Raw genomic sequence first — 144,179 nt, forward strand, 5'->3', positions numbered from 1 at the left:
TGAAGTGCCCTGTGTTGGCATATTTTGTAAACTTCTATAATTTTAAATAAAACTTTTTAAAGACAAGAAGTTTTTGGGACATCCTTCTCCATCCAGCACTGCCTCCTCTCAGCTGTAACAGCACGTTCAACAAAAGGGTGAGTGACCTATTGGTTTAGGTATTCACTGGTAAGCACCATTAAGCCTTCTGGGACTTGTGGTCAAAAGTGATGCTGACGAGTATCACATACTAACCACAGACACCAAAAGAGGAAGCATATACGCCTTGCATTGGCACCTGACAAACTGTCTGATCTCGATGTTAGCAGAGCCAAGAACTCAATCGAGGCCGTTAACACTAGCTGGTGTCCTCTTGCTGTACCTTAAACCTTCGGGTGAGATAAAGCGAGCACCGGAGAGAGCTCCATGAGCGAACGACATTACCAAACGACAACTTAGAGTGGTGGTATTTTAAAAGTAGGCCCTTTACAATCCTCACCGACGGAGCGAAAGACCATAGTTGGAATTAGCGCATTAAAGTCCATCAAGCCGGGTCTGCGGTCTTTCCAAGCATTAGTCAGAGGATAGAATTGGGTAGGAACAGTGAAATAGACTATTCTCTCAGATAATTTTCTCAAGGAGTAGATGGTTCAATATGTCTGTTTAGGATAGAAACCAAAAGGTATGTCTGACAACAGTGAGGATCGATTCTTGTTAAAATAATATTTGAAGAGTCAGATAAGCACCTATCAAAAAGGGTTAACTAAAATAGGTATCACAAGTGGTGAGATGTTTTAGCATCACGAAAGGAATAGGATTCACTGTTTATAAGTCTTGGTAGTGAGAGTGGTGACCTTATTAGAGTTGGATATTGTAGGATTCCGTATCAAACCAAAACCAGAACTAATTCAACCTTGAACCGGCTATAGGATAAAACTCTAAATTAATTTAGTTATAAGTAGCTTTTTAAGGTAACTTAGAATAACTAAAAAGGTAATATTTATTCAAGACCAAGGTCACCGTGACAGGAATATCGCACCGGCGGTCCGTTGCAACAAATCCTCTCATTCTCACCAAGCGCTCCGTCCTACACCCCCGAACTACAGTACATCAACAACCTATCCACATGACCCCCACACTACACCAACAAACCTAGTATCCTGTGGTTTGTCACCATACGTAACTATTCAGATACGGTAGGACAGGTGAACCAATGGGGTTCTGCCATGATGACATAACACATTTGTTTTCAGAATGTATGAGACACCTGGAAGTATTTATCTGTCAGTAGTCTACCTGATGAATCAAGAAAATCCACATTATTACACATCAAACAGTTCTTTATAGCCTAGTTTTATTTGACCATTCAAACAACGACTTGTCAAAAACAACACCACCATGCTGGATCAAATCCCTATCATCATCCGTCTAAGAATCCATTCCTGGTATATTTCCATAAGAACAGTCCTCCACTTAATTGTATAGTTAACAGCACAATGTCAGATCTTTTATTCAAGTTTCTGGCTCCTGAGTTCCAAGACAGGCTGCAAAATAGATCATGTGCATTTATCCTTGACCAATAATAAAATATATACAGTACATAACATGTAACACAACTAACATTGTTAAATAACAGGGAAGCATGCTAGAGCACCATACCTGTATAAAATCCTAACAAATAACTTAACATTTAAAAGGCACTTTGACATCTGAGTTACTGGCTGAACATACGGTTTAGTCCACTATATAATAAACTAAATGTTGTTCTTGCATTCATGAGCAATTAACTTCCAACATTAAACAAAACAAGGTGGTAGAACTGCACTTCAGTATATGTCTAGGTCCAATAACACATTAAATTATAAATATGATATGATTATTGATTCTAGAGCATTGTCACATAACACTCCTTTTATTATTGACAAATATCTTTCTTTCTGTTAAAAAACCAACAAACAGGACTATTATCAAGACTGATAAATTATTTATATTACAACCATACAATACATTGGTACAAACACAATTTCTTTTTTTTATGTTAATTTCACAAATTGATTTAAAGCCACAATACTCTCCACACATTGCCAATAAAATGCCAGATCCCAACCACAGATTCAACTGGCCAAGCATTAAGATCAATGTTACCCTGTTGTTTTCAGAGGTTGAAGGGAATTATCAGTCAGTCTACTGTTTGTAAATGCAGCATTTCAGGAGTACAGCAGCTCCGATTATTTGTTTAGGCAACTGGATCCTTCTTCATCATCTTAAGAGATTTCCAGTGAGCTTTGGTCTTGTTTATCACAGGCATTTCCATACAAACAAACTGTGTGAAAGAAAATAGATGGTTATGATACAGTATGTTAGTAATCCTGTAAGATATGTGAGATATGTGTTAGAAATCATCATATTTAACAATATCTGTTATAACAAGAGCACCAGACCATAAGAGGTTATTACAGTAATCAACTCTCAGATTCTATGGTTTAATAATACCTCCTTCTATTCATGTTTCCAAACGTACCTGCAGTCATTGCCCCCTGCACTGATGACATACTTGTCGTCGTAGGATAAGCGTATATTTGTCACATGGGCAGAGTGACCAAAGTAGCGCTTGTGTTTGGCCTGGGAAAAAAGAGAAAAAGTATTTAGTAAATAGTAAATAAATTATTATTTATAATTTCAAATGGCCAATAGTAACACTCAGTGTGCAGTAATAATACCCATATTTGAAACCACCACTGAAAAAACGTATTAAATCACATTAGTTATGGAATTGTAGCCACACATTCTAACCATCTGTGAAAAAATGTATGGGCTTTCTTCACTAATGTGTTCATATAGGTCTCTTCTAACACCTCTCAATTAGTTGCAACCCAAATCCACTTGGAAAATTCTGGGGAACCAATCAAAGCTGGGGTACCCGGAGGGGAAAGAAAATAAAAATAAAAATGTGCCAATATTAGCTTGCAGGATGTCTCTAACTAGGGGTTTGTAGGTGCTGAATTGATTCCAACCATTTGTTTTGAGTGAAAACAACTCCATGTCCATAAAAAAAAGTATTTTATTAAAATATTACAACAGAATTGTACACTATCGAAACCTTGATTAGTCAGTTCTCAAGTTTACCCTCCTCATCCAACTCCCCAGCATGTCCCTCACTCCTCATCTGGCTGGTTGATGTTCTGGCAAGAGTTACCATGACAGTTGCCAAAAGCAGATATACACCTGCCTCCTTGCTTTATACGGCAGCACCTGAGTGTGCTATACTCCCCCTCACAGTTGCAACTGACAAATTTCAGAAGATAGACCGGTGCAATGAGGTCTGTTGAAGGGAAACCTTGCTCTCCCAGTTTCTATCCATACTCCAGGACATCCAGTGATGGACTTTGTAACAGTAGCCAATCTCTGGTCTGGAGGTAAGCCCGGAGAGAGTGCTGTGCTGCAGCTCCTGTAGTCAGGGGAAGTTTCTCAGGTTTGATGCTCCCAGCAGCGGCCCGCTTGCTGAAGATGTCTCAAGTCTTCCAAGTCTTTAGATGATTTCCCGTGGAACATGAGCTTGAATAGTTCACAGCCGGCTTTGATGATGTCATCTTTCTCAGCTCCATAAACACGTCCATGTCACTCTCTGCTTCATCAGTCTTGCAGAGCCTGGTTAGCAAAGTTGATTTGCTAAACCAAGAAATTGCAGACACAGTATCGCAGCCAGAGAACCTGTGTAAGAAGATCAGATACCTCCGGTATCTCTCTGGGAGGGCCTCCTGGATCTTTCCGACATCGTAAGATGTGTCTTTGGCTGTTGTGAGGAAGATCGGGTGCTCTGCACCATGATGAATCAGCATAACCATGATGTCGGTGTCCTCGGCCCTCACCTCAACAGGGGACTCTCTTGCCTCATCTAGAGCTGCCCGAACAATAGAGGTGTCTGCATCATTGGAACATTACTGTACACTGATCCCATTCCTACCGAATGTCTCAGCAAGTAGCAGAATGAGCTAGGCCTTGTTGCTCTTGTTGTCGAGGAACTTTTCTCTTGGAACGATGCTTCTGATGTCTGGATGAATCAGAATGTCACAACATGCAAATGTTGTTCGTCGCAGGTGATCATGGTCCTTGGTGGACCTGCCGTACCCATCAAAGACCACAGTGATCGGGAGGCGCTGGCTCCCCATGGACTTCACAAATCAGAGGTGGCTCTCAGCGATTTACTTCCAGGCGAGGTTAGCCTCCCACCTAGCATTGTGCAGGAGCCACCCACCATCAATTACAAGGCTTGTGCAGGGGGTTCAACAAATGCCTTCAGGAACCTTCCTAGGGCAGCCTTGTCTGGCTCTCGCAACTTTTGTTTTTTGTCAAACAGAGACATCGGGGTTGGTGTCAACTCAAATCGCATCGGGGGTTGGTGTCAACTCTTTGGTCTTGACTTCGCACTCACTGATGATGATGAGGCGGTTGAAGAGCTTGAGTGAGTCGATAACCAGCTTCTCCCCATTGACTTTGGGTCCAGATCTGAGGCTTGCTAATGCTGGGATGTGCTCACTCCTGATGAACACCTTGACGAGTTTGATTCTGCCATAGTACCAGACCCAGAGTGCAGGTGTCCGTCCTCCCTCAGCCAAGGTCTTCAACCTCTCTGCCATCCTCTCCTCAAACACACTATCATTTGAGGTATTCAGACATTTACAGATAGTGAGAGATTTCAAATTACCCGTTATCTCATCTTTTGCAGTTTTGATGAAGTCCTCCCCCCAAACTTCTGCTCGCTGAACACAACATCTCTCAGCACAAACGCAGATGCAAGATGAAACCGGATGGCCTTGGCATAAGCACCACCTGAGAGGATGTGTTGTGCAGTGTTGCTGCCTGGGTAAACCAGCTGTATCAGTTATTGCAGCCCTGAGTCTGCCATGATCGCCCCAATGGACCCTAGGAAGCTTTTCAGGAGGTGAAATCCGCCTAGTCTTGTGATGATGGGCAAGTCAGACTGGAGGACTATCTGGGTTGCTTTCAACCATATTGGCAGGTCAAACGTGATAACAGCAAGAGATTGACAGGTGCTTCGATACTCCATTAGAGTAGTGTAGATAGTGCTGTACTCGTTTGGGTCACCCTCGATGATTGGAAGAAACTCAATGAGGGACTTCTCCTTGCATTTAGGTTGGTGTAGTGACTTCATTAAGCCATTCCAGATGGGATGTCCGAATGTGGGGTTGTTATTCTTGATAGCCCATCCTGCCGCCCAAGCGATGTCCTCTGGCAAGGTCGGAGGGTCTTGGTGGAGATCTGCTACCGGAACAAACTGAACATCTTTCTTTAATGACACATACATGTGTCATGTATTTTGTCATACAACAGACAAAACAAGTCCATAGGCTACAGCCACACTAATAGATTATGTGTAACAATAACTCCATCTCAATCTATCAGAAGTGGGAAAAAAGGTGGAGGAACAGCCACCATAGCTACAGATGCCCTCAGCTGCAGGACCATCTCCTTTGATGATTTCGCCTCTTTTGAATACCACGCTATTGTCCTAAAATGCCAGCCCCCAGTTCTGGCAGTAACCGTGTATAGGCCTCCCAAACAATGCCCTGCCTTCTCTACAGAATTGTCAGAACTCCTGTCCATCATCCATACAAATTATGATAAGATTATCATCATTGGAGATTTCAACATACACGTAGACACTGAGGCGGACTCGAAAGCTAGGGACTTTATCAACCTCCTAAACTCCATGGATTTTACACAACATATCTCTGAGCCAACTCACAACTGCGGCCACACCCTTGATCTAGTGATTACTAAGGGCCTGACTATCACTGTTTCCTCTATTAGTGACCTCGCCCTCTCCGACCATTTCTGTATCTTCTTCACTGCATTAGTTCCTAAAGTCAAAAGTAGTACTGAGCGCTTTATAAAGAAACGTTATCTTACCTCCACAGTAGCCGACAGTTTTAGAGAAATAATGACAACAAACAATTTATCAACTCCAGAAGTGGGGCCCTTAGGAACTATTGAAGACCTGGCAACCACCTTTAACACCAGAGTAAGGGCAGCCTTGGATTCTGTAGCACCTATTAAACTGAAAAGGATCACAACCAATAATAAAGCCCCATGGCGAAATGAGGAAACATATCAACTAAAGAGAACCTGCAGAAGTTCTGAGCGTATATGGAGAAAAACCAAGCTACAGGTCCACCATGATATTCTCAAAGATCATCTCTCTGCTTTTAATAAAGCAATAAGAAATGCAAGGAAAGACCACTTCTCAAAATTGATATCTATCAACCGAAATAATTCAAGAGTGCTCTTCTCAACAATTGATAGCCTAATAAACCCTGCCGTAAAAACACCTGATAACCTGCTCTCTACCTCCAAATGTGAGGAATTTGCAGCTTACTTCAGAGATAAGATTATGAATATTAGGAGGAATATCACTCAGGAAAGGCCATGCATCCCGTTCACAGATCCTCTCCCTCCATGTAATGGACATATGAGCCTGTTTACACTGATGGACACAGAAATGTTGAGAAAAGTAGTATCCAAACTCAAAACCTCCACATGCCTGCTGGATCCCATCCCCACCGATTTTTTCAAAACTATTTTTGACTCTGTATCCTATGACATTTTATCCATTGTTAATGACTCCCTATCTACAGGTGTCTTCCCACCAATACTTAAAACTGCTCTGGTGAGACCTGTACTGAAGAAAAACAACTTAGACACTTCAGTTTTTAGCAATTTTAGACCAATCTCCAACCTTCCCTTTTTGAGTAAAATTCTGGAAAAAATTGTTTTCAAACAGATTAATGATTTCCTAGCTACAAGTTGTACCCTTGACCTTTTCCAGTCCGGCTTCCGTGCCCACCATAGCACAGAGACGGCATTAGTCAAAGTTGTAAATGACCTCAGAATTAATGCTGACTCCAAAGAGCTTTCTGTTCTTGTCCTCCTGGACCTGAGTGCAGCCTTTGATACTATAGATCATGCAATCCTCATCGAAAGACTGGAAAAGTGGGTTGGCCTCTCTGGTCCAGTCCTAAATTGGCTTAAGACCTATCTAGCCGGTCGTGATTTATTCGTTGCCCTCAGTGAAAATAGCTCAAGAAAGATCCCTATGACCTGTGGGGTGCCCCAAGGATCGATCCTAGGACCTCTACTCTTCAGCCTGTACATGCTGCCCCTTGGCAGTGTCATCAGGAGGCACAATATTAGCTACCATAGCTACGCAGATGATACTCAACTTTATATTTCCGTAACACCCAGTAACTATAGCTTGGTTGACTGCCTTGTCAAGTGTATTACAGATATAAATGTATGGACGTCACATAATTTCCTCCAACTAAACCAGGACAAAACAGAAGTACTGATCATTGGAGAAAAAGCTGAAAGAGAGAAACTAGCTGCACACCTAAAACCGAAAACCACATCAAGAATATTACAAAGACATCCTTTTACCACCTAAGGAACATTGCCAAGGTGCAACCCTTTCTCTCTCAGGCTGACACCGAAAGATTAATGCATGCTTTCATCACAAGCAGGCTGGACTACTGCAATGCTCTACTATCAGGCCTACCAAAGAAAGCAATCTCTAAGCTACAAATAATACAGAATGCTGCAGCAAGAGTCCTCACTAAGACTAGACGAAGGGCACACATCACACCAGCGTTAAAATCACTACACTGGTTACCAGTCAACTCTAGAATAGACTTTAAAATACTATTACTAGTCTATAAATCTCTCCACAGTCACTCACCAGAATATATTTCAGACATGCTTGTTAAGTACATGCCAAACAGACCACTTAGATCCTCAGGCACTGAACTTTTAACAGTTCCAAAAGCCAGGACCAAGAAACATGGAGAGGCAGCTTTTAGTTTCTATGCCCCCAACCTCTGGAACACCCTACCGGAGTGCCTAAGAAGGGCTGAAACAACGGAGGTCTTCAAGCGAGACCTCAAGACCTAGCCTACAATCACTAGCTAGGACCTTGAGATACAGAAAGGCAGCCTCAAACCTACCTGTGAATCCTCTGTATACATTGATATTTGTCCTGCTATGCAATGTATGTATATCAAGTAGTGTACAGAAGCTGGTTATCCTGAAACAGGCTTGTTCTGACTGTTGTGTTGCTTCAATGACTCAGTGTGCTACTAACCGTTTTCTGTCTCCCCTAGTGTCTCTCTCTCTCCCTCCTATCCTCTAACCAGGTCCAGTGTCAGCTGCGGAGCTGTCGATATCGTAGTATTTAGTACACACACACACACGTACACACAGACACACATCAGTCCACATCCGGCTTAGGCCTGGACCTGATGCTCTTAGCCTTTCTTGCTCCGAAAACTTAATTTAAACTTAATTTAATATTATTTATTGTTCTTTAAATGTTCTTAGCCATTAGACAAATATATTCCAGGAGCCTGCCCCAGGTTGCCTGTTTCAATATCTGTGTGGTCTGTATGGCTCTATGTGCTACTAACCCTGCTCTGCCTTCCCTCTGCCTTCCCTCTCCCTAGTGCCTCTCTCTCTCCCTCCTATCTTCTAACCAGGTCCAGTGGATGCCCCACTGTCACCAGCAGACCTCCCGAAGTCCGATAGATACCCCTGTGTCTACTGTGGATGATGTAGCATGTCCGTAGAATATTCTTTCTCCTATGATGCTTTTAGCCTCTCTCACTCTGAAATGTAATTCAATGCAATGTATTGCTTCATAAATGTTCTTAGCCGGTAGACAAACATACTCCTGGAGCTTGCTCGATCGCCTTGTTGAGAGGGGTCAGGGAGGAATTTTTACAGCTCACTTATCTGGCCCCCGGGTGATTACTGTTTTTTTGCTTCCCTCTGGAATATGTAGAGAGTGGGTCGTATGCCCACCTCCCTTGTTCTCTGTAAAGCGCATTGTGTTGCCTCTGGGTATGAAATGCGCTATACAAATAAAGCTTTGATTGATTGATTGATGTTGAATTATGTGTAATTTATAGAGGGAGTCTACTACAAGATAATCTTAAAACTAAATTTGACTATATCAACACAGACAAGTGCTTACATTGGTGTAGACCTTCTAAATTGTGTAACCATGACAACATCTCTCATGCTAGCTAGCAACAAATATTAGCGAGGTTGTTCAGTTGTTAATTTGTAAGTAATAACCTAGACTAAAACTAATCCAAGTTTAAATTCACAGTGATCTAAACTAAAGACCGCAGAAGAAAAACACTTACCATAACAATTAGTAAACCTCACAAAACTTCAGTTGTTTTTGTATTTTTTAGGAAACTTTTCCCATGCTGAAATGCTCCCGCTCCTTCTCCACAGGCAGAGGGAATCTTACTGAGCATGTGCAGAATGTTGTAGTGTTTTGTAAAATGTTTTTAGAGTAGGTTTAGCTCAAATTGAATGAGAATCCATTCAACACCCACAAAACCCCATTGTTAACAGCACCCTTTGAGATACTGTGTAGCTGTAAAAATAACATACCAATGGTTTGTGTTCAAGGAGACATTTTGGCTCAAAACTAATGAATTAATCGATTCAGCACCCCCAAAAACCCCTAGTTAGACATCCCACAAACTAATATTGGTATATTTTTATTTTTCAAGTTTTTCGACCAGGCCCTCCCGGAACCCCAACTTTGATTGGCTCTCCAAAATCTTTCCAGGGGATTTGGGTTGGAACTAATTGAGAGGTGTTAGGAGAGACCGAACACATTAGTGAAGAAAGCTATCGGTACTATTTTATTACACAGATGGTTAGAACATGTGGCTAAAATTCCCTAACTACATGGCATAAACTCACAAATTTTTCTGTGCATGGAAAGTCAAAGAGTTTGACAAGGCCAAAGTCGTCCCCGGTGACCACATTGAGACCAGCGTGAGAGACACAGGCACAGTTGACGTCAGCCTTCTCTGCGTTCCGCGGCCACACACCCAGAACCTCGTCTCCCAAGACACTGTGAAAGCAGAAAACATCCATATCATGTAAATAGACTGCACTTATAGCGCTTTTATCCAAAGCGCTTTACAATGAAGGCCTCTCATTCACTCATTCACACACACACACACACACACACACACACACACACACACACACACACACACACACACACACACACACACACACACCAATGGCGGCAGCTGTCGTGCAAGGTGCTAGCCTGCTCGTTGGGAGAAATTTGGGGTTCAGTGTCTTGCCCCAAGGACACGTTGACATGTGGAAAGGAGGAGCTGGGATACGAACCGCCGGCCCTACGATCATTGGACGATCCGCTCTACCTCCTGAGCCACAGCCACCCCCCAGTGTTGCGTGGCGTTTTCAGGGTTCTTGTTTCAGGATGGACATGCCTCATGTTGACATGGCGTTGCCCTTCCACAGCAATGTGGAGGGAGGCTTGGCATACACGTTTGGAATAGCTCATTCTTGGAGTATGAAAGGTAGGATAAGCTATAATATAGTATGTTAGGGAAGTTCTACTGCCCATATTAGAGTCACAGTCATCCAACTGGATTGGATTGGATGGAATAAGTAGATGAAGGTCTATTTGACAGACTGCTAGACTACAGATAGTCAACTGTCAGATTGGGAACCTTATGTCTAGTTGTGTACCTACTGTAGGAATTGGATTGAGTTGTTTAGTGCTGATAAGATATTGTAAGGACAAGTGATACGAATTCCAATGTACCTGTACTGGTTATATGTCAAATAAAACTTTCTATTGTGTTCTTCTATTCTAAGTTCTTCTTTGTTTTAGTAAATCACCATTCACATTCCTTACAAATAACGGCCCTGTTTGCAAAGGAATGGATTAACAACATTTATGAATACACATTCACGCACTGTTGTCTCAGTTAGGATGTTCTGTTACAGCGTACAACGAGCACATGAAGGCAACTGGACAGAGACAAGTCTCTGGTTTGAGAACACGATGGACTGAATGTTGTAATACTACTCAAAACCAGCTCTTCAGTGCTTAAAAAACGCTACCTTGTCCAAGTGGCCCAAGTGATCCTCTCGATGGCTGATTGCTCTGTCAGCATCTTTCCTGATGGTACCTCGTGGACCTGGCGATTGTATGAACCTGTGGATACCTGTAGAGACGGAAGATGATTATGAAAACCAAGCTCTTGTTAGAATCAGCATAGATATTGTATGTATTTTTCTGTACTCTGCTACTGTATTACTGTATATGCTGTTTGTAAGCAGGACACATCTGTAAAAGAGACCTGGTCTCATTATGTTCTTCCCTGTCTAAATAAAGGCTTCAATCTGTATCTATATTTTCAGACGAGGTCATTGTTGGACCTTGGCGCACCCCTGAAGTCAGTCATTCAATATTTCATAGCTCTGGCAGATACAATTTAGACACACGTGTGGCGACATAAATGTATAGGACAGAACGATCCGTCCTACCTCAATATACTTGCTGTCGGCAGAGAAGTCCATCTGAATGACAAAGCCAGCGATGTCCTTACAGTAACCGATCCGGTTGAGGGAGGGGCCCAGCGTCAGGTCGTAGAAGTCCACCGCACTGTCCACCGAGCCTACTGCCAGCAGCCGGTTATCTGGGCTGAATCTACACAACACACAGTAGAAACACACCAGTATAAACACACAGTAGAAACACACCAGTATAAACACACAGTAGAAACACACCAGTCTAAACACAGTAGAAACACACCAGTAGAAACACACAGTAGAAACACACCAGTCTAAACACAGTAGAAACACACCAGTTTAAACACACAGTAGAAACACACCAGTATAAACACACAGTAGAAACACACCAGTCTAAACACATAGTAGAAACACACCAGTCTAAACACACAGTAGAAACACACCAGTAGAAACACACAGTAGAAACACACCAGTCTAAACACACAGTAGAAACACACCAGTCTAAACACACAGTAGAAACATACCAGTCTAAACACACAGTAGAAACACACCAGTCTAAACACACAGTAGAAACATACCAGTCTAAACACACAGCAGAAACATACCAGTCTAAACACACAGTAGAAACATACCAGTCTAAACACACAGTAGAAACATACCAGTCTAAACACACAGTAGAAACACACCAGTCTAAACACACAGTAGAAACATACCAGTCTAAACACACAGTAGAAACATACCAGTCTAAACACACAGTAGAAACACACCGGTCTGAACACACAGTAGAAACACACCGGTCTAAACACACAGTAGAAACACACCGGTCTAAACACACATGTAGAAACACACCAGTCTAAACACAAAGTAGAAACACACTGGTCTAAAACACACAGTAGAAACACACCAGTCTAAACACACAGTAGAAACACATCAGTCTAAACACACAGTAGAAACATACCAGTCTAAACACACAGTAGAAACACACCAGTCTAAACACACAGTAGAAACACATCAGTCTAAACACACAGTATAAACACACCAGTCTAAACACACAGTAGAAACACACCAGTCTAAACACACAGTAGAAACACATCAGTCTAAACACACAGCATAAACACACCAGTCTAAACACACAGTAGAAACACATCAATCTAAACTCACAGTAGAAACACACCAGTCTAAACCAAGCCCCCAGGATTCGAAATCTAAAGTGAAGGCCTATTGAACCGTGCCATCTTGGCTAGATTTGTAGTCATTTTGCTATTTCCGGTGACTTTTGTACTTGCGCAGTTGTGCTTTTCTGTCCGACGCGCGTCCGTGCATGTTCCCGGCTCTCCCCGCTTTGATTTAGCAATGAAAACCGTCTTGCATATTAACCTTTTTTTTTTTTTTTAAATATATCCATTGGAGAAATAATTTTTTCATCCAGGCATCTTAGTTTTAACAGGTTAAATATATATCTGAAGATGTTTTGTTTGCTAGTAGATGGTATTCATTCCGTTCGCGATAACGTTATTGCAGCCAGGCTAAATTCCTCCAGGGAGCCAGTGACAAGCGAGTTGAAAAGCTTCACTCCCCGCCAGCAGGAGCTTTGGCCGCTGCTACCGCATCTCGGATAACCCGCTGAGTTCGTGGCTGCCATTTCACATTCGCCCTTGATCAATCCCAATACCGATCCATGGTAATAATGAATCAATCGTTCAGATCGGCAGTGCTGCATGCATGTTACAACATCATTGTTAGCTTTATTAACATAACCATAGACTACATTTATCTCTCTAACGTTAGGCTATCCATCTTACACCAGTCGGCCATTCGATAGCTAGAAGCGGTCAACGCCAACGTTGACCGTGGACGCGCGTAGGACAGAAAAGCACAACTGAGCAAGTACAAAAGTCACCGGAAGGCCAGAAAAGCACAACTGCGCAAGTACAAAAGTCACCGGAAATGGTCAAATGACTACAAATTTGCCAAGATGGCGCGGTTCAATAGGGCTTCATTGTTGATAGCGGTCAGTGAATGGAGTGGCTGTATCCAGTTCTATTAATACATCCATGGACTAAACTCACAGTAGAAACACACCAGTCTAAACTCACAGTAGAAACACACCAGTCTAAACTCACAGTAGTAGAAACACACCAATCTAAACTCACAGTAGATACACACCAGTCTAAACTCACAATAGAAACACGCCGTTCACTTGTTGTAAAGGTGTTTGCACTTTTCACACATACTGTATATTTAAAGGTGCAGTAGTTGGTTTGTGATTTCCTGTTAAACTTAGGGAACATTTTTGAAAGATTTTTAAATATGCAACAAAATCCCCGTCCCTCCCTTCAGGCCTCCCTCTAAACTACTCCTCCAAACTGGGGGAAAACACTCACTAGGCAGGGAGGTAGGTTGACCGGCATGTAAGCCATCAATCATCCAATCAAGTTGGCCACTCAAAATGATTGGACGCACTTATTACAGACTTCCACAGACTACAGATTTATTTCATTTTAGTGCCACAGCTGTCAAACTTTATTTACTGATTGCTGTCGGGATGTAATTAAAATTGCAAACAGTGTAACACAAAATGCTTCCGAGCCAAATCGCACATTGCACCTTTAAAACCTAGAAAGCATCACCCTTATCTATTCTGAGCCCTTGATCTGATCAAGGGTTAAAAGTGATGTTTACTTCATTAAATTAATTGTCTGCAATACTCAATGTATTCCTTTGTTTTTGTTGGCTTACATGACTTGTCAAACACAAGACACCTGGTATCAAATCAAGTCCTTTTGATATGTAAAGCTGCCTTTATTCCTTGAATGAAAAGTTGTCCTGTTGTAGAAAATGCATGACGCAACCATAAATCTGCTCAATTTGTGGAAAATGGAACCTTGTATCTTTAAAGTTTCCCTCATCACGTCAGGTCCAGGAAAGGGGGGAAAGATTCAAGTTGTATTTTCTCACCTGGTTGTCCCACTGTATTCAAGCTGTTACCTCAGAAACAGAACTTCTTGAATGGAAACAGCAACAGAAGGATGAAAGAGGGGGCTCACCGGATGTCCTGGATGGCGACGCTTCGATCTCTCTTTTTGCCCCACACTGTCAAGGAGTTGACCAAGAGCACGATGAACTCTCCGTTCTCCATGCCGATGGCCACCATCTCTCCGCTGGGGCTGAACGCCGTACACTTGGCCGGATGGCCCAAGCTCACTTTATTCAGGAGTTTCTGGGAGAGAAAGGTACATCAAAGAACGGTCAACAGTAGCATTCTCTCCCATTCGCCAAGGTAAGCCTGGCTTACCCCCCAAAATGACAATAAAAAAATGAATGAATTCCTTCATTTCAGTTTGTGTTTTTATGCTTTAACTGCATGATATGACGCCAATATTCTCCTATCTCCTCTCAATTTCGTCAGCGTTTGACATTGTGAAAATAAAATATGCAATGTTAAGTCAAATTAAATATCATCATAATCAAACTTTATTTGTGTAGCGCATTTCATACACAGAGGCAACACAATGTGCTTTACAGACAGCAATGGGTGGATGGGCATAGATCCTACCCCTACATATTCCAGAGGGAAGAAAAAAACCATGAGTCTATGGAGAAGCCAGGGTATGCCTGGAGCTGTTAGATTAGCCTCATGAAGTAAGGGTACATCAAAGTCAGCATTGTTAACTACCTAAGGTTTGATACATTGGTTTACCAGAAAACATCTGTTGGGGTTGCCAGCTAACGTTAGGTCACAAAATCATGTCCAGCCCATTAGCCGAAATCAACAGGTATCTGACATCCACTACTACACAAGCTATCTGAGGAAATCATTGGAAAGCTCCCTCCCTATATTTCCTCACTGTTGGCGTGGAATTCTAGTCCCTATCTGTCCCGCTCAGGTGACCTGCTGCTTTTTAAAATCCCTCATGCCCAGACAGAACTTGGGAAATCAACTTTTTCTTTTAGTGCCCCAACTTCATGGAATGCGCTTCAAAAAGCTCTGAAAATTAGTTTTCTGCCCTCGTAGGGGCAGTTTAAAGTCCTAGTTCTGCACATTCCTGCCTCTGTTAGTAGCTGTTTTTAATGACTGACTGACTGATTGTCACAAGTTGTTCTATTTTATATTCTTTATCTGTACTGGTTTATTGTGTTTAATTTTAAATTATATTGTTATTTGATGATGACATCTGATTGTATAACATTGTTTTTATTGTTGCTGCTTGTTTTGTAATCTTGGCTACATTGAAAATGAGGGCCTGCCCCTCAATTGTATTCCCGAGAAACTAAATAAAGGTTATGATGATGAAATACGTGTATACGTATGTATACACCACAAAGATACGCATGTAGGCGCTGCACAGTGACGTTAACGTCCCTTCCTTTGGTTTAGATTCCCTGGGTCAACCTCAGTCTGGGGCAGTGCAGCGTCCACCCGGGCGCTTCTAACTACGCGTTCGCGTCTTCCGTGCGTCTTCTCTGGAGCGCCGGCTGCGGTTGGCTGCGCAGGTCCTCGGGAATTAACGCGCCGCAAAACGTGCACGCTCGCCTGCGTGTATACGGCGAGCGCACCACGGGCTTCGCTCACCTTGTCCGCCAGGTCCCATATCCTGATGGTGCCGTCGTCGCTGGCCGAGATGAAGACGTCTTTGGAGGGGTGCGTGGCCAGCCCCCAGATGCGCCCCTGCGTGTGTCCGGTGATCATGGTGTTGGACGCAGCGTTCTTCTCCCCCACCTCCATGATCTCGCCGTCCTTCGTTCCCACCAGGATCTTCCCCTTCGAGGGGAACGGACAGAACACAGAGAACATGAGTACGGGGGGGATACCGTACAGAGGGAATCCCGTACGGAGGGGGATACTGTACGGAGGGGATTGCGTATGGAGGGGATACTGTACGGAGGGGATACCGTACGGAGGGGATTGCGTATGGAGGGGATACTGTACAGGGGGGATACCATACGGAGGGGATACCGTACGGAGGGGATACCGTATGGGGGATATACCGTACGGAGGGGATACCGTACGGAGGGGATACCGTATGGGGGATATACCGTACGGAGGGGATACCGTATGGGGGGGGATACCGTACAGAGGGGATACCGTACGGAGGGGGATACCGTACGGAGGGAGATACTGTACGGAGGGGATAGCCTACGGGGGGGGGATACCGTACGGAGGGGATACCGTACGGAGGGGGATACTGTACGGAGGGGATAGCGTATGGAGGGGATACCGTACGGAGGGGATACCGTACAGGGGGGATACCGTACTCGTGGAACACAAACGCTTGGAACACAAGACGCACCATGTACTGTACTTCACTATCACGTTTCAGATTCTCAAAAAGAGTACGACGCTTGGGTAACAGTAATATCCTTAAGAGCACATACTGTAATCATTCTATAGAAACAGGCAGAGCGATGCTGGATGAAGGTGAGGTTGAGGGTAGATGACCTCACCTGGCCGCGGCACACAGACCGGACGTTCTCCACAGCCTGGCCCGTCTCCAGCTGGAACGCCCGGCAACGCTTCATCTCCTGGTCCCACAGCTTCACTGCCCCACCCTCCTTAGTTCTGTCAAGCACACGCACACACACACACGCACACACAGACATGCACGCACAGACATGCACACACACACACACACGCACGCACACACACACAGACATGCACGCACACACACAGACATGCACACACACACACACACAGACACACACAGACACACATGCACACACACACACACACACATTGACTCTTGTATTCCTACTGGCTTGTGCCAGTAAGAACATGAGTCTGTTTGCAGTCTGTCGTCTTTTTTCTCTTTTTTTTTCTTTTTACAAACTGCTTACAACTGCTTTTCTTTAATTATGGAATAAATTAAGTGATATGATGTTGTGTGATGATACAAGCTTTTTATCTTTTTAAAACGTCAAGTTAGCCATCAAACACGAGGGATGGGTGCATTGCCTGTTCATTACGCTGTGGCAATGGGACTATGTATGTATAGATTGCATATTTATAAAATATTTTACATTGAGTCAGACTGCACATTCCGCGATGTCTAACCCTAAAGATGAAATAGGAGCAGAATATAAAATCTACCACTGTGCAAATTAACACCACTGATGCCCATTAAAATGGCCCTTTAAATGATTGAGAGCTGTTGAAAGGCCTGCATCACCACATTTCTAATGTTTACTGACCTCCATATAGCTGGCTTTAGAGCCACTGTGAGCTATAGAGAAAAGAGTGCCCCATCAAACCAAGACATTAGTTCACGTGTTCTACACAAAATTTCCATTAATACTGACAAACAGAACAGGCCCAAAGTCACACAACCAACCCCTGATATTTCAGGCTATTTGAGGTGTGTTTGCTGCGCCTAAATCAAGCTCACGCCAAGTATTTGTCAGTATTTGCAAAAAGCATGTGACCCAGTCCTGCCACAGGCCCTCTGTGGTACTCACGACCTCTCTTTCCCCTAACCCTAGCCCTAACCCTGACCTTGACCCCACCCCTACCTCTAACCCCTCTGTGGCAGGCTACTTACGGCCTCTCCTTCCCCCCGGTGACGATGAGGCCGTCCCTCAGCGTGGTGTACATGGTGAACACCGGCCCGGCGTGAGCCTTGGCCACCACGCGCACCAGGAAGTGCTCCCTCCACACGTACACGTCTCCGTTTATGGCGCCGGTAAACGTCAGGTTGTTCTGTTGGGAAACGCCAGCGGGGTTTCAAGTGAGTCAACTACTAACATTTACTAAAAGTTTGTGTTCGCACAAACATACGTATTAGACCCAATATGATGCGCTGTACTGAGCTGTGCCTGAGAAGAAATATGAAATGAGCTTCACCGTGGTGAAAACGTCATCAGATCAGAGCCTGATGCTGATGATTATGTAACCTTCCATGTGTCATATGGACGAAAGTATTGGCACCCCTGGAATTTTTCCAGAAAATACAACAGAAATTGATTTTCCAGATTGAAATTGAAATTTTTCCAGAAATTGTTGCAATTACAATTACACGTTTTTGGTATACACATGTTTAATTCCTTTATATACATTGGAAAAACACAAAAAAGCAGAAGAAAAAAGCCCAAATTGACATAATTTTACACAAAACTCATAAAATGGGCTGAACAAAATTGTTGGCACCCTTTTAAAACTGTGGGGAAATTATTTTATTTCAGGCATGTGATGCTTGTTTAAACTCACCTGTGGCAAGTAACAGGTGCTGGCAATATAGAAATCACACCTGAAGCCAGTTAGAATGTACTGTATAAAAGTTGACTAAACCTTTGTGTTGTGTGCCTGTGTGTGTCACACCAAGCATGGATAAGAGAAAGAAGAGCCGAGAAGTGTCTGAGGACTTCAGAAGCAAAATTGTGGAAAAATATAAACAATCTCAAGGTTACAAGACCATCTCCAGAGATCTTGAAGTTCCTTTGTCCACTGTGCGTAATATAATCAAGACGTTTATAACCCATGGAACTGTGGCTAATCTCCCTGGACGTGGACGAAAGAGAAAAATTTAGGAAAGAATGTAACGCAGGATAGTTTGAATGGTGGATAAACATCCTCAGTCAACTTCCACACAAATTCAGGCTGTCCTGCAGACTCAGGGTGCAGAAGTGTCAGCTCGGACCATACGTCGTCATCAGAATGAGATGAAGCGCTATGGCAGGAGACTGAGGAGAACCCCACTGCTGACAAAGAGACATAAAAAAGCAAGACTGGAGTTCGCAAAAATGTACCTAAGTAAGCCTCAATCCTTCTGGGAGAACGTTTTGTGGACAGATGAGGCTTTTTTGGAAAAGCATGTCATTCTACTGTTTACAGTAAACGGAATGAGGCCCACAAAGAAAAGAACACAGTACCTACAGTCAAACATGGTGGAGGTTCAAATATGTTTTGGGGTTGTTTTGCTGCTTCTGGCACTGGGTGCCTTGCCTGTGCAAGGAATCATGAAATCTGGAGACTATCAAATGATTTTGGGCCGAAATGTGGGGCCTAGTGTCAGAAAGCTGGGTCTGCGTCAGAGGTCATGGGTGTTCCAGCAGAACAATGACTTGAAACATACCTCAAAAAGCCCCAAGAAATGGTTGGAGACAAAGCGCTGGAGAGGTCTGAAGTGGCCAGCAATGAGTCCGGATCTAAATCCCATTGAACACCTATGGAGAGATCTCAAAATTGCTGTTGCAAGAAGGCGAGACCTCAAATCTGAGAGACCTGGAGCAGTTTGCAAAAGAAGAGTGGTCCACAATTCCAGTTGAGAGGTGTAAGAAGCTTGTTGATGTTTATAGGAAGCGATTGGTTTCAGTTATTTCTTCCAAAGGGTGTGCAACCAAATATTAGGTTGAGGGTGCCAACAATTTTGTCCGGCCCATTTTTTGAGTTTTGTGTAAAATTATGTCAATTTTGGCTTTTTTGTGTTTTTCCAATGCATATAAAGGAAATAAACACGTGTATACCGAAAACATTTGTAATTGCAACAATTTCTGGGAGAAATGTATTTTCTCGAAAAATTCCAGTTCCTTTCGTCCATGACTGTATGTTACTGTACATATGTGTCATAATGATATCAGCCAGGCTAAAAGACCAAGGCAGTACTCACAGCTCCGAAAGCTACAGACAGCATGGTCTACTGTACATCCTGTACTCACAGCTCCGAAAGCTACAGACAGCATGGTCTACTGTACATCCTGTACTCACAGCTCCGAAAGCTACAGACAGCATGGTCTGCTGTACATCCTGTACTCACAGCTCCGAAAGCCACAGACAGCATGGTCTGCATCCGGGCGTCCTCCACCGAGCCGACCACGCCCTTCTTGTACAGGAGGGAGCCCCCGACCAGCGTCCAGAACTTGATGTGCTTGATCCCCACCGAGACGAACTGAGTGTCCGAGTCCGGTCTGAACTCCACCACGAAGATCCGGTCAGCATGGCCGCCCTTACTGGTCACCTTGGTGCCTGAGGACAGGACAGTACAGACATGACACGCGATGTGACACCAAGTATGCCAAACAACCATGCAAAACATTACAATCACCGTATTGTGTATTGAACTTCCATTCACTGGGCGTTACAATTCACAACTCTAAAGCTTTATTGGCATGAAAGTTCCAATAACAATTTAGCCAATAAAGTACAAATTGACCATGTAATATACCTGTACAATACACAATAACAGTAATAAGTTATCAATGGACTGGATAAAGATAACAATAATACTGTACAGTAGGTTAAGTCAAGATAATACCTCTCATATTCAGTGATTTTCTTTTAGTAATTACGTGTCCCTCAGTTTGTTACATGCGGTTACATGTTGTGTAGTTATGTTTGCTCCAGTTCCCTCTCCCAGTATAATCAATAATATACTGTATGTGTTCCAGTTCCCTCTCCCAGTATAATCAATAATATACTGTATGTGTATTACTAGATATATCTATATAGCCTGTATGTATGTATGTATACTCATATATCATATATCATATCATACATCATATCATACACTCATATATATATATATATGTGTGTGTGTGTTTTTCTTTTCTTTTTCCAACCTTGCTGTAATTGCCATGGCTGAAACACCACATGTCCCCCTAGAGGGATCAATAGAGTATCTATCTAATCCACTGCGTCATCTATCTCTGCGAAGCCCACGACCAACAAACTACATTTCTAGAAGTACTGAGCATGATCACTCAAACACTCCCACACTCTTCAAGTACTTAGCATGATCACTCAAACACTCCCACACTCTTCAAGTACGCATCACAATGATATACAGTAGTAGAGCCACACAGAGTGCAGTGCATGTCGTAGTGTGCATATTTTGGTATGCTTGAAAGACCACAATGTCTCTCCATGTACACACGGGAGAAGACACAAGGGGTGCGGCAGCAGAGCCCTATACGCCACCTAGGGGCAGGGTAGAGGTACTGTAAGCTGTTAGCGAGCCAACCTATCAAAGTCCGTCTGGATGTCATGACACCCTGGATGGGTGATTTAAGGGTTGAAGAGCAGCACTGAGGATGGTCTTATGGCTCAAACGTCTGTTGCCTGTCGCCCGCACGCCATGAGAAATTTTTTAATTATCCCAAAATCGGACATGCTGACAGTGCTGGTTCTTCGCTACCTGAACAGCACTTGTTCTAGAACGTGCACCCAGTAAGATACACTTTTTCCTGAATGTACTGTATAGGACCCACCGCACTCACACATCACGCCACACACACATATACACATACTCCTTACACATTACACTCTGCATACTCACTGCATACACTGACTGCACTAGTTTGTGTATATTGTTCTTTTTCTTAGCGTATCCGTTTCTGCACTAGCATTTTGTACTCGCCCTATCTTTGCACTGTCCTGTCTTGTCCCTGCATCCTGTCCAATGCTGTCTCCATGTTATGCACCACGAACGAAAGCAAATTCCTAGCACGCTGAAAAACTGCATGGCAATAAAGGGATTGTGATTGTGATTGAGTTGTTGAGAAGTGCTGGCAGCCTCCTCTCTGATCCGACTGAGGGGCAGCGTGACCTCCCTACCTTCCTGCCAGCGCCACACGGTGATGGTGTGCTCGGGCTCCACGCCCACAGACAGCAGCAGCTTGCCCGTGGCGCTGAAGTTGACATAGCCCACCCCCTTGGCGTGTGAGCAGCGCAGCACCGACAGCGTCTGCTTGGTCACGGCGTCCCACACGTGGATGGACGGGGCGAGGCCTGCAACAAAAAACACAGCCCCAACATGGCAGGTTTAAACAGGCTAGTACATGATACCAATAGTAACAAATATGAATAAAAAAAGATCCTAAAGAAGTAAAAAGAGTAGTAAAGGGAAATCATGTTTAGCCCTGTTTTAAGGTTACTTATGATCATATACAATGGTTCAGGTCAAAACGTTGACAAAACTAGCACTTTTGAGAAAGTCTGATAATTGCTCTACCACCGTTTTGGTCATACAATGGATGTGGGTGGGCACCGTGAAAATTCATTAAAAAAACATGTTAAACTCTCAATTTCAAAGACAAGAAACTCACCGAAGTGTTAGTTGGCGTTCTGACATAAAATTCGCCATAAAGTAAGATTCTAGTCTATCTGGAAAGGCTTTTTTAAATATTTAGCATAGAACTATTTAGTCGCAGCACATACGTGTGTAAACATCCGCTTGAACTGATTCCGATCTCGCGCAATGCCTTGATCTCGCGGTAGGCGACGTCCGTGGATTCTGGCTCAGCTTCCTTCCTTGAAAAGCAAGCTGCAGCAACAAGACAAGCTTGTGCGAAGCATTTGTGTGGGATCTCAACAATGACACGCTCGTGTGCTGTTGCCAATTGTGGCAAAATCTGTTCATCTGTGACTTGTCATAGACTTCCCTACAACGATCCCGCAAGATTGAAGTTGTGGCTAGAATCTCTTTACTTGGACGTAAACACACCCGTGGATATTCTTCGGGTCTTAGATCATCGTGTGTACGCTTTGCATTTTGAGGAAAAATGTTATAAGCCTTGTAGGCTATCCTTACACTTATCGAAGAAATCTCCTCTACCTCAAATGTGATGCTGACAATGCTGACTTTACATAGAGGAACAAAAGAAGACGAACGAGTGGAAGAACTTGGGGTAAGTTCTTATTGTCTTTTTTTTTTTTCTCAGATCATATGCCTGTTTTATTTGATGTATCTCTCCCATGTGATATCGACAAACCATCTGCACCGGCCCGTCGCTGCCGTATGTTGAACCCTTCCACTGCTGTTCGCTTCTCGTCTGCGTTTACCAGCGCTACTCTACCCGGCCCAGTCAGCCCCGTGTGTGTTAACGCGGAGGAGTTAACCTCTCAGTTTGACTCCACCTGTCTGCAAATCCTGGACTCTGTCGCTCCTCTGAAAACCAGGCGCTCCAAACCTAAACCCGAGCCCTGGTTGAACGACAGCACACGGGAAGCGCGGCGAGAATGCAGGAGGGCTGAACGTCAGTGGAAAAAGGACAAGCTGCATGTATCTTTTGACATTCTGAGGGACAGCTGGCGTAGATATCAGCAAATTGTCAAAGTTGAAAAAATGAAACATTTGTCTGATATCATTTTAATCAACTGCCACAAGCCTCAGGTTCTGTTTAAAACTATTAATGACATTCTTGATGTCCCCCAGTCAGTCCGCCTTGAAGCTTCCTCTGAAACATGTGAGCTCTTTCTGCAGTTTTTTACTGATAAGGTAGCCAACATCAGAGCCACCATCTCCACCCCAACACACGACCCCTCTATTTTTGTCACCTGCCTGGCTACTTTTAGCCAATTTGAGCCTGTGTCTCTTTCCCAGCTAGAGGAAATAATTTCCATTATGAAGCCCTCAGGCTCCCCCTTAGATGTCCTTCCCCCTCGGCTTGTGAAAGAGGCCAGCAGGGCTATAGGACCAGATGTCCAGAACATTATGAATCACAGCCTCGCAGGAGATGTACCAGTAAATTTTAAACATGCTGTAGTGCAACCGCTGATCAAAAAGCCTAACCTGGACGCCTCTGTCCTTTCCAATTTCAGGCCAATCTCAAAGCTCCCGTTTCTTTCCAAAGTTCTGGAGAAAATTGTACTCGGTCAACTGATGTCGTTTTTGAACACACATGGTATTTTGGAAGTGTTCCAGTCTGGGTATAAAGCGCTGCACAGTACAGAGACTGCACTCCTAAGGATTTTTAATGATATATTTCGGGCTACGGACTCTGGTGACTCTCTTTTACTTGTACTGTTGGATCTTACTGCCGCTTTCGACACAGTGGATCACAATATTCTGCTCTCCCGCCTGGAGCACTGGGTTGGCATCAAAGGTTCAGCTCTGGAGTTTTTCAGGTCATACCTGTCAGAGAGAAGCTTTTGTGTTAGCCTGGGCGACGCTGTATCCGCCACTGCATCTCTCCCTTGCGGGGTGCCCCAGGGCTCAATTCTTGGACCAATTTTATTTATGTTGTATCTACTCCCCCTAGGATCTATTTTCAGGAAACATGGAGTCTCCTTCCACTGTTATGCAGATGATTGTCAAATCTACCTGCCCTTGAAACAAAACAACCCTGACTCTTTAAAACTGTTGTTGGCATGCCTGGAAGATGTCAAAGCATGGTTAGCTTTAAACTTTTTATGTTTTAATGACAGTAAAACCGAAGTCATGGTGTTTGGTCCCAGCAATGCCCATGTGTTTCCTCCTGCTGATCTAGGCCCTTTTAAACATTTTGTGAAGCCAACTGCCACTAATTTAGGGGTGAAAATTGACTGTGACCTAAAGATGGACAAACAAATTAATGCCGTAGTAGGAAAGAGTTTTTTCCAGCTCAGGAGGCTGTCCAAGGTCAAACCTTTTTTATCACGCTGTGTTTTTGAACATGTAATACATGCTTTTATGACTTCTCGTCTCGATTACTGCAATGCTTTGTATGTTGGTGTCAGTCAGGCCTCTCTCTCTCGCCTGCAGTTAGTCCAGAGCGCTGCCGCTCGCCTGCTAACTGGTACACGTAAGCAAGAGCACATTACCCCGGTACTGGCTTCGCTCCACTGGCTTCCTGTGCGTTTTAGGATTGATTTTAAAATCTTGCTGTTTACTTTTAAGTGCCTAAATGGCTTGGCACCCATCTACCTCTCAGAACTGCTGGAACCCTATGCTCCTTCAAGGTCCCTCAGGTCCTCTGATCAGCTTCTCCTGGTTGTCCCCAAATCCAGGCTGAAGCTCAGGGGGGATCGGGCTTTCGCAGTGGCCGCCCCTAAGCTCTGGAACGAGCTACCCCTGCATGTTAGACAGGCCCCCACTCTGCAGGTGTTTAAATCACGCCTCAAAACTCACTTATATTCTTTGGCGTTTTCCTGACATGGCCTAAGAGACTTGTCCTTTTTTCATGTGACATACTGCGTATGTTTTACTATGTGTTCTTTGTGTATTATTGTTGTTTGACTTGTACAGCACTTTGGTCAACTTTGTTGTTTTTAAATGTGCTCTATAAATAAAATGGTATGGTATGGTATTGTCAGCTGTGTGTGTGTGTGTGTGTGTGTGTGTGTGTGTGTGTGTGTGTCTGCGTATGTGTGTGTGTGTGTGTTGAAGCATAATAATAATAATCTCTTTGCTAAGACTAACTTTAGAAAAATAGAATTGTAAGAAGTGGTCTAGGGTTTCCTTGTCTGTGAGCGAAAGAGTAATGTGAGCATTGAGCAAACTAGCTAGCCTAGCTAACATAAACAATAACAATAGCTACCGTAAGTAGTTCCGCTTCCTGAATCCCCTCTGCGGATTGATCTACACATCTACAACGATCGCGTCAATACAAGTCAATGGATTTCATAAAATGATCAATAAAACCCTACAGGATTCATACTTTGCGGCGAATTTGATGTCAGAACACCAACGGACACCAATTACCCTCTGGGTGAGCTTCTTGTCTTTGAAATCAAGAGTTTAACATGTTTTTTGAATGATTTTTCACGGTGCCCACCCACATCCATTGTATGACCTAAACAGTGGTAGAGCAATTATCAAAAGTGCTAGTTTTGTCAACTTTTTGTATATGATCATAAGTAACCTTAAAACATGATTTTCCCTTTACTACTCCTTTAACATATAACGCGTATATTTCCACTTTCATTTTGTTTACTTTGGGTGTGCTTGAAGGGATTCATTTTAATATGCATAGCCATGTATTCTAGATAAATTAGGTAGGCAGAGATGGATGGATGGATGGATGGATGGATGGATGGATGGATGGATGGATGGATGGATGGATGGATGGATGGATGGACGGATGGACGGATGGACGGATGGACGGATGGACAGATAGATAGATAGATAGATAGATAGATAGATAGATAGATAGATAGATAGATAGATAGATAGATAGATAGATAGATCACAAAGAAGAAAAAAAAACTCTTACCTGGCAGATCTGTGACATCACCTGTCATGTGATGGGCAATGGGCGAATGAGGAAGCATCAAAAGAACATAGGTGATGAGTTATGAATGAGAGACAGTGGTAAAACGATAGCTAGTAAAACCATGAGTAAGGGTGGCTGTCATGAGTGAGAGAGGGGTAAACAGCCATAACCCAGGTGTTATGATAACTGTGTGGTAAAGGTGCAGTGTGCGGTTTGGCTCAGAAGCACTTTTGTTATATTGTTTTCATGTGAAGGATTTGATGTGTCTTTGGTCTCCTGTTACAGGCGAGTTGCACCTGTTTGTTGCCGGACATAAAAGGGGGATTCCAGAAGGGACCAGGGGTGCAGTGTGTGCAACTCATCTTGTTTGTTTGTTTGTTTACTTGTCTGTTTGTTAGGTAGCTAGGTAGGTAGGTACTGTAGGTAGTTTATTGATCCCCATGGACGTCGTTACATCTCATCTGGCAGAATTCTCTAGGACAAGGCCATTCTCCCCACAATATTTGGAATGTTTATTCTGTGAGTCAGATCTGATAAAAGTGCGCAAACAACTACATGTCAAATGCAGAAAAACAGGATTCATTTTTTTATCCAAATGACCTTCAAATCAGACTGTTATATTGTGTGTATAAAGGAGGAATGGTGTGCTCAGCTCAGAGGAGGTCACTAACACAGCTGGACAGAAGCAGAATAAGGTCACGTGGTTGAAATGTGCTCACACTTACCTATCTGCCCCGTAGCGATGATATTCTGATACTTCGGGTGTTGGTTGACAGTAAGACAGAGAATGTCATCGGTGTGCTCAAGGTAAAAGCTTTGAGTCCCTGAAAGCAGAGGGAGTCATCATTTAGTGCACGTCCATGGCGTCCTCAGTGATAGTATACTGATGCAAGACGACACATACTGTGCTTCGTTCTGGGAGAACTGACAAAATCATTTTGCTAGCCTTAAAGGATCAGTGTGTAGGATTTTGTGGCGTAATTTTGTGTAGACTTGTCAGAAATTGAATAAATATCCATATGTTTATATGTTTTAATTTGTGTATAATCCCATGAAAATAAGAATCATTATTTTTTCGTTACCTTAGAATGACCCCTTTATATCTACATAGGGAGCGGGTCCTTCTACGGAGGCCGCCATGTTGCACCATGTAATTGTATTCAGTTGGCTGCAATCTGCAACCTCACCACTAGATGTCGCCAGAAATGCAGAGATGCCGCCACACAGCACCTTTAACCTCAGTCCTTAACCCTGAACACTAACTCTAAACTAAACAAACATGACCTCACCCTTACCATAATGTCTGTTTAATAGCAGTAGTTCTGTCTTATTGACTGTATTGTCGCACCTGATTCTATGTACAGATAGTATTAAATACTTATTATTGAATACTTTACAAATACTATTAAAATAAGTTTGGTGGACTTGATTTATTTACCTAATATAATGATATCAAAACAAACTAAATCAAACGCATCTCTGTTCATATTGGGTCAGTCAGTCTGTCAGCTCTAACCATGGTCTCCAGACCGTAAACCAGAAGGTGTGAGGCTGCTCTCTGCCCCCTGCTGAGCCATGACCATGGTCTCCAGACCGTAAACCAGGGAGTGTGTGGCTGCTCTCTGCCCCCTGCTGAGCCATGACCATGGTCTCCAGACCGTAAACCAGAAGGTGTGAGGCTGCTCTCTGCCCCCTGCTGAGCCATGACCATGGTCTCCAGACCGTAAACCAGGGAGTGTGTGGCTGCTCTCTGCCCCCTGCTGAGCCATGACCATGGTTTCCAGACCGTAAACCAGAAGGTGTGAGGCTGCTCTCTGCCCCCTGCTGAGCCACACCTGCAGACAGGTTCTGGATGATGACCGCCGCCGCCGTGTGGAAGATGATGTCAGCACCGTCGTTGAGGTAATGCAGGTTGTTTCGACAGTCGAACCCCCTGTAGCCGAACACGTGCTCCAAGGCCAGCTCCTAAACACACACACATATACACACACACACGCATGCATGTGCACACACCCACACATGCAGACACATACACGCACACATGCACACGCACGCGCACACACACGCACATGCAAACACATACACGCACGAGCACGTATGCATGCACACGCACACAAATACACGCACGCAAACGCATGCACGCACGCACGCACACACACACACACACACACAGACACACACACACACACACACACACACACACACACACACAGGTTTATAGAATAGAGGACTTGTATTCCACCACATACAGTCAACAGTCAAGCCAAAATGCTTTCATCCATCTTGGTGAAGTGATTGGGGATCCAAACCTCCACGACTTTCTTCTTCTTGGTCACATTGTTCTTCAGCAGCTTCTCTGGCAGGGGGGGCGCTCGGCTGACAGGAGGCCTGCACAGAACGGATGACAGGATGAACGGATGACAGGATGAACGGATGACAGGATGAACGGATGACAGGATGAACGGATGACAAGATGAACGGATTACAGGATGGATGGATTACAGGATGAACGGACGACAGGATGAATGGACGACAGGATGAACAGACGACAGGATGAACGGATGACAGGATGAACAGATGACAGGATGAACGGATGACAGGATGAATAGATGACAGGTTGAACGGATGATAGGATGAACGGACGACAGGATGAACAGATGACAGGATGAACGGATGACAGGACGGGTAAATGTGATGTTTCACAGCGGACCTGGGAGATCCAGGGTGACATAGTATCGCATAGCCAGACCTATCATCTCCACACTTTGTTTACACTGTGCTATTGCTGGAGAAAGGTCTGGCTAGACTCACTACCAGTAATATACTAAGGACAAGGCTTATCTCCAAAACCTACATCCGTTGAGTCAGACTAAGGGTGACCGTCACACCGTACCTCTCCTCCACACACTGCAAATCAGTAGAGACTGACTGGTGAGTCTAGGGAGATCAGAGTGACCGTCACACCGTACCTCTCCTCCGCCGGCGCGTCCTTCTGCTGCTGGTGGGGCTTGATGCCGGTCATGTCCCGGATGCTGACGGCGTAGATCTTGGTGATGTAGTCGATCCCCTTCTCTCGTGCCACATCGCTGTCATACCCTACCGGGACGAGAGGAAGCTGTCATACCCTAACTACAACAGGAAGCTGTCATACCCTACCAACCCAGACAACAGGAAACTGCCACACCCTACCTACCAAGACAAGAGGAAGTTGTCATACCCTACCTACCCAGACCACAGGAAGCTACCATACACGAGGCCGTTGTTCTAACCTTTCCTTGTTAGATACTGTACATTTTCTCCTTTTACTGTATGCATAAAATATAAATATATATACTCTGTATGTAGGTTTTGTATTTTGTTTTTTTCTTCCTCCCTTGAGTTGTATTTTCTATGTAATGTTACAATGATAAAAATAAAATAAAATAAAATAAAATAAAATAAAATAAAATAAAATAAAATAAAATAAAATAAAATAAAATAAAATAAAATAAAATAAAATAAAATAAAATAAAATAAAATAAAATAAAATAAAATAAAATAAAATAAAATAAAATAAAATAAAATAAAATAAAATAAAATAAAATAAAATAAAATAAAATAAAATAAAATAAAATAAAATAAAATAAAATAAAATAAAATAAATAAAATAAAATAAAATAAAATAAAATAAAATAAAATAAAATAAAATAAAATAAAATAAAATAAAATAAAATAAATAAATAAAGTAAGCCATTGGCTATAGAGAGAATGCTGGGAAGATTTCATAATAACTGGTAATGAATCTGGTCCGTTGCTGTAGAGCATGGGTTTCCAAACTCCTCCCCTCTGAAAACAGTGACACACCCGCGCCCCCCCAAACCCCCAAATTTGTCCATAAAAAAAATACCTTTAAAATCACGTTTCAGTCATAAAAACCATAGAAATTCTAAAATAAAAAACATGTTTTTCCTTCTTTTTTTCTAACCATCCCTCCACACCTCCCCTGAATTTATTTGGGGCCCCCCAGGGGAGGCCCGCCTCACAGTTTGGGAATGCCTGCTGTAGAGCTACAACAACTGACAACAAGTGCTTATTTTCAAAGCTGTGTTGGTAAGCACAGCTGGGGTTATGTGGGTCTGTTTCTACAGTGATAATAATAATAATAATAATACATTAGATTTATATAGTGCCTTTCAAGCGACCCATGGATGCTTTACAGTGACAGAAAGAGACAGGTCAGATAGACGGTGACAGAAAGAGACAGTTCACACAGACGGTGACAGAAAGAGACAGGTCACACAGACGGTGACAGAAAGAGACAGGTCACACAGATGGTGACAGAAAGAGACAGGACACACAGACAACGGTGCGTACCTCCGTCCTCCTCTGCATCGTCGTCAGACTCCTCGCTGTCCACCGCCTTGGTCTCCTTATGCCCGGACGTCTCCCTGGCCCAGATCATCAGCGCCGTGTCGGCCCCGCCCACCGACAGCAGCATGGCGTCATCGTTGGACCAGCGGACGTTGGTGACATTGGCGCTGTGGCCGACGTACTTCTTAAATTTAGCGAACTGGCCCTGGGGCAGAGGAGGCATAAGTTAGTTGTCCGCACACCCACCTGTTGTCAAATTGTGTATGTGTGTGTGTGTGTGTGTATGTATGTGTGTGTGTGTGTGTGTGTGTGTATGTGTGTGTGTGTGTGTGTGTGTGTGTGTGTGTGCGTGTGTGCGTGCGTGCGTGTATGTGTGTGTGTGTGTGTGTGTGTGTGTGCGTGCGTGTATGTGTGTGTGTATTCCTACCCTGGATGGGAAGCTGAACAGCTTGAGGAAGCCAAAGTCATCTCCGGTGGCCAAGAGTTTACCGTCTTTGGTCAGAGAAGCAGCGTTGACAAAACTCAACGTTGGCCAGATGCCTTCACAGGTGGGACCCAACACCGACGTCCAGGTGGCCCACTCAACCTTTTCAAACTGTACAAACACACAGGCACATACACACACATGCACGCACACACACACACACAGACATACACACACACGCAAACACATGCGCACGCACACACACACACACACACACGTACACACACACACACCAACTGGTCATTTTTTCAGCCCAGTAGGGAGAGAGACCGATATACAACAAAGAGTTACAATACACACATTAATGCGGACAGCACCTCGTTACCCTGACGACTGTGTTGCAGCATCACTGACCTCTGCAACGTTAATGTTTTGCTTCTTTCCTCTTGGCGCTTCGAAGAATAAGTGTTCTTTGGTACCAGTGTTGACCTGCAGCAGTTTACCTGCAATCAGGATTCCAATTAAATCCTCATGAAATATATGAAGATATCAAACCAATTAAAAACTCAAGCTAGTTAAACCGAATGAGACCAGGAGAAAATCGTTTAAATCCTTCTTCTTGGCTCAATGGAATCATGTGACACCAAAGTGTCTGAAAGCATTTCAAGTACGATTTAACACAGGTGTGGTTCTATGCCGAGATAGACAGACAGACAGACAGACAGACAGACAGACAGACAGACAGACAGACAGACAGACAGACAGACAGACAGACAGACAGTAGATAGATAGATAGATAGATAGATAGATAGATAGATAGATAGATAGATAGATAGATAGATAGATAGATAGATAGATAGATAGATAGATAGATAGATAGATAGATAGATAGATAGATCTCACCACGGCTATCCCAGTCGATGTGGGTGATGTAGCTGGAAGCTCCTTTACAGATGCCCACTCTCTTGCTGGTGAGAACATTGTAGATGTCCACAAAGGTGTCATGTGAAGCCACCGCCAGGTACTTCCCAGAATCTGGCACACAGCCAGGGAGGAGCAAACAGACAGCTGTAGTTTAACACTGGTAAACTGACCAATAGGACCAGTAGTGACACATGGTAAATGATAAATGGACTGCACTTATATAGCACTTTTATCCAAAGCGCTTTACAATGGCCTCTTATTCACCCATGGCGGCAGCTGCCGTGCAAGGTGCTAGCCTGCTCATTGGGAGAAATCTTGGGGTTCAGTGTCTTGCCCAAGGACACTTTGACATGTGGACAGGAGAAGCCGGGATTTGAACTGCCGATCCCTATGACCACCAGACAACACGCTCTACCTCCTGAACCACAAACGCCACTAATCCACCAACAATTGACCGAACAAACAAACAAAACAGGAAAATAAAAATAAAACGAACTAAAAATCTAAGAAGCAAACATGGGCGCTACCTTGGGAGAATCGCACGTCGGAGATGAGCTCTCTGCGGTGATGGAAGGTCACCATGTCCTCCAGGGTGTCGGCGTTCACCACCAGGAAGCTGCCGTCGTTCAGACCCACCGCTATGGCCTTCCCATCAGGAGAGAACACACAGCACCGTCCCCCTGGAACACACACACACACACACACACACACACATACAGGACACATACATAAACATGCACTCATACACAGTACACACACACGGACATATCGTCACACACACACACGCGCGTGCACGCATACACCCACACAGATGCACATCAGCACACGCACACACATACAGTACACACATACACACACACCAAGGAAGTTAGATACATATTACAGTTCTTCTTGGGTTCTAGTTACATACGATTTGTCATTTTAAAACACGTCTGAGAAAAGCATAACATATATTCAATGTTTATTTTTCATCGGACCAAAAAAAGATACTTTGATATTCATTCTAGGCCACAGCTGGCTGGGCTCCAATTAGGGCTGCACAATTAATCGTGAAATAATCAAAATCGCGATTATGACCTCTGCGATTAACTAATCGCAAAAGGCCGCAATTAATGTGATTAATAATTTTGCTTTGAATTGAGTGTGCTAGGACTACACGGATGAATCACAGGCGCTTATGCTGTCTGACCAATCACATGCGTTCCCGCTGACTGTGCTGTGCGCAACAATTTCACTGAGAAGACAGATAGCAGTAGGTCAAGACAAGTGTCACAAGAGTACCTGCAGCCGTGAGTAGTGAAAAAATGAGCGAAAACGAGGTCAGTGAGTTAGTAACAAGAAAGGGATCAACGTCCGTGATTTGTGAGCATTTTGGTTATGAAAAAGATGATGTTGCTCAAGCCCAGCAGGTCATATGCAAACTGTGCAGAGCTAAAGCTATTACTTTGAAATATTAATCGCAATTATTACTATTTTGAAGCAAATAATCGCAATTATTATCTTTTGTCATAATCGTGCAGCCCTAGCTCCAATGATGTACTTCTGTTCTTTTTTTAATATTATATCACATCAGGGGACGTGACTTCCTTGTGTCCAGGTACCTTTTTTGAGTTTGCGGACGGCCACCATGCGGTGGTTGGCTGAGAGCTCCCAGATGCGGAGCGTTTTATCGTCGCTGACCGTGGCGCATATGGGCAGCAACGGGTGGGCGGCCAGACCCCACACCTCCCCCTCCATGTGACCCTGAACACACACGCACACACACGCGCGCGCGTGCACACACACACACACACACACACAATTTAGCATTTATATACTTTAGGTCCCTAAACCTAACCGTAGCCATAAAATGTAAACCAAACCCTAAACATAGCCTTTGACCTTTTGACCACAAGGGTAGTTTAACAAGCACACACACACACACACACAATACGCACTGAGGCAGTCTCTATTCTCAGACGAAAATGGCCGTGGTCTCCAAGCCGCCGTAGGCCGAGATACTAAATCTCCTGGTGAGAAACCTAACGCTACCGTCCGCCCAAGAGGAACGCAGAGCGTCTGAGAAGCGCCGTCGCATGGAAGAACCCAGGCCAGATCTGAGAGGTGCTTTGGGGGAAGGCAGGACTGGAGAGGAAGGTGGGGAGGGAAGGATGAGGTGTGAGAAGAGGATGAGAGCTCTCCAAACGGGCCAGGAAACACTGCATATTCAGCAGCTGTGGAGATGGAGACTCTGGCGACGCCTTGGCAGCTGTGAACTGAATCAGCCAATTAGCAGCCTGGCGAGACTGGGTGTGACACAGGGGGAGTCTGAACCACAATGAGGGCTTCAGACAACCTCAAACAATGAACGTAGTCAGTGTTTCCAAGGGTATTAATACCTACCTCTCACAGGCCCACCGTTCCATCTACCAATCCATCGTTTCCCCCCCCAGACACAGACAAGTGTGTAAGCGAATGATTCTCCCCCTGCTGGTTTTTTATATTTCCTGCTGTTAATACTGGGGGTAACATAGCGTCGGGGGTTAGACTCCCTTTATCTGCTGTTCATGTAGCGGCTGCTCCTCCTGAGGTCTAAGGAACGCTCACCTGGACCAACAAGGTCATGGGGCCACTCTTGTCGATCTCCAGGATCTCGCCGTTCTTGGTCCCCACAAGGATGTGTCCGTGTCCCAGGGTGATGGCCCGGATAGAGGGGTTGTCCTCCAGCAGCAGTCCTAGGTACACACGGTGAGAGACATTCCTCTAATAATAATAATAATAATAATAATTCCTTCTATTTATAAAGCAATTTTCCTTGAGAGACAATCTCAAAGCGCTGGAAAACGGTTTAGCTTTGTTGTCTCCTTCCCGAATGTGTTAGCTAACATCAGCATTACCTCAATTCCTGAACTTAGCTTAGCTTAACCCAACCCATTTTAGCCTAACCTAATTCAGGTAAACCCAGTAGCTTCTCTAAACTATAGCTGTGTTCGGAATCGCTCCCTATTCATAGTGCACTATATAGGGCGTCAGACATTTTGTTTGTAGTGTCCGAATTCTCCACAGAATTTTCGTTCCCTATATAGTCCACTATTTATTACCCACAATTCACCTTGATTTCCAGGGAACAGTGCATGTACCCTACATTTTCACCGTTCCCTAGGTAGTTCACTACATGGTGAACCCTATATAGGGAATAGGGAGTGAGGGAACGAGGGAGCGATTCCGAACACAGCTTATAACTTAGCTTCTGTAGTAGCAGCAGCAGTAGTGGTTGTAGTGGAACTGCAGTAATAGTAGTTCTTTAGATAGCAGTAGTAAATTTAATTCCTCTACAGTAAATGCCCCGATAGCTACATATATGTATACAATAGGGGTGGATATCTATGTTAGTATTCATATTTACTTTACTATGATTGAATTCATTTCTATAGACCAATGTGTATGTTTTTATTTTATTTTATTCACATGTTAGAGTTAGTGTTAGGGCGTGGGTTTCAGGTTAAAGGGAAAGTCTAGCATCTTCTGATGATATAGCTTAGAGCCATCAAGATTTATGATAAAAAAAACATCATCCTATCACCACTGTAGTGTGATAGGTGTAGTGGTGTAAGTACTAGAAAAGAACCAGTTTTTTAATTTTGAGAATCTAAGTACCTGTTTTATCTATAAATCCCTACATGGACCAATTCCCCTTCCGGTCAAGGAACTCATCCACAAAAAAACGGACAGGGGTCGTAACACCAGGTCAGGCACCAGAGGTGACTGTGAGATCCACCGTAAGCGAACCACATTTGGACAAAATACACTATCTGTAAAAAGCTGCATAACATGGAACAGCCTCCCGGTCCCAATAAGGGAGAGCCCCACCATCAGTACTTTTAGAGGCCAACAAAAAAAATGGCTGCTAACAAATCAAGAATGCGGACACTATTAGTTGCCATGCTTATTTGTTTTTTTTCATTTCTTGTGTGTATGTTTATGTTGTCAATATGTCTCATGTTGTTGACCTCTGTGTATTTATGTTTTTTATGTGTGTGTTGACCTGTGTGTATTTGTGTGTGTATTTATGTGTGTATTAACCTGTGTGTATTTATGTGTGTATTAACCTGTGTGTACTTATGTGTGTATTTGTGGGGACTACGGATGGAAATTAGCCCTGTGCTAAGTCCGGCACTTTTATGCTTTTAATCATGTACTCATGCTTGAGGTATCAATGTGCATTGTCCTGTCCAAATAAACAGTTAAAGTAAAGTAAAGTGTATCCCTTTAAGTTACAGTTCTTACATATTGCCATTGAAAAGAAAATATGTAAGAACTGTAACTTAATACCTGTTTTAATTCCTGAAATCAAAACTGAGGATTGAGACATTTGCCAAACAAAATGTCAACAGAGCGACCTCCAGTACCTTTAGACGAGGTGGAGAGCACAGCTCGTTTAATGGCGTAGGTCTTCAGGCATCTCTCAAACATATCATCCCAGAGCTCCACCACGCCGTCTTTACCACCCGTCACAAAGCCCTGCGGAGAGGGAAGACTTGAAAGGTCAGTCCCATCATCTGTCACAGTCTGCCTGGACCCTCGTCTGCCCCCTAGGAGAGGCTGGTCCTGCTGATCTACTCTATGAGCATGTTTATAGTGATGGGTCCTGCTGATCTACTCTATGAGCATGTTTATAGTGATGGGTTAGGCTCATCTACTCTATGAGCATGTTTATAGTGATGGGTTAGGCTCATCTACTCTATGAGCATGTTTATAGTGATGGGTTAGGCTGATCTACTCTATGAGCATGTTTATAGTGATGGGTTAAGCTGATCTACTCTATGAGCATGTTTATAGTGATGGGTTAGGCTCATCTACTCTATGAGCATGTTTATAGTGATGGGTTAGGGCCTAAGAATAGCCTAACCGTTAGGCTATTCTGAGTTCCCAGCAGAAACTTCTGAGAACAAGCTACGATAGTCATGGACACCAATGAGAAATGACGATACAATATATGGTGCCACGACATATCGCGCTGTAAAAATGTGATGATACGTATCGCCACAATATCGTCGCGTTGAAAAACTGTCTCTGGAACTATAGGGCAAATAACAGCATTGTTTAGCATTTTGTGTTGTTTGAATAAAATACTTTTTTCAGTCTTATATTCATCATTCATGATATATCGATATCATTAACCCAATATCGTGTATCGTATCGTGAGATGAGTGTATCTTCACACCCCTAATTGCTATTGAGTCCTGCACTCTAGCAATCTGTCAGTAGCATATCCAGTGATTTACTTGGACTTTCTTCCACGTTAACTCTCACTTCACAGAGGTTTTTATTACACAAACGGCGGTGTATTACAGTACCTAAATGAGTTTTTCATGTAGTCCTGACTATACGCTCCCGATGAAATAATGTTCAAATGCAGCTGGATTTGAAAGGTAATGTGCTGCAGGCTCCGCCCCTCTGATCATGTTCTGTGGAGCTAGTTTCTAGTGTTTCTTGTCTTGTGTTGCACGTGACTTCTACTAAATGGGGGAAACCTCAGTGCCTTTCGAGTGAAAAAAAAGGTTTCAAATGAAATGTAAAGATGTGTTTTGTCAAAACCGCCGTGCGGTGCACCTTGTCCAGCGAGCACATGGCGAACACGGGTCCGTCGTGGGCCTTGATGGTCTTCATGAGCGTGGTCTCTCTCCAGATGTACACATCCCCGGTGGTGGCCCCCGAGAAGACCAGGTCCTCGGAGCGCCCGTAGCACACCGACATCATGGTCTCCAGCTTCCCCAGGTTCCCAAAGATGCCCCGCTTGAACGTCAGGCCTCCACCTGGAAGTCGACACAAACGGCCTGAGAGAAAAGCTTTGGGCTAGGCAACAAAAACACAACAATGATAACAAGAACACAACAATGACAACAAGAACACAACAATGATAACAAAAACACAACAATGACAACAAGAACACAACAATGACAACAAGAACACAACAATGATAACAAGAACACAACAATGATAACAAGAACACAACAATGATAACAAGAACACAACAATGATAACAAAAACACAACAATGATAACAAGAACACAACAATGACAACAAGAACACAACAATGATAACAAAATCACAACAATGATAACAAGAACACAACAATGATAACAAGACCACAACAATGACAACCAGGCCAGATCCAGCCTGGCTCATGTGCCTGACTGGCTTGTTTCTGTTCAGGACTGGTAGGACGGAAACTAGTCATGCCACTGAAATAGCTGTGAATTGAAATGACATGAAATAATGTCTGATAAATTAAGACAGGTATTGTCGCCTGGACACATCAGTTCCAATGCTTCCAATGTTAATCCAGCACAATAAGAGCGGGATAGCCAGTTAGCTCAAGAGCTCAAAACAACTAGCAGCAGCTTCCATAACATTAATGGCAGCGGTTAGTGGCTAAAGCATTTACACTAATGATTCTTGTAACGTTAGCTATTTTTCTGCAATTGGTTCAACTTCTGTTTCTGGACAAAAGTCATTACCTGCTGTATGCACTTCCCTTTAGGTGGTGAAGTAAGAAGACAGTAATCTCTGAGAATGTCCCGCGTGGGAGTCCAATGCTCTGACCACTACTCTACTTGTGGAATTTAGGTAAGGGATAAAAAGGTTGGAGTGAAAGGATGAACATGTGGAGGTTTGGGGTATAGTCCCATAAAGTCATCCCCACCGGGTCATGAACCCTGGTCTCTCGGGTGGGAGTCCAATGCTCTGACCACTACTCTACTTGTGCAGTGGAGATCGGTGGGTTGGTTTTGGTGTCCTTCTTCCAGTCCCTAGTGTGGGTTGGGGTTAGAATAAGGGTTGGGGTTGGGACAGGATCTGATCTATAAGGCAAGGGGTAAAGGTCAGAGTGAAAGGATGAACATGTGGAGGTTTGGGGTATAGTCCCATAAAGTCATCCCCACCGGGTCTTGAACCCTGGTCTCCCAGGTGGGAGTCCAATGCTCTGACCACTACTCTACTTGTGCAGTGGAGATCGGCGGATTGATTTTGGAGTCCTCCCAGTAGTAGGGACTACTGCCTCTTGTGGTGCCAACAGAGAGATGCAGGCCAACATTGTCAGGAGTAACGGAGGGAGGGAGGGAGGGAGGGAGTGATAACCCGACAAACGCTACACTAGGTGCGCTGGCTTACAGCCACGCAAAAAAACAACTGACAGCAAGAACACAAAAATGACAACAAAAACACAACAAGGACAACAAGAACACAATAAGGATAATAAAAAGACAACAATGACAACAAAAACGCAAAAATGACAACAAGAACACAACAATGACAAGAGGAGTTTGCTAACCCTGAGATTCAATTCAATTCAATCTCAGGGTTAGCACACTGTAAGTTTTCACTAAACCCTCTTTCTGGAATACTCCCCAGGGGCCTCATTTATCAAAGAGCGTGTAAATTCAGGTGTAAAAGAGGGCGTACGACGAAAACGCGGAAAATGCGAAATGTAGCGTACGACGAGAATATTTACACGCTTTTCGGATCTATCAAAAATGTTGTACGCCATTTCCTCCACGAAAAATTCGACGGTGGCGTAGAGGAGAGCGGACGCGCACGCGCCCCGTGTTCCGCCCTCTCCACGCCCAAATTCAACCATATATGGTCAAAACTATGACAGCGCACAACGTGGATACCCCGGAAGGAACCGACATAATATAGCGTGGAGCATAGGACAGACAAAGACGTTTATGGAAAAACGCGGAAAGAAGAGAAACTTTTCGGAGACGGAGGTGCATGTGCTTGTTGGTGAGGTCCACGCGAGGAAAGAAAATCATCTTCGGAAGGTAAGCTATTTGTACGAGCCTACATTTGTCTGATTGCTCCTACAGTTTAGGTAGCCTACTGTACGTTTCGTGCATCCTGTATTTGGCGTAGGCTACACGGACATTCTGTATTATATGGCTGTGAGGAAAGCAAACATTCCACACATTCTGTGGTAGGCTATGATTGATTTAGGACCAAAAACAGGGAACGATAACACAGATGACCACTTCATAATGTTAGACCACATTAAACATTTTCCCCTCTGGGAAATTAAGACTCTCATCTAAATCACCCGGTGAATCACACTTAAGCATTTATTTGGCTGCCAACAGAAAAACATATCAATTGAATATGGCTACACAATAAAATGTTTAATGCATAATCAAGTTAACAGACAAACTCAAAGAAAATGACTGAAATTGTTTCTCCAGACTCTGACGTGGGGTGGGACTCAGAGGAGGGGGAGTCTGCAGTGGTCCTTGACCTGATGGTCGTGCCCCCGCTGGTTGCAGCCTCTACATCCAGCGCCACGACCTCCAGTGCCTCCACCTCCAGCGCACCGGCCTCCACCTCCAGTGCCATCTCCAGCGCCTCCGTCTCCATCTCCACCGCCCACGCCTCCACCTCCGGCTGCCAGCGTCCCTGCCTCAAGGGTCCCTGAGGGCTGGGCTTCCTCTCAGATGCTGTGCTGGAGGCTCATGACCCTAGAGGCCCAGAGGGAAATGGCAGAAGGGATTGGGGCAGTTGTGGGGCAGTTGTGCAGCAGTTGGTGGAGGTCACCACACTACACCACCAGAGCCAACAGGACATCCTCACTGCACTTCATTCCCTCACACATGCTGTCACGGACCTCACACTGTCACTCACTACCACACTCACGGACCTCACACAGTCGCTCACTACCACACTCAAGGACCTCACACAGTCACTCACTACCACACTCACGGACCTCACACATTCACTCACAAACACACTCACGGACCTCACACATTCACTCACAAACGCACTCACACACCTCACACAGTCACCCACCAACAGACAATAAAATGGTAGAAATGTGAACCTTACTTGTTTGTGTCTTCATAGCTGGCGCATGAGCTCAGTGTGGGCCCTTTGGCCCCGCTGGTAAACCTCATGACGGGGAGGGGGCTGAGGGCTTGGGTCCTCATTTTGTGGTGGGGTCTTGACTGGTTCTCATTCTTATCAGCTTTGAATATACATCTTGGCAAACATAACAGAATGATGTACAAGGAGGGGACAGATACCTAGTGAAAGTACTATTGGTTGCTAGTAAAAAGACAATAATGAGGGCTTGGTATAAGGTGGAACCCCCAACCAAGGAGCAGTGGTGGGTGTTGTGGAGGAGATTTATGAGATTTATTTATGCATTGAGGATGCAGGAAGGAAAGTTTAAAGGGAGATGGGAAAAATGGATGGATTATAGAAGGAAGTGTGATGATACCACTAATATTAAAATGGTCATATTTGAGTAAGAAAAAAAAAAGCATCATGGATGGAAGTACCCATAAGCTGTTATTGTAAGTTTTTATGTTTTATTGTATTGTCGTTGTATGGATGGAAAATGCTAATAAAGATTAAAGTAAATAAGACAAAGAATATGTATCTTGGCTATGCACACACCAACAAGCCAGCCGTCACGCGCAGCGCCTGCCTCCAGTCTAGCCCCTACCCTGCTGTGCGCCAGGATGAATGAGTCATGCGTGGAGCCAGGCCACCGTGCCACTACACTTGTGATGAGCATGTCGGCGTCACATATGATTTGGGTATTTATAGTGTGCACATTTTAGCGATTCACATAGACGTATTCATTCACTGATGGTGCCCTTATGTGGGTGCAGTCGCCATCGCCGTCACCTCTTTGGAGTTCTATCTCGGCCAGTAGGCCGAGTAGCGCCGGATTCATTTAGGCTTCGCATTACGCACAGGAGGACTGTCATTTATATGCTTACCAAACAGCAAACAGGTCCACATGATCACATATTAATGACAATCTAATTGGTCAATTATTGCCGTTTGATGGAGTGCCTGCATTAGGTGTGTGACATATAGCGCGGAAAGGTTTGGGACAGCGCATAGGTTCAGTTTGGGGAACAAATCCATATCGGACCATGAATGAGCCGGTTAGAGGACACGTCTAATCTTGCATTGCGATATATGTTTGTGCTGAATTGGGCTATTAGCCTACATGATTGTGCGTTCATGAACTGTCGCTCTTATTCTCTCCATCAAACATTGTAATTCACCGACGCACCACCTGCGTCGCCAGTTCCCCCTGTGTTCAAAAAGGGTGTAGAAAACCGTGTAAATCGGTACGGCTACTTGAGAGGTGTCCTACAAAAGCGCGTAGAAAGGCAACTAAATTTTCGCCCTTTCGGCTTGAAAGATCGCAATGTGGGGGGGGGAAATGGCGTACGCCTGAAATCGCGAAAAAGACCGTGTAAAATATGGCGTACCTCAATGATAAATGAGGCCCCTGGTCTGCCCATGGACAAAATCATGGACAGCATCTTGAAGTCATTAGTGATTGGAGCACAGCTGGGTTGTTATGGTTACCTGTGTGTTGCCAGAACCTGATATGCTTCATCCCCACGGTAACGAGCTTGTCCATGCGGAAGGGGTTGCACTTCACCACAAACAGTTTATCTTTGTGACCCCTATGGAAAGTCAAGTTGGTATGGCAAGAATACATTTGCCATATTTGCATATTTAAATAATCTAAATTGTATATAGACAAAAAATTAAAAATACAATAGCAATACATCCCCAGCATTTTTAGAAGGGAGCAGAATAAAAGTATTGCTTTTCCCCCAAAACAATTACTGAGTCTGAATGTATTAATTTAAGAAATTACAAGAACGTCCTGTTTACCTCTGTCTGGTTTGGTATCTGCCTCTGGCAGGGCTGAGCCAATAGCAGTACGATGTTGGTACCACACGTAATCGTACTCGTAATGACTAGTCTTCATCAAAATCTTGACCTTTAAGCATTTTCTTTGAATATCTCTAATATTTTGTTTTTATGTATTCAATCCATTTGAAAGCTTGAACATTTTTTGGTAAGGAAGGAAAGCCAGCCCCTGAGTGTTCACATCTAGTGAGTCCATACCCTGCTTTTGCCAGTCTTAATGTTCAGGTCAGGTCTAGGGTTCAGGTCTAGTGTTCAGGTCTAGTGTTAAGGTATAGTGCTCAGGTCTACAGTAGTGATGTACATAGCTTGCTTTTGCCTGCCTCAGAGTGTTCAGGTGTAGTGTTCCGGTGTAATGTTCAGGTCTAGTGCTCAGGTGTAGTGTTCAGGTCTAGTTCAGGTGTAGTGTTCAGGTCTAGTTCAGGTGTTATGTTCAGGTCTAGTGCTCAGGTGTAGTGTTCAGGTCTAGTGCTCAGGTGTAGTGTTCAGGTCTAGTTCAGGTGTAGTGTTCAGGTCTAGTTCAGGTGTAATGTTCAGTTCTAGTGCTCAGGTGTAGTGTTCAGGTCTAGTTCAGGTGTAGTGTTCAGGTCTAGTTCAGGTGTAGTGTTCAGGTCTAGTGCTCAGGTGTAGTGTTCAGGTCTAGTTCAGGTGTAGTGTTCAGGTCTAGTTCAGGTGTAGTGTTCAGGTCTAGTTCAGGTGTAGTGTTCAGGTCTAGTGCTCAGGTGTAGTGTTCAGGTCTAGTGCTCAGGTGTAGTGTTCAGGTCTAGTTCAGGTGTAGTGTTCAGGTCTAGTTCAGGTGTAGTGTTCAGGTCTAGTTCTAGTGTAATGTTCAGGTCTAGTGCTCAGGTGTAGTGTTCAGGTCTAGTGCTCAGGTGTAGTGTTCAGGTCTAGTTCAGGTGTAGTGTTCAGGTCTAGTAATCCATACCTTGCTTTTGCCAGCCTCTCGCCCTTCTTCCAGTCCCACATCACAATGGAGTGGGATTCGTCGATCCCCAGAGACACCAGGGTTTTCCCGTCCACTGCAGGGCAGAGGGAGGTCAGTCATCACTCCGTACAGCGACATGCACTCCATATTACACAGAAAACAACTTTTAGAAAGACATGACAAAGAAGTTTCACTCTTTTAAAATTGCATTGAAAGACGAACTGCTCATTCACCTAAATCCTAGCGGTGCAATCACACACAACAAAACGACTGTACACATCCGGAGCTCGGGCGATATTCGCGTTGGAATAATTTGACTTAATCTGTGCTGTCAGTCTGGCACGCTATGAACAACAGGCTGTTCCCAAACTTCTGACGGAAAAGATTTCAAGGTCTGCAAGAAATCACTCGCTCTCATAGACGCTTTACCTACGCGTGAATGGTGGGATAACCCTGAGCAGAGAGTTACCCTGATGCGTAGGGTGACGACGTCCAATCAGCACGTCTGAGGAGAATCCCTCTCACCTGTGAACTCCAGCGCACACACGCCCCTCTGGTGATGGCCCTTCAGCAAGGACAGACATTTCAGCGTCTGGACGTCCCACACATGGATGGCTGGGTCCCTGCCCACCTGGACAACGGGGACAACATCCCAACTCACACATGCTGTCAAACGTACCCCGAAACACAGGAGAACCAGGAAGCACATGAACCAGGAAGCACGGGAGAACCAGGAAGCACATGATGAAGCACAGGAGAACCAGGAAGCACATGAACCAGGAAGCACAGGAGAACCAGGAAGCACATGAACCAGGAAGCACAGGAGAACCAGGAAGCACATGAACCAGGAAGCATAGGAGAACCAGGAAGCACATGATGAAGCACACGTGCTCCGAAACACAGGACCAGGAACCAGGAAGCACATTCACACCGCTAACGTGACCAGTGCTTAATACATCTGCGAGAACCACGTCGACGGCCGTCTTCAACGTCGACTGAGGTAACGAGCGGCCGTGAAAGTCTACCTGTCCGGTGGCGACGTAGTCTTTGAGCGGGTGAGCGGTCAGGCTGAGGATGTCGTCGTCGTGGCCCAGGTAGAAGCGCTGCGAGTGCTGCTGCCGGTTGTAGACCACACCCACGGCTGCTATGTGGTACACCACCTCCCCGGCCTGGGAGTAGAACAGGTTGTTCCTGCAGTCACAGCCTCGGTACCTGAACGTCAACAAGAGGACCAGAGGGACCAACGGTGATTGTTAGTTTACTGAGAATCTGTGTGGGTACTGGCGCTGATTGCAGTATGACCAAAAATGGGTGAGTGCATTAGGGCATTAGGGTCTCACATATGCTTGTTTCACAATTACTGTATTATAATAATAAGATGGACAACACGACAGAAAGAAAGAAAGAAAGAAAGAAAGAAAGAAAGAAAGAAAGAAAGAAAGAAAGAAAGAAAGAAAGAAAGAAAGAAAGAAAGAAAGGAAAGAGGATAACTTGTGATGGTTGGTTACCCGTGAACAAACTGCAGTCGCAGGCCTTCATCAGGGGCTTTCTGGCGCTTCAGTGAGCCCACCAGCTTCTTCCTCAACTGAGGCAGATCCTCTTTATACACCTAGAAGAGGTCAAGATTAAACAACCGGTCAGTCGTGCAGGAGACAGGAGAGAGAGACAGGAGGTGAAGGAGACAGGAGGAGAAGGAGACAGGAGATGAAGAAGGAGACAGGACAAGGAGACAGGACAAAGTGACAAGGTGACAAACAAGGAGACACGAGTCAGGAAAAGGTGATGGACAAAGAGACAGGAATCAGGACATGGTGACAGGACAAGGAGACAGGAGTCAGGAGAAGGAGACAGGCGTCACTGTGGACATGTAAATGCTACTTACACTTTCATAATTTTTAATAAAACAATACTAAAAGCTAAAGACAGCTACAGTATTGCATTTGACAGAGCAATGAAAGAGCTAATATATATATATATATATATATTTATAGCTCTTCTATGAAGAGCTATAAACAGTCCTGGTATGTGGAAGATCTGAACACAATGCATTACTGTACTGTACATTCTCCTCAGACTACCTGTCGTTCGTAGTTCATCTGTGCCTCCTGCTCGATGTCTGAGTCAAGCTCCGGAACGTCTGACACGTCAGAGTCTGACTCTCCGCTGTTCGAGTCTGCATACCCCTCTGGAGAAACACCAATATGTCAACTCACCATCAAATACTCTACATGAACTATAGAGGTGCCTTCATTCAACTAACATACATTAACACACATTAACATACATTAACACAAATAAACATGAATTCATGAACATAACTAGGTTTGTACAATCAAGGCAATTGTTATTCTATGTCTATTTCAAATACAGTGTCATGCTTTCTTCATTAATGGAAGTCCAATAATACTCTCTTAAAGGTAGTATAAATGTCTCTAACTGGCCGAATAGGATTCTACAGTGAAAAGACAATTTGAATGTGTCAAAATTCTATTATATCTCTGAACTGAAGCATTGTGTTTCAAGTTCTACTTGATCTGAAGGGTTCTATTACCACCAAAATGGTACGGTGGATGGTGACGGACTAACAACCCTTTCTCTTGACTTGCTACAACTGTAATATTTGAAGGTGCTCAATTAGATTTTTTCGGCCACTAGATGGGGCAGTGGTGCAGCGTAACAGATTTAGGGGATAGGGCTCAGCGCCGGGCCGGCTTCGCTCATAATAAAAAGAAATTCTGCATTTGCTCCACAGGCACTACACCGTTGGCTATATTTTGTGTACAGATATTTATGACTCCCCTGGACCTATTTATTGGATTTTTTTTTTTACAAAAAGTGCAGTAAATCGAACAGAGCACCTTTAACGCTAATATTCTTATGTGTAAATGAGGTTTATGTGAATGAGGACAATAGACCAATTTAAAGGTCACTTCACATTTCCGTTATGTATGTGCACGCCTCTTACGATGATCCTGTAGCTAGCTAGCTAACGTTAGCTAAGTCATAAAAAAAATACTCCGGGCAACTGTCATAACAGTGTCAGTGTTCTTTTCGGCCACCAGGGGGGGTATTCCAGAAAGCGGGTTTAGTGAAAACTCTTGTTTGCCAATGCTGAGATTCAATGTGTCAGAGTTACCAAACTCTGCTTTCTAGAATACCTCCCCAGGATGCGTACGTATGAGCATTGTTTGTACACAGTGGAGTTGGTCTGTAGGTGTGTTGATGGTGCGCGGTCACCTTGCAGCAGGGGTTCCAGTACACCGTTCATGACTCCCTCGGGGAGGAAGCGCCACTGGAACAGGGCGTGGTCGGCGCCCCCGGAGCTCAGCACCCACTGGAGGTCGTGGGACCAGCGCACATTGGTCACGTGGGCAGAATGGCCGATGTACTTCTTGAATTTAGCCGCTGTTTCACAGAGGACCATAAGCACATTGTAAACTAATAGTGCATATTGTTACTTTTTGAACAGCAAGATGAGAACAGAATGCCACAGTATAGACCCTTTCAACTGAATTTTCGATCAGTAGGGCAATGACTTGGAAAGTTCTGGTGTGTCAATCTGCGATAATACGCTAGCAAGACAAAAACGTTTTCAATTAACTTTGGGACCTTGTTGTTTGGCCGTGGGATTATTATTTACATATATCTTGACTGTCCTGCCTTTGGGAGGCTCGAAATAGATGCTTGTCATTTTTAACGTTAGCTAGCTACCACTGCTAATGTTAGCTAACTGCGGCAAACTAGGATGTTGAAATGGACCAAATTGGTTCATCATTGGCCAAAGCCAATTCCATGAAACGGTCTATAATGAGGGTCATAGGTGGAGCTTCTGCGATTATACTGTAGGACAGACATGACATTACTACAGTAGCTGATGAATGTGGTATAATACTTAAACATGGCCAAACTACTAAGTTACTCACAGTGATGTTTGTGATAAAACAGAAACTAGCTCACACACAGCTGATATTGTGTGTGTGTGTGTGTGTGTATGTGTGTGTGTGTGTGTGTGTGTGTGTGTGTGTGTGTGTGTGTGTGTGTGTGTGTGTGTGTGCGTGCATGCATGCATGTGTGTGTGGCAGTTCTACCGTACTGGTGCTCCTCGACCTGGCAGCTGTCTTTGATACGGTAGACCATAGGATCCTCCTCGCCTGGCTCGAACAGTGCATAGGCATCACTGGCTCTGCCCTCAACTGGTTAAAGTCCGACCTGTCAGACCGGCTACCTGCGGGGTTCCCTAAGGCTCTACTTTAGGCCTGTTACTCTTCAGTAAACATGGCATTTCCATTCACTGTTTTGCTGACAATATACAGATCTACCTGCCCCTAAAAACTAACTGCAAGGACTCATTAAAGCCTCTGCTCGACTCTCTGACCGACATTAAATCCTGGCTGAGCAGTAATTTCCTCAATCTGAATGAGAGCAAGACCGAAATAATTGTCTTTGAACAGGCTTCACCCGCCCCACTCGTTAATTTCCCAGGCCCTCTCAGCTCCAACATCAGTTCCTCCGTAAGAAACCTTGGAGTGATCCTTGACAGCACCTTTAAATTTGAGAAGCAAGTCAGCTCTGTAGTCAAAACAAGCTTTTCCTATCTAAAACTCTTAGCTACGTCCAAGCCCTATCTTTCCCCAGCAGACCTCGAGGGGGTAATTCATGCATTCACCACCTCTAGATTTGATTACTGTAACTCCCTATAAGTGGGCATTGATCAGTCATCACTGAGACGCCTTCAGCTTGTCCAGAATGCCGCTGCTCGCCTCCTTACTGGCACCAAAAAGCGAGACCATATCACCCCCATTCTGGCCTCACTTCACTGGCTCCCTGTCAGTTTTAGATTCGATTTTAAGCTTCTTTTATTTGTTTTTAAAGCGTTAAATGGGCTGGCTCCTCCTTATCTAGCTGAACTCTTACAGCGCCATTCCCCAGCCAGAGCTCTAAGATCAGCTGACCAGATCCTTCTGGAAGTGACTAAAACTAGGTTCAAGACGAGGGGAGACTGAGCCTTTGCAGCCGCTGGCCCTCGGCTCTGGAATAGTCTACCCATTCACATCAGATCGGCTCAGACCCTAGGGGCTTTTAAATCTCTCTTAAAAACCCATTTCTTCTCCCTGGCCTTCAACTGTAGTTGATCACGACACCCTGGTATTGTGTGTTTTTATTTCTGTACTGTTGCTGTTATTGTAGTTTGTGCTTTTAATGTTTATTGTATTTTGTGTACAGCACTGTGGCTCGACCACAGTCATTTTTAAATGTGCTGTCATTTTTAAATGTGCTTTATATATAAAATTTGACTTGACTTGACTTGTGTGGGTGTGCATGTAAGGCTGAACCCCGACCTTTCTTAAGGCAAGGGAACCTGAAGAGTTTGACCAGGCCGAAGTCGTCGCCGGTCACCAGCACAGCGCTGCTGTAGTTGGCGTCCACGGAGTTGATGTCGGTGATGTTGGAGTACTTGGGCCAGATCCCGTTGACCTCGGGGCCCATCACGCCTGTCCACGTCATCCAGTGGATCCCCTTGGATTCCTCTTTGGACAGCTGCTTCCCTGCTGCAGAGGGCAGGAAGGAACACAACACATTTTTCAACCCCAGTCTGGGAACTCGCTGTCCTTGCTACTAGGAATTTTGCTCTAAATTAACATTAACAATACTTCAGCTGCGGTTCGCTGACAGGCACGTGCTACGTGCTTCCTCTTCCCACTCCCAGCTACGATAGCGCCCAGGTCTTCATTATTCTCTTTTATCACCATTGATAACATAACATCATCTGGAACTGGAAGGGTAGTCTGTCTCAACGGATGCAGGCTTTGGGGATAAGCCTTATCACTCGTTTATTTCTTCCCAATCAGTGGCGCCGATTCACATGATCGGCCAATCAGTGGCGCTGGGAGATTCTCCCAGACTACGTGAAACAACAGCAACCGAGCAACCGCTCCGCCGAAGACGATTGTGATTGGTTTAAAGCAAGGGTACTCAAATACAAATCCTAAAGGTCTAAAAAAAATGTTCCAATAACCCAAAGGTCAGTTTTTTAAGAAAACAATTATAATACAAATCACAGCGCTGTCACAGCATAAACGAAGTGTGAAGATCTGGTCTGATCTGGTCTGGTCTGGTCTTATCTGGTCTGGCTAGGAGAGACTACTGTAAGAGATTGCTTTCCTGCAGGGGGGGGTAGAATAAGACAGCCTACAAACCTGGCATCCTGTAGAAATGCCTCTCTCCCGCTCCGTCGTTGGTCTGCAGGAAGCGGCTGTCGACCGACCAGTCCAGGTGCGTGATGAAGCAGGTGGACCGGTTGCACTCGCCCACCTTCTTGTAGCGCTGCCCGACGGCGTAGACGTCCACCAGGCCATCGTTGGAGCCCACCGCCAGGAAGGAGCCGTCCGGAGAGAACTTCAGCTCGTGGATGACCTCCTTCCGGTCCTTGATGTGCACCACCTCAGTCATGTCCCTGGAACGCAGACTCGTGTGAGAACGTCATGTCGCTGGAATGCAGACTTATGCGAGAAGAGATTGTTTTTTATTTTTTTATTTAACCTTTATTTAACCAGGTAAAGAAGCTTGAGATCAAAGAACTCTTTTTCAAGCAACACCTGACCAGAATGGCAGCATAAAAAACAACAGGAAACTAAAACAAAGACAGACCAATATAGAACGCAGTTGGCCAAAAGACAGAGAACACAGACAGAAGAAGGGAGAGAGAGAAAATAGAGCATCATGCAGTAGCCAAAGTGTGTGTGGGGGGGGGCAAGAGGGAGGAAAGGGGGAGATGGGGGTTAAAGGGGATGCTGTGAGAACGTCATGCCGCTGGAACACAGACTGGTGTGAGAACGGCATGTTCCTGGAACACAGACTGGTGTGAGAACGTCATGCCGCTAGAACACAGACTGATGTGAGAACGGCATGTTCCTGGAACACAGACTGGTGTGAGAATGTCATGCCGCTGGAACACAGGCTGGTGTGAGAACGTCATGTCGCTGGAACACAGACTGGTGTGAGAACGTCATGTCGCTGGAACACAGACTGGTGTGAGAACGTCATGTCTGGAACACAGACTGGTGTGAGAACATCATGTCTGGAACACAGACTAGTGTGAGAACATCATGTCTGGAACACAGACTAGTGTGAGAACATCATGTCTGGAACACAGACTAGTGTGAGAACATCATGTCTGGAACACAGACTAGTGTGAGAACATCATGTCTGGAACACAGACTAGTGTGAGAACATCATGTCTGGAACATAGACTCATATGAGAAGAGATGCAAAAGGAGATGCTGCACGGTTAATCAGACCTGGTCAAATACTACTGACAATAATTTCCAGTACTTATTTGTGATCGATTGATCTTGCCTGGTGTAAGTCCATAAGACGTGGGGGGGGGATCATTGGGTTCTCCCATTGACTGCAATGCAAATTACCCTTTTTGGTGTCTTCCAACATCTGCTCTGATGAAATGTTTTGTGTTTTAATATACCTTTTGATTAGTTTGTTGTGTTATTGATGATTTACTTTGTGCTCGTCCTCAAATTACTGCATGATCATCACCTTAAGACACTTTGTCTCCACCACTGAATGCTAGCTGGCTAGCATGTAGAGACAGCTGTTCGTTAGCCAGCTAGCATCCAGTTTATGCAGGACACCGTGTACAAACGTCGTTTGATAACAGCGACTTCGAATATGTCATCAATGATACCTCTAATAAATCATAATGATTATGAAATTCTCCCAAAAAAGCAGTCACAGTGAATGTCTGAAGAAACCAAAAATACGTTAGTTAGCATAAGAGTCTATGGCGGGAGACACCTCTCCTCCCAATGCGTTGTCAAAGCTAGATTTCAAAGCCCAGCCACTTACATTCAAGGCAGTCACACAAATGCTCAGAGTACTTGAAAGAATTCCAAATACTATTTGACCTGGGTCTGAGGTAGGTGCTTCCTTCATCCTGCTGCTGTTATCACAGGTGTGGAACCCGCTGAGACCCACCTGACGCGGAGAACCGTAAAGGAGCCGTCCTTCATGCCCAGCGCCAGCTGGGAGCCGTCGTTGTTGAAGGACACACTGCGGACCGCCTCCTCCATGTTACAGCGGGCGATGAGGGCGTGGTCCCCGAGACTCCACAGCCTGGGGGGAGAGAGAGGGAACCAGGAAATGAAACGAAAGGTGGAACGTACATCGCTGGAGGACAAGCATCTCAGGGTCTGTCACCTTTTCAACTTGCTGTTCAATTATTTATTTATTTTTTTGTTAAAGCAGCTATGAGTTTTTCAGTTTGTGTTGATTTTAGCGGCAACAAGCAGTAGTGTTTTCCCGGAAAGATGACTGCATATCTCATGAGCACCACCACTTCCGGTCTAAATATCTCTTGCCTAGCCCAGCAGTAGTTTCTGAAGCCAGCAAAAGAAAGATGCTACTTGTCAGGAAAACTAGTGACAAGGTAAATAAATTGTTTTGTCCTTTCTGGATGACCGGCCAGCCAAGCAGATATCTATAGAATAAAACAGCCAATCTTCTCACGGATGGCCACATTTGCTAATGTAGAGGCATCAGTATTAAAATTAGATTTTATAACCTGTCAAATACTCCTTATAGTTGCTTTAATGTCAAATGGGTTCTTCCCAGAGTCCAGGACTAGAAAATTACAGTAGGCCACCAACCTGACGGAGCGATCATCACTACCGGTAACGGCGACCTGTTGTTTGGGGTGGAGGTCCAGGGCCCAGAGCTCCCCTTCACTGTGACCCTGCATTAGGAGCACCGGCTTCTCCCTGTCCCTCACCATCACCTCAAAGATCTCACTGTCCTGGGTGCCCACCAAGATACGGTCCGCCTTCCAACACACACTGCGGATAGACAGGCCTGAGGAGAGAAGGGGAAGGGGAGGAGAGAGGAGAGGAGAGAAGAGCGGATGATGAGAGGAGAGGAAGGAGAGAGGAGAAAGGGAGGAGGGGAAGGAGAGAGGGAGGAGAGAAGAGAGGGAGGAGAGAAGATGGGGGAGAGGAGGGAGGAGAGGAGAGAAGGAAGGAGAGGAAGGAAAGGGGGATGAGAGAAGATGGCGGAGAGGAGGGGTGGAGGGAGGACAGGATGGAGAGGAGAGATGAGAAGAAGGAGAGGAGAGGAAGGAGAGGAGAGAGGAGGGGAGGGTGGAGGGAGGAGAAGAGAGGAGAGACAAAATAGGATGGAGAGAGGGGAAGGAGGGAATGGAGGAAGGAGAGAGGGAGGAGAGATGAAGGAGAGGATGTGTCAGACAGAACAGGAGGAGGGATCAAGACAATGCAAAAAATAGCTGAGAGAGAATGGCTCCGAACATACAACTGCTTCCACAGACGCTTCTAAACCAGATGTTGGTTGATTTAGGCCATTATACTGGATGTTGGCTGATTTGTAGCTGAGGCCATGATACAGGTAAAGAGCCACAGTAATGATTCTGCAGGACATCTACACCCTCTCTGCAAGCCTACTGATGGCTCCTGGTAGACTGTGTTCACATCCTGTAAAGAGAGGGTTACTCCACACCAGGGGGCATATGCACTAACATGTTAGCACCCGTTTTTGGCGTTATTCCGTCGCAACGTGCGCCTGACAACACGGTATGTAACAGACCGTACATGGGTCAAATCGCATTCTCCCTGGCGCAGGCCCACAGAAGGGCATGTTGCGCTTTCCTACTCATGCATAAGCATTCATAGGAGGGTCGAGGGAATTGTGAACGCGCACAAAATGGGGAGGAGATGCGCAGCTGACTGATTAATTTCCCGTATGAAAACTGCGGGGTAAGCGCAAGTCTGTTTTGCGGTGAAATTTCTCCGCCTTTGAAACGCAGGTGTAATCCAGGTGCGCATAACCCACCAGCCTAGGCTACACACAACCTGCATGGGGGAGCAATTATTAATCAATATTTTTGATAATCCGATATGCGTAGAACACTGCTATTTACAAGGTCGCATAGCCTACTAATCAGATTGGTCTCAGATATATGTAATATGTCCCGATGTATTAAAGAGGCCTGACATTATTCACATGCAGTAAATTACGATTATAACGTGGACTGGAACATTCACAATGCATATACCTTCACTGATTACAATTGGCACCATTCAGGGCGACAACGTTTTGCTATTAAACAATTGGCTTTAGAAAATGAATATGCCAGGGATAGCCTGTGCACTTGCAAATAAGATACACAAGGCCGATGCGATCATCGCGTCACACAATCAACAGATGACCAGCCTAAAGATAGCCACCACATCACTCCTCATAATTTAAAGCAGTCAATTACACAAATGTAGCTTCATTGTGGAAAAAGCAAGACTGCGTGCTGCAAGTCGCTATATTTTCCCTGTGCACATTACGGTTTGATTGCGCACTGAGGCGCAGGCTTTGTGGGCCTACATCCATCGCGCGCTTCTGCGGACTGCCCAAGGCGCTGTTTACGCTGCGCTCGCAAACGATAGTAGGCTACATCTGCCCCCAGATGTCAGCTACTGGGACCACGGCACAGTTCAGTCTGGAGAAAGACAGGGTTACTATTTGCAAGTTCACATCTGAACTTTATTTTATGACGGCCTTACACCCGATTTCTGTCGCAGACACTTTCCCAATGTCAGAATAAAACCATTAGAGTTTTGCTGGAGTCGTAGCGTCATCTCGATCGTTTGGTGTAAGCCGGCAGTCCCAGCTGTCTTAAAAGCCTTTTTGAAGTCTTCTATTGTATGGTAGGCAATAGGTATAAATCATTGAGATAAATATGTTGTGGTGCCAGAGCATGTGAGCGGAGCTGAGTCCGCGTTCCATTCAAAATACAGACGCTCCACTCCCGTGCTCTGTGATGGTGCTATGATGGTGTGGTTCAAAATGCAATCATAATGACATATCTGTCTGTTATTATGTCATATCAGTCACATACCACCTGCAATTGGTCAAAAGTTGACACGTGAACTGCAGTAAGATACATATCTACTCTACCTTTTGCCTAAATTAAAGCTCAAAACCTAATCCTTGCCTTATGATGGTTTCACTAATTGTCGGCTCATGAAATGTGTCGAGGTGGAATAGCTTTCAAACACTTTGTAATGTGGTTAATGCAACAAGACAGGTGGGGCTCCTGGTCCTTACAGCACCCGCTGAAACCACACTAGGCCAGCTTTTTCTCAGCACCCAATAAATAGGCTACTGTATGCATGTGTGCTAAATCGCATGTCTTTTTCCGAAAATGAAAGGAAGACTTGTGCCCGAAATGTCACCCTGAGGTGGAAATAAATGTTCATGGGAGCACATCTAGTGTGTGGATTCTGTCTTTCTTTCTACTTGTATTTTTGTCCAGTGCCTATAGCTCAACACTTTTGGATGTGCATGCTTTTTAAACCTTCCGGAAATGAACAATAAATGATCTTATCTATTAAATAGAAATCTCAAGTCTTCATTCAAATGATTACTGCTGTTATATATTGGACTAAAACATTAGGTCCAAAGACCTGAATGAACCAAAACATCTGAACAGAACTCTTGATTGAGAGATTAAAGAGATTGTCCTGCACAAGCACAAGCTGCTTTGTGAGGTGTCTAGGTTCCAAGACTGTACTTACAAGTAATCCCATGTGATCTTATTTGGTTTGGAGTCGTGGGAGACGTAGTGTAAACATGTAGACAAACTCCTCTTTTTAAGCGCTGACTAGGGTTGCAAACGGATGGAAAATTTCCGGTAAATCTCCAGAAACTTTCCATGGGAAGTTAAGCTTGTGAATTTTCAAAATGTTGCCCTTTTTTCTTAGCTTTTAACTGCTTTTTTCAACAGGTTTGTATTTTATTTCATATACTTATTTTAGGATTTTATCCCATTTTCATCCAATTTGGTAGCCAATTGACCCTGACCTTGTGTCCAATTACCCCCTACTAACTGTTGAGGATTCGTCACACAACCCGGCTGTTGTGTGACGAACTCTCAAGCCGAGATTAAACTAACCACCCTTGGGGAGCGGTGGCCCAATAGGCCACTCCCTCTAGGATCCGGCCATACTCTGATCTGGCGAGACCAGCGGTTCCCGGTGGGCAGCTGCATCGGAACACAATGCATTAGACCGCTACACCATCGCAGACCCCTATAACAGGGAACTTAAATGTAGCCTAGTTGGGATAAAAACATAAAATGCAATTCTCGATCTTGCAGCATGATCTTGGTTAAAACCTGATTTAAAATGGTTGAATTAATGAATTTCAACCCTGTAATGTGCATTCATCCATCACATGTGCAGTGCATTCTTCCATCCAATGCACAGCTAATTCCTAGCATCCTGCACACTAAGAGGGCGGTAGAATCCATTAAAGTTCTACTCACAAATAGATTAAGCATAAAATGTTACAATTTTCATTAGAAATGCTTGCCTGCATGTCTTCTTACAGTATGACAAAACAAACTGTTTATACTTATGTCTGTTTATGACAAGGTAAATACAGTTGGTATAAATAACCCCAAAATTCCCAGTTTATTCCCATTAATTCCTGTTAATTCCCATAAATTCCCGCTAATTCCCGCTATATATATATCTTTAATAAAGAATTGAACTTATCAACTTAACTTGCACTGTCGATATTGAACCAGGAGGAACTACAGCGTCATCAAATCAAGAATGACAAAGGAGATTCATTACTTCATTACTACGGGGGGAAGCAGGAGAGGATCTGCAACCCCCTAAACATCTCTGGGACCCCTGTGGAGAGGGTGGACAACTTCAGGTATCTTGGTGTCCAGATCACCAAGGATCAGACATGGGTTACAAACAGGAGCCCTGGGGGTGAGGAAGGCAGGGTAGGAGCTGTTCCTCCTCAGGGGCCACGGGGGTGAGGAAGGCAGGGTGGGAGCTGCTTCACCTCAGGGGCCACGGGGGTGAGGAAGGCAGGGTAGGAGCTGTTCCTCCTCAGGGGCCACGGGGATGAGGAAGGCAGGGCGGGAGCTGCTTCACCTCAGGGGCCACGGGGGTGAGGAAGGCAGGGTGGGAGATGCTCCACCTCAGGGGCCACGGGGGTGAGGAAGGCAGGGCGGGAGCTGCTTCACCTCAGGGGCCACGGGGGTGAGGAAGGCAGGGTGGGAGCTGCTCAGGGAACGGAGGATACTCCGAGTGTGGACCCAGATACTCGGGAGTTTCTACACAGGCACAAGGACACTTCGACATCCTCTTCATGTGAGTGTCTTCTGACAGGAATATACCAGCGGACAGGTCCAGACGTACCTTTATATCCTTGCTCTGTCTCCCGGAGGTCGATTTTGGTGATGGGTTTGAAGTCCACGTCCCACAGTCTCACACAGCCATCCCTCCCGCCTGTAGCGAAGCCCTCCTCACAGGCATGCATGCTGAAGATCCCTGCCTGTGAGGAGGCATAGTGTTACCGTAATACTTCATATACACTGACATGCTGAAGATCCCTGCCTGTGAGGAGGCAGCGTTTCAGAAACACCTAGTTACCGTAATACTTCAAATACACACACACACACACACACACACACACACACATCCACACACATACACACACACGCACACGCACACACACACACATACACATACACACACACACACACATACACACACACATACACACACACACACACACACACGCACGCACACACACACACGTACTGTACACACACACACACACACAGAGTGCTCGTGTCCGTCCCACCCACCCCGTGCGCTGCTTGCACGGTGCGTGTCAGGTTGAGGCCCCTCCAGACGTAGATGTCGCCGTTCAGCGCTCCTGAGTAGGTCAGCTGGTCCCTGGCCGTGGCCAGGCACAGGATGGTCTGCAGGTCCCCCGTCCTCCCGAAGATCCCGCGCTTGGGGGTCAGCGCGTTCCCACACAGGGTCCAGAACTGAGCGAGGAGAGGGAACGGTCAAGCGCGCTCGGTCTTTAACACAGGTTTTTACATCTGGATGCATTCAAATCAGCTGATTCTTAAATGAAATAATGCCAATAATGGGCTATGTAAATAAGTGCATTAAGCAAGTCAGTCCATCGCTGAGATTTTTGTGGAATGTGCATTGCCTTCCTAGGAAGGTTTAACTCCTCATATTTTTGTTTTATCTTTGCTTATTGTGACCAGTACTTCCAAGCCTGGAGTGCTTTCTAATAGAAATAGTACATTTAGAGTAATATTAAGTATACAATTCAGTGTCAATCTTAACCATTGATGCGTTATGAAAGCATAGTTTATGTTGGTGTACTGTACCAGCTGTAGCGACTACAGGCGTCAAGAGACCTGTTATGTATTTCATGTTGGTGTCCTGTACCAGCTGGTTATGAGAGTGTATCTCATGTTGGTGTACTGTACCAGCTGGTTATGAGAGTGTATCTCATGTTGTTGTACTGTACCAGCTGGTTATGAGAGTGTATCTCATGTTGTTGTACTGTACCAGCTGGTTATGAGAGTGTATCTCATGTTGTTGTACTGTACCAGCTGGTTATGAGAGTGTATCTCATGTTGTTGTACTGTACCAGCTGGTTATGAGAGTGTATCTCATGTTGTTGTACTGTACCAGCTGGTTATGAGAGTGTATCTCATGTTGTTGTACTGTGCCATCTGTGGTGACTACAGGCCTCACCTTGATGTGTTTCACTCCACAGCTCACCAGCCTGTTGGGCTGGAACGGATCCCACGCGATATCAAAGATCTGGAAGCAGCGAGAGCAGTCGTCAACGATAACCAGAAACACACCGTTACCTGAAAGACCTTCAAACAAGCTGGACTGAGAGTTCTGCTGACGCTGACATGATGACTACAGAGTACGATTACAAAACCATATAATGAGAGATTTTAAGAAGTAGACTGTAATTGCTGATGTGTCATTTTGTATCCCTTTTTTGCAAACTGTTTTTTGCACCGCTTTCATACAGTAGCACTTTTTACAGTAACATACAGTAGCATATAGTAGCACTCTTTGCTCACTCAAAACAAGGTCAAGCTAAACAGACTAGATGGTGAGTCAGAGTGTCAGGTGGTAAACAGACTAGTCTAGATGGGGAGTCTATACCCTGTCAGAGTGTCCGGGGGTAAACAGACTAGTCTAGATGGTGAGTCTATACCCTGTCAGAGTGTCCGGTGGTAAACAGACTAGTCTAGATGGTGAGTCTATACCCTGTCAGAGTGTCCCGTGGTAAACAGACTAGTCTAGATGGTGAGTCTATACCCTGTCAGAGTGTCCCGTGGTAAACAGACTAGTCTAGATGGTGAGTCTATACCCTGTCAGAGTGACCGGTGGCGGTGGCCAGCACCCTGCCCTTCCTCCAGTCCCACACGCACACCGTGTTTTTGGCGTCCAGTCCGACGGAGGCTAGTCGCTGCACAGAACGAGAGAGAAAAATAACGTGAATCGAATCCAAACGCAATCCAAGATGGAACACGCCGGAACAATGTTGTCATCTACATCTCGGCTACCAACACGCTGTCGTAAAACGTCTCACTGACCTGTCCGTCCGAGTCGAAGGCCAGACACGCCACGCCGTGCGTGTGCACATCCCTCAGGATGGACACCGTCTGCAGGGCATACGTGTCCCACACACAGATGTAGGGGTCCTTGCCCACTTGTCCGGTGGCCACCTGGATCTTGTCAGGATGCAGGGCGAGACTGCAGGGAGGAAGGAAGAAAACTGTTACTTCATGTCCAGTTCCAAAAATAAATCAATTGTATTTTAAATATTAGCATTAGCCAAGATGATTAGTCAATGAAAGTGAAACATTAATCGATTGAAATTCTGCCCTTGGATCAAACTCTAAAAGATATTTGTATATATTAAGAATAGAGAGCACAGTACAATAATGTATTAGCCTAGTTTATATTCCAGCCTGAGACATTGGCTTTTAAAGATGATCACACATACTGTGTAAGCAATGTGGCATTTCCATAAAACCAAGCCAAGTAATGCAAATATATAACATAACAACAGACACATCCAGCATGAATAAGCATTAACAGTTGGTCGGGGCTCCTTTTCCTCAAATGACTGCATCAACATGGAGGCGTGGCCTGGAGAAAATCAGCCTGGAAATATTTCACTTCATGTGTAATGAATCTATAATGTATGAAAGTTTCACTTTTTGAATTAAATTACCAAAAATAATGAACTTTTCCACAATATTCTAGTTTTTTTTTAGAGGCCCCTGTATTTCTCTCTCTTCATACTCAGCTCTTGCCAGACATCTCCACAGTAGATGTGGACAGATACTGTAGAAGGCTAAGGGCACTTCCAATGCATGTTGGCAAAAGGATTCTGCTTTTTGACAGACACGTTCGTTGCTTGCCATGTTGCAGTGTAGTCAACCATCTTAACTCTTTTAAGAGCCTTGCTGTAAATGGTATCTGAGTAATATGATAACTATGTGCTAGCCTACAACGTCACAGTGTGAATCCATGTGTAACCCATGTTAATGGCTAGCCGAGTGCGAGATTTGAACCCACGCTCTCCCACTTGTGAGGCAGACGCTTAAACAGTTGCACCAAATAGGGGACGTCCCACTTTGAGGGAGTGTTAGTGCTCCTTTGAGGAATGAGTTTAACCAACCACTCGTTACCACTACCTGGGACTCACAAGGACATTCTGTCACTCGGTTTCACATGTATCATAAAGAGAATCTTTGAGAAGACGATGCATCAAATGATTGATATTGCTTTTGCTTTGTGGTAATATACTTAATTTTAGATGCAGATGAAAAGAACCTGTGTCAGCCTTTATGGCAGGGTTTTGACTGTTGAAAGGGGCTGGCCATAGGGGTGTGACGATACACTAATCTCACAATACGATACACGATATTGGGTTCACAATATCGATACGATACTATAACAGTATTTTTAACAAAACTTGAATGATGAATATATGAGTGAAAAAAGTATTTTATTTGAAAAACACAAAATGCTAAACAATGCTATTTGCTCTATAGTTCCATTTTATAATGTTTGTATAGCGCTTGTCAGGGTACCCAAAGTCGCTTTATATAATAATAAAATTTAAAAAATCCTGACAAAGCATAGTCGCATTTTTATATTGATATCTCGTGGCATGACATCTCGTCACACCCCTAGCTGGTCCTGATTCAGACCGGTCAGCCATGGTCCTTCTGGAGAGTGTGGGGGGAGCGGACCAACCCCTGAGGCTGCTCATGAATCAGCCTGGTCAGCCAGTCAGCCCTGGAGGGCCTGATGCCTCACATGCATGGACTCACTCTCTCCCTCACTCTCTCCCTCACTCACACACACACACACACACACACACACATGGCAACACGCATGCACACACACATACATAGCCACATAAGCATTCACACACCCTGACGCACACCCATAGTCACACACACACACACACACACACACACACACACACACACACACACACACACACACACACACACACACACACACACACGCACACACACTTTTGGCCAGCAACAAATGACAACAAAACCAAAAGTGAAAGTCATTGCTTTAGTTTTCAATGCTGGCATCAACAGTCTACACACACAGTATGGGTCATCTACAGTTTCCTCTTCAGTCAGCTTGAATCAGCCGCCCACTAACACTGCAGCCTCGCACACAGGTGGATGCAGGACAGGTGGATCACTCTGACTGGAGATCCCAGATCAGATGTGTGACTGAGTGTCCTGCTCTGATGTGACTAAACCCAGATCCCAGATCAGATGTTATTAATGTGTGACTGGGTGTTCTGACTAAATCCAGATCAGATGTTATTAATGTGTGACTGGGTGTTCTGACTAAACCCAGATCCCAGATCAGATGTTATTAATGTGTGACTGGGTGTTCTGAATAAACCCAGATCCCAGATCAGACGTTATTAATGTGTGACTGGGTGTTCTGACTAAACATAGATCCCAGATCAGATGTTATTAATGTGTGACTGGGTGTTCTGACTAAAACCCATATCCCAGATCAGATGTTATTAATGTGTGACTGGGTGTTCTGACTAAACCCAGACCCCAGATCAGATGTTATTAATGTGTGACTGGGTGTTCTGACTAAACCCAGACCCCAGATCAGATGTTATGAATGTGTGGATCATCCCAGCGCTGCTATGGGAGGCCTGGGCTGTTTTCTCTCATGCTTGGTGACTCCCTCCCTGGGCTGGAGAGAAGCCACAAGCATGGTTCTGCTGGAACAAGCATAATGACACATCTACTGTACAACACAGGAACACACTGGAATTCACTGCACTGTCTCTCCTGTATGAGATGTGTGTGTGTGTGTGTGTGTGTGTGTATACAGTCATGAGAAGTATACTCCCGCGTCTGCAGGCATACAGTGTTGGCGGCAGCGGCGGTAAAAAACATGTTACAACCCGCAACCACAAGGGGCAGTAAAGCACTGCTACAGTGAGGCTACAGTACTAGGCTTGTCTGACAAACGGTTGCCGTTGCTTAGACTAAGGTATGTATATAAATATATAACACATTAAGTTAGTATAATTCAAATACAATAGCAATATATAAAGGAAAATATAACTTTAGTGAGGGAGATGACCCTGTATTGTAAGTAGGTCATCAGTGCCTGTAGGTGATAAATCTGTTGATAAGTGATAAGGTCGATTCATGAATAAACAAATGGAAGGGTGCTGTTTGTTTGTGTGTGTCGTTTGCTCTGTGTGTGTGTGTGTGTGTGTGTGTGTGTGTGTGTGTGTGTGTGTGTGTGTGTGTGCGTTGATGTGTGTATGTGTGCACCCACTTGTGTGTGTTGTGCGTGTTGTGTGTGCATGAGCTTGAGCTTCTATGGTTCTATGGTCTATATGGAGGAGGAAGATGGTTCTATGGTCTATATGGAGGAGGAAGATGGTTCTATGGTCTATATGGAGGAGGAAGATGGTTCTATGGTCTATATGGAGGGGGAAGATGGTTATATGGTCTATATTGAGGAGGAAGATGGTTCTATGGTCTATATGGAGGGGGAAGATGGTTCTATGGTCTATATGGAGGGGGAAGATGGTTCTATGGTCTATATGGAGGGGAAAGATATGGTCTATATTGAGGGGTGAGGTGATTCTATGGTTCTATGGTCTACATGGAGGGCTAAGAGAGTCTATGGTTCTATGGTCTATATGAAGGGTGAGGTGGTTTTATGGTCTATATTGAGGGGTAAGGTGATTCTATGGTTCTATGGTCTATATGGAGGGGTGATATGGTTATATGGTCTACATGGAGGGGTAAGATGGTTCTATGGTCTATATGGAGGGGTGAGATGGTTCTATGGTTCTATGGTCTTTATTGAGGGGTAAGGTGATTCTATGGTTCTATGGTCTACATGGAGGGGTAAGATGGTGCTATGGTCTATATGGAGGGGTAAGATGGTGCTATGGTCTATATGGAGGGGTAAGATGGTTCTATGGTTTATATGGAGGGGTGAGATGGTTCTATATGGTCTATATGAACGGTGGAGATGGTCTTTGGTCTTTGACTGGGTTTTCTTAAGCATACAGTCCAACCTCCCGGAATATTTATTCTACGATATCACAGGAGGAAAAAACTGCCCAGCAATAGACTGGGACCTGAGCTCTCAACATCTCCATGTCAGCAGCTGGCGGTCTAGCAGACTGGGAGTCAGAGTGGACTACTAAACCCAACTGGTACATTTCCACAGATTATGGCACCCTTTGCTGGGAAGTGTCTCGAATCACTTAGGGAATTAAAGCATACTTAGGCCAGAGGGAAGAGCATCCCTAAACTATGTACTATATGTATTTGCTTCCTCCCTTATTTTGAGTCACTGATCTGATGTGATGTGATTAGTAACAGCTGTGAGGAGCATGTGGAGATATCAGATCGGTCAATCGTCATCAGAGACCACCCCGAGGAACAGACAGAAGAAGAAAAGCGCGGTGGTCTGGAACAACACATACTAGGCATTTCTCTTTGGTCTAGTGGTTAGATGTTTGGGTTCTCATGTGGAACATTGGTGGTTCAAATCCACTCCTTTACCAAAGGGATGGACATGTCAGAGAGGAGTATCCCTGCCTTCAGGTGAACACATATCACCCTCATGCCTCTGAGAAGTCATCTACGCTGTCACAGTTACAGTAGATGTATTGAATCTCTGATCTCTGAATGTCAATACAGTGTAGGTTAGGGTTAATCTCTGATTTCTGAATGTGAATATAGTAAGGTTGGTGTGTGGAAAGGCCAATGGTTTGAATTGGTATTGTTTTCAATTGGAATTGTTTTCAAATGGCCTGCTCTGCTTGCCGTACAAGGCAGCAGTGGTATAACCTACTCTATGACCGGTCCGGAATATATTAATTGTGTTCAGGTCATGAGATTTTCCATGTGTCAAATATGGTTGCATTAAAAGTGACGTCTTTGACATTCAAACTTGTGTTAGCGCTGCCTTGTAAGAAACCTTAACTGAGTGAAAAACTTGACAGGTTCACTTACAGTTACTGTACACCATCATCAGCCAAACATGTCTGTTTAATCAAAAACCGTTTATACCAGACATCAGCAAATAATCTGCCCTGAAGCAACGCTGCTGCTCCATCAGTTAGTGGTTGTGTGGCCCAGACACATACAGTAAGATAGCTACGTGTTGTTGAGGTGGCATAGTGAGTACGCTGTCATCATGGGGAAGATTGAGAAAACTTTACAAAGCTAATGTTCAGCGGACTAAGGCAGTTGTGAGGCATGCTGGGTTCAAAACATCTTGCACTGATATTGGCGCCCTGCTAGATTCAGTAGGTAATGGACTGCATTTATGTAACGCTTTTATCCAAAGCACTTCAAAATGACAGCTTCTTATTCACACACACACACACACCAATGGCGGCAGCTGGCATGCAAGGTGCTAGCCTGCTCATTGGGAGCAATTTAGGGTTCAGTGTCTTGCCCAAGGACACTGAACCATGTTGTCAGGAGGAGCCGGGATTTGAACCACCGACCCTACAATCATTGGACGACCCGCTGTACCTCCTGAGCTCAAGGCGCTCCTAGGTGGAGTCAAAGATGGATGGAAACTGCAGTCGCCTACTTAAAAATAATTTTGCTCAATGGGATTGACGCCTCAAGGTCCTGTGGCACATGAAAACCAAAGAGTGATGAACCGCCTAGGCTACTTGCTGGTACAATTCCACATTCAACCCTTAGGCCTTTTTGACTGACTACTAGAGTGTCGGTTGGTGAATGTCTTGACAACCCTGGGTCTCCATGCAATTTAGCTTTCAGTGAATCTAGACTTCTTTGAAGCAAGCAACATTCTATTTGTGTAGATAGATCTATGAGGTCTATGAGGTGACTCACCTTATAATATCGTCGTTGTGTCCCAGATAAAACTTCTGGGTGTGTTCCCTCGTATTGTAAACCACGCCGACTCCGGCCACGAAGTAGACGAGCTCTTTGCCCGCGGTGTAGTACAGGTTGTTGCGGCACTGGTGTCCCCTGTAGCCGTGGATCCACTCCAACCTCAGCTGGCAGCGCGGGGCCGTCTTGTCCGCCATGCCTTTATCAAACTATCAGCGAATCGTACTGACTTCTTCTACAATTCAACCTCTGCTGTAGATTAACGCTATTGCACAATTTATACGACATAGAGAGAGGAGGGACCACAGAAATGGGCTATTGACTCTTAGCTGCCTATAGCTACAAAGGTGTGCGATATCCTTGGCCTGTTGAAAATAGACTGGTGAGGACAACTATTCAATAAGGCAGTATTGCATTTAGCCTAAATTTTCCTAAGTCTGCATCATTCACGTGTAACATACAGATTTCCTCTCCAGTGAATTCACATTGAATTCGTGATGAACCGACTAGTGCACGTTGATATTGACATCAGACCAGAGCTTGGATCCCAAAGCCTTCAAAATAATTGAGCTATGTTCTAGACGGGGGTTCGTTAATTAATGCTGAAAATTGGTCCTCGATTTACGACTCACAAAACTCACATTCCGTGTAGGAAAGGTCGGATGCAACATCACTCGATATGAAAATCTGTCTGAGTGGAAATCCCATCACACAACTGAACCCGCGGATCCCGAGAGACATTCAACTCCTATTAACGATTCCAATCGACTGTGGACGATTTTTGCATTGGCTTGTGCTTTATTCCAGTGGGAATTGAGGGATTGATGCCGATTTGTCAGTGCCTGTTCCCAATTCCAAACCCTTACTGTAGCGTAATTGTCCCTCGTCTCATCTCAGTTGATCATGATGAGCTGAGATGAGCTGGAGAAGTGGAGGGGGATTAGAAACTGCTCCACTGTGAAGGCAGACGGGCGAAGACGTGCATAATTCTTTTTCCGCGAACACTATCCTGAAATAAACGATTCTGGCGTAGGAAGCTGCCTCTTCACCGCCGTTTCCGACGTAACGTTTTCAAGAATAGGGGCTCCGGTCGCTTAATAATATGCTCGGCAGGCTACTTAGTTACCACGACGCCATTTATGCCATCTCCCATTTGGCACGCACACACGACCGCGGTGTTGCAATGACAGATGGAGCTTGCATTTCTTTACCGACGTCCTAACCGTCGTGCGTAATGAAACTGGCTGCCGCAAAAGACTACAACTACCAGCGACCGCGACACTCGCGCCCTGTCCGAGGTTCTGAAAGTGAGCTCTCGCGCCGATGAAGCTGAAGTTGATGATCGGTGCGACCCTTCTCTGTTTTCTATTGTTCTTCGGCTAGGATACTTGTTTCTTATAAAATGTAACACTCTAATAAACATCGTAGCCAAGACATTAGACATTAGAGAGCAGAGCTGCGAGCTTAGCAATTTGCATTGGTGAACAGTTTCAGTTCACACGAGAACAAATACGACTTTCAGCACCAAGGACAGCGCTAACATTTGCTATTTTCAATGGAGCGGCGGGGTTAACAGCCTCGGAGTGACTACAAGCACTGCTGTTCTTGTTAATGTAGCCTGCTGCTTCAGTGTATTGTGTTGACTTCACCTGGTTGAAGAGCAATGCAATTGTAGCATGGAAACATTCAATGACTACTACTGGTGCAATGCCTTCACGGTGACCATGCACCACAGCAGATCTCCCTTTATGGTGCAAAGTGTGTGGTTGATATGGCAGTAGGCATGTCCTAACCTACGACACCAATCGTATTAGCTAATCTGGAACATATGGTGTGTCCATACGGAGATCCCGTCAGTAGCTGTTCAAGAGCTGTACTGTTTCACCACGTACCTGTTTGGAAACACAGCCACGCAGCAGGTCTCCATGGTTCTGCACACTGTGTTGAGAGTGTGAGGGTAGCGCAGATTTCAGAGAAGGTGCCATTGTGAACTATCCCTTTAACTTGCCTGACACAGGAAACAGCTGCGCTCCTTCCTATCAACCTCACAGGGGCGTTGGCATGTTTATTTGGCAGGTTCAGTCACATTCTGATTCAATTAGGCCTACAGTACCACTTTACCAACCAATAAACACATTTCCTACAGCATTCTTAACTAATTTAGTACTATTCACTCAGATGAATCTATTGTGAATTACAGTATGAATTAACAAATGAAGTTTAGATTAATCTCTTGTGAACTACAGTATGAATGGACAAATTAATCTTAATCTCTTGTGAACTACAGTGGGCACATGGAGAAAGATGAATCTCTTGTCAACTACAATATGAATGGGCACATGGATCTTAGATGAATCTCTTGTGAACCACAGTATGAATGGGCACATGGATCTTAGATGAATCTCTTGTGAACCACAGTATGAATGGGCACATGGATCTTAGATGAATCTCTTGTTAAGTACATTATGAATGGGCACGTGGAGAAAGGGTTATAATATGACAGGGATATTTATTGAGCCTTCTGACCACTCAGAGCCTAAGCTACGTACATATTGATATCAGTACAGAAAGGCTGTAATGTTTAAAAGCAGTTTAATGACATCGCACATATTTATTTAACAGAGAGAGAGAGAGAGAGAGAGAGAGAGAGAGATTAAAAGTTTACAGGTGCAGTTTCATACATCAGGAAGCCAGGCCTATGTTTTATATAATATGCACCAGAGACCTGGACATTGCAAATAATTTCATTCATATTAAGTAATTTCTGATTGTGCAGTATGATGGCATTTTATTTCAATACACTAGATACAGTGACGGAGAAATGCACACTATGTATCAAATAGCAGGGTAATGTAGCAGAAATCATAACGCGCAGTGCTAGAGCTGACAAGCAAGCAACCTTTTTTTGGAGTATTATTATTTTTTGCAGTAAATGCTGTGTTTCCATTTTTCCATTTAACATCAATGCTTCGAAGTGTTTATAATACATTGATTTTATAATCTGTACTATAATTATTTGAAACATATATTAAAATGCAACTCAAGAAGACAAACATAAACAAAGAAGGAAAGACATTTGTAACAAAACAAAAAAAATACAAAATTAAATTTCTGGTCCACCTTGAGGAAATCATTCCAAGAGATCCTTCATGTCTCAATTACAAGTGAGATGATTGGCTTTTCTGGGCCCAATAAAGCATGCAGATATATTGGCTAGGAGTATGTTCTTCAGGAGCCTAACTGTTTGGGATTTGTTTAGTTAAACTTAAGTGATAAGAAGTGTCATTCGTGATCTAAAATGTGTGAGAGCAATGAGCGAACACAAAACTGAATGGTTTGGATGCACTGTTGCCTCCCTCTTCCAACAGTAAAAAACTGAATTCAGGCCGTCTCTTCAAGACACCCTCACAAAATTGAGGAAATGTTTAAATACTCAGACCCATTTCAACTAACCACAATTACAAGGACAGAAAACAAAAAACAACAACAAACAAATTAACAAAAACAAAAGACATCAAACATGAAAGGAAAGAGCAGAGCCCCCCATCTGGTCCACCATGATGGAACCTGCCTCACACATCTCATCTCACCCCCCCCGCTAAAGAACCCGCGTTTATCTGACATCTGCACCTCAACTCATCCCCTCTGCCTGAGCATTCAGGATGACCTCAGGCACAGAGCGGGGTCGCATTCAGGATGACCTCAGGCACAGAGCGGGGTCGCATTCAGCGGGAACATCACTGGAGGTGGGCAGAAAAACAAACAAACAAACAAAAGAGAGGGAGAGGAAAAAAAACAGCATACTTCACTGATAAAAAAAAGAAAGAAAGAAAACAGTCTTAATTGTGGAGATGCTCTATTGTTTTTTCTTGCTGAAGAGGCTGAAGCGCTTCTCCTTGTCCTTCTCCTTGTCCTTCTCTCTCTTGCCCGTGCCTGGGCTGGACTCTGTGGTCAGGGTGACGGTGGCGGGGAGCGTCTGGGCTCGGTTGGGCGCCGGGGTGCTCTGGGTACTCGGTGTGGTGGTCTCCACCTTCTCCAGCGACCCCGCGTTCATGATGGCCTGGATCCAGGTGCTCATCTCCTCCTGGGTGGGGGGGTCACAGAGAGGTCAGGGGGGAAAGGTCATCACATGTTAAAAAAAAAACAAAAAAAAACCGGAGGTGTCAGGTATTTTAGCTTCACTTGGCTCTCACTGCGAATAGAATGTATGACTTCCTGATGATTCATTCTTCTTTATGTTCCTTGGTTTTTAACTATAATCTTTGTTTAATGATTTCTTATCACAAGTGTCCATTTCAGGTCACAATAACTATTGCTTGTGTGTACCCATCCATTCCACTTAACTGGTCAAAGAGAGAGAGAGAGAGAGAGGCACTATGTGTTTCTTTGATACAACTATGATACACAACACAGAGTACAGTATCATGCGAGAAAATGATGGAAAGAGACTTACTTCATCTTTGGCTTGGAAGAGATACTCGTTTCCATCTGTGACTCTGTACGGAAGAAAAAGACATCCCCTCATCAAGTCTTGTCATTCCCGTCAATGCCAGGGTCAGGGTTAGGGTATTCTGAGTACCCGGAAGCTCTCGCTACGGCAAGAACGTCTGGGAACCAGCTATAAGAGTTGTGGACACCAATGAGAATCCGGTCGGATTTTCAACTGGATGCTGATTGGCTGGTGCAGATAGTGGGCTGTGTGGAGAGGCTGATCCGGCATCTGATTGGTCACTGGCCACAGATTTCCACTTTTCAAGTATTGCTAACGAGTCCTGCACTCTAGCGAGCTGTCGGCAGCATAACCGGCATACAAGACGCAATTTACTTTGACTTTAAAACACTGACGTTTTTATTACACAAACGGCAAAGTGTATTACCTAAATCCGTTTTTCATATAGTCCTGACTAAACGCTCCTGATGAAATAATGTTCAAAGGCAGCTGGATTTGAAAGGCAGGCTAATGCGCTGGCTCCGCCCCTCTGATCATGTTCTGTTGCGCTTGACTCCAGACCAACTCTGAGCAGGTTCCTCCATGTTTATAATGATGGGTCAGGGTCAGGGTTAGGGAAGGGCTGCACAATTAATCGTGAATTAATCGAAATCGCGATTATGACCTCCACGATTAACTAATCGCAAAAGGCAGCAATTAATGTGATTAATAATTTTGCTTTGAATTGAGTGTGCTAGGACTACACGGACGAATCACAGGCGCTTATTCTGTCTGACCAATCACATGCGTTCCCGCTGAGTGGTTACGAAAAAGATCATGTCGCTCAAGCCCAGCAGGTCATATGCAAACTGTGCAGAGCTAAAGCTATTACTTTGAAATATTAATCGCAATTATTAATCGCAATTCGCATTTTGAAGCAAATAATCGCAATTATTATCTTTTGTCATAATCGTGCAGCCCTAGGTCAGGGCTTCTCCTATCAGTCTGTACCTGAGTTTGAACACATGTTTCTTCTTCTTGTAGTCAGTGGCGACGTCGCAGACGGCGTCCCTCAAGTTGATGGGGACCTCGTTGTGGTAGGGGACGCCCTGGCCCGCGCTCTTGTTGTCTTTGTAGAAGCCCATCTCCTGGCCGTTGATCACGCAGTAGACGTTGTGCCAGGACCTGAGGAAGAGGGCGCAGCCAGTCACCGCTAGCCGAGTCCGGCTCCACGGAGGGAGGTTTTTGGAGATAATCCCTCTCATTGGCGCCGCTGGAATTGAGTGGCGCCAATCAGATTTCACCCCCCCCCCCCCCCCCCAAACGCTATTTGGCAAGGCCGCCGTTAGGCCGTTTAGCGGCGCACCAGACGACTGTGATTGGTTACAGCGTTTCTTCCCCCCTATTTCAGATAAGGGGGTGCAGCCAGACCCAGCACCAACCCGGAGGGTGGAGACAGGTCTGGCCGTGAGCGACTCCAGCTAGCCTGACGTAGTGCTACCTCTGCCTCCAGTGGCTGATCAAACAACCAGACAGAAGGCAACGGTGGATTTTCAGCCATACAAAAACACTATATGTAATATCTACTGGATTGATCATAAAGATCCAACATATTGGTCCTGGTTGAACCTGGCCCCCTATTCCAGTTTAAAGGTGCAGAGTAATTCCAGCAGAGCGCACGCGTTCCACTTTCTTTTTTTTTTACGCTACAACGTTCGTATGACATCATACCGGCTCGAGGCCTTTTTGTTGTGCCCCTCCCACTCGTGCTTGCGGTGCAGGAAGCTCTCCAGCTGCGAGGACGCGGGGGCGGAGTCCTGGTTCTTGGCGGGGAGTGTGGAGGACTGGCTGCCCTTGGAGCGCCGGCCGGTCGCAGGGGAGGGGGCGGGGCTGGGGTCCTTGGAGCTCCGCTCAGCCACGCCGTTCACCATCTCTCCTCCGACCATGCCCTCCTGAGAAGAGGAGAGAGAGAGGGAGGGAGAGAGAGAGAGGGAGAGAGGGAGGGAGAAAGAGGGAGGGAGAGAGAGAGGGAGAGATTTAGGGAGAGGGAGAGAGAGGGAGAGAGAGAGAGGGAGAGAGAGGGAGGGAGAGAGAGTGAGAGGCAGAGAGAGAGGGAGGGAGAGAGAGGGAGGGAGAGAGAGTGAGGGAGAGAGAGAGGGAGAGAGAGGGAGGGAGAGAGATTTAGGGAGATGGAGAGAGAGAGGGAGGAAGAGAGAGGGAGAGAGGGAGGGAGAGAGGGGGGAAGAGAGAGAATGCTTCAAGTTCATTTACATTACAGTTTCTCTACTGTACATGTGCATAAATCCTTTTTGGTACCAGACAGTTTCCAAGTACTATTGTTAGGGATGCCCCAATACCATGTCACTGTCCATACCTGTTCAGAGTATTAAACTATTAAACACGCACGCGCACACACACGCGCGCACACACACGCGCGCACACACACACACACACACACACACACACACACACACACACACACACACACACACGTTATTACTGCTGACTATCTGTTCAAATCAATACCCATCTGTATACCCCCCGTCACCTGTAGTGTGGCCCTACATGTCAAATCAAGCATTAAAATCCCACATCGTCAAGGACTGAGAGGGGTTGGTCTTCCAAAGCAACACATTCATGATGTTTCTCAGTAAATTTTCTTTGCTTTAATGCCATTATGAGATCATTTCTCATGTTTTTCTTATGAGAACACCTGGCATCAGTATCAGTGCATCCATAACTACCGTAACTTGTAAATATTCAGTAAGTAAAAAAATAAAAATAAAAAAATAAAATAAAAGGTAATCTCAGATGTGCTTAATTTATTTGCTTCATATATATTATATATATATTACCAGCCTTGGCTGTTCATCAGAGTAGCTTCTGATGGTTAGTTAGGCCATTCAGTGATATTGGTATGACACATCTGAGATTAATTTACGGTACGTCTCAGCACTTAAAACTCAGTCACTTCACGCCACCCAAAAACACATTACCCATCAACCCCTTCACTCCACCCAAAAACACATTTACCCATCAACCCATCTGGTCTCAGAGGACAATTTTCCAGCTCCTCAGAGTGTTACGCTGTAATGATGAAATCCCAATCAATGTGTGTTAGAGATACTGAGTCCTCTTCACGGACAAAACCATCAACTGCAGTGGTAGAGCATCTGTTTGGTATAATGACTTTCTACAGCAAGATACTAAAACTTCCCATAAACATATTGAAAAACAATAATCACAAAGTACACATAGCAATGCGCATCATGCTTCTTCAGCCGAGATCAACACAATAACACAATTGGTAGTTCAAATCTCTGAAATAGATTAAGCTGCACATGAAAATGAAAATACTAATGTTCACATCAAATGGACCTGGATTCTTGGACTGATTCAAGTTTGATTCAAGTTTGATTCATTTGATTCAAGTTTGATTCATTCCTGGGCGTGTGTGTTGTGGTGTGGGAGCAGCGGCTCACCCGGGGAGACTCCTGGTCTGACGGCAGCCCGTTCTGCTCGCCTTCCCTGTGAAGAACAAACACAGAAAGAGGAAGTCAGCGATGTAACAGTGGGTTGCTACGGTTACCGGCTATTCCAGTACGCAATGGCTGCGTGCTGATAGGATGCATCCAGCAGTACGCACTGCCAACCTACACCCCAAACACACACCAGTACATCTCCACACACACTCTGACACTAACATCCAAACATACATAAACACACACATACACACGCACATGCACGTTCACACACGCACAAACACACACACACACACGCACACAATCACACACACAAACACAGACACACACCACACACACACACACACTGCATTCTGTGCTGTTTTCCTGACCTGTGCAGTGAGCTGGTCTCCTGGGTCAGTACAGGTTCTGGTGACGGGGGCTTCCTCCTCTTCTCCTCCTCCTCCTGCAGTCTTCTCACTTCCAATAACTCCAACTGCCGGGAGCAGAGACCACATGCTCAGTCCAGGAGCAGAGACCACACCCCCAGTCACTCCATCACTGACACAACACCCCCAGTCACTCCATCACTGACACAACACCCCCAGTCACTCCATCACTGACACAACACCCCCAGTCACTCCATCACTGACACAACACCCCCAGTCACTCCATCACTGACACAACACCCCCAGTCACTCCATCACTGACACAACACCCCCAGTCACTCCATCACTGACACAACACCCCCAGTCACTCCATCACTGACACAACACCCCCAGTCACTCCATCACTGACACAACACCCCCAGTCACTCCATCACTGACACAACACCCCCGGTCACTCCATCACTGACACAACACCCCCAGTCACTCCATCACTGACAACACCCCCAGTCACTCCATCACTGACACAACACCCCCAGTCACTCCATCACTGACACAACACCCCCAGTCACTCCATCACTGACACAACACCCCCAGTCACTCCATCACTGACACAACACCCCCAGTCACTCCATGACTGACACAACACCCCCAGTCACTCCATCACTGACACAACACCCCCAGTCACTCCATCACTGACACAACACCCCCAGTCACTCCATCACTGACACAACACCCCCAGTCACTCCATCACTGACACAACACCCCCAGTCACTCCATCACTGACACAACACCCCCAGTCACTCCATCACTGACACAACACCCCCAGTCACTCCATCACTGACACAACACCCCCAGTCACTCCATCACTGACACAACACCCCCAGTCACTCCATCACTGACACAACACCCCCAGTCACTCCATCACTGACACAACACCCCCAGTCACTCCATCACTGACACAACACCCCCAGTCACTCCATGACTGACACAACACCCCCAGTCACTCCATGACTGACACAACACCCCCAGTCACTCCATCACTGACACAACACCCCCAGTCACTCCATCACTGACACAACACCCCCAGTCACTCCATCACTGACACAACACCCCCAGGCACTCCATCACTGACACAACACCCCCAGGCACTCCATCACTGACATCACACAGTCCAGGAGCAGAGACAACACCCTCAGTCATCACTGACTCAGCACTCTCAATCAGTCTGGACTAAGTTACTCCATCACAAGCACTGTCAGTCTCTCTGGACTAAGTCACTCCATCTCAACACTCTGTCTCTCTGGACTAAGTCACTCCCTCACTGACACTCAGCTGACCGCACTGCTGCTGTTTGTTATACATGGTAGTGATTGGTTCGTTGTGGTGGTGGTGATTATATTTCCTGTAGTTTTGTAATGCAGACCTCAATCCCCAGATGGTGGACAATAAAGTTAGATAATGTATATTCCGAAATGTTAATATTAACTGGTTAGTCATCATTTAAAGGTGTGTGGTTTGCCGGTTGCCGTACCGTAGTCAGGCGCTCCAGCGCAGAAAAGCGCTCCTCCCAGGTGGCGGCCGACTTCTCGAACGCCTCATGTCTCTTGATTAGCTTCTCCACCTCGTCCACGCTCTGCCCCATCTCCCGCCCCGACAGGTAGGGCTCCTGCCCCAGCAGCCACGCCTCCGCCACGCCCGCGTCCCTCGAGAACTGGTGGACCTCCAGAACTGGAGAGGAGATAGACAGTCAGGACACATCACAGACGGGCTGTTGGAAACAACTTCTAACATGTCCCATACCGCCGCCCCTCACCCCACAAAAAATTGTTGGAATGATGAATGAGGATGACGCCTCAGAATAGGGTTACGGGATGGTCAGGACAGGGTTACGGGATGGTCAGGATAGGGATACGGGATGGTCAGGACAGGGTTACGGGATGGTCAGGACAGGGTTACGGGATGGTCAGGATAGGGATACGGGATGGTCAGGATAGGGTTACGGGATGGTCAGGATAGGGATACGGGATGGTCAGGATAGGGATACGGGATGGTCAGGATAGGGTTACGGGATGGTCAGGATAGGGATACGGGATGGTCAGGATAGGGATACGGGATGGTCAGGATAGGGTTACGGGATGGTCAGGATAGGGATACGGGATGGTCAGGATAGGGTTACGGGATGGTCAGGATAGGGATACGGGATGGTCAGGATAGGGATACGGGATGGTCAGGATAGGGTTACGGGATGGTCAGGACAGGGTTACGGGATGGTCAGGATAGGGATACGGGATGGTCAGGATAGGGTTACGGGATGGTCGGGACAGGGTTACAGGACGGTCGGGATAGGGTTACAGGATGGTTGGGATAGGGTTACGGGATGGTCGGGATAGGGTTATGGAATGATCGGGATAGGGTTACAGGATGGTCGGGATAGGGTTACAGGATGGTTGGGATAGGGTTACGGGATGGTCGGGATAGGATTACGGGTTGGTCGAGAATGCAGTCAAACATTATCCCCAGTGCAAATAAGGTCATGACCTCTTTGCGAGGCTCCTTGGGTTACACCCTTACCCTAAAACTACACAATGCGCCATCCTGTGATGTAATTATGACTACGAAGGCCCTATTTTCCTGCTGGGGCTAAGTGCTAAGGTCATCACCAAACTTGCAATTTTCAAACGTCTTCACTGCGCACCAAACCTGACGGAGCCGAGAAATATTGAGTTTGCGACGGACAAAACTTAATCTTTAGCACTCAGCACCCGCACGAAAATAGGGCCCTGAGTGTTGAAGAAGAACACAAGGGTTCACAATTCCTTTTGGTGCCCTGCATTGTCTAGTTGTGGAGGTACTTCATTTGTAGTTCACATTTAAGAGACTGGAACTGTACATGTAGCACAATGGTAAATGGTGAATGGACTGCACTTACATTTTACATACTTTTTTTCCAAAGCGCTTTGCAATGGCCTCTCATTCACCCACACATTCACACACCAATGGCAGCAGCTGCCATGCAAGTTGCTAGCCTGCTCATTGAGAGCAATTTGGGGTTCAGTGTTTTGCCTCAAGGACACGTCTGACATGTGGACAGAAGGAGCCGGGATTCGATGATTGGACAACCCGCTCTACCTCCTGAGTCACAGGTGCTAAGTGCAAATATGTTTATTAATATACAAACATTGATTCAAGAGGATGTATTGATATACTGCAAATTGAGGCCATGAGGGCAAAACATGAAAACAAAGAACATAGCATCTTACTCAGTCTTAGCCACTCCCATCTGTCCTCCCACTTGTCAATCATCTCTTTCCTCTTGTCAGTCAGCTGAAGTAGCTTATCTTTGATCTAAACAGGGCAGAAATACCACATCAAAACCTTTAATATGTCCTTGCAGCTTATTTTTGATCTAAAGGAGGCAGAAATACCACTTCAACATCTTAATATGTCCTGTTTTGTCCCTAAATGAATAATGTGTATGATGTTGGCTTGGCATTGGCACAGACCTCCTCTGATGCATAGTGCTTCCTGGCCAGCAGAGCCTTGCCCAGCTCTATGCAGGCGGTGAAGCTGTCGTTGCGGGCGTCGATCTCCGCCTTGATACCCTGGTGGTTGTTCATCAACAGTTCCACAGAGGACACATCCCTGTGTAGCAATAAACACACACACACACACACACAAGCACACACACAAGCACAGCAAACTCAGCTTGATTTTTGCTGACAACACAACAGCTGCTTCTTCACCCCTTATTTGACAAAGACATTTTTACAGCGTGGAACGATATTGAAAGTATTACTGTACAGTATAAACGGGATTTAGAGAACCACATTTCAGACTATTTTCAAAATAAGAAAAACTAATTACTAAAAACTAATTACAAAAGTACATTAAAGGTTTAAGTGAACCGTCCTTTTAAATAACACCTAGGACGTGGCGCTATCTACCTGGGGTTCTCCTGGGCCTTTTAAAGAACACCTAGAACGTGGCGGCATATCTACTTGGGGTTCTCCTGGGTCTAGAATGTGGCGGCATATCTACCTGGGGTTCTCCTAACACCTAGAACATGGCGGTGTATCTACCGGGGGTTCTCCCAACACCTAGAACATGGCGGTGTATCTACCGGGGGTTCTCCTTACACCTAGAACATGGCAGTGTATCTACCGGGGGTTCTCCTAACACCTAGAACGTGGTGGTGTATTTACCGGGGGTTCTCCTAACACCTAGAACATGGTCGTGTATCTACCAGGGGTTCTCCTAACACCTAGAACATGGTGGTGTATCTACCGGGGGTTCTTATAACACAAAGAACATGGTGGTGTATTTACCGGGGGTTCTCCTGGGCCTCGATCAGGCGGATGACGTCCTCCATCCACAGCATGAGGTCACGCACCATGCTGAAGAAGCGGAACTTGTCGCCTGTGTCCAGGAGGCGGGCCCGGCGGCCGTCGCATGCCTCCAGCAGGCTCTTCCACGCCTCCAGAACCTCGCTCTCCCGCCGCTGGATGTCGTCCGCCTTGTCACCGGCGTACGCCGACTGGAGACGGACCGCGTCCTCCTGGAGTTGCCTCACCTGAAGGTCAAAGGTTAAAGTTATGTAATAATAATAATAATAACAATAATCTGGAGTTAACTAAGCCTACAGTAATATTTATATGTATCTATTTAAATAGGGACAGTGCATATTTGGCTAACTTGGCTAACTTGTTACTTGGCTAACCGTTGGAAGGTTGATGTCAACCAGCATGTCCACCTCTCAACAGTGTATTCATCTATAAGCTATAGATTTATCGATCGGGGATTTCTACAGGAATTCTATACAATTATAGAGATTCCATAGAATTCCCCAAAAGTGTGTCATGTCATACAATCTTTTATGTCAACCAAAATGTGTTGGCGGGGTGAGACCCAACACACCTGTGTCCCCAGTGCCTGGATGTCGTGCTCGAAGGTGGTGTGCATCCTCTGCAGCGTCTCCACCGTGTTCTGGTCCCGGCCCAACTCCTCCGGCAGCTTCTTCTGCTTGTCCAGGATGCGTCCCAGGATCTCCTTGGCGTCGTGGTAGAACTTGTGCAGCTCGTAGGAGGCGGCCAGGATCTGGGTGCGCGTGTCGATCAGCTCCAGCAGGTCGGCCCACGCCTCGTTCAGCCCGTCCTTCCACTCCGCCACCGTGGCGGCGTCCGTGTGGCCGGCGTTGATCAGCTCGTCCGCCAGCCGGTTGACGGCGTCCACGCGTTCCTGGCCGATGTTGCCGGTGTCGCGGGCGAACTCCCTGAAGCGCTCCTGCAGCATCTGAGCGAGGGGAGAACAACGACTCGTCACTCTGAGAAAATCTACTGTGTCACAAACTAGTAACTAGCATAGAGAATTACCGTTCCATATCATCAACTATGATTCATTGTGTATCATAACCATGAGCTCTTTAAAGATACACCGAAAGGGACGTTGGAGAACATCTTGCTTCCGTACTTTGACGTATTTCTGCCTGAAACAGGCTGCAAGGGCGGGACATACGTTTAGATGAATTTAATTGGAACGTTATCGAGCGGGCGGGATATTCAACACTTGAGGCTGCAGAGTAGTTGACGTTTTGATTGACAGGGTGGATGTTGTGAGATTATTGGCCTAAAATCTAAGGTACCTGGTGTCGTAATTGCACATGACCTACCATTTTCCAGGAAGTAAGAAATTATATACTTTGATATAAGATTACAACAAAAGTAGAATTTTGTAAAGAATTTTGGCATACATCGTTGAATAGGTGAACACTATGACCAATTATGTGATCCAAAATGGGACAGAATGCTTTTTCATTTCTGTGCGACCTTAAAGCCCTCCACTGTTGGTCAGACACTGGGGCGGAGTGTCTTGAGATATTTACAGGGGGTTCAACTCTCTCCTCTGTTGACATACCGTCACACCATCCAATGGCTAGCTTTCTGTGGTGAGTCACGTGTGTTTAGGATTGAACCTTTCTCTGTTTAAGGCCGGTTCTAGAGTAGCCAGGAATAAACTGTCTTTGGAGGAGCCCAGAGCAGGAGAGACAAGAGGGGGAGAGACCAGAGAGGGAGAGACCAGAGAGGGAGAGACACAAGAGTGATAAAACAGCACGGGAGAGACCAGAGAGAGACATCAGAGAGAGAAACACCAGAGAGGGAGAGAACAGAGAGGGAGAAACCAAAGGGCAGGACCAGAGAGAGAGAGAGACCAGAAAGGGAAGGACCCAGACTTACAGTGACGTGTTTGTAGTTCTGTCAGACTTACGGTGACGTGTTTGTAGTCCTGTCCCTCACCCTGTCAGACTTACGGTGACATGTTTGTAGTCCTGTCAGACTTACAGTGACGTGTTTGAAGTCATGTCCCTAACCCTGTCAGACTTACGGTGACATGTTTGTAGTCCTGTCAGACTTCAGTGACATGTTTGTAGTCCTGTCAGACTTACAGTGATGTGTTTGAAGTCATGTTCCTAACCCTGTCAGAGTTACGGTGACATGTTTGTAGTCCTGTCAGACTTACGGTGACATGCTCGTAGTCCTGTCCCAGCTCGTGGGACCCGGCCACCACCTCCCGCTCGGCGATCCACTGCTCCAGGTCGTCCACCTCCCGGTTCAGCTGGAACAGACGGAACCTCTCGTCCAGCTTCCCCCGGCGCTCCTCCGACAGGTCCTTCAGCCCCGCGTAGAGCTTGTCCACCTGCGACTGCCGCATGCCTATCCTCTCACTGCACGCAGAGGCGGAGTCAGAATACCAATCCCAGAATGTCAGAAGGATATATCAAATTCAACTCGTAAGCCTTGTAAGGAGCAGGGGGTCAATTCAGTTTCGTTTGAGCCGATTCAGGATATGAAGTGAACTTTCGCTGTTCCAAAATGTTGTTTGTATTGAGTTTTTTAAATTTGTCCATTTGCATGGTGTACTGTACACACGAGTGCTTTGGAAAACCGTGCGCTGGAAATGGGTTACAACCGCCCCCCTGAGTCAACAGCAGGGAACTGGGGCCATAGTCCTCAAGACCATGTAGGCCACCACTTCGCTGGTGATATCACGTCAGTTTCTGTGAAGATGACGGAAACACACCTGTTTTGGAAAGGCGCTGGCTGCCTATTAGGACGCTATGGCTTAGTGAAACAATCTGATATCAGGTGGTTTTAATGAGTTTTTAATTAGTTTTGACAATGTGGCTAAAATCAATGAATGCAGCTTTAAATATATTTATTATATTTTGCATCGGAGCTAGAGTGTGCAGCAACTTCTTTCATCATATTGGTTTCCGTCACAAACAGAGGCCAGTATTGGAGATGCTGCAGGGCCAGTACCCTCTGTCTAATGGAGGAGCCACTAACGCCAGGCTGTGGGCTCTCTCTTCCCACCCTAACGCCAGGCTGTGGGCTCTCTCTTCCCACCCTAACACCAGGCTGTGGGCTCTCTTCCCGTCCTAACGCCAGGCTGTGGGCTCTCTCTTCCCACCCTAACACCAGGCTGTGGGCTCTCTCTTCCCGTCCTAACGCCAGGCTGTGGGCTCTCTCTTCCCGCCCTAACGCCAGGCTGTGGGCTCTGTCTTCCCGCCCGTCCGCTCACCTCTCCGGGTGTCCGTCTGCCACCAGGCCTCTGCTGGTCTTGGAGAGCTGGTGGACAGTCTCGGCGTAGTCCTCCACCGCCTGCTCCACCGTCTGGTGCTTCTTCAACATGGCCACCGAGCTCTGCTCATCCTGGAGACAACACACAGTACAGCCCCGTCACTTCCCTGTCAGCCAATCACAACTCTGCTCATCCTAGAGACAACACACAGTACAGCCCCGTCACTTCCCTGTCAGCCAATCACAACTCTGCTCATCCTGGAGACAACACACAGTACAGCCCCGTCACTTCCCTGTCAGCCAATCACAACTCTGCTCATCCTGGAGACAACACACAGTACAACCCCGTCACTTCCCTGTCAGCCAATCACAACTCTGCTCATCCTGGAGACAACACACAGTACAACCCCGTCACTTCCCTGTCAGCCAATCACAACTCTGCTCATCCTGGAGACAACACACAGTACAGCCCCGTCACTTCCCTGTCAGCCAATCACAATTCTGCTCATCCTGGGAACAACACACAGTACAACCTCGTCACTTCCCTGTCAGCCAATCACAACTCTGCTCATCCTGGAGACAACACACAGTACAGCCCCGTCACTTCCCTGTCAGCCAATCATAATGCATCTTGTTACAACATGACCATGATAATACTGCCTGAAAGTCATGTGTTTAAAAAAAACATTATATGACATTACAGTCATTTAGCTGACGCTTTTATCCAAAGCGACTTGCAATAATTGCATTTAACGCAGGAAGTCAGTGTGCTACTACTCACCAGAACTCACAAGTGCATCTCCTTTCTAAAAAAGTGACTAAGACTATCTAGTGCTGAAGGCAAAGTGCAAGAGTAGCAAACTATAAATACAGTAGGCGCTTAAGAGGGAGGATCCTGGTGGGACTTCCTGAAGAGGTGACAACAAACAATACAAACACACACAAGATCACTTTTCTAACGGTCACAGCACACCACCTTGATCTCCTCGGATATCACAATATCACTTTTCTAACGGTCACAGCACACCACCTTGATCTCCTTGGACATCACAATATTACTTGTCTAACGGTCACACCACCTTGGCCTTCTCCTCAGACATCACATTATCACATGTCTAACGGTCACACCACCCTGGCCTTCTCCTCAGACATCCCAATATCACATGTCTAACGGTCACAGCACCTTGGCCTTCTCCTCGGACATCATGTACAGCTCCTGCTCGCTCATCCAGGCCTCGGCCTCGGCGGCGTCGAAGTAGTACTGCTGGGCGGCGTGCGCCTCCTCCAGCCGGCCGTGACGCTTCTCTGTCTCCTGGATCATCAGGCGCCACAGCTGCTGCAGGTCTGCCAGGCGCTGGCGGATGGCGTCGGCGCTGGGGCCGTCCTCCTTCAGCAGGCTCTGGCTGCGCTCGAAGATGTCGTCACAGCGCGGCTGGTGGCCCTGGATCTCCTTCTGGAGGGTCTGTTGTCGGCGAGCACGGGGGGGAGAAGACGAGTCAATGACACTTTACCTTTTTACATTTGATTTACATGAGGGTCGTTTAGCTAGCAGTCACTTTTATTCAAAGCGAATAACTGCATATAACATAGGTAGTCAGTGTACTACTACTCGCCACAACTCACAAGTGCATCTTCTTTCCAAACAAGTGACTAAGACCATGATCTAGCGCTAAAGCCAAAGTGAAAGAATAGCAAGATATAAATACAACCTTTCTACTTAATCACACTATTTCGTCCCACTCGTCTGCTGTGTGTGATGCTGTTGCATCTAACTGGCTTTTGGATACGACTAGAATTTGACAGAAGTCTCTTGCACATCTGAATCTCAGTCACAGGTGTGTACAGTAGGTGAGTAGACACTATGAGGAAACAGGAACACTGTCGCACTCCATCTTCACTTGCTCAACAAATCCACTTTAATGATATACTTTTTAGTTTTGGTATATGTTCTATATCATTAAATTGGATTTGTTGAGCACAAGTGAAGACGCGTTTGCTCCTGTTTGCTCATATTGGACCTCTGTAAGGGTGATTGTGATTGTGATTGAGCACAAGCGGTTTGGGAAGTGCTCTCACCTGGTTCTTCTTGATGAGCAGTTGAACAGTCTGGAGGTTGTGGCCATGATCTGTCGAAGTTGCAAGTGGCATTCTCTCTTCGACCCAAAGCTGTTGAAAAGCCCCCCCCCCAAAAAAATCAGTTAATCTCTGCAATAAATCAACATCCAAACAATGATAAAGCTGTAAATAAAGCATAGGAAACCTAAAGCGGAGTGCTAACCTCTAACCCTTAACCTCTAACCCTTACCCCAGTCTGGCATAGCCAGGCTTGTCTCCACACTGGAGAAAGGTCTGGCTGCACTCATTATCTTTCTAGGATGGGGGAAAGGTTCTTTAAACCAATCACATTCGTCTTGGGCAGAGCGGTTGCTGGGTTGTTGTTGTTTCACGCAGTCTGGATTGGCTGACCACATGAATCGGTGCCACTGATTGGGCAGTAATAAACGGATGACAAGGCTTATCCCCAAAAACCTACATCCGTCGAGTCAGACTACCCTGACCCTAACCCTAACCTGAACCCTGACCCTAACCTGAAACCTGACCCTAACCTAAACCCTAACCCGAAAAAAAAACGCCTGGAGAAAACAGAAAACAAAGCGGGAGCGCTCACAATCTCGTCCTCCACATCGCGGTTGAACTGGTGGATCTCTCGGGACGCCACCAGGAAGTTCTTCCTCTTGTTCAGCGGGTCCAGCAGCTCGCTGAACTTCTTCTCCACCACCTGGCGCCGGCTGTCCACCTCGTCTGTGTCCCGCCCCTCCTGGCTCAGCGCCAGAACCTGGCTCTGCAGCTCCACCACCTCCCTCTGGCGCACCTCCACCTGCTTCTCCAGCATCTGGACACAGCAGGGCCGACACTCGGATCAAAACAAACACACTCCACCTGCTCCTCCAGAATCAGGACACAGCAGGGCCGACACTCGGATCAAAACAAACACACTCCACCTGCTTCTCCAACATCTGGATACAGCAGGGCCAACACTTGGATCAAAACAAACACACACACACTCCACCTGCTTCTCCAGAATCAGGACACAGCAGGACCGACACTCGGATCAAAACAAACACACTCCACCTACTCCTCCAGAATCAGGACACAGCAGGTCCGACACTCGGATCAAAACAAATACACACACACCTTCCTCTCCAACATCTGGACACAGCAGGATAGACACTCGACAGGTTCCTCTTTCACACACACACACACGCACGCACACACACACACACGCAGGACTACGGCCTAGATGTATGACGGCACCTGCTGTTTCTTGAGCAGGATGTTGACGCTGGTCAGGTCTTTGCCGTAGTCGTCTGATTGGATCTGGCCCTCCATCCCGCCCAGCCACTTGTCCAGGTCGGCGCAGCTCTGGGTGAACAGCTCCGCCTTGTTGGCGTCGAACAGACACTGGGCCTTGGTCTGGGTGGTGGACTCCAAGTCCTCCCACATCGTGTGAAGGGCGGACATCTTCTCCCTCACCACGGCCTCCGTCTCTGGCTTCTCTGACACCAGCTGCGTCCCGTCCTGGGGATGTAGAGGAAGGAGAAGGGTCAGTGTGACGGGCGTCACTGAGCGGCTTCTCAGTACCGCTTCCATACCTGCCACTGGGCTTTACCTCCGGGCCTTTGACCTACAAACACACATCTCCACCACTTCAGCCAGCTAGGCCGTCTAAAACCAGCAGCATGGTGGGATTTCAACCGAGGATGTGATATTCACCTCGGTCGAACCAGTTTAGAAGCAGAGCGGTGATGCTGACATTATGCAGAATTGATGTTCCCCCTCCCATCAAATACTTTCTTCCACTGTATCTCAACCCCGCATAAATCCATCGTCAAGATCACTCAAGTCTTATTTTGTCATGAGATCCAAGGATGCTTTACAGTACATAGTGACAGAGAGACAAGTCAGACAGACAACAAAAACAGACCAGAAGAAAAATAACACAGAGATTAACTAGCTAAATAACCAACTAACTACTGTTACTAACTAACTAACTTACTAATTAACTAACTAACTAACTAACTAACTAACTAAATAACTAACTAACTAACTAACTAGCCTAACTGATTAGCTAACTAACTAACACAATACTAGCCTTCTCGATCTTGTCCAGCCACTCCTTGTTGGACTGCAGCTCGGCCATGAAGGCCTGGTGTTTAAGCCACTTGCTGTGGAGGTTCCTGGCCTCGTCGTACGACATGTCCTGCGCCGTGAGCATCTTCTCATTGATCCACAGGGACAGCTGCAGACACACAACAACAACAACAACAGGCTATTGGTACTCTGTATTTACTGGTCAATAAAAGAAACCTGCTTGTTCCACAAACATGGAATGTTAGTAAGATCAATGCACTGCTGTCAAATTCCTTCCTATTCCTATTATATTTCAATACTGGCTCCCATTGAGACGTCGGTAGCTGACCTCCTGACAGTCCTGTAAGAATTTCTGAAGGTCCCGGTTGTCCTTCAGTTTCATCAGCAGCTCAACCGCTGCCTCGCGGTTCTTCCTATGCCTGGGCAGAAGGTTCAGAACCACAGAGGAAAATGTTCAGAACCACAGATTGAAATGTTCAGAACCACAGATTAAAATTTTCAGAACCACAGAGGAAAATGTTCAGAACATTCATGTGTTCAGATGGAAAGGCTTGTTTGTAAATTGCCACAGCTGTACCTGCGTTATGATATAAAATGTCCTGTTTCAGGAAAGACATTCTTGGACAGTTGGAAGTGTTGAAACTACAGTAGGACCCCACTCATCCGAACTTCAGAGATCCGAACCTCCCGGTCTACCGGACAGGCTTAAAAAACTTTTTTTTTTTTTTTTGAGCCTGCTATCTGGTTACTGGTGGGATTTTCATTACAGTACTGTATCCTACTGTGAATAAAAACAGAACTGTATGTAGACCTACATGTTGCCTGTAGGCTGTAGCCTACTGTCACATTTAATTTCTTGTCGAGCGCAAAACGCAAACGAGTCTGCTGCACGAGAGCTGCATTCCTTGGTACCCAGAAAGTGCGTCAGCAACCTGAAGCAGAGGAGTATCGAGTCATTTTTCGTTCCCAGTTAACGGACTTCAGGAACACAGACGTGTTGTGAGCATGTAGATTAGTCTACTAGGCCTACTGTATTTGTTAAATAATAGCCTACAGCCTAGGCCCCGTTAGCCTACATTGGTTGTTTAGACACGACAACTTGTCTGTCATTTCATTTATTTATTTATTGATTATCATTTGCTCTAATTGTTCTAATGTTGGGTTGTTTTTAGGCTGTACCATTTGGTCTGAGAATACAGTAGCCTGTCGATGCAGCGTAGGCCTCTTGAGAATGAAGTACTGTATTTGATCAAAGCATGCACTCAAGTGGAAATTTGTTTATTTTATTCTAGGCTACTGTAGGCCTATTAAAGGCTAGGCTGTATGAGTTTAGTTGGCTATTTGATTGCAATTTTGATGCATTTTCACAAGTAATTAAGGGTATTTATCGGTCTATTATGAGTCTATATGAAACAAGTACCACTTATTGAATTTGGTGCATTTTAACATATGTTTCAGTCATCCGGACATTTCAGAGATACGAACGACCTTCGGTCCCGTTGGGTTCGGATAAGTGGGGTCCTACTGTACAGTATAAATTGTCGCTATAAATATAATTATTAACTGGTGCCTTGATCAATACTCATTTTGATCAATACTCAAACATCTGTGGTATTAATTGTGGAACTCAGGGTACCCATTCTGCTTCCCAAAGCTTACCAAGTATTTAGCTGCTCTTCTAATCAGTGTTTTACGGCGGTAGGTAAGGAGTGTACCTGTCGTCGATAGAAGCGGCCCTCTCTTGGATGCGCTCTGCATTGATGTTGCTGTCGCTGGCCAGACGCCGGCCGGCCTCCACCACGCCGTTGATCTTCTCTTCGTTGGCGTCCATAGTTGTCATGAAGTCCTCTTGTTTTTTGATCGCCGCTTCTGCCGCCTCCAAGGTAATGGGCATCTCTGTGTGGGCCAGGACATACTCCTGGAAAACACCGTAGACAGAGTTTAGTGGAAGACCTCCCTAAAGTACCAAGTCTCACATGAATATTGTGAAAAGCTTCACTGGGTTTGCCCAGTACAATTAAACCAGCAGTACTTTCTCAAACATGCAAACTCTCTGGTAATTCAAGAGCACCTCAAATACTTCAATTATTTAATCAAGTATTTGATCCAGAATTATATTCATAAGCACCAAACTCAGACCATGGGGGTATGTTCTTCGATATGTTGCTATGAATGTTTTCACTAAGAACTAGCACCATTACATTAAGATAGAAACAATACCAATACAAAATAGTATGTTAAATCTGTGATGAAATGGCAATTTCAAAATATCTCCAAAATGGGTTATCTAGCAAAGACTGCATCAGCTACAAGACTGAATTCTTGCATGAGAGAGCACCTTGAATTATCTTGACACTTGAGCTACACTCGCAATATGAGTCATGTTGCGTTTGTTCTTGCGAGTACCTGGTTGTTGAGGAAGGCCTCAGAGAGCACCTTGAATTATCTTGACACTTGAGCTACACTCGCAATATGAGTCATGTTGCGTTTGTTCTTGCGAGTACCTGGTTGTTGAGGAAGGCCTCGGCCTGTTTGGTGTCTCTGAGGAACAGTTGGTAGGCGTGGGACTGGGACAGCAGGTTCTGCCGGTTCTCCCACATCTTGTGGAGCTCGTTCCAGCCGGTGTCCAGTGCCTGCAGCCTCTGCCGGAGGAACATGTACTGGGCGTCCGTCTGTCCCTGGGTCACCATCTCGCCCATGTCCCGCATCTTCTGGTAGTCCTCCTCATAGTTGCGGATCTCGTTCTTGATGCCCTCGTGCTGCGCCAGCAGCTTCTCGGCCTCGGCCAGCGTGTTGGGCATGTCCTCGGAGGCGATGGCGGTCTGCGTGCGCGACAGCCAGGACTGGAAGTCGTCCAGCTCGCGCAGGAACTGCTGCAGCTTGCTGGCCTCGCCCAGCGACTCCTCCCGGTTCCTCAGCGTGGTCTTCATCTCCTCCCACACGGCGGTGATCTCGGCCAGGCGGCCCGTGATGGCCCTGGCCTGGTCGGGGTGCTCCTCCGCCAGCCGCTCCGCCTCGCCTCGCAGGTCGCCCAGCTTGTTCTCGATGGCGGTGAGGTCGCGCTCCATGCCCGTCAGCTTCCGCTGCAGCGCCATGACGCCCGTCAGGTCGTTGCCCAGCTCCTGGGTGGACTCGATGACCTTGGTCTTCTCGCGGATCCAGGACTTGGTCTCGTTGCACTCCAGGTGGTAGTTCTGGACGCCCAGCGCAGAGTTCAGAGACTCCTTCTTCTGGTCCACCAGATCTCTGAACTGGCTCCATCTGGGAGAGAAGATGTACTCAGACCCAACACCTTAAACACACGATCTCTAAACTGACTCCATCTGAACAAGAAGACCTACCCGTACTTAGACTCAACACCTTAAACACACGATCTCTAAACTGACTCCATCTGAACGAGAAGACCTACCCGTACTTAGACTCAACACCTCAAACACACGATCTCTAAACTGACTCCATCTGAACGAGAAGACATACCCGTACTTTGACTCAACACCTCAAACACACAACAGACTGGTTAAATTGCTAGTGGATGCGATTGGACTTTTTGTGAGAGTCATGGTTTACCACCAGATTGTCCTTAAAAATACATTATCAATCACATTTACTTTACCAAAGGAGTACCTTTAAGTCTCTTTATTAGGCTTCAGTGAATATAATGTTATCTTATGAAACTATGAACTGCATATTGTATATACATGTATAGTATAGTATGGTCCTGTACAGTATGCACACTGTATACCTAAATACTGTATCTTACACAGAAGAGAAAATTACATTGCAAAATGATTGTAGTAAATACCATCTGTGATTGTAAGATGAGGGCCGTCATATACTTGCTTTTTTGTTTGTTGTTTTTGTTTTGTTTTGTACACGACTAGATGGCAAGATGGCTACCAGGAATATGGCCTTTTGCGTTGCAAAATATGTGCTTGTCTACACGTATGTTAAATAGCCAGTATATCCAATGTGTATATTGTTCAGCTTGCCTGTTGTTGAGTTGGTCCTGTTGTGCTTTGATGTCCTTCTCGCTGGGGTGACCGCTATGCATGAGCTGTCTGGCGATCTGGTTGACCACGGCCACGCGAGACGCCTGGTTGTTCATCTCAGGCTCCAGGCTCTCAAACCTGCAAACGGATGAAGTCAAGGGATGACCAGACGTTTAGCAGCTTACTTAAGGTATTTGCTGTAGAGATACAAGTGTGATAAACACAACATTGATGAACGCCAAAAGACATTCTATCAAATTGTGTATCAGCGGGCGCCAGTGAGGCCGGTACACACGCACACACAGGTCTACACGTCCTCCTACAGGTCTACACATCCTCCTACAGGTCTACACGTCCTCCTACAGGTCTACACGTCCTCCTACAGGTCTACACGTCCTCCTACAGGTCTACACGTCCTCCTACCTGTGCTGAACGACCTCCAGGTCCTCCAGCTTCTCAGGGATCTCCATGCTGTTGAGCCACTGCTCCTTCTCGTCGATCCACACCTCGCAGGCGTTGGCTTCGCTGAACATCTTGTAGAGTGCCAGGGCGTCCTGCAGGGCCTGCTTCCTCAGGCGCGTCAGCTCCGCCACCTCCCTGTAGCGCTCCTCGATGCCCGCCAGGCGGCCCTTCACCTCCTCCGACTCCGCCTCCTCGGCGGGCAGGGCGGCGGCCTGCTCGTGGAGGGAGTCGATGACCGGCCGGTAGCTGGCCACCTCGGCGGCGGCGTCCTTGTGCTTCCTGACCAGCGCCTGGGTGGAGAACTCGTCGTGGCCCACCTCGCCGCTGGACACGATGCGCAGGGCGTCCAGGGTCCAGGCGTCGGCGTCGTCCGCGTCCGCCTGGAACTGGTGCAGCGCCAGCGCCTCCTCCAGACGGGCCTTCCTCACGCCAGCCAGCGCCTCCAGCTCCGCCCACTGTGCCCGCAGGTCGGCCACGCGCTCGCGGATCTTGGCGGCGCCGAAGTGGCCGGCCTCGGCCATGGCCTCGCCCTCGGCGATGGTGTGCTGCAGGTGGGCGGAGCGGCCGGTCATCTCGTCCTCCAGGGCGCGGTGCTGGCCCAGCAGGCGCAGGGCGCCGGTCAGGTCCTTGCCGCGCTCGTCCGACGACAGGATCTGCTCCTTCTCGCGGATCCAGCCCTCCTCCTCCGCCATCTCCCAGAAGAACTTCCAGAGGCGCCGGGACTCCTCCAGGCGGGCGCGGCGCTCGGCGGCCAGCTGGCTCAGCTCCTGGTAGCAGAACTCCATGTGGGCCACGCGGTCGCGGATCACCTGCGGGTCGCACGGCTTGTAGGCTGCAGGCGGGAGACAGACACGGACAGTTTGTTCACAGAGTTCAGTACCAGAGTTCAGTACCAGCCACTATGACTGTTAGACTGTATTGTATGGTTAGCGTTATTGTGAACGCTTGCGTTGTCGGTGAACTTGTGCTATGCTCATAAAACGGGACTAACAAGTAAAGAGTTCATTTGCAAAAACAGATATGTGTTTTGATCATTTTTTTCAATGAAATATCAATATCAAAAATCAATCAAATTGCAGTTGGGTCTTTATTTAATCAAAACAACCCAAATGCAATTTGATTAGTGTTTGCATACATCTACATATATATATATATATTTTTTTTTTTAAAGATTCTTACCATCACCGTCGATAGCAAACCTCTGGGCGGTGCCGTTGACCACCTTGACCCGGTCGGCCTGGATGGCGATATCAGCCTCCACCAGGGCGTGCTTCTGGAGAAGGTCCTCCACTCCCAGCAGGTGCTTCCCATAGTCCTGAGAGAGCAGCAGCATCTGTGGCAATAACATAGAACATACTGTAGTCAGAACAGACAGAACATAGACAGAACATAGAACATAGACAAAATATACATAGACATAGTCAGAACATAATCGGAACATAGTCAGAACATAGAACACAGTCAGAACATAGTCAGAACACAGTCAGAACATTGTCAGGACCTAGTCAGAACATTGTCAGGACCTAGTCAGAACATAGACAGAACATAGAACACAGTCAGAACACAGTCAGAATATAGAACATAGACAGAACATAGTCAGAACATAAAACACAGTCAGAACATACTGTAGTCACATAACATAGACAGAACATAAACAGAACATAGAACACAATCATAACATAGTCAGAGCATAGTCGGAACATAGAAAATAATCAAAACATAGCACTTCCTGAATGCCGTCACTCCCCCATACTCTACCAGATGTTTTCACCATACTGCTGACATGTAGGTCATTATGTTGTTACATCTAATCTGTCTTTGTGAGGTACAGCAGTGCCTTGAATGTCCCTCTTCCTCCTCCCTCACAAACCTTGTTTGCTTATTCTCGTCTCAATCCAACACTGTTTTTTATTGATTTCTTTAAAGGGGTCCACGTTTGCAAAACTTTTTTTTCATTGTTTTTGCATGTACATTTGAGTCTCTGACGGGCCTACTAGTACACAAAGTATGAAGTGAAACAACCCAGTCATTTTGTTGTGGTCAGCCGAAATGAAAACATTAGAAAAAAAGTCAGTCCCTGCAAGCCATTCAAATCTCTTGTCACTTTACGTCACAGTCGGGGACCCCGCTAGCTAGCATAATGTCTTTGCACAGAAAATGCTCTGTTCTTGGATGTACTAAGCAGCACAGTTCGTCTCCCAAGCTCAAAGGACAGCAGAGCCGAGTGGATCAATTTTATTTTTGATGGCAACGTTCCCACTGAAATTGGCAAAACACTGGCAGTGTGGGCTAGCCATTTTTGCCCAATTGCTTTTCCAACCTGGGTCAGTACAATGCAGCATTTTCAGATAAACTCTTTCAGAATTATCAAGCAATGAAACTGTGTGGAAATTATGCAGAAACTGTAAGTAATGATGCTGTGTGTTTGTTTGCATATAGTACTAATGCTAGCTAGCTAACACGAACAAACTCCCCTTTTGCCTCAACCCGGATGCTTGTCTCATCATGTTAGAGGAACGTTAGTGGAATTAAATTGGTAGACTTCTAGTTCATCGAGCGTCATTAAAAATTATCGAAGGTTAAGAAGTGGACATCATTGGATTCCCCTCGGCCTACAGAATCTAGCTTTTATTGTTTGTAGTTGAGTGGTGTCATATAGCCTGGTGGTGTCTAGCTAGAAAATGTAGCTAGAGGTAACAGCATGCAACTGTGGAGATAATAACATGGGCACTAATGCTATCAGGTCAGGGAGAGAGGACAATGAAATTTGTCACAGTGGCATCGAGTGTGGATGGTCCGGGCCAGCCAGCTATACTTGAGGTAGCATAGCGCCATCAACAGCCCTCGTTCTCTAGCCTGCCCACTTGCTCTTAGCTGAGCTCATTTGCAGATGAAAAAGCGCTCAATCCACTCAATCTGACCTCGTGGTCAATGGAGGGGTAAAGAGGCATGATAGAACGCTCATTCTGAGTGGTATTTTCAGCAAAGACATGTTTTGGGGATCCCAAAGACTTATATTAAATTGTTGAAAATGTGCATAATAGGACACCTTTAATCTCCTCATCCTGTTCATGATGCAATGCATCTCCTGGAGACCCAGGTTCATCTCCAGCATCTACCTCTCTCTAATCCCTCCATCCCTCCTCTACCTCTCTCTAATCCCTCCATCTCTCCTCTACCTCTCTCTAATCCCTCCATCCCTCCTCTACCTCTCTCTAATCCCTCCTTCTCCTCTACCTCTCTCTAATCCCTCCATCTCTCCTCTACCTCTCTAATCCCTCCATCTCTCCTCTACCTCTCTCTAACCCCTCCATCTCTCCTCTACCTCTCTCTAATCCCGCCATCCCTCCTCTACCTCTCTCTAATCCCTCCATCCCTCCTCTACCTCTCTCTAATCCCTCCATCCCTCCTCTACCCCTCTCTAATCCCACTATCCCTCCTCTACCTCTCTCTAATCCCACTATCCCTCCTCTACCCCTCTCTAATCCCTCCATCCCTCCTCTACCTCTCTCTAATCCCTCCATCTCTCCTCTACCTCTCTCTAATCCCTCCATCCCTCCTCTACCTCTCTCTAATCCCTCCATCTCTCCTCTACCTCTCTCTAACCCCTCCATCTCTCCTCTACCTCTCTCTAATCCCTCCATCCCTCCTCTACCTCTCTCTAATCCCTCCATCTCTCCTCTACCTCTCTCTAACCCCTCCATCTCTCCTCTACCTCTCTCTAATCCCTCCATCCCTCCTCTACCTCTCTCTAATCCCTCCATCTCTCCTCTACCTCTCTCTAACCCCTCCATCTCTCCTCTACCTCTCTCTAATCCCTCCATCCCTCCTCTACCTCTCTCTAATCCCTCCATCTCTCCTCTACCTCTCTCTAACCCCTCCATCTCTCCTCTACCTCTCTCTAATCCCTCCATCCCTCCTCTACCTCTCTCTAATCCCTAATCCCCCCTCTACCTCTCTCTAATCCCTAATACCTTCATCTCGTCCATCCAGTCCATGATGTGGAGCATCTCCTGGAAGACCCTCTGCAGGCCCAGGTTCATCTCCAGGCGCTGGCGCCGGGCCTTGAGCAGCTCCAGCAGGTACTCCCACAGCCGGATCACGTTGTCCTTCCTCGCCGTGATGCGCTTGATGTCGTGGTAGTTCTCGGCCTCCAGCTCCCTGGCGACGGCCACCACGGCCTGGACGCGCTCCTCGTAGGCGGCGATGTCTGTCTCGATGGCCTCGTGCTTCTTAGTGGCCGCCTCCACGGCCTGCAGGTCGAAGCCAAAATTGTCCTGCAAGCGAAGGTAGGGAGGGCGGATATTTTATATACAATACATATACAATACATACATATACAACAACTCTGCTAAATTGCATATTTAAACTGTGATTAATTGTGACGAAATTGCTGATTTCCCCTCAAGGTTTTGCGTCATGTTTGCTAAACAACTTTCTCACCAGGCTATTTGCCAGCATTGCGGGACAATTTAATCTAAAACTACAATGGAAATCAAATTTGCTTTTCCTTAAGACAACAATGTCCAAGTCCAAACAGCATATCATATCAAGTATTGACTGTCAACATATCATGCAAGTGGGCCTGCATTACAGTGACAGTATGTCCATGTGACCACCAGGGGGTGCAAAACTGGTTGAAACTAGTGTTGCCAATTGTTATGGGGAAAATAGGCTGCTTATTGTGTAAACAGTAATGAAATGTCAAATATGTTTCTGTTCCTTCAGACTGTGTGTGTGTATGTGATGAATGGTTGCACATACCCATGTCCCTAGGGGTGTGTGTGTGTGTGTGTGTGTGAGAGTGTGTGTGTGTGTGTGTGTGTGTTTACCTGTGACACCAGCCGTTGGTTCTCACTCAGCCAGGTCTCCCTCATGGCCGCCTTGCGGTCGAAGCGGCGAGCCAGCTGCTCCAGTTTCTCCTGGCGAATCAGCTCCATCCTCAGAGCCAGCTCCCGCTCATGCTCCGCCTTCTCCAGTCTCTCCCAGGCCTGCAGTACGCCAAGAGAGGTTAAAACACATCCTCACACTTCCTCACACATCCTCAAACATCCTCACACATCCTCACACATTCTCACACAACCTCACACTTCCTCAAACATCCTCACACATCCTCACACATCCTCACACATCCTCACACATCACACATCCTCAGACATCCTCAGACATCCTCAGACATCCTCACACATCATGACACATCATGACACATCCTCACACATCCTCACACATCCTCACACATCCTCACACGTCCTCACACGTCCTCACACGTCCTCACACGTCCTCACACGTCCTCACACGTCCTCACACGTCATCACACGTCATCACACGTCATCACACGTCATCACATCCTCAAACATCTTCTTCAGCAAACATAAAACGCCTACGGGTTGTAAGCTACACAGACATATTATATACCAAAATGTTCACCTGGTTCCCAGAATTCCTACTATGTCAATCTAAGCTGTAACATTTATACTTTTTGAGATACTGTAGAGCTATCCTAAGCCGGCCATGCTTTCCTCATGCCTGCCGTCTAGTGCTGGTGTGAATGCTACGAACGGACACGCGTGTTACGTATAGAAGCAGCTGCACTGCTTAAAAACAAGTGTTGCTTTGCCAGCAGAGTGCGTAGGGGCACCGATAAAACACGCTCATCATCTTGAGTGCTCTGTCCCAAATTTGGTTGAATGAGTTGAGCTGAATAAATATTGTATCCAGTTTTATCATTATGTAACAAACAAAGGGTATATCGTATTACTACAATATGCAGGCCGAAACCAAATTAGCATGCATCGCTGGACAGGCTTATCCAACTCCTACAGGATTCTGTTCTGGCACCGTTCCAACACACCTGACTCACATACGTACAGTAATGATGGGTTAGGGTAGAATAACAATGACATGCATTCTGGGCAGTTATCACCTCCAACACAAAATGCTGAATGGTGTGATTCATTTCTAGGCTGAAAAAAAAGCTTGTCCTTGGAATTGCAGCTGGAAAGCCCAAGGAGACTCCATAAAGAGAGCAGTTAAACGATGAACACCTCAAACCACCATATATAGCTCATGAAAAACAGTGTCACCATATAGAACCACTTTCAAAAAAAAGACTTGGCCTTACCTTGTTGATATCAGAGATGAGTTTGCCCTCCCGTGGCATGTAGACCTTCTGGTTATTGGCCCTCATCTTACTCTGTATGGTGAACAGGAGGACTTCCAGATTGCCCTTCTCAGTGAACCTGAGTGAAAGAAAGGGAAGCCATGAGAACATCAGCCATCTTTGGGGATAAGTCTTATTACTGCCCAATCAGTAGTGGCAAGCTCTGTTGTCCGCCCAATCAGATTCAATCCAGAGACGATTGTGATTGGTTTAAAGAAATACAGTGTTTCCCCCCACCACCCCCCATGCCCGAATGGTAGTGAGACCAGCACTGGCACAGCGTAAACAAAGTGTGGAGATAAGGTCTGTTGAGACACAGACTCCTGTTTGCTTTTTTTACATTTTATTTTAGCAATGCTAATGGGAATGAGGGGGTTTGTTAGCTATTGACCATGAAAACGTTTCCAGAAGCGGTTCCAGAAGGTTCCAGAAGGTTACTCACTTGGGCGGTTTCTCCACCGTGCGGTAGGTGTTGAAGGCCTGCAGCTGCTGCTGCACCCCCAGCAAGGAGTTGGCAAACTTGCGGTTGTTGAGGATGATGATGGTCTGTTCGATCCACTCCAGGAGATCGGAGGCTAGAGACTCGTACTTCTCGATCATCTTCTCTGTCTCGATGGCATTGTCCAGCACCTGGTGGCCAAAGCCGGCACAGATCAAGCTGATCAAAAAAAAGCTTAACGGATGCCGCCTGACTTAACGCTCGCTTAAGAGTTGTTGACAGAGATACGATACAGACGTGACTACATTATTAATATGTAAACACCACGTGTTGGTTCTTGAGTAAAAAAAGGTCCCAAGATTCACATTTAGGGAAATAACCAAAATAATTACAAGAGAAAAGTAATAATAACCAAAATTAAAAATGTCCTAAAATACCAGTAATACTAGGATTTGATGACTTTGAAAACAGCCCTCAGTCTTTGTCCCTGACAGACCTTGCCAATGCGCTTGCCCTCCACCTTCAGGGCCTTCATCTTGGAGAAGTAGTGGTAGTACGTCACCACATAGGTGATGACTGACTTCTCGTCAGGGTGGTCCACGCTGATATCTGAAACACACAACTCATCATTTAACCCAAAGGACGACTCTTTGTGAATCAGTTCCGGGTCAAAGGATAGTTGCTGATCCCGTCTCACCCTCCGGGTCCAGGAGCTTGGTGAGGCCCAGGTGCTGCTCGGCCAGGTTGAAGGCATTCTGGAGGTTGTGGTGGGCGTTGGACTTCTTCAGCTTGTCAAAGTCTATCAGGTCTGGCCTGGACAGAAGACCAACAGCATCAGAGCACAGCTGAATCATTATAAAATCACACCACAGCTAAAACATTATAAAATAACGCCATAAACCTTTATAAAATCACACCACAGCTAAACCTTTATAAAATCACACCATAAACCTTTATAAAATCACAATAAACCTTTATAAAATCACACAACAGATAAACCATTATAAAATCATACCACAGATAAATCATTATAAAATTGTACACCACTAGAGGAGGGCTCTTTATAAATGCATCAGTGCAGTATGAACACTTTAAAACAAAGCTTACAATGAGTATTTATGTTTTTATTTATGTATTTATTTAGCACTTGTTGTCCCAACCTGATAGAAATAACTGAATCCCAGAAACAGTTTTCTTTTTTTCCCCTTCTTTTTTAAAAATGAATACAAACACCATAGTGTTGATACTTCGTTTCAGTAATTCAGTTCAGTAATCGCTGCAATTATAGAGAACATAAACTTAGAAATGAATGACAGAGGCAGTCTCTGTTCACCTGTGCTTGTGAATGAGAGCGTTGAAAGCCATTCCGTCTCTCCAGCTGGTCGAGAAGTTGTGAATATTCACATTTGGATAGCTGTGAAGAATGAAAAAAAAACAGACAACATTACAAAAACAATCATTACATTTAGTTTAATATCCTTAAACTTTGTGTAGACCTTGCCCTATCCCTATGTTTAGCAGGGCCCATGTGCATGTGTCCAGGCCTGACTGTAGCAGGTCCAGTTGTCTGGGTGGTCCCTCACCCAGCGGTCTTCATCTGGCACCAGAGCAGCAGGGCGTCTTTGGCTGATCTCTTCTCCTTGTTGTCCTCCGTCTCCACCCTGATGTCCTGGATCTGTCACACACACACGCACACACGCACACACGCACACACGCACACACAGACGCAGGCAGGCACACACACACACACACACATACATACACACACACACACACACACACACACACACCAATAAGTATCCATGTTAACAGTGTCTCCATCTGATAAAAGAACTAGAAAGACCACAGAAAAGCTTCCCTTAACCCCCTTCAAGGGACAAAGTGGTTAGGTCATGATGTGGATTTTCATAAGGTCAAACCACCAACTGGAGCAACCACTCTCTAGGAAGCACCTTAATATGCCTCTATTCCATTTGACTACGCACTCAAGAGGCCATGCCGTATGAAGATGTGTCACCGTGCTGTTAGCATCTCTCCTGAACAATATGAAACATATGAATGGAGGTCACACACAGGCCCAGAGACTAAAGGGAAGTAACTGAGCGGAAAGCTTCGCTGAGGGTGAAGAACATACTAAATGGGTTGCTCAGTTCCTCTCCCTCTCAGCCATTCAGAGCACTGCTGAGCACTTTCTGACCAGGCTCACACACGGAGGAAATGCTAACGTTACAGCTGCACCGCCATTTGTGACTGTGATGGCTGACCATGTATTGTAGGCAGTCAAATAATGTACCAGATAAGCTCACCAGTAGCTGGCTAGCATTTCAGTTGGTTGGCATTTCGCTTTGATAACTGGTTGGCTGATATGTTGCACAGCAAACAAGCAGAACAATAGCCTACAGTTCTGATTCATTGATAACTGGTTGCTAACAAGTCAAGTCTGGCATTAGTTTTGGTTGCTAGTGTTTGTTGTTTGTTGCTATGGATTGCTCTCGTCGTCATTATCTCTGTAACTATTACTCTACTGATAGTCATGTTTCTCTTATGAAGTATTTAGCCCATGTTTAGTGCTCTGTAAATGTTCCAAGCCAATAGACTTCAACATTGTCCAGGAGCTTGCTTGATCGTCTCGTAGGGGATAATTTTTACAGCTCATCTTTTCCGCCCCTGGGTGAACTGTTTTTTTTGCTTCTCACTGGAATATGTAGTGGTGGGACTTATGTCCATCCCCCCATTGCTCTCTGTAAAGCCCATTGTGTTGCCTCTGTGTATGAAATACACTATCCAAATAAAGTTTGATTTGATTTGATTATCAGTGCTAGATGGCAGTTGCTCAGAGCTCAGATAGAACAGAACATTCAGTGGTTTAAAAATGCACTCAGTGCTCACTGTGAAAATTCTCAGTGTGAGTGTTAAGTTACTTAACGCACCCAGTAACAACAGCTGCTGGGATTATTTTTTGCTGGTTGGTATAGATTCAAACAGGATGTGACAAGCTAACTGACCATTCCTAACAAACCACATCCCTTTCACCTCAATCCCTTGTTTATGCATCTTTAAAATATCATATTATCTTGACTCGTCTCGACTTGACTTGTCTCAAAGTATGTTGTGATATTAAAGCAACTATGAGGAGTTTTTGACTGGTTATAAAACTCTCATTTTAATACTGATGACTCTACATTACCTACATTAGCAAATGTGTCCATCCGCGAGAAGATTGTCTGTCTCTATTTAGTTATTCTATAGATATCTGTTCAGCTCGTCGGGCTGACCAGAAAGGACAAAGCTATTTATTTACCTCTTCGCTATTTATTCTGACAAGTAGTGTCTTTTTACTGGTTTTCAAAATGAATGCTGGGCTAGGCAAGAGATCTTTATGACAGGAAGCGCTGGTGCTCATGGGAAATGCCGTTGTCTACCTCTTTTGTCCAGATGGGGCCGCTAAAATAAACACACAAACTGAAAACCTCCTAGCAGCCGCTTTAAGAGGGAACTTTATTTACCTGGAACCTGAGGATGATGGTCCAGATCAGGCCGAGGGTGAGCCGGTGGTTCCCGTCCACGATGTCGTGAGAACCCATGTTCTCCAGGTGGACCCTCTGCTCCTTGAGGAACTGCAGGGCCTTGTCCACGTTCTCCAGACAGTGGATACGCATGCGGCCCTTGGTGGGTTTGGGCTGGAGAGAGAGGAGATACAGACAACAAGGTATTTCAGGAATATTAACGTCATTTCTGCTGTAGCTATTATGTGGTGGGAATACAGTAACCAGGACCTTTGGCTACTTTTGTATAATTGTTTTTTTTCTCTGATTTTGCGGTGACAGATGTTTGGCGGCTTTCAAGATATTCAATTTCACAAGATAATCAATTTTCCAACTTATACGTACTTGAAACCAGATAAAAACAATATCAGTTGTGATTCTCAGTAGTGTGGAAGCATTTTTAAACACTGTCGATATTTTGAGGGCATTTCGGCTTTATTATGTACAGTAGGACAGTGTGGATCGACAGGAATGGTAGGAAAGAGAGAGAGAGAGAGAGAGAGAGGGGAGGATATGCACCACATGGCTGGGCCAGATATGAAGAACTAGCCTTTATGTGGTACGCGCCTCAACCCCATAAACCACCATGAAGGCTTTTTATTTTTTTAATTCATGAGATTATTTCCAACTGCCAACATTATTGAATCTGTACGTGAACATGGCAGTCATGTTATGTATTACATTATTATAGAGGACAATACTACACTTCATTAACACCCCGTGGTCTTCTGTAAGCATTTTGAATCCTTTGAGAATACCTCTGTGTTCATGTGCTACATGAGAATACCTGTGTGTTCATGTGCTACTGTACATGAGAATACCTGTGTGTTGCTGATGTGCTACATGAGAATACCTGTGTGTTCATGTGCTACTGTACATGAGAATACCTGTGTGTTGCTGATGTGCTACATGAGAATACCTGTGTGTTCATGTGCTACTGTACATGAGAATACCTGTGTGTTGCTGATGTGCTACATGAGAATACCTGTGTGTTCATGTGCTACTGTACATGAGAATACCTGTGTGTTGCTGATGTGCTACATGAGAATACCTGTGTGTTGGTGATGTGCTACATGAGAATACCTGTGTGTTGGTGATGTGCTACATGAGAATACCTGTGTGTTGGTGATGTGCTACATGAGAATACCTGTGTGTTGGTGATGTGCTACATCGCAGCTGTTGTCCTGAGGACAGTGTATTCCTGAGACCAGGTCAGGCTGGCACAGGTGAATGAATAACCAGCCAATAAAGCAGCTCTCTGCCCCCTGATGAGCGACGGGAGACTTTGCACTGAGGTGTGGTTTTATAAGAGCACAGGAACAACAGTCCTGTGATCCTATCATACGGACGGATTTGCCTGTTGTGAAACCGCATAGTTGGATCCACGTCGTCACAAGAACCAAGAGCACACTCCCTCTGAAACGAGCAGCAGTTATTCTGGAGTGAGTTCAGGTGAATAAAAGCCCTGTTAAAAACATTTGATTTGACACCCAAACGAGGTTAAAAACTCAAAATCCCTGTGTGTGTGTGTGTGTGTGTGTAAGAGAGAGAGAGACAGAGAGAGAGAGAGAGAGTGTGTGTGTGTGTGTGTGTGTGTGTGTGTGTGTGTGTGTGTGTGCGTGCGTGCGTGCATGCATGAGAGTGTGTGTGCGCGTGACCCTCCAGGCTGACTGGCACCGCGTGTGTGTGAGTGTGTGTTTGTGCGCGACTGTAGCAGCTCTTTAAGATATGAATCCCATTCTACAAGGCAGCTTCAGGAACAGTGACATCAGCACTTTTCCTCCAAACCATTACATCACTCGGCAACAATCCCGCCTGCCTGGGGAGCACATGAGGGGGTTGAGCAACTCCTCATGGGGGGGTGAGGGTGGTGGTGGCCAGACCAAGACATTCTGTCTAGTCTTCTTCACAATTAGAACTTTCTTAGAATCCATAAATCATATAAAAAATATAATGAGCTTGGAATTCCTGGACGCGGATCGCGGAACGCGTGACCTGATGTATGCAAGCTCAAGCGTTCCCCAGAGGGTTTGAGTATTTCCTGGAAACATGATCTGGTGGAGCAGCACCACGCCTCGACCTGGACGGACAGCTAGACGCTGGGCAGCGACTCAACAACACTTACTCCTTGACCAGGAGGAGAAACCAGAGGAACCCAGATGAACTCATGCAAAAAAAGTATTTTTATCTGAGAGAACCCAAAAACGATACAAAATGGGGTACAGACAAACACTAACTGCCATTCCTAAATGCATGCAAAGATTAGCCAACATGCAAACGCTGGAGTGTCCTTGGAGGGGTTTCACAGGGAGGCCCTGTTGGGTATTTGCCAGTAGAGTGAGATATGCTATCAGGAGCCTTGAGTACGATAGTGGGACACGTGGCGCTACGATAGAGCGGGTACCTTTTTCTCAACATCACAGGAAAAGCAGACTTGGCCCACCTGGTCTGACTCCCAGACATGCCACTAGAACTCTATCTAGACTCTATCCACTAGAACTCTATCTAGACTCTATCCACTAGAACTCTATCTAGACTCTATCCACTAGAACTCTATCTAGACTCTATCCCCTGGAACTCTATCTAGACTCTATCCCCTGGAACTCTTATCTAGACTCTATCCCCTGGAACTCTATCCACTAGAACTCTATCTAGACTCTATCCACTAGAACTCTATCTAGACTCTATCCACTAGAACTCTATCTAGACTCTATCCACTAGAACTCTATCTAGACTATCCAATAGAACTATCTAGACTCTATCCCCTGGAACTCTATCTAGACTATATCCACTAGAACTCTATCTAGACTCTATCCACTAGAACTCTATCTGGACTCTATCCACTAGAACTCTATCTAGACTATCCACTAGAACTCTATCTAGACTCTATCCACTAGAACTCTATCTAGACTCTATCCACTAGAACTCTATCTAGACTCTATCCACTAGAACTCTATCTAGACTCTATCCACTAGAACTCTATCTAGACTCTATCCACTAGAACTCTATCTAGACTCTATCCACTAGAACTCTATCTAGACTCTATCCACTAGAACTCTATCTGGACTCTATCCACTAGAACTCTATCTAGACTCTATCCACTAGAACTCTATCTAGACTCTATCCACTAGAACTCTATCTAGACTCTATCCACTAGAACTCTATCTAGACTCTATCCACTAGAACTCTATCTAGACCAGTGGTTCTTAACCTGGGTTCGATCGAACCCCAGGGGTTCGGTGAGTCAGTCTCAGGGGTTCGGCGGAGGTCAAGACACACACCCGACTCATATGATTCGTGATGACACGCCCCGCTTGGCCATCATTGGCTGCAGGTGATCACGCTACATCGCTTGGCCTATCTGTGCTGCAGGGAATTTGGTGCGCTCAGTAGTCGACTTGTGACTGTCGTGATGGTACGTCGTGTGATTGTGAAAGGAACAGACTTTGTTGCGAAAATGACATGAGAGTGGCACTTGCCAAGGTCTGAACTGGTCTCTGAAAGGCAACAGCAGAAGTCACACTGATTTGCAGTAAATATTCATTATTATGCTTTTGTTTTTGTGTGAAAATCATGTTTTGATGGTTTTGTTCTTTGAACACAGTGATGTTGATGCACGGTTCATTTTGTGCACCAGTAAAATATATACCTACAGTATGTTTTGAATTTGAAAAAATCATATTTTATTTTTCCAATTAAGAAGGGTTCGGTGAATGCGCATATGGAACTGGTGGGGTTCAGTACCTCCAACAAGGTTAAGAACCACTGATCTAGACTCTATGCACTAGAACTCTATCTAGACTCTATCCACTAGAACTCGAGCTGTGTCTGAAGTCTCTCACTAAAAACACATGACAGCAATGCACAGGATACTGTAGGTGCAGCACAGTAACATGAACACAAACAATATATTGATATCAAACTTGATATTGGAAGGAAACAAAACAACAGTATGCATGTTGTTGAGGACTTTTTGTGTAGGATTATTAAGACCGTGTTTTTTTTGGTGCAGCCTCAAATCAGACCCGTTTCAAATATAATATATTTATTTGCCACAGGTCTGAATTGAGGCTGCAACAAAAAAACACTGTCTAGCATATTATGTTGAATACTTGACTTTATTTGCATTTGAGGTGCATTTTATTAACAGTTGATGCTTAGTATTGACAAATATATCTTCATCCAAATCTGGTTTAGATCTGCATGACACTATCCAGTCTATCTCCAGAGATGCTTGGTGAGTGAGTGAGTGAGTGAGTGAGTGAGTGAGTGAGTGAGTGAGTGAGTGAGTGAGTGAGTGAGTGAGTGAGTGAGTGAGTGAGTGAGTGAGTGAGTGAGTGAGTGAGTGAGTGAGTGTGTGTGTGTGTGTGTGTGTGTGAGAGAGTATATACATCTTGCTACTCTTGCCTTCAGCACTAGATTATGCTCTTAGTCACTTGTTTAGAAAGTAGATGCACTTGTGTGTTGTGTTCTGGTGAGTAGTAGTACGCTGTCTACCTAGGTTAAATGTAAGTCGCTTTGGATAAAAGTGTCTGCTAAATGACTGAAGTGTGTTTCTGTGCACGTGCATTTGTGCCTGCCCGCCTGCGCATGTGTGTGCGTGCATGTGTGTGCGTGTGCGTGTGTGTGCCTTCCAGCCTCTCCTGAGAGAGCCTGTGCTAAATGACTATAATGTAATACAGTATGTGTCTCTGCGTACGTGCATTTCTGCAGTACCTGTCTGCCTGCCAGTGTGCGTTTGCATGTGTGTGTGCGTGTGCGTGTACCTACCAGCCTCTCTCCAGAGAGCACCTCCAGCAGTTTGATGAGCATGCGCCCGTCCCTCAGGTCCATGTAGAGGTCGGTGATGCGGCAGGACATGCGGGAGAGGTGAGAGTTCACCCACTTGGTGAACGTCTTCTTCTGCACCGCCTCCCGCTCATCTACAAACACACACCGACCAATCAGTATTCATCTACAGTATAAAAGCCATAACACTGTTATTGCTATTATTGCATAACACTGTTACACATTGTTATGGTTGGGTTGTGGTTATGGTTGGGTTGTCGGGAAGTTTCCCCACTTTCAAAGGTGCAACTTGTCCAAGAGTGAGGCAGTGGTTGGCCTCTTCTAAACCGACCAATCGCCTGCTCCTACACCCCCATACTCTCGTCCAAACCAACCAATCGCCTGCTCCTACACCCCCATACTCTCGTCCAAACCGACCAATCGCCTGCTCCTACACCCCCATACTCTCGTCCAAACCAACCAATCGCCTGCTCCTACACCCCCATACTCTCGTCCAAACCGACCAATCGCCTGCTCCTATACCCCCATACTCTCGTCCAAACCGACCAATCTCCTGCTCCTACACCCCCATACTCTCGTCCAAACCAACCAATCGCCTACTCCTATACCCCCATACTCTCGTCCAAACCGACCAATCTCCTGCTCCTACACCCCCATACTCTCGTCCAAACCGACCAATCTCCTGCTCCTACACCCCCATACTCTCGTCCAAACCAACCAATCGCCTGCTCCTATACCCCCATACTCTCGTCCAAACCGACCAATCGCCTGCTCCTACACCCTTCAGAAGTCTCAAAGTTGAAGCAGGAGGTAGCGACGGTGGTGTTCACCCCTCGGTGAAGTGCAGGTCCCATCCTCTGGCTTCGACTTCCACATCCACCAACACTGGGCGGGTTTATTTATACTCACGATTTTCCTGTTATTGCATTCCTTATCCTGACAAAAGACGTAAGCACCTGATTCAATTGTTCTTTTGCCGCGCTGCGGTGGGTTATAATGACCTCGCTGGCCGCACGCAAGGCCGCCCACCCCAAGCACGCCGCCCTGGGGCTTTCACTGTGTTTTGCAGTTAGGAATTTGGCAAGATTAGAGAGCTTGTTATTAAAAAGAATAAGGGAAAGTTGACTTAAGTTCCCGTATACACACGCACACACTCGTGCGCGCACACAAACACGCACATGCACGCACGCACACACACGCGGGCACGCGCACACACACACACACACACACACACACACACGCACACACACACAGGCCAGCACAGCTGTGTCTGTCAAGTACTGGAGACACAAAAAACAAGCAAAGTCTGGCTCTGAACACACTTATAATACATCTGACTTTAGTCTTCTTATTGGCATCAAGCTCATAAAATACCATCAGAGCCCTCATGACAACATTTGTATAATATTATTCAACACTGTGTGGTCAGAGTGAGGGGTATCAATTTTATTTGAAATATTTCTTTGCTCCAAGAACAAGATATGAGCATTTTGTGAAGCCAATGAACTTGCGCGCGCGCAACACACACGCACGCACGCACGCACACACGCACACACACACGCACACACTTTCACTTTAACCGGTAAGGAAGCTATAGACTTGTTGTGCAGCATCTCACGTGTATTTAAGAGATTTTAGAGTTTTTTAGAGATTTAAGAGTTTATTCAAATTAGATTCAAATTCTCACACACACACACACACACACGCACACACACACACACCTTCCCCAACATACAGTACACCTACATACGGTGAAGTGTGCCAGTGCTCAGACAGCCGGAGCCCCCCCGGTGCTTCCATGGGTTGGGGTGCGTACAGTAAAGGCTGGTCCTGACTGCAGTGGTGTGGGTTCGAAATTCGTCCCACGCCCTTTGCGGCATGTCTTCCCCACTTTCCTGCCTGTCCTTACACCGTCTATCCCAACAAAGGCTTAAAAATATCTTTAACAAAAAACAAAGGACAGCCCATCTACCTCTGAATTCTGTAGTCATTAGATATGTACACATGCCAGGTACTTTAGATGACAGATGGCAGTTGAAGTACGTGTGACAGCCGAACAAATATAAGCCACACGAAGTGTCACAGAAATGCCCATGAGATAATTGTCAGCCAAGCCCCTACTTAGGAAAACATTCATGTGAACCAAACATCAACCCGCGCCAGTTGATATCGACCGACAATCCATATCCTGTCACTACAATCCTCAACCCGATACCGTATCCTGTCGCTAGCCTTGGACTCAACATCCTGCCTGAATGCCCTGCAGGAAGTAGGCGGAGGTTGGACAGACACCCAGCATTCAGTCAATACATTTCTGTGGCTTCATTGCTACATGGCCACATGGAGATGAACAGCGCCACATAGTGTTACGCAGTGTAGCGCGGGTTCTCCTGGGTCTCCTTTAGGGGACGGAACCCGGGAGCAACAATAGAACCAGTGTTCCTGTCTTCTCTCTCTCATCTCCCCAGCACACTGCTGCACCCTGGGAGGCCGGTGAGGAACGCCGTCCAAAAGCAGCATCTGGTCTCATCGTTAGGTAAACACTCAGCTCAGCTCCCTCCGACCGTAGGATCCATTCGCGGTTTCAGAGAGGGTTTCACAATGACTTCAACAACAGAAAGAAGAAAGGCTCCAGATTGTTATTGCGATGACGAGACAGTTACAGCCATTAGACCCGCCGTGCAAGTAAGAGAGCAGCCGTTGCTCAAGCTTTTCAGAGCCTTGAAGAGCCGAAAGGTGAGGAAGAACATGCTAATAAAAGACATACGTAAGGAGGACGTAAAGATGGAAAGACGTGATGAGTTGAGAACGCCGTCCCAACGCCATTTCCATCAGATGGGTTTCATGAACCCTAATGGCTGTTGAGGAAGTCCAATTCAAACAGTTGTTTCTGTGTGTGTTTTCTTCATCATCATTTATTTGTGTCATCGACTGGATATGAGTGACGTTGGTCTCTATGTAGGATTCCACTTAGTCAAATGTACATAACAGCATGTGTCCAGGAAAGTGAGCATGAGTATGACTGACCACCCAAAAAAGATGTAATATTACAATACACAACATCCCACCCGTGTTTGAAAGCCAAACATGTTCCGTCTCCATGCCGATAAGAGATGCATCATTATAGTGTCTTAAATTCAACAAACACTACTTGCGAAATGGCCATTCTTCGCCTTCGATGGAAGACAGAGAGGAAGGGGGCGGCCATGGCCAGGGATTATCAAGCACAAGCAGCTGGGAGATGTTTCCCCTCCTCTGCCAGCACATACCAACATCCTGAGCGCACACGGACATCTGACTCCATCATCAACGTTGGGGGGGATGTTAGACGCGCTGGAGGTGACACGGGCGACAGAGGACGACGTCTCAGAGACGAGAGAGAGACGTGGAAACGAGAGAACGTTCATCTTTAAAGAGCGAGTGAACAGTTTACGGCGTGCTGGGTGAAATGCTACACAGCAGGGCTCTGGACTCTGCTCTTGACCGTTCTGGAGATCACCAGTTTGTAACACAAACATTCTCAATGCAGCGGTCTGCACAACATTCTTACAATGGGATATGTTTATTATTTGATACACAAGCATGTGGTAATGAGCTCCATCCGAGCTCATTCCTTTGTTGAATATCGTATTTTGTTGGGGATCCTGTTCCATGTTTTCCCCTTAAATTAATCGGAAGTGTGTGAATTCATTTGTGTGATGCTTTCAAATCCACCAGTACTGTAGTTCGTATCATTTTGAGCTGTGCTGAATGACCTTGAGCTGTGTTGAATGACCTTAACCCACCTCCCACAGTCCTTTGTCTTTGGTTCAGGAACAAAGAGGCAAATGTAATCAGATGGGATGTGGCCAGCCAACAATGACAGATGCAGACTAGCAGCTATTGATTTATAGATCAATCTTGCATCCTTCCGCGCTGTGTATTTTCTAGCCAGGACAATTCCTGGGCCACAAAAGTAAATACTTATCACAACACTATAACGCAAAGTGAACGGGGTAAACGTCTTCCTGCCTGCTATGCCATTTTGTTTTGACAAGGTTGTGGCAGGAAAAGGAAGTCTTGATTAGGCAGCATCCTTCATCCCTAACGAAGGTCAACGCACTTTCTGAACCCCCCACCCTTGATTGACAGGAAATATTTCTGAACGCCGTCTAGAAGAGGGAAGCTGAAGAGTCCTCTACCTCAACAGCACTGTTCACTTGTGGTGCCAACTATATCCAAGCACTATCACTGAGCTATACTGGTTTGGAGTGGGGATTAGCCAAGCTCAGCACTAAAATGTACACTTTCAATTGGGACTCTACACGTTGAAACATAAGTAGACTAGAATTTGGCCTCAGTGGACAAAACTGGACCTCGTAGCCAAGACAACTCAAAACCGGACCTCTGAGGCAACTCACAACTGGACCTCTTAGTCAGGCAACTCAAAACTGGACCTCCCAGACAGACAAGCAGCTCAAAGGTTACTCCCTTATTTCCTTCTCCATTGAATCAACACCCTGAGGTATGCGGGTCACAGGGTTGGAACTCTACTGACTTCCTGTGTGTTGGGGGGTTGATTGCGTGTAGTCATGTTTCCGGTTGTGACTACAATCGGCTCAATGGTGGAATAAAGTGTACCACCAGACTCTCTGATGCATAAGAAATTAAACCAGCCAGATGTTACGGTAAACCTGTTGTCCCCCACCCAAAATGCAAGTTCCTTTGTGGTTATCGGTATTCATTTAATGTGCATACTGTAGTATTTAACTCCCAGAGCTCTACTGTGTGAAAAGTAGAAGGGCCCCTGAGTACTTTTTTTAAATTCTGGAAATCCAGTAAAAACACTCAAACAACTCTCCTCAATTGTCCAGCAAACATGCGATGTGCACCAGACAGGTTTTTCCTTGCATTCTTCCTGACAGCGTGAAGCAGATGCAGTTATGCTCACGTCCGACCGTCTGCAGCTAAATCAAAGGGTTCACTGTAGTGTGATAGGTAGAGTATGCAGCTTCATTTCATTCGCCCTGCTTCTCGTTCTGAGAGATGCTAGTGATTGATCTCTAGAGATCACATGACAGCAGCCATCACCAGGTGACAACCTGTTGTAGTAAGCCGAGAACATTTTAAAACTAACATCTAACTTAACGTAGGCTGTATCATATTCCTCTCTTTCTTCACACACGAACTAACGTACAGAGGTCAATGCCCCCCCCTCTTGATGTCATCGGGTGCAGCCAGGACAATAGTTATGGGACCTGGACTAAAAGAGCAGAAAGTTTGAACTGAATATGCTGTAGTTGATTGAGCTCGTTTTGCACAATGCAATCAACAGACCTGCCCAGGAGCAACAGACCCCGCCTGTTTGCCACACCGGACAGGCCTAAGCAAACGCTCATCACTAATCTTTTTATTTTTATTATAGTTCAACCACTATTCAGCCCTGGTCATTCCTTCAGCTGGCCAGGGTGTGTGTGAAGGTAAGTTAGAAGGACGGCTGATTTTAGGGTCCGGTGGGCATTCTGTGTTTTCTTTCCAGCTCCCTCTGCACCCTCTCCCCCTTCCTCTCTCTCTCCCTCACTCTCCTAACTCCAAGCACATCATCCTTACATAGCTGAGGGGCGGATGAAGACCCTCTATTGACGAGATCCCACCGTCAGATAAATCAGGAAGTTATACTGTAGTAGATTGACAACTCCTCAAATCAGCAGGAAGGCCAGGACCAATCAGTGGGCTGCTTCAAGAAAATAACTCAGACTGTTCTCCTGGTATTCAATGCCTGATAACAGAGGAAACCATGCTTGACATCTTAAGATATAGCTTTTTAATCTCGCTCTTAAGATATACAGTACCTTTTTAATGTAGCTATACCTGTTTTATATAACAATCTTCTCAATTTAAACTATTTTTATTCTCATTTTAAATATTTTACTGTTTCTTATTTTCTATTCTCTTTTATCAAATATGATCCGTCCTGCTTTATTTTCTTATTTTTTGATACCATTTACTAAACTATGTTTCTATTTATCTTTTCTTATTCTGTAAAGCACTGTGTGCTACATTTGCTTGTATGAACATGTGCTATAAAAATAAAATTGACTTTCACAAACTTTGATTGTTTGGGGTAAAATAAGCATTTTCTCAACATTATGCTTATGTTCTCATACGATCCTCCTCAGTGTACGACTGACCTATGCTTCATGCAGTCTACCTTGCTAAACCTGAATCACCAATAAATACATCATCTATATTCTGACAGCATTTCTTCAGATGACAGCCTCAGGTTCAATATGACTGGCTGCTGTCATGAGAGGACTGTCATGGAAGTACAGTACGGTCATTCTGATCTGAGCCACGGTGGAGCACCCTAGACTTCCCTCCTTCTGTGCAGGTTTGCAGTGTGACTGAGGTTTGCACTTTTGTGACAATTCACTGTTCCCATTGCACACGTCAGCCTAAAGAAAACATTTTTCAAAGAGAACATTTGGTGCCACATATACAGTATACACTGTAGGTCAGGTTGGTTCATATGTTGGTTCTTGTCTGGTTCTCCAAGCACCAAGTACTACATGAAACACCACAACACCAATTTGCCAAGCCCATAAAACTGCACCAGTAGCAGGTTTACAATCCACCTGGACTCCTTCAGTTAGGGAGCAAAGTGTGATCAACATCCTCAATCCTCTTTTCCACTTGAATAACATTTCCTGCTTGTTATAACTCTCAAAAGGCAGGGTTGAGGTTCATAGCTAGTATATTTGTAGAGGTTCATAGCTAGTATATTTGCACAGGTTCATAGCTAGTATATTTGTAGAGGTTCATAGCTAGAATATTTGTAGAGGTTCATAGCTAGTATACAGTATTTGCACAGGTTCATAGCTAGTATATTTGTAGAGGTTCATAGCTAGTATATTTGTAGAGGTTCATAGCTAGTATATTTGTAGAGGTTCATAGCTAGTACAGTATACAGTATTTGCACAGGTTCATAGCTAGTATATTTGTAGAGGTTCATAGCTAGTATATCTGTAGAGGTTCATAGCTAGTATATTTGTAGAGGTTCATAGCTAGTATATTTGTAGAGGTTCATAGCTAGTACAGTATACAGTATTTGCACAGGTTCATTGCTAGTATATTTGTAGAGGTTCATAGCTAGTATATTTGTAGAGGTTCATAGCTAGTATACAATATTTGCACAGGTTCATTGCTAGTATATTTGTAGAGGTTCATAGCTAGTATATTTGTAGAGGTTCATAGCTAGTATATTTGTAGAGGTTCATAGCTAGTATATTTGTAGAGGTTCATAGCTAGTATATGTGTAGAGGTCCATAGCTAGTATACAGTATTTGCACAGGTTCATAGCTAGTATATTTGTAGAGGTTCATAGCTAGTATACAGTATTTGCACAGGTTCATAGCTAGTATATTTGTAGAGGTTCATAGCTAGTATATTTGCTAGTATATTTGCACAAGTTCCTAGCTATATTTGGGGGATTATCCGGCTACTAGGGTGGTGGGATAAAAGAGTCACAAGTTGTGAAGTCGAGTAAATGAAACTCATAATGGCCAGAATTGCTCTATCTCTTTCTCTTTCTCTCTCTCTCTCTCTCTCTCATGTTTGCACCCTGTGCCATTCAAAGACTTGCTCAGTAGTGTGACTGCTGCTCTGTTTTCTTCACATAAAGCCTATTCTGGCCAGCAGCAGAACAGAGGCTCATTTAGAGCTGGTCTGGTGGAGAGCCGGCTAGGCTGGAGACTTCTGGTCGCAGACAAAAGCAGCACTTCAGCCCGCTGATCTGTCCAAGTCTACGTGGTGGTGGTCTGGTGGTGGCAGACAAGCCCAGCCTGGGGTCAGACACAAAGATCAAATGCACCACATGGTTTTGCACGGTTACCATGGCTAAAATGTTGAATTTGAGATCGCTTAAAAGAGCTATTCCTCTATTCTTTGTATATATTTGGTGTAAAATTAGCTCCTCCGTGCCATTTGCATGCTGAAGAGAATGACAGAATGACAAATGTGGATTTGAGGAGTTCTGGCTAACATGAAAGATCAGAACATAGGTCCGGTCATGGGTAGCGCAAAAATGTCAAACTTGCATGGGAATATTGATATTAATATTGATGCATTAGTCCAGAATTCATTACTTTCCTGTATTTCAAGATAAGACCACAAGGAAAGTCATCCACTGTAACCCAATGTTAAGTGAATCATTTCTAACATTATCGAGTAAGCAGGCATGAGGTTGAAGTCTTTTTCTGGGTCTTCCTGTCTACCTAGCAGCTTTACAACAGCGTCAGGGCAGTTAGAACATGTTCTCAGACGTTACATATTAACCAGGAGGATGCATGCAGGCTATCTTGTTCTTAGGGTCAGTTTAGCCAAATGCTTAACTTCAATCTATCAACCCAAGTCAAAACATCTCTACAAACGTGAGGTGAAATATTTCTCTCAATTTGCAGGGCATTAGTCATGTCATTACATGTGCTTTATTATTGACACATAGGCTAATACACTAGCAACATTATCAAACTTTTTTTTTTTAATCTGTAAAACTAATATTGGGTTTTGTAACTTATTATTCATTATTAATACTTTGTAATAAGAAAAACCCTAAGAGGAGTTGAACTCGTTGTAACAGCAGATTGTTCTATAGACGCCTGGACAAAACAACCACTCCCACCATCCTTCTCTTGCTATTGTTGTCTATGGCTAGCTGTCCATTCAGAGCTGGCAGGCATGCCATGAACATAGCATTGTGAACCGTGCTTAGAGAGGCTGCGCCATGTAAATGGAGAAGCCAACCTAAAAAACACGACAACTATTTAGTGTAATATTGTCACACAGAAACCTAACACACATAACCTCTGAGTTCAACGTGGTCCAGCCGGCGCTAGACCTGCGTCTGTGTGTGTCTGTGTGCGTCCTGCTTGCCTCCCGCCCAGCGCTTACCTTGCAGCTGCTTAAAGCGCCCCTCTAGCTGGTTGTGGTTTAAAGACACCTGAGTGGTGTAGCCAGGGAAGCTGGGCTCCTGGTAAAAGGGCTCCTGGCCGCCAGACTCCCAGTCCACTTCCATATTTCCAAACTGAACAGGGATCCCGTTCAAAAAAATATGATCAAAACTCCCCTCAGGGCGGCAGGAGAACACGGAGGAAAGTTCGGGAGGGAGTCGAGGGTTCTTCAGTCTCCTACCTCCCCCTTCTCCTGGCCACAAGCTCCCCAGAAATATTCAGTGAAAGGAACTAACGCTCTGGCGTCTGGGAGCGGTTCTGTTCCCTCAAGGAAGCTCAGCCGCGGAGAGCAGCAGCCCGTAGGAGCGAGGGGGAGTGGGAGTCCAGATCCTTGTCAGGAGGGAAGGAGGGCTGCATGCTTCTCTTTCGGATTGTCCTGACTTTCCCTCCAATCCCATTCAAAAGCAGCCTTTCCCCCCCATGCACACACACACACACACACACACACACACACACACAGACACAAACCCTCCCTCTGCCTGCCAGTGGGGGGGGGGAGCTCCCACACTTGAGTAACCGCACACTTTGAAGTAGGGAGATTTGACGGGTCCTGTGAAAAATCACAGGGTCTGCAGAATCAAGCTCAACAAGGAGAACAGAACGGTGTCCAATAAAGAGAGTCTGGGAGCTCTTCTCCCACAGACAGAGCACACCTCTCACAAGCCAGGGGGGGAGGAGGCAGGGGCAGGGGCGGAGAGGGGGGGGAGGGGAACACACGGTTGTAATTTCATCAGCGGCTAGCCACTGGAGCTGGGCGATGATGTCATCTGCTCATTTCCATGTTGGCCAGCAATAGGGAGGAGGAGGAGGAGGAGGAGGAGGAGGAGGAGGAGGAGGAGGAGGAGGAGGAGGGGAGGCTGGCTGAACCAAGTCTCAGGAGAGGGAGGGGGTTGGGGAAAGCCAGCCAGCCAGCCAGCCCGGATAACAACTAATTTCCTGGCATTGTCATTGAAGTCAATGACAGAGGAAAAATCTGCCATTCCTGAGGTGTGTGCCGGTTTGAAATAACGTGAGTGATTAATTTCCTTTCAAAAGCAAAGGGTCTGCAAACATCCTGTTTCGGTGGGCGAACCCCCCCCACCCCTCCACCCTCTTGGTTGGCAGAGCAGGCCTAATGAGTATGTGCTGTTCTCTGATTCGCTGCCTCCCAAACAAAGGAGGGGCAGTCATCCAGTGAAGCAGCCTCTTATTCCTAGAGTCAAGAAATCAAAATATTGACAGTAAGTCTGTCCTTTGAACAGAAAAGGTCTTCTGATTTCCGATATGAAGCCCTGGGTCGTTTCTAAACTGGGACATGATGTTTCACATGACAGTAATATAATAGTAATAGAATTGAGACAGGGGAAGTTCCATGAACTTAGCCACCACTTCTCAGACTTACAGCCTTATTTTTTTGCTAGTCTCGGGAGTTTAACGCCCACAGAACTCTCGCAACTATGTGGAAAATATGTTTTCTTTTTCACAAAGATGCAGCCGTGTCTTTATCCACCAACACTCCCGACACGCTCTGGGCTAATTTTTTGGGGGGTAGTCTCAGGAATTTTATTTCCAAGAATGCAGTATTTCTGCTGAGCGGGCGCCACGGTCAACAGTATCTCATCTGTGTCTTTTGTTCACGAGACGATCTTGTGGTTCAGTAGACGGCGCGCTGATTGAAACCATTCATGGAGTTATGAGTTCACCATCGTCTCCGTGTCACAAGGTTCACCATCATTTGTTTTCTCCACAGTATGAAAGTACCAAACCTAATACTAAAACCAATGGACACCGCAACATTAGGGTGCATTCAGTCTCAGGAGACGCATATTTGAAGCAATGTATGCAAACAATACAAAGTCTCTCAAACTGGTACAAACCGGTTTATTGTCAGTATTCAATTGACTGCGACCATGTTTGGTTGTTTGTGCGGTTTATACTGAGCAGTGTGTGTGTGTGTGTGCATGTGTGTGTGTGTGTGAGAGAGAGAGAGAGAGAGAGAGAGAGAGAGAGAGAGAGAGAGAGAGTGTGTGTGTGTGTGTATGTGAATGTCTACAGTATAGTGTGTGTGTGTGTGTGTGTTAATGTCTACAGTACAATGTGTGTGTGTGTGTGTGTGTGTATATGTGTGTGTGTGTGTGTGTGTGTGTGTGTGTGTGTGTGTGTTTGTTAATGTCTATAGTACAGTGTGTGTGTGTGTGTGTGTGTGTGTGTGTGTGTGTGTACTAAAGTTTCTTGGATACCATATGGTTGGGTGTGTCACAAGGCATTTGCTTGGCCATGACCCCAAGGGCTCTCTCTCTGTCTCTCTCTCTCTCCGTCTCTCTCTATCTCTCTCTTTCTCCCTCCCTCTCTCTCTCTCTCTCCGTCACCCACTCTCTCTCTCCCCCTCTCCCTCTCTCTCTCTCTCCGTCACCCACTCTCTCTCTCCCCCTCTCTCTCTCTCTCTCTCTCTCAAGCCATCTATCTCATTCTCTTCCTCCCTACTCAGACACAGCTGTACATTCAGTTCATGGAGAAGCTCGCTTCCCAAAAATCTATTGACAATAGTAAAGTGCCTGTAGCGGGTCTGAGGGTTTAATGTGATATTGGGAAGTGCTTCCTCTTGGGTTTATGGTCAATGCCCAACATAAGCAGATATGATTGTAAAAGGTTGTGTAGCCATACTAATGGGTACAGTATATTGTGGGAGGAGCAGACATGGCCAGTGGGTTACTAGTCTCTCATAGCCAGACTTGTCTCCACACCTCGTTTACGTTGTGCCAGCGCTGGAGAAAGGTCTGGCTGCACTCATTACCATTCTGGCATGGGGGGTGGAGGTGGTGGTGGTGGGGGGGTGCTTTCTTTAAACCAATCACAATCATCATGAGTGGAGGAGTTGCTAGGTTGTTGTTGTTTCACTTAGTCTGGATTGAATCTGATTGGGCCGAAAATCAGATCTGTCGCCACTAATTGGGCAGTAATAAAAGAATGACAAGGCTTATCCCCAAAACCTACTGTAGGCTACATCCGTTGAGTCAGACTAGTAACAGAGTGACCAGGCCTCTTGGAATGCAGTGAAAGCAAAGCCTGCATCATAAGTCACTTCCTATCTCTTGTCATACTGCATCACATTGAAGGTCTTTCCTTTGATATATTTCAGTGATCTTGTGGAATATTACATAGTGATCATAACTGAAAGTTTCATGAATATAATGCTGTAGCTCAGCCACACTGAGGTGGTCCGTTCATAAGGAGGCTTCTAGCTGTGCTCTGGCCCGGTTCCGAGGCCGAGTGAGGCTGGGTAGAGAGGCAGAGTGAGGCTGGGTAGAGAGGCAGAGTGAGGCTGGGTAGAGAGGCAGAGTGAGGCTGGGTAGAAAGGCAGAGTGAGGCTGGATAGAGAGGCAGAGTGAGGCTGGGTACAGGCGTATAGGAGGCGTACGCTCCGTCGGTCAGGAATGCAGGAAAACACAGTCATGTGAGAAGCAGGATGCTCGCTGGAATGCCGTGGGCTTTTTTTTTTGTTCTCAAAACAGCTTGTGGTCTCTGGCAAAAAAAAAAAAAAAAAAAAACACTTTCCCGTTTCTATTTTCATCCTTTTTTTTCTCTTGTCAAAACACGGCTCTGAGAGACCGAGCGCTGAGTCTGAGAGGGAGACCGAGCGCTGGCTGGGAGCTGAGTCTGAGAGAGAGACCAGCGCTGGGAGCTGAGTCTGAGAGAGAGACCGAGCGCTGGCCGGGAGCTGAGTCTGAGAGAGAGACCGAGCGCTGAGTCTGAGAGAGAGACCGAGCGCTGGCTGGGAGCTGAGTCTGAGAGAGAGACCAGCGCTGGGAGCTGAGTCTGAGAGAGAGACCGAGCGCTGGCCGGGAGCTGAGTCTGAGAGAGAGACCGAGCGCTGAGTCTGAGAGAGAGACCGAGCGCTGGCCGGGAGCTGAGTCTGAGAGAGAGGCCGAGCGCTGGCCGGGAGCTGAGTCTGAGAGAGAGACCAGCGCTGGCTGGGAGCTGAGTCTTACTGGTCCAAATATCCGGGCTGCTGTACATCGCGGATGAACGTTGCTAAATAATGACCTGGTCATCAGACCGGTCGTCTGTAACAACGTTTGAACGGCTTTAAAAATCAGCACAATCAAAATGAGTTTGCAGGGTGGCAACTTTCACCTTGACTTTAGAAAGAGGTAGATTACTACATCTACTCACTGCAGTTGATTTGTGGTAAACGGTAAACGGTAAACGGACTGCACTTATAAAGCGCTTTTATCCTATGATTTTGAAAGTAACCCTCAAAACTCACTGCACACACACATACACACACACACACCAGACAAACACACACTCATGGTGGACCTCAACTGCCAGGGCCTGGATACACACACACACACACACACACACACACACACACACACACGACACACACACCCACACACACACGACACACACACCCACTCCAGGTGACATACACCAGACACAAACACACACACCAGGTGACACACACACACACACTCCAGGTGACACACACACCAGGTGACACACACTCGGCGGGACCTCACCTGCCAGGGCCTTGATGCGCGAGCGCTCAAACAGGCGCGCCGAGCTGTTCTCGTTGTCCCACTCATCCTCCCAGCGGTTGTTGACGGTGTTGTCGCTGTTGTACTGCTGCTGCAGCTCCATGTGGTCGTACTCGGCGGCCACCGTCGTCATCCTGACACCGTTCACCTGTTCACCGACCACACCACCCACATCAGAGGCTTCCCAGGAAGCCCTGAGGAACCAGAGACCACGAGACTACGTTAGAACTGGACAAAGACATCATCACGCTCATTCACACACTCCGGTTCCGACGCCCGTCGGAGCGCACGGTCGCTAGCTGGCCACCTCTCTCCTCACTGCTCTCCCGTGCACGGTGCTGTCCATGTGTGTGTGTAATACCTCTGCTCTACTGTATAGCATGTTTGTGTGTGTGTGTTTATGTGTGTGTTCTTTTACTTGTTTATGTGTGTGTGCCTGTGCGTGTGTGCACACACACACACACAGACGCATACCTGCTGGCTAGGGGTAATGCTATCAGTAATTAATTGGCCATTTGGTCGGGTCTAATTACCACATAAAAAAATCCAGACCTGTCACTGTCTTCGTGGGACCCCTGCTGGTACCCGTGCCAAATAACGCTGTCAGGCTGACGGTGTCCGAGGAAAATGGATCAGACAGAGGTGCAGACGGAGGTTTGCTCATTAACGTGTTAGATGGCGCCTTAAGCCCCAGAGGCACTGGAAGAGTTTGACGCTAGCATTTTAAAGTACACCAATTGTTTTAAATGGCCGATCACGCACCAAAAGCGTTTTGAGGCGAGTCAAACTGCCTTGACGCTTCTACTACGTTTACATTTTGGAGCGTCAAATGGGGACAAATCAATCTAAATTAAATCAGCTCCCTATCAAAGCTGACACTTGCAGTGCGCCATAGAAGTGTCAAATGAGGCGAGTCAAATGAAGCGCATCAGTTGACTCCTCCCGTGCGTTTGGGGCGTTAGGGTTGCTATATCGATCTTTGTACATTGTTGACGTCAGGCCCTATTCACGACAGGTGCAAACAATTTACTGTATGTGCATCACATCACTCAACCTCACTGGACCAAAGAACGGGCTATGATTGGAGGTTTCAGGTACAAGTCATTTTTATAGTGATTGTGATCATCATCATCATCATCATCATCATCAACAGAGTTTTGGGCTTCAATCAACCACAACTGTTCACCTTAGATTAGGGCGGTTTAAAATACCAACTTAGCTTGTTAATACTCTTGTATAGCATAGTCAATTAAGAGCATTGTCACCATAAAATGAAGGCAATTCAGTTAGGATGACATCCCCGCTGCTACTCTCAGGTTAGGATGACCTAGGTCATCTAACAGGTCTGAAGGTGATCAAACAGAGCTGGAAGATGATAAAACAGAGCTGAAGGTGATAAATGACTTATGACAAACACATAAGTCAAGAGATGTTAAGTGAATTATGGCAAACATGTTTTGTTGTCAGCATGTTAGAGGTAAGTCTGTGTAATAAAGCCAGTCATGTTTTCAGGATGAGTGGTGAGCTTCAGAGACACAGCGCCATCTTCTGGAATAACCTGACACTCACTCTTCAACCAGGATCTTCTAAATATTTGGGTGACAACTTTGACAACCCCTTGTGACCTTAACTCTGATGATTACATTCTATCTATATGGCTATCTTGGTCGCCGTGATAATATTTGGATGTTTTTTGTTTCTACACAAAGCAAACACTAAATCAACAATCACTGGCCATAGACACACTGGGCGAGTGAGCTGGCCTTGATATGCTAAGGCTCTCATCTTCATCACACTCCCTGATCCTCCTCTGCATGCTTGCTTCCCTTGACTGAAATCAGCCCAAAGCCTTTAGAAGCTTGAGCGGAGCCATAGGCTTGATGAGCTAAGCAAATCCCTGCGTGTGTGTTTGTGTGTGTGTGTGTGTGTGTGTCAGCTGCGACTGACTGACTAAAAGCTCATGCTGTCCCGCATCAGAATCTCGGAAAAGAATGTTCTAGTGAAAACGAGGCAGAGGTGGAGAGTTACGTGACATAAAGCTGAGTTTCTGCTTTGTTGCACTGAAATTCCCTGGTTTCTAGGCGGGGTATTAATTTCTCAAATTGTTACCAGAAGGCTTGCAGCTGGACAAAGCTCTAGCTCTAGAGTACAAGTGGACTGGCTCTAGTATGACTTTATCAAAACAGAAAACTATTTCATGATCATTCATCATAACACACAGGTCAGAGACAGACAGACAGACAGACAGACAGACAGACAGACAGACAGACAGACAGATAATCATGATTGCCTGATACTGTCTGCTTAATAACCACATTAAAGCTATTTTCAGCGTTGGCATCAATAGCTGTGTTGAGTAACCAGAGTGGTAAAAGATTCTTTCTTCTGTCTCAAACTACAGCATCAGTATTCGATAAGACACTATTGACCCATTATTGACATTTGTGCATTAAATACTGTTCTGTGAGACTAGCCAGCATGTGCTACCAGCAATCGATGTACAGCATTCCAGTAATGTACAGTATTAATGTACAGTATTACAGTAAGCAGCACTTCTGTGTTGAGGCAACAAATCACATTTGTATAAATAGTTTTGGTTCAGGACCTGCAAACCAGCTGAATTGAAAGACTTTCAATAAAATGCCAGCCAATAGTACTAACCATACTAATCAATTGAAAAAGACTTAGTTAAGCTAAACACTTTCATGATCATAATTTTAATACCGTTGTTTTGTTTTTTTGTGCTGTGATATGACTTAGTTGTTTACGTTAGGACGGAGGAGTATACAATGCTGTTTGTACGCACAGGACATTAGGTCCGTAGTGGGGCACTCTCAGCTCTTAAGGAGAAACTGATGACTTCAAACGATGTGAAGAAGGGAGGCTCCATACCTCTTAACCACGAGAGCTCCGTCTGCTGGAACGTTATTGATCAGAAGCTGTAACCAAATACAGAAACCCACGAGGGATTCTCTCTCTCCCCATCTCTCTTTCTAAGTCTCTCTCTCCCTCTCTCCATCCATCTCTCTCTTTCTATGTCTCTCTCTCCCTCTGTCCATAACTCTCTTTCAAAGTCTCTCTCTCTCTCTCTCTCTCCCACTCTAGAAAACACTTTCATGTTTACCAGGATGGCAGCAGACCAGTTAAAGGGCAGATCAGAATAAAGCAGGAGTGTTTGTGATGATAGTGTGTGTGTGTGTGTGTGTGTGTGTGTGTGTGTGTGTGTGTGTGTGTCCGAGGTCCACAAGGCAAACCATCACGGTCACCGCTGTAAACCTTCAAGGACAAAAGTATCATTGAAAGCACACAGGCACCCAACTACGCATCACGTTTCCCTCCGTCCCCCTAGTGGCCACTACAGTCTACTGCACTGCCCTCCTCCATGGCAAACACTAATGGTCGTCAACAGAAGACTGTCTGGAACAACCCGAAGAGCCTACTGTAATTGTTTGTTGAGTGCCTCAGCCATTTCCTCCTCTTCTGAGAGGGAAAGATGAGGCGATCTACCCCCATCCCAGCTAGGGCTGACTGGGCCATTACTGCCGGGAACCGTCCACCTCAGTGAATCACATTAGCAGCTTAAAGCTGCACTTTGAAGCTTCTATTTCCATCCCTGATGTGATGTCCCAGCCCAGCCAGTCAGTCCCTACACACTGCTTATATGTGTTGAGGAAGAAAGTGCGGCTTTGAACAAATCTTATGACTACCTCATTCTATTCTGGTGTAGCAAAGAGTAAGTAAGTAGCCTGGAGAACCAATGGTTCTGGAGAGGTATCGGCCCATAGGGCAGGAGCCTATCTCCTGATTCATAAGCGTGAGGCAGGTTGATGTACAAGTACACCCCCTGGACATGACGCTAGTTTTTACAGTCTTTGATATGACTCTGCTGGGGATCGAACCCCCAACCTCCCAATCTCAGGGTGGACACTCTAACCACAAGGCCACTGAGCTGAAGTTCCTTAAGATTCTTTTAAATATTATACTTCTCTATATCCACACTCATGCTCAAAACGCCTCTGTTACACACTGGTCAAATTTATAATTATTTTTCTATATCGATTATTTTTGACTTAGTAATTTATCGAGCTGGACGAAATTCCATTGGCCGCCTAGTTTTGATTTGACGCCACACAGAACGGGCTTCAGTTAGAAACCACAGGATTCAGCAGAAGGCTGATGATGATGATGATGCGTTAGCAGTGGGATGGTTTCCTGGATGTGAGGGGAGCAGAGATGAGACCAGGGGGGCTGAGATATCCTTCACTCTGCTAGGAAACCGAGGAGAGGGAGGTATGGATCAGCTGTGGAACTCTAGGAGTGGTCCCGGTGCTTCTGCAGGGAGGCAGGAGGTCCTGAGGGACTCTAGCGGGTCAGCTCAGATGAGCCCTCTCTATACACCTCGAGGTTTCTCCTCCTATGGAAAATATCAAGAGAAGCTTCCATCGCTAGTCTGGCGAGTGCAAAATGTATATTCCAGGATCCTTCCTCTTAAGTACCTATTGGATTTATATTTTACCACTGTACTGGTCTCACTAGACAGTTGTGCCTAGCTATCCAGCAGTGTAAACAGTGATTCGAATTACTCCGCAAGAAGCTGATGCATGCAGTTCAAGGGATTTATCTGGTTCGACTGTAAAACTGCAATAACAATTAAAAAAACATACGGTTACAAAGTAGGCCTAAGAAGGTTGTCTTCCCAATGTCATTTTGAAAGAAGGAATACAATATTGATAACTGCTATTAATAAAATCAATGCAATTCAACTCTAGGCTGACAATTTACACAAATTATATAACACAATACGCTTATAGAAGATAAGTACAATATATAGTATACTGTACAATAGATACATTGAAATGATCCAATTACCTAGTATGAATTAGTTTCCATGTATTGATTTCTTATAGTTAGCTAGCCTATAGGCTAGTTTAGATTAGATTCGATTCAAATTTATTGTCATTATACAGCACAAGTACAGTACAACGAAAAGAAGTTTGGCATCCAACCAGAGTGCAAACATAACACTAAAGTGCAATAAATACAGTATGCAAAATCTGGAGACGCTGGGCCTTGCATTTTGTACGCGCCACCATCTTACAAGTTTAAACAAAATAATGCTCTAACTTACTTAAAAAGATATAATGATTATAACTTCCAATACTTACAGACATTGCTTCTAAACACAATAAAAGGAAGATGGATGGAGACACTGACTAATAAGTAGTCCAGAACATGATACAATGATGATGAAAATGATGAACAATACAACTAAGGTGTAGCAACCCAAATCAAACTAGAAAAGTGACAGTTTATCAGACATTCAAACCCTGTTTAGACTGTTTTAAAATGCGTTTTGAACCATCAGATCACAAGTGGACAGCGAGACACATCATCGTTACACCTGTGTCTATTATGCGTCTCCAAATGCGTCCAGCTGACCACTTGTGTTCATAACCACTTCGAGCAGACTGAAAAAAGTGCGCATGAACAACCGAAGATGTTTGAAGAACTAATGAGCATAGTAGGACTATTCCAACTGTTTCAATTGACAGGACAAGTCGTGTGCGACTTGAAAAAGAGCGCAGGCCAAGGCGAACCATGCCTGGTCCAGCCTGGCTTATGAGCGTGGGAAGGAAGGAACAAAAGGAAGCTATGCCTACTAAAGTTCATCTGCTAATCTATTAAAGAGTCAAGGTGAGCCCTTGTGATAGTTCCAATTCATACCTTATAGTCTACAAAATATAAAATAAAGAGCATTTATTGGAAGCTGGTACCTTCAGAAGGTACATCATAAGCTCGATTTATGATGTACCTTGGGAAGAGTTGTTTCTCAGAGCCTTCTTAGCCAAGGTATACCTCAGCCTAAGAAGGCTCTGGGAAACGATGCGCCACCTAGAGGGAGAGCTCACGACGTATCTTACGATGAACGTAGCGCGATGATGGCTCTGGGAAACAGGACCTAGGACTGGTAGGAGGAAGCTAGTCATGCCACTGAAATAGCTGTGAATTGAAATGACATGAAATAATGTCTGATAAATTAAGATAGGTCTTGTCACCTGGACACATCAGTTTCAATGCTTCCAATGCTTATCCAGCACAATGAGAGCGGGATAGCCAGTTAGCTCATGAGCTCACAACAACTAGCAGCAGCTTCCATAACATTAATGGTAGCGGTCAGTGGCTAAAGCAGTTACACTGATGATAACAAAGTCATCCCCACCAGGAACTCCGGTCTCCTGGGTGGGAGTCCAATGCTCTCACCACTACTCTACTTGTGCAGTGGAGATCAGTGAGTTGATTTTGGTGTCCTTCTTGATTTTGGTGTGCTGGGACTACTGCCTCTTGTGGTGCCAACAGAGAAATGCAGGCCAACATTGTCCGGAGTAAGGGAGGGAATGATAACCGGACAAACGCTATACTAGGTGCGCTGGCTTACAGCCACGCACAAAAATAAAAACTATCCTGCATTGATGACGTGTTTTCCTGTTATGTCTCTGTAGGGGACGCATCAGGACGCATTAGCGTTTAGACTACCAAGGATATGGTCAAATGTGTCCCAGACCACCTCGGCAAGTGGTTTGAATAAACGTTTCACAAAACGTTTTGGTGGCCGTTTACACTTGCATTTAGTGCTGTCCACTTTGAATCTGATCGTCCAAAACGCATTCTAAAACCAAGTCTAAACGGGTCCATGCCAACTAGAGAATGTTGGTGTTAGTTCCAGAACAGCCACTCTTGCACTTTGGCTTCAGCACTACAGCGATGTAGATTATGCTTAGTCATTTGTTTAGAAAGGAGACTTGTGAGTTCTGTCGGGTAGTAGTACACTGACTACCTACGTTAAATGCAATTATTGTAAGTGGCTTTGGATAAAAGCACCTGCTAAATCAGCAGTCCCCAACCTTTTTTGCACCACTGACTGGTTTCATATTGACAGGGGTGGGGGGGCGTAATTTGTGCCAGGATTTGGACGAGACCTAGGCCGTGTCCGAAATGCATACTACCTGCTACTTGCTATATAGTAGGCATACTACATACTATATAGTACCTACTGTTCCACAAAATGCGTGTAGTGTACGAGAAAATACAGCATGCTACTCGAGTCATCGATCGGAAGTGACGGGGCACGATACTGTTTACTTCCGCGAATATTTGATTGGATCCGGCACCTCGTTTGTAATTATCAAAATATGAAAACAAATTGTGAGTAATATTTAATGGTATCTGTTGAGGGCATTCAGATGTATGCTGGCAGATTGGTGAATTTAGATGTACTATATGCTGGCCAGCGGTTTAATGCTTTTTGGTGTCATTTGGCATAATGATTACATTACTGTAAGCCCCACGACTAAGCAAGTGAGCGTTTGTGCTGTGAAACGGTGAAATGATCAGTGGCTGACATGAAAACTTGTGAGTTCCATCTTTGTGGGCATGCTTTGCGGAGTTTGCAAGCATGCAATTTATCCTGTCCGTGCGGCCAAGTAGCGAATGGGTCACAAAGTATAACAGAAGTATATACATTTTCAGAGCCATGTCATCAACACATAAAAGTAGTATAATATATATATTATTAAATTATCTTTAATGTAATACCGAATGGTCATGTAAAAAGTGTGTGGCCTCACTGGAGCAAATCCAGCCGGTCACTAAGCCCCCCCATCCCCCCGAACATGAACCTCGCTTGAACTTGCTTCATCTCCCCATTCTGCTGCAACGTGCAGTCCTCCACCCTGCCACCAGATGTCCTCTTCTCACTAGTGTCCCTCGACAGCTGCTCCTCCTAAAACCAGCTGTCGGCCTCATCCCACTGCTCTGAACAGTTGAAATACGCCTCGGTCGCTACCACTGGCCTACAGTAAGCCCCAGATGTTCAGGCCCAGAACACCCCCACCCTCCCTACGCTACGCTCAGCGCACGGACGACGAGAAGCTCCCTCTGCTCACAATCGCTCCGTCTCTGGGGATTAGAGCTATCCCGCCAACCTTCTGTCCATCCATCGTCGGTCATCCGCCCCCTCACTCTCTCTGAAGTGACAGCGGAAATTGCAGCAGCCTTGGATACTAGCTAGTTTGGCAAGTAACCATGGAGCTTTGAATACCCAGCAACCTTTGTGCTGTCTAACAGTAGGCGGTATTGTGTGGCGAGGCCCCCGGACGGTCAGTGTGAATCAGGGCTTGACTGCTCCTTGTCCTCCACAGATATCTCCTAAAACTGTCTGGCCTGGTGAGAGGGCAGTGCTTCTCTGTTCAGAGTAACTGTCTGGTATTTTTCAACATTAATTTAACTTCACTAGAGGGCTGAGCAGATGTACTGTTCACATGGCGAGCAGGAGATTCTATTAGTCTCTAGAAAATGTACAATCTGTCCTTTCTTAATGTGGAACACGGATCCTTTTGGAACCGACAAACCCTTTTCTCCCACAGCTGATCTGTGTCTGAGATAACAAGACGTCCTTGACAGGGTCTCGTATGCGCCACATACTGTACACAGTCCTTATTGGCTGCTGCAACCCCTCCAAACACACACACACGCGCACACACACACACGTACACACCCACACATGCATGTCAATGCACTCATGTATACAGTGGTCATGTAATTGGGGGAGTATTGTACTTGTAGTGGATGTAATGGACTGGGCGTGGTCTGCATTAATGCCTAAACACACGCACGCATGCACACACACACATACATATTACAAACCACATTCCTGTCTCCACACACACACACCCACGCACATGCTGCGCCCCACGCACATCCCCTGATCCCAGATTGGCGCTATGGATACCAACTGTGCATACTGTTAACCCCCCCACAGTGGAGACATCATGCCACATAGTTTTCATGCATGCCAACATGTACAGTATGCCAGGAAAGCCATGTAGCGCTCACAGCTGAGCGCTGTACATTTAAAGTATAGATATAAGATATACTATAACATCTATTCTATATCTAGAATAGATATTCTGGGATGGGATGGTCAAAGACTTGCTGGACACATGCCTGGAATGTGTGTGTGCTCTGTCTACAGCTTGGAACAGCTGTGCAACAGCTTGGGAGAATGACACACACAGCAACAAACATCGGCATTTTATTTCAAACGATTTCACAACAGACGAGTTAGAAACCGTTTTCATCTACACCCAGTCTTAATCAAGGATAAAATAAATAAAACTGAAATAAAAACTTTGGCATTGGACTTGAACTTGAACAAATTGAATGTGCTGTGATGCCTGGAGTGAAACAGCTGAACTGGTCCCAACTCAGGCCTACGCCTCTTATATCCCTGATCACAACTCAGGCCTCCTCCTCCCTGCGTCCCTGATCTGATCATGACGCAGCTCTCCATCTGCAGCCCCGCCCGAGGAGCGGGGGAGGCTCTGTGGTGGTGATACAGTTTTAAGCAGTTTTCTTCTTATTCATTTAGGTTGAGAACCCCCCCCCGTTTTCTCCCAGTTCCGTAGCCAATTACACCCCACATATTGTCCAACTGCCCCCATCCCATTCTTACCGCTGAAGATTCAGAGCACAACCCTGCTGGGCGGCAATACGAGGGGCAGATAGACAGCTCTCTCAAGACAGGGCAGAGCTCCCCAGGACCGGGACTGGAGAAGGGGGAACACCTGTCCAGCACTGGGATTGGACGAGGGGGAGGAGTCAGGACAGGGCAGAGCTCCCAAGGACTGGGATTGGATTCATTAGTTCTTGAAAACTTTTCTTGGTTTACACAAACTTGGCTAATTTTGGCTATGAGGAAGGCGATGATAACAGCTTGCTGTTTGCAAAGGCACACTTCCAAATCCCTATTATTATGTATTGTTTAGCTTTTTACAAGATGGATGTCGATAGGGTAAAGATAAACAACACGAAGCAGCTGAGATAGATGGGTTACAGATGTGCAAAGTTGGGAATCGAAGCAGAACCAAGTCGACAGAGGAATTCCATTCCACATGGCCCTTTCAAAGAAAACACATCTTAGTTTTTTGGTTAGATAGTGGGATCTGATGTTGTTGAACAACACACTTGTCGGCCTTGGGGGACAGACCAGTGGCTGGTGACCACGATACCAGCAGAGTTGTAGCAGGTCTGAATACTAACATCTGTAAGGATTATGATTATTTCCTATTACAGTGTACATCCATGACAGCACAGGGGCCAGTTTGTGTTAGTGAATAATACTACCTCCGGCCTGGAATCGCCCTCCTGATCACGTGAGCTCACATTCTGCTTCTCTCCGCATGAACGTCTGGTCACGCTTTGATTCAGACTGAGTTCCACCCGGCAGATATTTGCCGGGCCAATCACGACCGGGCCAATCACAACCGTTTATCAAATATGGGACGGGTTTGATACAACAACTGTACCCATTTGATACGATGATACGACGACTAACCCACATTTAATTGCTCTGATTGGTTGTAGGTCTAGCCGATTGCGTCAGAAGCATATCGGTCTGCGACCGTTGATAACGCCCCTATGGTTAACCTATGTTTTCCCTGTTCTTAACCTAGAGATTGGTGGATCAGTGCTTCCTGATCATATGCCTGTATTATGAGGTTGCTTCCACTGCTGCTCAGTTCCCGGCCGTTTTCAATCAGAACTGTGTCATTCCTGAGTCTCTGTGTAACGATACGGAGGAACTTGGTTCATGGCTTCATGCCACCTGCCAAACCGTTTTAGACACTGTGGCTCCATTAAAAACCAGGCAGCAGAAAATGAAATGGGAGCCCTGGTTGAATGAGAGGACTCGTGCTGAGGGCCGTAGAGCTCGAGGGCCGTAGAGCTGAACGCAAGTGAAAAAAGGACAAACTGCAGGTGTCGTTTCAAATGTTAAGCGACTGCCAACTGTGAAAGACGCTAAAATAAAATACTTCTCTGAGATGATTCTGTCAAACTGTCACAAGCCCCGCGTTTTGTTTAAGACCGTCGACGCAATCTGTCTGTATCGAGGCCTCCCCTGCTGTTTGTGAAAACTTTCTTCACTTTTTTTATTGATAAGGTCACTTCCATTATGGCTCTAATCTCACTCTCTGCTTATCACCCTCGGTCTCTGTCCCCTGCCCTGCTGTTTTTGACAAGTTTGACCCTGTGACTCTGTCCTCTTTACATAAGATTGTTGGTATTTTGAAGCCCTAGGGTTCTCCTAATGATGCTGTCCCTCCTCGACTTTTTAAAGAGGTTTTCTCCACTGTCTGTTCTTGCAGTTATAAACAGCAGTATGTCCACAGGTGTTCTCCCTGAACATTTTAAACATGCAAGTAGTGCGACCTCGGATCAAAAAACCTGGTCTGGATCCCAGTCCCGCTAATTTCAAGCCTATTTCCAAACTGACTTTTCTTTAAAAAATCCTCGAGAAGAGTTTATACTCACTAAATGGCTTTTCTGAAAGAGCACAATATTCTTGAGGTTTTCCAATCTGGTTTTAAAACCTTGCACAGCACCGAGTCAGCTCTATTAAGTGTTTAATGATATCTAATTGGCTACTGACTCCGGTGACTGTGTAATTCTTGTGCTTCTAGATTTAACTGCGGCTTTTGATACAGTGGATCAAGATATCTTGATCTCTCGCTTAGAGCGGTGCGTGGGCATCAGGGGCACGGCACTGGAATGGTTCAGGTCCTATTTGGCAGATCAAACTTTCTGTGTCAGCCTTGGTGACTCTGTGTCCTCTGCTCCTCTCTCATGTGGGGTCCCACAGGGCTCAGTTCTAGGCTCTTCTCTCATGTGGGGTCCCACAGGGCTCAGTTCTAGACTCTTCTCTCATGTGGGGTCCCACAGGGCTCAGTTCTAGGCTCCTCTCCTTTCTCTCTATTTGCTCCCGCTTGGTTCCATACTTAGAAAGCATGACATTTCATTCCACTGTTATGCGGACGATAGTCAGATTTATGTGCCTCTTAAAAAGAAGTCTCATACTCAGATCGTTATTTAAGTGTCTTGATGACAAAGGCCTGGATGGCTCTTGACTTTTTACATTTTAATGAAAAAAAGACAGAAGTGATGATTTTTGGTACAGTAGCTACCTCTGTGCTACCAGGTTGTGCCAGGTGAATGGCCCAGTCTACGCAGCCTGCGCCAAGGTAAGTTAAAGGCTACATTCTGTTTAGTAGCCATGGGACCTTCTTCTGGGGCCTGTCTTGTGTTTCACCCAGCAGTATTCCATAAAGATGGACAATAGGGGATAAGGGAAGCAAAGGCAGTGATAAGACAGTATTGAGACACCACCTGTGGTGCATATCTCAACAGGCGAGTCTGTTTTCCTTCAGGACTATGGCATATCACTACACCTGCCCTGTGCTCCATTTGGTTTAGATATGAGAGGAACCAGGAGGAGACGAGGAACTGTTGAGAAGCAGGGTGAGTCTCCTCTACTGTATGCATCAGTAATTTGATCAAACCAGACTCTCATTGTAAATAATGACCCGCCCCAAACATGCATGCACACACGTGCAGACACACACGCGCACACACACATGCGCACACACACCACTCTGTCTTCTGTTGCCTCATCTATGTCATGTGCTTAAAATGTCACACATGCCAGAGAATTATGACTTCATTTCCTGAAGCCAGAGCTTCTGGGAAATGTTGGGCGTTTTCCTCCATCGGTCCCGGGCTCTCTGAGCGGGGTGTGTCCATCTGTATAGACAGGCGAGCCCTGATGACTACAAACATTACTAAGGACAGCTGTGAACAGAAGGCCATTCTAGTCAAAAAGTATAACTTGACTCTGTATTGTAAAGTCCACCAATCATGTGACATTTCCCCAATAAGGTACAAGGTGGTTAAGAGGAGAACATTCTGGAACTGTAAGGGGCTGCTGGTATCTGCCGATGGAATGCAACTGAGCGAGTCACTTGTCTTTATCAGACTGGATAAATGTAGGGGCACTGATGATGGTGTGGGAGGGAGAGAGAGAGAGAGAGGGGGGGGGGTATCATCACCTCCTTCCCTTGGGTGTATCTTTGGCCAGAGGAGGTGATAACCACATTCCAGACAGCAGATAAGGGCTTGGCCAGACCTACGTCACTGATAAGAGGCTTTTTTCCACAAACAATATTTTGAATAGCCATTAACTTTATGTAGTACTGACTGAATTAAATTAAGACTCCATGTGTAAAACATGTTTGTTTATTATGTTATAAGCAACCATGTAGTGTATCACTGAAATATTTTCCCTCTACAATTGCAAACAATAAATGCAATAAACAATAAATATTTTTTTTTTCTTCTCTTTTTCTGTTTCAATTTCGGTTGTGATGCAAGGGTCCTCCAAGAGCAAACCAGGTTTGAATTTGAACACAAACTAAGTGAGAAGGAGTGACTAGGACTTGGCTAGGTCTTCCTAAGAAAAACAGCTTCATAACCTTCCATCCAAACATTTGTGCTAACCGGGCCACTGACAAGTACCCTGTGTTTATACAACTGAAAAGCGATTTAACCCAGGGCAGGCACCTAAGGGTACATAAGAAGTACTCAAGTAAAATAAGTACTCTAAGAGTCTAAGCTTAAAAAGAGGCAAACTGTCAATCTCCAGATAGTTCCTCACACTTTACATTCATATTTGACTTGGAACTGTAAAAGATTACAACACACTCGAGAAAGATGTTTGTATAATCAACATTGTCCAAGATTTAAATCCCTTCATTCATTTTGGCCTCTGGCAAAGAGAAGGCTAGAATTGAATACATCCCCTCTGAATTCCACCAGCGTATGCTGGAAGGCCAGGCTCACAGCCGAGGTCTGGTTGTCATTATACTCCCACTCGCTCTCACACAGGGCAAGAAAACACTCCCACAGTGGTTCCATGCTTACAGAACTAGGCCTCATATACCCCGTAAGTGCCAAGCTCAAGTGCGCTCAGACTAACCTGTACTTCATTGCTCAGGCAAAAGTTGTGTGTGTGTCAGAGAGAGAGAGAAAGAGTGAGTGTGTGTGTGTGTGTGTGTGTGTGTGTGTGCGCCCGTGAGGGCCACTACACTGAACCCAGATTCTGTCCATTAATCACATGCTAAATGGAGCACACTGTTTCAAGGAGATGAAATATGAATACCTGCAGTGGTTAGCAGTAGTAGTAGTAGTAGTAGTGTGCGCGTGTGTGTGTGTGTGTGTGTGTGTGTGTGTGTGTGTGTGTGTGTGCTGGTCTGGCTGCTAAAATATGGCTACCAAATAAGCGCCAACTTGTTGCTTTACAGATTAAAGAATAACATTTGTATTTTACCTCTGCTACAATAACTGTTTACTCCACGAAAGATATGTCCTATTCTATCTCTAAACAATCCAGAAAAGCAATATTAAAGGTATAATATGTTATATGTGGATTAAATTCAAAATTCAAAAAGAATACATCCATAGGGCTTTGCGAAGGCTGCAGAGTAAAAGTATTGCTTTTCCATTAAAAAATGATATTTTGTCTGAAATTATTACATTATGAAATTTTGACGGACCAACAATGACACTCTGTTGATATCATACCAGCCAATAGTATTACAGCGTTGGTACTGCGCGCTGGGTTGCCAGGTACTATTCTAGCTTCACCACTGTGAGATTAGCACTAGCCAGCTAATGTTATACTTCCATGAATTAGTAGCATTATAGATGTTGGTTAGCATCAAGTGTGTGTGCGACTATAAAACGGCAGCTTTTCCGTCCACTTCAACTCACTCTTTTCAGCTAAACGTTTGGTAAAATGGCCGAGTTTCGTCATCTTGCTTCTCCGCCTGAGCCCCGGCGAACCGTGCGATACGAATCTCAAAAGCTCAGTGACCGAAGAAGGGGCAAAACTTGGATAAATATCGGGCCAGCCTTTGCTCATTGGACGGAGTTTATGGAGTTTCATGGGATAAAGTCGCATGGTGACATGGCTACATTTCTACTAGACCGGTAAGCTAGCTAACTAGCTATCGTTAGCTCACTCTGCCTCTCTCTCCTCTTCTGCCTCTCTCTTCTCCTCTGCCCCTCTCTCCTCTTCCTTGGTCTGCTACATCACTCATGTCGTCGGCCTCACTAAAAGTGCTGTGAAAGCTGATGCTGTGGAAGCTGTAGTCATCACCATCAGGCTGCAGAAACAAGGAATCGTTTTGACTTGACGTTTAACGTTACATCCATTACACAAGACCCAAATTTCAAGTACAATTAGCCTAGCTAGCTAAGTGTCGTGGTGGGGGTGATGTGAGCCTGTTTTGGTGTTGGGATAATAACATTGAAGAGCGGTAGCTGCCTTGCCTAATTTTGGTTAGCTCATTGTTACCCGTGTCCTACTGCTAACCATAATGCATAACTTGAAGTAGCCAATACATTCATGCACACCAGAGAGAAACCCTAGGTAAACCTAGGTAACGTTAGCGAACAGCAAGCAAGATGAAAAAATGAATTTTGCTAGCTAGCTAGCTAGCACGAGCTAGCTTGTAACGTCGGCCAAAATAGAACTGTCAGAGGTCTATTACATGCATCTTATTAATAGATAATGCATAACGTTAGCTAGACTACAATTATATAGTGTTGTAAAGTGAATTCATAACTCTGAAGTTAACGTTACCCTGAAAGATTTATCACTTGTCTGCTCGCTTGACCCGATCTGCAGGTTGTAACGAACCTAGCAACCAATACGTTGCATTGTTGCAGTTCTTATCTTTAGACACTAGATGGGGGAAATAATCCACATATAACATATCATACCTTTAACTTCACGCTAAGTCATTATTAGCTAGCTGAGTACAGTTACGCGCTACACGACACGGAGTGAAGTTCCCCACCTCAGGTCGGCACTTCCTGTTCCCATAGCAGCAGGGCCTGGAAAATGGGCTGGATAAAAGTCCACGACCCTGGAAGTGCATCCGCCCGCCGAGTACTGTAGGAATTCTACTACAACAGCAACTCTTCAGCATCTTCCCCTTAAAGCACAGGTTTGGGATTGAGCAATATAAGCTATGTTATAAGGTTATTTACGATCATATACATGGCTAATAAGGCCAGGAGGGAGTGTGTGTGGTAAAGATACCAACAGTTAAAGATACCAAGAGTTTCCTAAGCTGGCACAGTCAGCCGTACAGTACGTTCAGATATTTTGTTTATAGACTACAATTCCAGTCAATTATAGATGAGCAGCAAGAGGTGGACTGAAACCAAAACACCTTGTACCCTCCCCATCCCTCTACCACTGTTTCTGCCCCTCAACTGCTACCTGCATGGGGCCATATTGCAATATGCAAGAGTGCTTTCCTCAATACACATGAGGGGGGAATATATATAGGGGCAGGATACTACCTCTGGAACCCACCATGCCACACAACTGGGCGCCCTACTACCTGCGGGTTCCTCGGTGGTTCCGATGCAACAGTGCAAATGGCTATCAGTGTTGAAACTGTAACGGTGTCGTTGACACTTTAAAGTGATCTGCTTCAAACACAGCGGGTGGGGGGTGTTGGCTGTGCCAGCCAGGAAGAGAAGCTTTGTCTAATATTTCTGTAACTCACCCTCGGTCGCCGAGATCAACGTGGAGCACCGGTGCTTTTGAAGGGCTCGGTCGACGGGGGGGGGGGGCAAACGCAGGTCAAGAAGAGTGACGTATCGCCGCAACAACAATAACAAGGTCTGCACCTTGCTCTGGCTGTAGCCGGCAGGCCAGGCCAGCCCAGGGAGAGAGCCAGCTAGGGGAATACCTCGGTGGATCGAATATCCAGCGAGAGTGAGAGAAGGGAGGGGAGCAGCCATTCAGGGAGGAGGCTGTGTCCTCGCCCTGTCCCAGAGGGCCTCCCTCTCTCATTTCCGCTGGGTCGGTTTGGCTTTAGATAGCACAGAGCACAATAGAAGAGGCTTTAACCCTGCAAAACATACTCCCGGCCTTGTGTGCCTCTCTCTCTCTCCCTCCTCCAATTAGTCGGCAGTGTTTCCTGAGCACTCGCTTGCTCATAAATATCAGGACTCGGTACTCGTTCGGATCTACCGTTTCCTGAATCCTGAGTACTCATCGCTAATAAGTGTTCTCTCTCACATGAGAGGTTCAGTAACAGTGTTCTGGATAATATGGACTCTACTCATGCCATCTACATTGCCTTGATGAGAAGATCACGATTAAAACTGGATGGCACTTCTTTTGAGTTGTTAATTGAAACTGGTATCACGTTACCTCAGGGAATAGTAGAATACATAAAGTAACATACAAATAACAAGTTTAGGCCTAGTTAAGCTGTACTATAAAGAAAAATACTATAGAAAGACATTTACAGCAGTTGTTTTACTGTAACTGCATTAAGGGCTTTGGTGAGGTTGCACCCATTCAAGTGAATCTCCCTATTCAAGTCATGTCTTCAACAGAGGCAATGTCCCTATCACAAATGTTATACTAAAACATTCCTACATCCTTTCTACATAGTTTACTACAGTATATACTGTGTATAACATCATGTAATACATGATCTTTGTCTGTCACTTATTGTTCTCTAGTCTATCAGATGATCTCTTCGATACAAAACGGTCTCTTATGATAAAGGAGAATTGATTCTGCGCAGCTCGGTTACAAAGTCTGGTTGAATTACACCCATACACAATGTCATACATTGTCAGACGATCCTTTTTGGAAATCCAATCACTTCAATTGCCCTCAAAATGTTTTAACCAAAAGGGCACACTGGGAAGGCTCGGAAGACAAATGGCCGCATTCTCAGACATGGGGACCAGGAATAAGACCGTAAATTCCTCTGAGCCTGAGAGACACAGCTGTGGAAACATGCTGGCGATGGCCGGGATGTTTGACCGCCTGGAGACGGAGGGTGACACGAGCCCAGCGGTCTGGCTGACCACTCCCAAACAACCTCTGTGCTATCCCAATACTCCACGTACCCTTCACACGCACACACACACACACACACAAACACACACACGCAAACACACACACGCAAACACAAACAAAAGACACACATTCGAAACAAACACACTGCACTCATACACTAAGTTCACTCAGCCTCTGTACTGATGATGTAAGGCATATGTGAATGTGAGTACGTATGATATAAATGGAAGAGGATATCTGCATACTGGACTATAGCTCACAACACTTTATTTAAACAACGTTTAAATAATCCATAATCCAGTGTGCTCATATCCTTTGCCATTTACTATAGATTCACATTTTTCGTCCTGCACCTGGCCTAAAGTACAGGTTGGATGTGCACACAGTCACTTCACTTTACTATGAGTACGTACACACACACACACACACATACACACACACACACACACACACACACACACACACACACAGACACACAGACACACACACAGACACTAAGGCCTTGTGGCCCTCACCTGTCACCCCGGTAACAGCTGCCTGTTGATCTCCCAACCCCCTCTGACCAGGCTCCCCCACCCCTCCCTCCTCCTCCTCTCCCCTCCCCTCCTCCTCTCCTCTCCCCTCCACTCTTCTCCCCACCTCCTCTCCTCTCTCCTCCACTCCTCTGCCCTCCTCTCCACTCCCTGGCCCAACAGGATGCCAACCCTCTCCACCACCTGTCTCCCTGTGGGAAACTCAGACACCAGCATCAACATACAACGTATCTGGTTATGGTTGAGGACCTGATTCCTGTCCAGAGGGCACACAGAGAGGAAACATTATGAAATTATAAAAAAAAAAAAGTGTTAAGAAGTAGAATACAAAAAAAATCTGAACAATTGGTACTTTAGGCAGCAGTGTATTGTTCCCATTTCACAATGTCCTCCAGAGTTCCATGTTTAAAACTGCTGTTGGTACAATCAGAATCAGAACCAGTTTCATTTGCCAGGTCGTTTTTACACATTTGTTTTGGTCAATTGGGGCATAACACTGAAATTAAGGTCTATACAGCATGAATGCTTTCTGATAATCATGGCATTTGAGGACAATGCAATCCTCTATCTCTTATAGAGGTCATATCTGGTCTATGTTTGGTCATATGAAATGACCATAACATCAACAACGTAACTTGAGCATCGTCACAATTCTGTGAGTCATCGGCGACGGACCAAAACCATGGACAGTTCACATTGTCTGCTGTGTGTGTGATAGCTTGACTAGTCAAGACACTAGCGCAGTATCTCTTGTCTTCAGACAAACAGCTAAGAACACTTTTAAGTGAGTATCAGGGAAGGCCACAGACACACACACACACACACCTCTACCCCACCCTCCCCTCAATCAGCCTTGCATCCAGCTATCCAAACATTTTGCCCCACTTTGCCTCCATCATTGTGTAAACGCTCTCTTATACTGTACATCATGGTAGCAACAGGCTAGTGCCTCTCAGAGCAAGGCCAGTCTTTAGGGAGGCAAAGCCAGACAGTGCGTCTGGACAGAGAAGCCTAAATGGTGTCTGACAGCACTGAGAAAACGACCTGACCCATCAGGCATAATTGGAATCATAATTGTAAAATGCACTAACAGTGCCGAGCATTTGAATACCACTTCACCATGGAAAGGCTGAGCTAACATATTCCCGTGGTGCTATTAAATATCTCGATAGAACGCGATCAAGAATATGATGAGCATGACCAGCATTGAGGCTGTTCAGAGTCCAATGTAATTATGTTTATGGGTTGCTTTACATGTACTCATGTAGATAATTTTAAGATCAGAGTGATGCTTAGAATCTATGAGAATTTCCTTGCGTTATTTTCACCATGAGACAGATGCATAGTGGCTGAACATGGGAATGACAAGCAAGGCATTAAAATGCCAACATGAACAGATATTGAGAGTCTCTAGAGACTGATTCTTTTACCTTCTTTTATCTTTTACCAAGCACCATGGAGCATGTTTTCACAATGTAAAACTGCTATTAGCCTATGGTGATGGGCCACTGCTATGACTTTTAACTCCTACTGTTAAGGGGTGCTACAGAACCTCTGGTGAGATGTTTTAGAGTGTTAGCGGGCTGTTCAAAGCACCTGTTCGTGTGTGTTGCCTACTGCGTGGCAGCTGGGCCCCAATGCCGTGTTTTGCTGAAGAATCCATAGTGTGAATCCTGTTGCTACCGTGCATGCCGGCGGAGGGACTCGGCTCGACCAGCCCGCATCACTGCAGCGCTGTTTTCATGCTGAAAAGTCCTCTGCATCACAAGAAGGCCGCATCACGGCCCCTCACTACATCCAAGTGATTTAAAACAACATCTCTAAAATAAACAGCATATTCCGGTCCATCGACTGTGTGACCCGCCCATCCTATAGGGAGAACAGTCGACCCTCTTTCCTATGCTTTGGTGATGGAGGTGGACCACTTCCGAAGGAACATTGACAGTCATCGCCTATAGGGCCTAATGTTACAGTATGTAGCGTGACAGAGGCATTCAACATACCAGTTTATACTCAATGTTTCTTCTGGTTCACATCTGAGTTGCTATAGGCCTCTAGCCTGTCAACATCCCCGAATCCATCACCAATTGCGCACCGCCGACTCATTGGTTCATGTCATTAACTGCCCCAAACTCATCAGGAATCCGCAAACATTAGCCTATAAATGCGATTATTCTGCGGGTTTCGTACATGGAAAAGCGGAACAGAAGTCATATCAGATCGTCTAGCAATATCAGCACTATCCTTCTCATCTCATCTGGATGACCACGCCTGTTTGCGTCCATCCTGCTGTAGCCTACCGCTATTCTCCATCCATGATCTGAACCAAAGGCAAGGTAGGCTAATCGATTTAACCACGCAGAAAGATATTAACATCGAAATCGCGCAGTTTATGTTTGAAGAGGCCCACTCTGCTGTTTAATTGCAAGCATTTGTCTGCACCGATGTTGGAGATGCATTAATCTAAGCCAAGGGAAAGCAAAACACAGGACTTCATTCGATCGACTCGGTTCACATATTCCTGGTTAATTTACCTTTCTCCATCACCGCACCGCTAAGTTTATCATCGAGGTTTGTGCAAACATTAACGGGAACACATCTCACATCGAGTCTGCTAAAAAACAAAAACATAGAATACAATACTAAATGAACTCCCACTCAAAAAATGACACATTTCTCGGACTTACCGCTCAAATCAAAAGTGTCGAACTTCACCGCCGCGAGTCCGCAATGAGCAAACGAGAGAGGCAGGGCAACCAGGACGGGGAGTGACTGTTAGAATCCGCACTGCCTCCCTCCAATCCACACAACCCCTGCTGCTGCACTGGAGAGCACAGGGGCGGGGACTGAGGAGAGCACACACACATGCGCGCGCGCACACACACACACACACGGTATTGTGGCCAGAGCCCACATCAACCTTGCTGGGCCTTGATGTCGATTAGAAGATTAGACTGAATTAGAGAAAGTCCTTTGTAACTTGTCACAAACAGTAACTCTAATATTGTGGGACTTATGATTCTATAGCCTGTCATGTTATGGTGTGTGTGTGTCTGTGTGTGTGTCTCTCTCTCTCTGTGTGTGTGTGTGTGTGTGTGTGTGTGTGTGTGTGTGTGTCACTTAGGCCATAGGTAGGCTATGACAACTTTATTGAGAGGCAGACAAGTCAGTATTTTTGGGAAACCCATTACAAATGAATGGTTACTATACTGAATGATAAGATCATTTTAATAACATGCACTTTCCCCAGTTAGACACCATTGTAACCTGCATATTGAATTGGAAAAACAATCCCCTCTATTCCATTCAAAAACATTCAATATCAGCCATTACAGTAGGGCCTTCATGGTGGTGTCGGAAGCTAAAAAAGGATACACCGATAGTTCACTTAAATATTGGTGAATGTTGGACTTATTGAAAATGCCAGCTATGCAAAGGGGTCAGCTAGCTGTTTATTCTTGTGGTTCGGCATCTGGACGGGGGCTGACCATGGTTCTGCTCGTTCATAGTGCCGACACGCTTATCGATCATGTGTTGCATTCATACGGAGATCATAACTGACCTCCAGCAGAGCAGGACCTGATCCTGTGTCCAGGATTCAAGATGTCCAGCATGTTTATGCCCCTAATACATACTGCAGCGAAGAACTTGCGCCAAGGGGGGATCGAACCCACAATCACACGCTCCCAAACCCGCCTTCGCTAACTGCAACACTGAGAGAGCTAGCTCACTTAGCGGAGCTGTCCGTAAGCCTCATAGAGTTGTTACAATACGTAGGAGGTCATACCAATTACTAACGTACACTAACGAAAATAAATACAGCTAAATAAAATTCAAAAAAAATATTGGTAGGAAATGTATCTCAGCCAATCAAGCAGCCGTTTTGCCTTATTATTTTTTACTGAGCTTTTTCAGAGGGAGGCGCTGTGCCATCAGGAGTTACTTTAGGTCATCCGTATCTGGTCCCACTCTTTGGGGCCGGGGGTGGAACTTCCGACTGCTGGTAGCTGGATCCCTGCCTTCAGGCCGTCTCCTTGGCATCCGCGTGCGGAGACCTCCGCCCCTCCCCCGGCTGAGGCGGTGGAGACCCCCTGAAACCCTCCCCTGACGCCGTGCTCCGCCCTGCCGGGCGCTGGGGACGGTTTTAAGCCGTGGACCAGATGGCTACGACGACCCTGGGACCCAGACCGGGCGCTGACACCGGGGCCTCTGCCCCTGGGGGCCCCTCCTCCTCCTCCTCCTCCTGACATGTTCCTGAGGGGGGTGAAGACGAGGGGGAGGGGGGGGGGCTGGGGTGAGGTCACTCCCTTCGCTCCCTCCGTCTCCTCCTCCGCCGCTGCTGCGCTGAGGAATGCGCTCTCTCCACCGAGAACCGACGGCCTCATCTCTCTCCACACGAAAGCTCCGTGGCGCTAGAGAGAGAGAGAGAGAGAGAAAGAGAGAGAGAGAGGGAGGGAGGGTGGGAGGGTGGGTGGAGGGGGCAGTTTGAGACTAACAGATGAGAGGGGGTGGGGACAGTTGGGGTGGACGCAGCTGTGGCTGTGAGTTCATCACTCGGTTCAAGAGCCGCCAGGCGTTGACTCTCGCCGTTGTTCTAAGTCTAATCCGAGTGTCGGTCTGCCGCAAAGTCTGCATATGGTTCTTATTGGGTTTGCGTTGCTCTGGACATTTTCACAGCGTGGCGTTGGCGTGAACGTTGCTTCAGCAGGCCATAACCTTTCCAAATAAATTACATTCAAACATTCTAATTCTAATGTGACATTCAAACATTCTAATTCTAATGTGACATTCCAACATTCTAGGCCCATTGCTTTTCATTTACATTCATCTACGTTAGCACAGCATTCACTGTAGTTGATAAGGGGATAAGGGTTGTATGTATATGGTCAAATTTGATCACATTTAAATGCTCAAATTTAATTTGACCATTGCACTCAGAACCTCAGGCAGGGCCGGTTCTAGGGACATATTTTATGGGCTGGCAGTCATAACTGTGTTGTTGTGAATGAGATGATTTACTGTAAATGTGCACATGCCCATGACTGCACCCACCTAGAGTTGACCCTGAACCCACCTAGAGTTGACCCTGTACCCACCTAGAGCTGACCCTGAACCCACCTAGCTCAGCGGGGGGCTCCTTTGTTCTGGCCCAAAACCAACACATCTGATCCAACTGACCCATGGGCCGTGTGGATCTCACCCCCATGTGGATCTCCAGCAAACATTGAGGAGTCGCCTCACAGCAAGAAGGTCTCCGGGCCTTTCTGTGCAGATGTTGTCCCCATGTTCGCAAGGGTTTCCTCCCCAAAAGAACCCAATAGAAAAAAACATGCAGAAGAACAGATGCTCTTCAGTCCAGTCCCTGACCAAGACCTGGACTGAGCACTTGGTTCCTGGGCGCCATGAACGATGGCTGCCCACTGCTCCTGGCTGCCCCTGGAGGAGGTCAGCTTGGATGGGAGAAATGCAGGGAATCATTTCCACCGGCGACCTCCGTAAATTGCATGTGTGTGTGCGGTTCGCACTGAATAACCTACTATTTTATGGTGCCGGGTCGGAACCAACTTTGAGGTTCCCGAACTCATTTATTTTTGGTCGAAATGCTAGGAACCGTTCAAAATTAGGTTCGCGAACCGTCACCGAACCGGTTCCTTCTTGGTGGAAAAGGGCTATGTGTGGCCGAATAAAGACCCCCCCCCCCAATGAACTATATAAAAAAAAGTCTAACAGTAAATTCAGCTGTATCTTTACCGAATGTACTGCATAGTAACTGTCTCTCCCAAAATGCAGGATCATCAAATAAGGTGCTGCTCAACATCCTGTCACATCCCGCAGGCTTAAAAGTGTCTGCCCACTGCCCCAACCAATACCAACCAACACCAGCCAATCAACACCAACGTTGGATGTGTGTCATGTTTATTGGTGACTGTTGGCGTCGGTAGGATGGATTTTGCAGCTGACATTCTACAACAACTGCCAACTTTCGAATGTTGGGTGTCGGGAGTTGGTTGGCGTTGGTTGGGGCCGTGTGCAGATACCTTAATGTGACGGCTGCACACGTGCGGTAGCCTACAGTATGCCTGTGTAACCGAGTCAAACGTGGCATAGCTGGATAAACTCACTCCCAAAAGAGGCGCTGACCGTCCTCTGAGAGAGGGAGGTCCCTACTAGCGCAACTCTCTCTCTCTCTCTCTCTTCTGTAGATGAATACTACTGACCCGTCCTTGGTACGGCTGGTCCAGCAGCTTCCTGGAGTCATACTGGTGGATGAATGACATGTGCTCCAAAAACACCTTTGGGCTGCCAAGAGGGCTTAAAGTGGGAACTGTGGACATAAATATAAACAGGACTGGGTTACTAAAAGAAAGGCATTAAATATTGCTTTTAATGAGGTGCTGTATTACTAGTGGAAAACAACTCTTAGGCAACCAAAAACATTAGTTTAATGCATTAAGGGCTACTTGTATTTTATGTACTGAGCAGACATACAGTAACATCCATGCTTTGATTCAAGTAGATGTAAAAGATGAAGGCGTTAAGTGAAATCTAATTAAGGACACACGCACACACACACACGACCAGCTCACTGATTCCAGAGGCGGCCGTTCTGTGGTGGTTTGGTCCGTGTCTGACCGGGTTGGTTGGTGCTGGATGAACGGCCCGGTAGTCGCTCCGCTGAGTGCTGTCTGTGCTGTACACTGCCTTGACCTCCACATCAGGTTCTATCGAATTTGACCACCATTTACTCTGTTAGCACACAAAAGCCAGAGACAAAGACAGAGCAAGAGATAGATAGAGAGAGAGAGAGAGAGAGAGAGAGAGACACACACACAGAAAGAAAGAGTAGCCTATAGAATCAGTACAGTATCAATCCTAAATGCAGCACCATATCTGGGACAGAAATGCTGCAGCCAGGAATGAAGGCATAGCCTAGCCTACCTGTTCAGCCATCGTCCGTTCCGTCTCCATGTGAGAGACGGGAGCGTTGAGGAACCTTACATTAGTCCTAATGAACTTGGCGTGGCGGGGTTGTGGAATATTGTGTATCTTATGCAGATCATACTCCTTTGGGTCCCTCGTGGAATAGGAATGGGCTTTATAGACCTTGTCGGGGTCCAATCTGTCAAGTATCTTCTCATCAAATATCCTGAATGTATTCGAGCTAAAAATGGGTAGAGGGTTATAGGCTATATTCAGAGCAAAATATTCAATCAACGCAACAGGCTAGGCCTATACCAAATTAACGTTATGCGTTTAGTAAATTAGACAATTAGGTTTTAAGTTTCATTGGGCTTGACCTATACTGAAAGGCAGATCTAATTTGCTCACTAGAAGTGAAAATAACCTCTGTGCATATGCGCCATGACGTTGTGCTCGTCCTCCACCCAGAGCCGTGCAGGTTAAATTGAATTCTAGGGCTCCTCGATTTACAGTCTTTCAGTAAGAGAAAATGGCTACCTACTTGAAGTTGTCGCGGACTTTTTTCTTTCTCGGTAAGTACATTTCCGCACACTGATACATTGTTGTGAAGGTGCGCACAGCAACAAGATGCCGCACAGTAGCCTACTAGCCTAGCCTTGGCGTTCATTATTTGCAAGTTGCTAAGCAACCTTATTGCACGCCTCAGGTTGTCATCAACAACAACAACAACGGCCAAAGTCAATCAACCCAAAATAAAAGGTCTGTTCCATTCCACGACTCTACAAAAACTGGACTAATGGTGAAAAAATTATTACTGCTATTATCAATTGCTTTTTCATCATTAACCTCAAACACTTGCCCCTTAAGGCTACCCATATAGGCTACTACAACCAAAGCTTGCACCTTGTCCAGTCAAGTCAGTCCTCTGCTTTGCAGTAGCCAAATAGTCAGTGAATAATTAGCCTAGGAGTTATTCGACTCTGAAATCCAATTTATTTATCTAGTCTCATGTAGCCATGGAGATGTTGCCCTATGCAACTGTGATAAAATCACAATTGTTATAGGCCTACGCCCACAGTCCAAATCAGATGCTGTCCTTCCTGCTGCCATAACCTACAGTAGGCTAGTATCTATGGATACTGTGACTTATTTCTGGATAAA

At 45.6% G+C, this 144,179-nt stretch overlaps 2 protein-coding genes across 7 annotated transcripts; both read right to left on the minus strand.

The window, feature by feature from the left end:
* Nucleotides 1-2,277: 2,277 nt before the first annotated feature.
* Nucleotides 2,278-65,078, minus strand: LOC311311519 (echinoderm microtubule-associated protein-like 6; the record flags this gene model as incomplete). Of its 2 annotated transcripts, none has more annotated exons than XM_084441258.1 (42): nt 2,278-2,302; nt 2,501-2,601; nt 9,772-9,925; nt 10,957-11,060; nt 11,383-11,545; nt 14,415-14,587; nt 15,941-16,129; nt 16,813-16,927; nt 17,904-18,061; nt 20,115-20,323; nt 21,911-22,084; nt 26,269-26,289; nt 26,994-27,092; nt 28,104-28,233; nt 28,578-28,656; nt 29,238-29,364; nt 30,622-30,823; nt 31,046-31,213; nt 31,457-31,545; nt 31,946-32,077; nt 32,494-32,646; nt 33,568-33,709; nt 34,553-34,680; nt 36,355-36,466; nt 37,559-37,761; nt 42,326-42,426; nt 43,602-43,695; nt 44,127-44,232; nt 44,627-44,813; nt 45,110-45,210; nt 45,680-45,786; nt 46,839-47,006; nt 48,941-49,150; nt 49,799-50,055; nt 51,591-51,728; nt 52,262-52,463; nt 56,831-56,966; nt 57,283-57,468; nt 58,199-58,267; nt 58,836-58,934; nt 59,062-59,221; nt 64,882-65,078. In XM_084441258.1, the coding sequence occupies 42 exons, from the start codon at nt 65,076-65,078 to the stop codon at nt 2,278-2,280; spliced, it is 5,868 nt and encodes a 1,955-aa protein (XP_084297384.1). The 2 variants fall into 2 exon arrangements, with proteins under 2 accessions (XP_084297384.1, XP_084297383.1); XM_084441257.1 differs by having other exon boundaries at nt 26,988-27,092.
* A 2,378-nt stretch (nt 65,079-67,456) lies between these two features.
* LOC311311517 (spectrin beta chain, non-erythrocytic 1-like) lies at nt 67,457-104,329 on the minus strand. 5 transcript variants are annotated; one of them, XM_084441254.1, is made up of 34 exons: nt 104,252-104,329; nt 99,443-99,616; nt 97,520-97,611; nt 97,270-97,350; nt 96,634-96,749; nt 96,433-96,545; nt 95,940-96,127; nt 95,459-95,576; nt 94,170-94,328; nt 93,312-93,614; nt 90,517-90,670; nt 89,299-90,169; nt 88,876-89,013; nt 87,391-88,147; nt 86,602-86,804; nt 85,215-85,305; nt 84,888-85,034; nt 84,050-84,313; nt 83,403-83,627; nt 82,811-82,900; nt 81,918-82,196; nt 80,736-80,866; nt 79,674-79,878; nt 78,075-78,449; nt 77,486-77,730; nt 76,664-76,802; nt 76,421-76,505; nt 74,692-74,888; nt 73,164-73,267; nt 72,793-72,838; nt 71,042-71,262; nt 70,322-70,495; nt 69,335-69,377; nt 67,457-68,965 (listed from the first exon to the last, which is right to left on the minus strand). In XM_084441254.1, exons 1-34 carry the CDS (start codon nt 104,312-104,314, stop codon nt 68,738-68,740), a joined length of 6,819 nt encoding a protein of 2,272 aa, XP_084297380.1. In that variant the 5' UTR covers nt 104,315-104,329; the 3' UTR covers nt 67,457-68,737. The 5 variants fall into 5 exon arrangements, with proteins under 5 accessions (XP_084297380.1, XP_084297378.1, XP_084297379.1 ...); XM_084441252.1 differs by having other exon boundaries at nt 73,140-73,267; XM_084441253.1 differs by having other exon boundaries at nt 72,793-72,833; nt 73,138-73,267.
* Between the last annotated feature and the right edge of the window lie 39,850 nt (nt 104,330-144,179).

Source organism: Borostomias antarcticus (genome assembly GCF_949987555.1).
Source record: "Borostomias antarcticus genome assembly, chromosome: 7".
NCBI classification, from domain to species: domain Eukaryota; kingdom Metazoa; phylum Chordata; class Actinopteri; order Stomiiformes; family Stomiidae; genus Borostomias; species Borostomias antarcticus.

What these genes read in the sequence shown, in the direction of transcription:
- LOC311311517 (XM_084441252.1), bottom strand. Translation starts at nt 104,314, where the DNA reads ATGGACCTGAGGGACGGGCGCATGCTCATCAAACTGCTGGAGGTGCTC. An exon ending in CAAGCTCCTGGACCCGGAGG is followed by an intron (nt 96,546 to 96,633) that starts GTGAGACGGGAT and finishes TGTGTGTTTCAG; the next exon opens with ATATCAGCGTGGACCACCCT. An exon ending in GCGATGTGGAGGACGAGATT is followed by an intron (nt 82,901 to 83,402) that starts GTGAGCGCTCCC and finishes GCTTTTCAACAG; the next exon opens with CTTTGGGTCGAAGAGAGAAT.